The 144,179-nt window shown below is 38.4% G+C and overlaps 5 protein-coding genes across 9 annotated transcripts in view; 4 read left to right on the forward strand and 1 right to left on the reverse strand.

Moving 5' to 3' along the window:
* The first annotated feature begins 1,052 nt into the window (after positions 1 to 1,052).
* On the forward strand, positions 1,053 to 59,665 carry UBXN7 (UBX domain protein 7). The gene is made up of 11 exons (XM_043873896.1): positions 1,053 to 1,206; positions 20,260 to 20,407; positions 23,767 to 23,834; positions 32,830 to 32,895; positions 34,403 to 34,515; positions 43,189 to 43,335; positions 44,754 to 44,844; positions 45,490 to 45,617; positions 49,449 to 49,842; positions 49,959 to 50,038; positions 51,356 to 59,665. The coding sequence occupies exons 1-11, from the start codon at positions 1,134 to 1,136 to the stop codon at positions 51,515 to 51,517; spliced, it is 1,470 nt and encodes a 489-aa protein (XP_043729831.1). The 5' UTR covers positions 1,053 to 1,133; the 3' UTR covers positions 51,518 to 59,665.
* A 6,735-nt stretch (positions 59,666 to 66,400) lies between these two features.
* Positions 66,401 to 75,747, forward strand: TM4SF19 (transmembrane 4 L six family member 19). 2 transcript variants are annotated; one of them, XM_043875099.1, is made up of 7 exons: positions 66,401 to 67,052; positions 69,903 to 69,984; positions 71,340 to 71,541; positions 71,950 to 72,027; positions 73,946 to 74,115; positions 74,367 to 74,550; positions 75,696 to 75,747. In XM_043875099.1, the coding sequence occupies exons 3-6, from the start codon at positions 71,362 to 71,364 to the stop codon at positions 74,545 to 74,547; spliced, it is 609 nt and encodes a 202-aa protein (XP_043731034.1). In that variant the 5' UTR covers positions 66,401 to 67,052; positions 69,903 to 69,984; positions 71,340 to 71,361; the 3' UTR covers positions 74,548 to 74,550; positions 75,696 to 75,747. The 2 variants fall into 2 exon arrangements, with proteins under 2 accessions (XP_043731034.1, XP_043731033.1); XM_043875098.1 differs by lacking the exon at positions 75,696 to 75,747 and having other exon boundaries at positions 66,406 to 67,052; positions 74,367 to 75,462.
* A 4,155-nt stretch (positions 75,748 to 79,902) lies between these two features.
* DYNLT2B (dynein light chain Tctex-type 2B) lies at positions 79,903 to 103,192 on the forward strand. Its single transcript, XM_043875100.1, has 5 exons — positions 79,903 to 80,176; positions 82,876 to 83,009; positions 87,755 to 87,824; positions 95,208 to 95,271; positions 103,046 to 103,192. The coding sequence occupies exons 1-5, from the start codon at positions 80,034 to 80,036 to the stop codon at positions 103,091 to 103,093; spliced, it is 459 nt and encodes a 152-aa protein (XP_043731035.1). The 5' UTR covers positions 79,903 to 80,033; the 3' UTR covers positions 103,094 to 103,192.
* A 1,335-nt stretch (positions 103,193 to 104,527) lies between these two features.
* Positions 104,528 to 144,179, forward strand: part of PCYT1A (phosphate cytidylyltransferase 1A, choline) — a 47,183-nt gene continuing 7,531 nt past the window's right edge. The window contains exons 1-6 of one of the 4 annotated variants that reach the window (XM_043873952.1): positions 104,528 to 104,848; positions 105,073 to 105,137; positions 124,303 to 124,429; positions 132,757 to 132,856; positions 140,769 to 140,885; positions 142,042 to 142,193. In XM_043873952.1, the coding sequence (XP_043729887.1) occupies positions 124,313 to 124,429; positions 132,757 to 132,856; positions 140,769 to 140,885; positions 142,042 to 142,193 (486 nt within the window). In that variant the 5' untranslated portion in view covers positions 104,528 to 104,848; positions 105,073 to 105,137; positions 124,303 to 124,312. Of the gene's footprint in view, positions 104,849 to 105,072; positions 105,138 to 111,996; positions 112,020 to 124,302; positions 124,430 to 132,756; positions 132,857 to 140,768; positions 140,886 to 142,041; positions 142,194 to 144,179 lie in introns of those variants that run through there. The other 3 variants (XM_043873953.1, XM_043873955.1, XM_043873956.1) reach the window with 3 other exon arrangements.
* On the reverse strand, positions 114,016 to 114,718 carry LOC122675357 (60S ribosomal protein L7-like). Its single transcript, XM_043873958.1, has one exon. It carries the CDS (start codon positions 114,716 to 114,718, stop codon positions 114,068 to 114,070), a length of 651 nt encoding a protein of 216 aa, XP_043729893.1. The 3' UTR covers positions 114,016 to 114,067.

Below are 144,179 nucleotides of genomic sequence, written 5' to 3' on the forward strand. Positions count from 1 at the left end.
GGGGTGGATTTTGTTTTTGGCGCCTCCCTCCCCCCCTTTTAAAATTTATGTTTCTTTTTTTTTTACTGGCATTTTGTCTCTGATTGTCCTGTAGCCCTCACCCCTGGCCTTCATCTGTCCTGATTGACATCTTTGCTTTCTTCTGTCTCCTTCACTCCAGATCCCTAAGTTCCCTTCCAGCTTGGGGACTCAGGGTGGGATGTGGTGTGGAGGAGAAGCCCCAGGCCCAAAGTTCCATCTGTTCTCCTTCCTGGATCCCAGAGGGTGGGGTAGGAGAAGAGGGTGACATTCCCAGCCCCCCAGCACTGAGGAAGAATGAGGCTCCTAAGGCCTTAGCTCTGATCCCTTCCCCTTTCTCCCTGCCCCCAGGACTGGGCCACTTTTGAGTGGGGCGGTGGGTTCTAGCTCAGCTCATGCTGAGAATGTAAGAGCTACAAACAAAATTTCTATTAAATTAAGTTTTGTGTCTTCAAAAAAAGAAAAAAGAAAAAAAAGAAAAAAAAAGAATAAAAAACAAAACCTACAATGTGTCAGACTCTGCGCCCAGAATTTTATTTGCACTAATGAACCTGGTATTTTACTTCTGCTGGATGGGCTGTCGCACTAATCAGTTTGAAAGTTGGGAAGCAGGTGCAAAAGTCGCTTCAGTGTAGTGATACAGGATATGGTTTTTGTTTTTTTTTTTCAGGATATGTATTTTGATGTCAGTTGCAGGAAACCTAGCAGAGGGCTCCAGAGTTGCAAAAACAACAAAATACACTGTCATCCGAAGTTGGGTCTGTCAAAAAAAAAAAGCTTGTGAAGTTGAAAAGCGAAACGTCTACTACTTACCAAGACTTTCGGAAACTTATGAAGCGATAACGCATCTATGAGATTAGTCTTGGAGCTCAAAGAAGGCACCAGAGGTCGCAAAGGATGCGGTGGCAGGCAGCAACAGAGCAGCCAACCGGGAGAGCCGAGAGCGTTCCCGGACCGGTCTGGAAGTGCGCCTGCGCTGATCGCCGCGGGGAGGCGGGGCGGGGGGGCGGAGCTTGGGGTGGTCAATGAGCCTGCGCAAGCCGTGAGGCGAGTTGGGGGAGGGCGTTCCGTGTGTGTCTGTGTTGTTGTTCGGCGGCGGCGGCGGCGGCGGTAAGATGGCTGCCCACGGGGGCTCCGCGGCGTCGTCGGCGCTGAAGGGGTTAATTCAGCAGTTCACCGCCATCACCGGTAAGAGACGCGGTTACCGGAAGGTGGAGAGTGGGGTCTGGAGCGGGCGGCCGGTGTGCCCAGGGCTTCTCTTTACCTTCATGCATTCTTCCCTCGGGCTTTACCCACGGCTCCCGTCCTCCCTCCTGAGGAAGAAGCGACGACGGCGTCGGGTCTCCGGGTTCAGGCGGGAGACACCCCCCCCCAATCCCCGCGCACCCCACACCTTCATTCTCGGTCTTCTCGCAGTGTGGAGGAGATCTCCCCACCCCCTTTCAGCCTAGACTCGGAATGGGCCGAGCCCATCCGCCCCCGCCGGCCCGGGGACCTGGGGGCGGGAGAGGTGGGGGGCCGCACCCGGGCCACCGCCCTCCTTCATCATCATCTCCTCTTCTGTGTGCAGCCTTGGGGTGCAGCGCATCCCCTCACCCCTTTTTCCCTTTTTTCCATGGCCAGGTCATTCTTCACCCGTCCCTGGCCTGCCCTTCCCCTTTCTGGGCCCCTCGGAGCCATCGCTGTGGCCCTGGCGTGTTCGGGCCCTCCCGCCTTAACGGCGAGGCTGGTGGGTTCGGCAGCGCCTTTACCGATCTCGGGGGATAGGCCGCCAGAAAGCCGGGGGTGCTGAGGAGTACCCTCCAGACTGAGGTTTTAAGAGAAGAATGAGGGGGAACCCCCCAACCTTAGTTGGAAAGACCTGGAGGAATCCTTGGTGGCGTTTCCCACCTCCCCATAATAAAATAATAAAGACTGAAACGATGGCGCCCAGGCCTCTTGCTGATAAAATAGGAATGACGGCAAAAACTTCTTTGAGACAAAATCGGTTTTTGGATGTCAGTATCCCCTAAATCCTCGGTTTTTCTTTTCGTTTGGACCCCTGCGAAGGGCACACGCAGATCCTCTTACTGCCTGGAGGAAAGGCCCTAAGCCATTCTATGAATTCTCTGTGTCTTGTTCTCTCTGATGGTGCTGAACTTTTTTTGCATGAGTTATTAGAGGGCGGAGCAAATGATGAAGTTCTCTGTGGAGTGATTTGAGAGAAGAGTACTCCATGTGCCTGAGTGTAATTTTGCCGTTCTAGTTTGTCCTTTTGGAAGGAGGTCAGAATGTTAGCAGATCTATACTTTATCTGGTAGTTTGTTAGATGCAGAGAACATTGCCATTTTTAGTGTATCCAGGGTTTGATATGCAGGATGGTTAAGTGAAATTTCATATTTTAACCACTGCCGGTTGTTTGCGAGCTGCCGTTCCATGGTTAAAGCTAGTTTTATTTTTTGCTTTGCAAGGATAACTAGATGTTCGATGCATTGTCTGGCTTGTGGGCATGAAGCATCAGGTCAAAGTTGATAAACTAAAATTTGTAACAAAATTGGGATGAAGAATGGAATGATAACTTTTCTTAATATTTTAAAATTGTGTTTGGAGTGTTATATTAGAGATATAATGCATTTCCCAGTGTGTAAGCAGTTCATGATTGGGAAAATTAAAAAATGATTGTGTATATAATACATTGTGTTTATACAGAAAAATCTTTGTAGTGAATCAGATATAAAGGTGATTATTGTTATCGTTTCTTTAGATTTTCTAGAGATGGTTTAAGATACCACCTATTTAATTCCAGTTTTTTGGCTAACTGCTAACTACCACTTCAGGAATTCAGATTGTGTTAGACTTAAATTATTTTTTCTAATGCAACATTTTTGGTAGGTGTAGACAAAACCCAAATGTGGTGAGGTGAAGTGACTCACATAATTGCTTTAATTCTGTTTCTGTCTGCTATTCTTCATGGCTCCTTTCCTGGTCACAGGCCTTTCTCCTCCTGAATCAAGTTGGAGACCCTCAGTAGACAGTGGTATCTGGAATTCTGCAAAAAGGATAATACCTTAGATTGTTCTTAATGTATTATGGATTTCTAATAATAATTTTTTACAAGATTGTAATTAATTATTAGAAACACATAATTGACCCCTTTAGTCCATTTCATATATCTTAAAAAAATTGGTGGGATCTGCCCACATATATTTTAGATTGTAATATTCATGACAAAAAGGTATTTGAAATTTATTTATTGCTAGATGAATGAAACTGACCTTAAGAACTTATACTCTATTTCAGAAAGATTTTACTTATTTGGAAGCCCAACATTCTGATAAAAGCAATGCATTTTCAAAAATGTGAGTCTTACCTCTTCTGTGGCATTTAGAAGTAGAAGAGAAAATTGAAAGAATTTTAAGTTTTATTTCTCACTAAATAGACCAGATTTCTCCCTAGGATATGTGAGTATGAAATAGTGATTCTGACTTTTAAAAAGTACTAAAAAGACATCTAACATGAACTAATTTTGAAAAAAAAAAAAATCCATTCTCACAATAGCAATATTATTTCACATATTATCTTCCAGTTCTTACATACTTATTTTATGTCTTAAATTACTTTAAAATTATTCTTACATTGTGGATCAAAATATATATAATTTAGAATCCTGAAACTTGATTAACATTACATCCTAAACATTTTTCCTATTATTAAACTGTTTTATAAGCAAATAGCCAGGGAAATGATGGTCTTCAAAGTGATCACACTGAGCAGTTTTGTACCTTTACTTTGATGCCATTTGTATTATTTCAGGCTACATAGAAAACCATCCACTTATTTATTTATAGTCTACCACATTTTATAGTATTGCACAGTTTGATCTCCCTTAATATTCTCATACATGGCTTTGAATGACTGCTGACTACTTTCAGAAGTTATATCAATTCTCAAAACCTGAGGAATGAATGTGTCACTGGATCTGAAGGTAATTCCAAAAGAACAGTTTTTGAAAATTTTTTTGAATCATGGCAGTATCCCATTAATACCAACTTGGGCTGAGATCCAGCCATACATACACAGAATGCATAGATGTAACTGGAATAAATCATGAGATGAAGGATACATAGATGCTATATAGTGGGTAAAAATAAATACACAATCAGAAAGTAAGACTGAAATGTGAGGGAATAGAAAGTGAGACTGAGAAGAGTACAGGTGGTTGCTAGTATAGCATTCCTTCATAAGGCTTGGTGTATAGTAGGCATTAACCAACCTTATGAAATTATAGAACCACTTTCCTTTACTCTTTCTTTAAAATTGTTGAATGAATCCATATTTCTTAAAGAAATTAGAAACTCGTATTATTTGGATTTGTGGTCCATTTCCATTCATATTCTGTGCAATATATTTTTCTTGGTTAGTATTTGAGTTCTCTGAAGAAAGGTGGTTGCCAGTGTTCTAGATATAAAATTTTGGAATTTTAAGAACTATTTCAAAGAATATTAATGAAGTTTGAGTAGAAATTTAGGGAGGGAATATATTTTTTTGAGTTGTGAATAGACTCTTACTAGTAAACTCAGTGTTTATTAATAGCCTACTATGTGCCAGGCATGGTTCACGTCTTGGGGATACTGCCATGAAAAAGAACGTGGTGAGGCTGTCCTGAAAAAAAGCTTGATAGTTAATGGGAATACAGACACATAAATAGGTATTGTAATAACCTATTGAAATATTGAATACATATTGAAATTATGGTAAGGAGCAGTTAAGGTAGCACAAAATAAGGCGGTCAGGAAAGGCTTCCTAGAAGAAATAATTTCTTAGCTAAAATCTGGAGGAGAGATAAACATGTGCAGAGACCTGGATGAGAGCGGCACAGATATACATATAGAGACAAGAAAGGAGAGACAATAGGTTGAGGGAATTGATGAGAATTCCCGATGAAGCGAGCATAGCTCGTGGGAGATGCAGTAAATAGGGTTGAAAGGTAAGAGGGTACCAGATTAGGTAGGGCCTTACAACTCATGTTAAGAAATCTTGGCTTTATTCAAAATGTTGTGGGAAGTTAGTGAAAAGTTTTAATTAGGGGAGTGACACAGTCAGATTTGAGTTTTTTCAAAAGTGCTTGGCTATAGTGGAAAAGAGGTTAGGCATAGAGGTCAGTAGAAGACTGTTAAAATAATTGAAGATACTGATGTCCTGAAATAAGATAAGGAAAGAAGTCAGGGGAGTCAGAATGAAGTTTAGGATTCTGTTTTCTACATCTAAGCATATATAGTACAATTTGTGAAGATATAGAATAGTGGAAGAGGTTTAGGGAGATGATTAGTTCAGATTTAGGTAAGTTGCTGTCTCTGGGACTTCCAAATGGGGCTGTTCAGTAAGGAAATGAATATTTGGATCCAGAAAGAAGAGTGACATCTAATTAGTCATGTTGATGGCAACTGAAGCTATAAAAGTGGATGGCATCTTGCAGGGAGAGTGTCGTGTGAGACTATAACAGGCTATAAAGCTAAAGAAACTCATCAAACAGACAGTAAAAAAGAAAGTGCAAAGACTAGAAGAAACTAAAGATGTAGGAGGAAAACCAGGAGACTGTGGTGGTATTTCAAACATCAGGAGTAGAGTAATACCTCAGATAGTACGTAGGCACTTCAGGAAACTAGAAATTATAGATTTTTCTTGGTTAGGGTTGGAAGACATCTTTGTAAACATGCTGACCCATTTCTGAGTTAAAATGAGGAATGAAGGCCCAGAGAAGTAAAACAATTAAAGGTTATATGTCTAGGTCAGTGTGTCTCAAACTTATTTGTAGGAAGAATCCCCTCCTTTAAAAAAAATCTTTATAAAACAATGTAAATTTTTGGCCATGCCACATGTGGCTTGTGGGATCTCAGTTCTCTGACCAGGGATCAAACCCAGGCCCTCAGCAGTGAAAGTGTAGAGTCTTAACCACTGGACTGCCAGAGAGTTCCCCATTGACCAATACTTTTGTAAAACTGCAACAAAACTTAATTGCTTAAAAATTGAAATAAAAAGAACACATAAAAAGTATAAGCCTAAATTATGTTTTTTTTAAAAAGGTATAATTTGCATGCAGTAAAATTTAATGTTTTTAGTGTATGATGTTTTTATAAGTGCATACAGTCGTAAAACCACGATCAAGATGCACAACAGTTCTGTGCTCAGGAATTTCCTCCTGCCCTTTGTAGTCAGTCCCTCTTCTTACCTGTAACCTAATGTTTTTGCCTATCGTCTTCTTTTCCAGAATGTCATATAAATCAGTGGTCCCCAACATTTTTTTTAGCACCAGGGACTGGTTTTGTGGAAGTCAATTTTTGCACAGACCAGGGGAGCAGGAGATGGTTTGGGGATGATTCAAGCATGTTACATTTACTGTGCACTATATTTCTGATCTCATGCTTATGGCCTGGAGATTGGGGACCCCTGACATAAATAGGATCACCATGTGTGGTCAGGTTTCTTTTGAGTCTGGCTTCTTTTACTTAGGATACTGCATTTGAGACTCATTCATGTCATTGTGGTATGAGTGGTTCCTTTTTATTGTGAATAATATGCCATTGTATGGATATACTGCACTTTGTTTATGCAGTGATTAAATGAATGGATAATTGTTTCTTGTTTGGGAGATTATATAAATAAAGCTGCTAAAAATGTTAGTGTACAGTGTATGAATATAAGTTTTCATTTCCTTTGGATAAATAACTAGGAGTGGGATTGTATGATAGGTGTGTAATTTTAAGGAATTGCCGTACTATTTTCCTGAGTCTTAACCATTTTACGTTCCTGTCAGCAGCGTATAAGAGTTCCAGCTGCCTTTCTGGTATTTTTAATTTTCTATAACTATTTTAATAGATGTGTTATTGTATGGCATTGTGGGTTTTGTTTTTTTTTTATTATTATTATTTTTTTTTTTCCAGTGGGTTTTGTCATACATTGATATGAATCAGCCATGGATTTACATGTATTCCCAATCCCGATCCCCCCTCCCACCTCCCTCTCCACCCGATTCCTCTGGGTCTTCCCAGTGCACCAGGCCGGAGCACTTGTCTCATGCATCCCACCTGGGCTGGTGATCTGTTTCACCATAGATAGTATACATGCTGTTCTTTTGAAATATCCCACCCTCACATTCTCCCACAAAGTTCAAAAGTCTGTTCTGTATTTCTGTGTCTCTTTTTCTGTTTTGCATATAGGGTTATTGTTATCACCTTTCTAAATTCCATATATATGTGTTAGTATGCTGTAATGTTCTTTATCTTTCTGGCTTACTTCACTCTGTAGGCATTGTGGTTTTAATTTGCATTTCCTTAGTGACTAATAATAATTCTTTTTTCATATGATAGTTTGCCATCCAAACATCTTTCAAGCCCAACTTTATTTTATTCGAGACAACAAACATAAAATTACTCTTAATCAGATTGCTATGAAAGTTTCCATGTCCCCCTGCATTGTAAGGTGTATTACTAACCACCAGGGAAGTCCCTATATTCATTCTTTTTTAGATTCTTTTCTCATACTGGTTATCACAGAATATTGAGTATAGAGTTCCCTGTGCTATACAGTAGGCCCTTGTTGGTTATCTGTCTTATATATAGTAGTGTGTGTATGTTTATCCCAAGCTCCTGATTTATTCCCTGCTCCCCGCCAGCCCACATTTCTGCTTTGGTAACCATATGTTTGTTTTCAGTATCTGTTTCTATTTTGTAAATATGTTCCTTTGTATTGTTTGTTTTTTTTTTTAAATTAGATTCTACACCTGAATGATACCTTATGATATTTGTCTTTCTCTGCCCAACTACTTCACTTAGTATGATAATCTCTAGGTCCATCCTTGTTACTGCAAATGGCATTATTTCGTTCTTTTTTATTGCTGAGTAATATTCCATTGTATGTGTGTGTGTGTGACGTATCTTCTTTATCCACTGCTCTGTCAGTGGGTATTTAGGTTGCTTCCGTGTCTTGGCTCCTATAAACAGCACTGCAATGAACATTGGGGTGCATGTATCCTTTCAGATTATTGTTTTCTCTGGATATATGCCCACGAGTGGAACTGCTGTATCATATAGCAGTTCTGTTTTTAAGGAACCTCCATACTGTTCTCCACAGTGATCGTATATAAAATTTTAAAAAAATATTTTCTATTCCTCAATGCTTAAAAACTCCTGGATGGAAACTGATGAGGAGGTTGAACTTGCATTTTACTTCTTGCAACTATCACAGACTCTCATTTCCTTGGTAGATTGTCTCGCTTACTTTGTTATCATTTCTAAGGGAAATGTAGAACCAAAAAGTAATCACTTTGTGTCCCTGTCATTTCTGTGGTCTAACCCTTTGGGCAAGAAAAGGTCTATAGCGGGAATTTTTTTTTTTTTTTTCCTTTTAAAAAGTCTCTATGACTGCCATACTTAGGTTCCTTGATAATAGTGAAGAGACTATTTGGGCATTGAAAATAGTGTAGAGAATAGGTATAAGGGACTACTAAAGTTTGGAATGTCTCTTGATCCTTCCAGCTGTGGTATAGACATAGACTACATTATATATTTGGTGCTCTTTCCTATATTATGTCATTAATAGAGAAAGTGTGAATTAAGAGGCAGCAAGCAACAAGGAGATGGCCGCTGATAAATTGTGTACCAAAGCTGGGTTAATGCCCTTTGGTGCCATTAGCAAGCTAAAGCATATGGAAAAGGTAATGGATAGGTAAAAAGAGTACATGTGGTGAGAAACAGTGAAGTGAGACTCCTGCTGTAGATATGATTACTGGGTTTTATGGGCTGAATTTTTGTGTCCTTCCCAAAATTCATATTTTGAAATCCTGATTACCCTCTTGCCCAGTGTCATGGTATTAGGAGGTGGGGCCTTTGAAAAGTGGTTAGTTCATGAAGGTGGTGGGGTCCTTATGAATGGGACTAGTCCTTAACAAAGAAGGAAATGGCAACCCACTCCAGCATTCTTGCCTGGAAAATCCCATGGACAGAGGAGCCCTACAGTCCATGGGATCACAAAGAGTCGGACATGACTTAGCAACTAAACCATCACCACTAGTGTCCTGAAAATAGAGACCCAGAGAGTGTCTGGCCCCTTCCACCGTGCAGGTACACACTGTGAGCAGAACTGTCTTATCAACCAGGAAGCGGGTCTGCACTACACACCAAATCTGCTGGAGGCTGACCTTTGACTTCCCAGCCTCCAGAACTGTGGGAAATAAATGCATGTTGTTTAAGCTACCTGATTTATGATATTTTTGTTACAGCAGCCTGAACAAACTAAGACACAGCAGGATTAAGCCATCCTGCTGCTACCTATAATATTGAGACCTCAAACTAAGCCCAGAACAACTTTATAGATAGTTTGAATCTACAAGCTTCTTTGTTGTTGTTTTTGTTTTTTTTGCCACAATATAGATCATGTGGGATCTTAATTTCCCAACCAGGGATTGAACCCATGCTCCCTGCAGTGGAAGGGCAGAGTCTTAACCACTGGACCACCAGGAAGACCCTGCAATCTTCTTTTAAAGGTTCCCCCCTTCCCCTATTAAAAAAGATTTGTTCTTCATTCTGAATGTAATAAGAAGTTAAAATTTTTTACTGCTGACTCATCAAAAATTGTTACTACCTCTTAAGTATATAGGTAAAATTTGTAACTTGATTAAATTTGTCTTATTGCTGTTCCTTTCCTCTATATCATTTAGTCCTCCTCACTTTTCCTCTGCCCTCTCAGTTAACTTTCTGTTCATTGTTTAGCTAAGTGGAAGTATTGTTGGCATTTTGGCTAGAACAGTGTTTTGTTCTGTAGGTCTGTTCTATTCATTGCAGAAGATTTAGCATTTGTATTAGCATCCTGTGGCTGCTATAACACATTAATACAGACTACATTGCTTAGAATAGTTACTCTCGAAGTTCTAGAGGCCAGAATTCTGAAATGAAGATGTGAGCAGTCCTTAGGGGAGGAGGGACATTTTCCAATCTTCTGAGGCACACCTGGCTTCTCTAGTAAACGCCAGTAGTGCCCCCAGGCTCCTGCTCATGAAACATTAAAAATGGTGTCTCACATTCCTAGATGCCTCTGGTACTTCCTGACGTTAAGAGCCACTAGAACCTTTAATTATCCTTCAGTTATCTTTTGTTTCTAAAAGGATACACTTTGTGACACAGCAAGTGATAAAACTTAGAATGCTTGATTATACAAGCACAGATGGCTCAGATAATAGGACTTTATTTTAAAAAGTGAATTGTGTACTTTGCTTCTTGAGTCCCTCTCTAATACTGCCTTCTTCAGTCATGCCAGGATTTAGCATGTGCTTCTTTTTGAAAAAATCTAATAGGTAGAGACTCTTTCTTTGGGAAAGCTCTTAGGTCATCCTGACAAGCTCCAGTGTTGGAAGTTACCCTGTCAAATTGTCAACAGATATACAATAGGGCCCTCTCTAGGATATGCTGCCTAGATTCTAGCACTAAATGGTCAAGTGAGGACTACAGAAAGAAACGGCAGTTCCGAGCCCTGAGTGTTGACACCTTCTGTCCCCAAATGTCACAGTTATTATTTCCTTTATTATAGTTTTAGTGTCTTCAAGTCATTCCTGGTGTAATCCCTTTTAATAAATTCTGTTTTAATCTGTAGTTCAATAGATCTATGAAATGCTCACTTACATGTTTATTACAGTTTCCTCTGTCTCTACATCCGCTTTTTTTTTTTTTTTTTTTGGCCGCACTGGCTTGTGGGATCTTAGTTTCCCTACCAGGGATTGAACCTGGGCTCAGGGCAGTGAAAACCCCAAGTCTTAACCACTAGACTGCCAGGAAACTCCCTGCATCAGCTCTTAATGGCTTCTCAGTCACACTGGTATACTGTCTAGTTGTTACAGATTTTTTTCAGAGCAGATCCCTTTTGTGTATTGTTTTATTCTTTATCCATAGCATTCATTTTTTTAGAGTAATGTTTTTACTTCCTCTGTTACACTGCTTTAAAAAAAATGAATGTTTAACATGAATGAAACATATGTTCATAGCAGCAGATGAACGAGGGAAAGAAAACAGTGAAATGTCTTACTCTGCCTATTTACTCTCTGATGTAATGTGGTTCTCCATAGCTATAAATAAATGCTTCATACTTCCAATATCTTTCATTTTATTTCATTGATGTATAGCTTTGACTGGTGACTCAGATAGTAAAGAATTCGCCTGCAGTGCGGGAGACCTGGATTCGATCCCTGGGTTGGGAAGATCCCCTGGAGGAGGGCATGGCAGCCCTCTCCGGTATTCTTGCCTGAAGAATCCCCATGGCCAGAGGAGCGTGGCAGGTTACAGTCTGTGGGGTCACAGAGAGTCAGACACGACTGAGCGACTAAGCACTCGGCACACATCATATAACTTGAGACAATCTACTGCATCTACTGCAGCCCACTAGGCTCCTCTGTCCATGGGATTTTCCAGGCAAGAGTACTGGAGTGGGTTGCTGTTTCCTTCAGGGGATCTTTCCAACCCAGGGATCGAACCTGGGTCTCCAGAGTTGCAGGCAGATGCTTTTTTTTTTTTTAAACCATCTGAGCAACCAGGGAAGCCTAGAGTCTTGGGGTCGCAAAGAGTTTGACACAACTAAGCAACTAACACACTTTTTTTTTTTTTTCAATCATGCTTGCGTTAATCCGCATTCTAAAATAATGGTGGTTGTTCACTCCCTAAGTTGAGTCTGACTCTTTGCAACCCCATGGACTGCAGTGTGTCAGGATTCCGTTCCTTCATTATCTCCTGGAGTTTGCTCATACTCATGTCCCTTGGATCGATGATGCTATCCAGCCATCTCAACCTCTGTCACCCGCTTCTGCCCTCAATCTTTCCGAGCATCAGAGGCTTTTCCAACAAATTAGTCCTTCACATCAGGTGGCAAGAGTATTGGAGCTTCAGCATCAGTCCTTCCAATTAATATTCAGGACTGATTTCATTTAGGATTGACTAGTTTGATCTCCTTGCAGTCTAGGCGACTCTCAAGAGTCTTCTCCAGCAACACAATTCAAAAGCATCAATTCTTTGATCCTCAGCCTTCTTTATGGTCCAACTCTCACATCTGTACACAACTATTGGAAAAACCATAGCTTTGACTATATGGACTTTTGTCGACTAAGTGATGTCTCTGCTTTTTATTACTCTGTCCAGGTTTGTTATAGCTTTCCTTCCAAGGAGTAAGCATCTTTTAGTTTCTTGGCTGCAGTCATCAAATGCAGTGATTTTGGAGTCCAAGAAAATAAAATTTGTCACTGTTTCCACAAATAATTGATACATCCTTAACTCTTCCGTTAAGTGTTTATACTTTCAAAAAGGATGTTTGTTTACCCAAGTTAATCTCTTAGGTGGTAGTGTTTTAGGCAGCATCATAAAGTGAAAAAATTTTTAGGTGTTTAGGAAAAGACTTTTGGAATAGGCAGACCATATTTTGATGGGCCAACTTGCCTGAGGATTGGTTTTAAAGCTCCTGATTTTCATGGCATCTTCTATTTTACTTCAGAACTCACAGGTTCTCTAAATGGTTTCCATAACAGGGATATTGAAATTCAGATAGTTGAAGAGTGATGAGAAGGATGACAACAACCATTTGAATGCAGTGGTCATTTTTATTTGTTTGTTTATGCTTTGCTATGCCTCGAAGCTTGTGCGACCTCAGTTCCCTAACCAGGGATTGAACCCCTGTCCCAGTATTGAAAGGGCTGAGTCCTAGCCACTGGACTGCCAGGGAATTCCCAGCAGTGATCATTTTTAAGATGAATTTCCTTATGAAAAATTTCAAAAGGAGTGAAAGCAGCCAGGATTGGTTGCTGTTGTAGTAGAAGAGAATTCCCCATCAGCATGTTCTTTGTGCTTTTTGTGGTGCTTTAGTGCAATGTGGTGAGCACCTCAAGAGACAAGAGCCACAGTGGTATAAATTTCAGCCACTTAATTCTCTGAAAAGAAAAAAGATCAGTAGATGTCATTCAGAAACTAGTTTTATGAGGCAAAGGTTACAGTTCATTTCTCTCTTGCTAGAGTAAACAACCAGAGTAGTTTACCTATGTGAACCTTTTAATTTTCAGAAACTGCTGTGTAGATGAGTAAATTAAAATGGCGGAGTACAACAGACACTGAACTTTTAGACTAGCATTTAAGAAATTTAATAACATAACCCAGTATACCTGGACACAATGTAAAAATGCTAGAAGAGCACTGAAACAAAGCCTTAGGTTTTATGAGTAATAATATGGAAAATTTTCATCAAATTTGTGCTGTTTATGCCCCCAGTGAAAGTGAAAGTTGCTCAGTCGTGTCCAACTCTTTGTGACCCCATGGACTGACATATACAGTCCATGGAATTCTCCAGGCCAGAATATTGGAGTGGAACTGGAGTGGAGTTTGTATTTAATTATCTAACTTACAGTTGTCTACTAGAATATTTGAACTCCTCTTTTCCTTCAAAAAGTTGAATTTGTTTTTGTTTTGAGATTTCATTTTTTAAAGTGTTTTCTAATGGTGAGAATGTAAATCTGTACATATTAGAACTTGAGAACTTATTTAAAAATTACTTTATTGAAATATAGTTAATTTTTACATAGTGTACAGCAAAATGATTCAGTTATACATATTCTTTTTTCATATTCTCTTCCATTATGTTTATTACAAGATATTGAATTTCCTATGCTATACGGTAAGGCCTGTTGTTTATTTTATATGTAGTTTAGAACTTGAGAACTTTTGGTTTAGCCTGACTGAGAATTTAAGGAGAGAGCTGGTTTGAGAAAAGTAAGAACTGGCCAGTTGAGTGAGTATCTAAAGGCTGTAAGATAGAAGAACTAGCAGAGACAAGGATAGCAATAAAGCCTTGTGGAAAAGTAGTGTCTGTTCCTATATCTACTTCAGAGTGAGGAAGGGGGGTCACAACTTAGCAGGTGCGTATTTGGCATATTGTCAGGAAAAATGAGGGGGACTGATTTGACTGCTCTCCCTCTCCATATCATGCAAAGACATGGCACTATAAAGTGCCACCGAAGGATCTGCCTTGGTTACAAAGACATCTGCAGCCGGAGGAAATGGTACAGAGGGCTTAGTTACTCTGTGGCATGTGGGATCCTTCCAGACCAGGGATTGAACCTGTGTTCCCTGCACTGGCAGGTGGACTCTTAACCACTGGACCACCAGGGAAAGTGAAAGTGTTAGTTGCTCAGTTGTGTCCGACTCTGTGACTCCTTGGACTGTAGCCCCCTCAGGCCCTTCTGTCCTTGGGATTTCCTGGGCAAGAGTCCTGGAGTGGGTAGCCATTCCCTGCTCCAGGGGGTCTTCCTAACTCAGAGATTGAACCCGGGTCTCCTGCATTGCAGGTGAATTCTTTACTGTCTGAGCCACCAGGGAAGTTCTTTTTTTTTTTTTAAGCTAGCATCTTAGATGTGTATTTGTCAGCTTTGTGACAGAGCTTTAGCTACTCTATCATCTGATGATTTTTTGTAGCTTATGATTATCACTTTATTTTGAGATAACACCATTTTAAAAATTTGTATGTGATGCTTTAAGTGGAAGTTTTAAGTTCATTTTTCCTAAATACCCACTTGCTATTAGTAATTTCCACAGTGTAACCATATCACTTTTATAAGGGAAGTTTAAAACATAAATATATGTGGTTTAAAATTCAAAGAATAGAGGGATTCTCTGGCAGTCCGGTGGTTAGCATCCAGTGCTTTCACTGCCAGGGCCCTGGTTCAGTCCCTGGTTGGGGAACTTAGATCCTGCAAACATTTGGCTTGGCCACGAAAAAAAAAAAATTCAAAGGGTATAGAAGGCTTTTTTTGACTGAAGTCTGGCACTTCTTTCCCAGTGTACTAACTGGTTAGCTGAAGTACTATGAGATAGTTCTGAGCCTACTGGATGTTGGTAACATGGAAGCAAACAACAATGCTAGGGCTGGGGATACCAAGACAGAAACGAATCCCTGTGTTCAAGAAGCTCCTGTTCTTCTGGAGGAAAAAGAAAGTAAACCAGTATTTAGTGCTTAGTAGTATATCCACGTCGGAGAAAGCAATGGCACCCCACTCCAGTACTCTTGCCTGGACAATCCCATGGGCAGAGGAGCCTGGTGGCTGCAGTCCATGGGGTCGTGAAGAGTCGGACATGACTGAGCGACTTCACTTTCAGTTTTCACTTTCATGCATTGGAGAAGGAAATGGCAACCCACTCCAGTATTCTTGCCTGGAGAATCCCAGGGACAGCGGAGCCTGGTAGGCTGCTGTCTAAGGGGTCGAACAGAGTCGGACACGACTGAAGTGACTTAGCAGCAGCAGCAGTATATCCACATATGTAGTAGAGTATCACAGCGGTGAGAGTGGGGAGGAGGTAGTATAGAGAATGCTCAGCATGGGAATTGACAAAAGTAATGCTTACAGTGATTCTTGAGCATGCATGAACTGGATGAAGGGGGAGATAAGGAGAATAAAGACTTTCCAAACATGTAATTTGGTGTGGCAATACTGAATTTGTAGTATGGTGAAGAGGAGAGGCAAAGCCAGAGAGATAGGCTGAGGTCTCATCATAAAGGACTTGCCAGATCATAAGGACTTTGAAATTTATACTATAGGTATCAGAGAGCCATTAAAGAATTTTAAGCCATTTGTGTGTATTTGTGTTTGTATTTATGTGTGATAATTGCACTTGTATTTTAGAACATAACCTCAGCAGCAGGGTGGAAGATGGAATGATGATCAGTTAGGAGTTGAGAGTTAAAGACTTGACTTAAATATTTATTTTTAAAAATCTTTGAATATCCCTCACTGGGCTGGCAAGGAAATAAAGAATATTCAGAAGCTAAATATTAAATGAAATTGGGAATGAGACAGTAGCTAGGTTTAAACTTTCACCCTGGTTGAATTTGCCCAAACTGGATGGCTTTGAATTTCTCTTTTGATAGCTTCATAGGGCACAGGAAACAAGCCTGTTGCCTTCCTAAGGAGAAGAATCTGCAAGGAGACCCCTCCCTCATGACACTGGGACCTTCGCATTTGGGGAGTGGTAGGAGAAATCTTCACTGAGAATTTATAGCAAGGGTTCTTACAAGGTCACATTTCCCCTGTGATCATATAAAACTTCAGGTCAAGAATGTATTTTAAATAGCCCCTGTTTGGTAGTGCCCTCAGGTACTTTACAAAATCTGTTAAATCATTTTCTCTGAGAAGGAGTGTACCTTCAACCCAGGCTTTATAAATCTACAGATCTTCATAAATCTATAGATTAAAATTCTGAGCCACTTGAAATCACAGTCAGAAAAATCACAAAATGCACAAGAAACCATGGCACAGTGGGCAAGAGCCAGCAGAAACAAGAGACAGTGACCACTAGAGACTGCAGATAGTTTATCTTTTGTCTTTGTAATTCCTGTAGGTTTGATTATATATTAGAATAAATGAAAAAGATTGAAGTAAGAGTATGAAGTAAGGGTCTCTGAAACATGACCAAGCAGATTAGAAAAACCCAGAACTTCTAGTTATAAGAAATTAAAACTAAAAGTTCAGGAGGGCTTCCCAAGTGGCACTATGGTAAAGAATCTGCCTGCAATGCATGAGACGCAAGATTGATCCCTGGGTCAGGAAGATCCCCTGGAGAAGGAAATTGCAACCCACTCCAATATTCTTGCCTGAAAAATCCCATGGACAGAGGAGCCTGGCGGTCTACAGTCCAGGGGGTTGCAAAGAGGCAGATGCAGCTGGTCATAGCACAACACAAAAGCTCGTGAACAGGTGAAAGACAAATTGGCAGGGACTTCCCTGGTCCAGTGGTTAAGAAATCCGTCTTACAGTGCAGGGGACACTGCAACAGAAGGTTGATGCATGCCTCAACTAAGACCCTTAAAAGAAAATGTCTGAGAATTTGTCAGAATTGGTAAAAGATAAGTCTATGGTTGAAGTCCAGTGAATCCTAAGAAGGATAAATAGAGTCAGCAAATCAGAGTGAAACTACTGAAGACCAAAGACAGAGAAGATCTTAAAAGCAACTAGAGAGAAACAACAGATTGCTATAAAAATGTTTTTCTTTAGTCTGGCAGCTTACTTCCCACAAGCAGTAGCAGAAGCCAGAAGACACCGGAATGCTATCTTCAGTGTACTGGGAGAAAATAACTGTCAGCCTTAAAATAGAATATCCACTGAAACTGTCTTTCAGGAACAATGGCAAAATAAAAGGCATTATCAGATCAAAAACAAAAAACCAACACACCATCAGTCTTGGCTGGAGGAGACTCTAAGGGACAAAATTCAGGTAGAAAGAAAATCATCTCAAATGGAAAGTCTGAGATGCTTTTTTTTTTCTTTTCCATTGTGGTTTATTATAGGATATTGAATATAGTTCCTTGTGACCTGAGATGCTTTTTAATGCTCACAGAATGTCCCACCAAATAGATTTACAATTTAGATTCTACTGCTGTTAGCCATTTATGTTGTCCAGTTTTTCAGTATTAACTGAAGTTATATTGGACATGTATATAGACATGGTTATGCATGTATTTTATATAGATTTATTTAGACTAGATTTATATAGATTATTTAGACTTCTGTAGGTTTATTTAGACTACAAGTCCAAATTACTGGGTCAAAAATTGTAAAGGGTATTTTTATGTTTCCTGATAACATCTTATAAAATTGATTTCTTAGGACTTCCCTGGTGGTCCACTGGCTAAGACTCTGTGCTCCCAATGTAGGGGGCCCAGGTTCGATCCCTGGTCAGGGAACTAGATCCCAAATGCTGCAGTTAAGAGTTCATATACTTCAACTAAAGATTCTGCATGCTACAACAAAGATCGAAGATTTCATGTCACACAACTCAGACCCAGTGCAGCCAAATAAATAAATATTTTTTAAAAATTGATTTCTTAAAGGGCTTTACCAGTTTACATTGCATCAGACAGATTATGTTTGCTACAAATAAATGAGTAACTGTGTGATAGGACCAGTTTTAAATGATGAAGAGTGACATTTTGTAGCAGATTTTTATTTAATTATATCTTTGACAAAAAATGTAGCATTTCTCTTCTCTCCCATTATTATGAAAATGCTTCCTTTCTGATAGAAATAGAAACTGCTAACTGAACTGCATTCTTTCTAATGAAGTAGTTCTAACTTTCTAGGATATAGTGTTTCATTTTATTTTTCAGTTTATTAACAAATATTGAATATATAGTTGATTTATTTAAAGAAATGGCAAATAAATGCTTTATTTAGTTTTTGTTTTATTATGAAGGAAGACTACTATTTTAATGCTGCTGCTTTCTTTTCTAGTTTTATATATTTCACACTAATCAGACAACAGTGTAGAATTAAATAATTATTTAAAAAAGAAAGCAAGATCCTCTATGACTCATCTCCTAGAATAATGGAAATTAAACAAGTGGAACCTGATTAAACTTAAAAGATTTTGCACAACAAAGGAAACTATAAGCAAGGTTTAAAGACAACTTTCAGAATAACAAACACATGAAAAGATGCTCAATATCGCCCATTATTAGAAAAGTGCAAATCAAAACTACAATGAGATATCACCTCTCACCGGTCAGAATTAGTCGGTTAGTCGTGTCTGATTTGTGACCCCATGGACTACAGCATGCCAGGCTTCCCTGTCCATCACCAACTCTTGGAGCTTGCTCAAACTCAATGTCCATTGAGTCAGTGATGCCATCCTACCGTATCATCCTTTGTTGTCCCCTTCTCCTCCTGCCTTCAGGCTTTCTCAGCATCAGAGTCTTTTCCAATGAGTCAGTTTTTCGCATAGCGGGCCAAAGTATTGGAGTTAGCTTCAGCATCAGTCCTTCCAGTGAGTATTCAGGACTGATCTCCTTTAGGATGGACTGGTTGGATCTCCTTGCAGTCCAAGGGACTCTCTAGAGTCTTCTCCAACACCATGGTTCAAAAGCATCAATTCTTTGGTGCTCAGCTTTCTTTATGGTCCTACTCTCACATCTATACATGACTACTGGAAAAACCATAGCTTTGTCTAGACGGACCTTTGTTGGCAAAGTAATAATGTCTCTGCTTTTTAATATGCTGTCTAGGTTGGTCATAGCTTTTCTTCCAAGGAGCAAGTGTCTTAATTTCATAGCTGCAGTCACCATCTGTAGTGATTTTGGAGCCCAAGAAAATAAAAGTCTCTCACTGTTTCCATTGTTTCCCCATCTATTTGCCATGAAGTGATCGGACAGGATGCCATGATCTTAGTTTTCTGAATGTTGAGTTTTAAGCCAACTTTTTCACTCCCCTCTTTTACTTTCATCAAGAGGCTTTAGTTCTTCTTCGCTTTCTGCCATAATGGTCATTCTCCCATAATGGTCATTCTCCCGGTCAGAATGACCATCATCAAAAGGTCTAGAAGCAGTACATGCTGGAGAGGCTGTGGAGCAAAGGGAACCCTCTTGCACTGTTGGTGGGAGTGTAAACTGATACAGCCACTATGGAAGACAATATGGAGATTCCTTAAAAAACTAGGAATAAAGCCACCATATGACCCAGCAATACCATTCCTAGGTATATATGCTGAGGAAACCAAAATTGAAAAAGACACATCAATGTTCATTGCAGCACAGTTTATAGTAGCTAGAACATGGGAGCAACCTAGATGTCCATTGACAGATAAATAGATACAGCAGTTGTACATACACACAATGGAATATTACTCAGCCATAAAAAGGAACTTGTTTGAGTCAGTTCTAATGAGGTAGATGAACCTAGAGCCTGTTATACAGAGTGAAGTAAGTCAGAAAGAGAAAGATGAATATCATATACTAATGCATATATGTGAAATCTAGAAAGATGGTACCAAAGACTTTATTTGCAGGGCAGCAGTGGAGAAACAGACATAGAGAATAGACTTAAGGACATGGGAAAGGGGAGGAGAGGGTGAGATTTATGGTGAGAGTAAAACAGGTAGCCAATGGGAATTTGCTGTATGTCTCAGGGAACTCAAACAGAGTCTCTGTATCAACCTAGAGGGGTGGGATGGGAAGGGAGATGGGAGGGAGGTTCAAGAGGGCAGGGACACATGTATACCTATGGCTGATTCATGTTGAGGTTTGACAGAAAACAACAAAATTCTGTAAAGCAATTATTCTTCAATTTAAAAATAATTATAAAAACATTCATTCTAAAGAGGGAAAAGTACTATTCCTTGGGCATTCTGTCTTCTGATGTGAATTGAATGTAAGAAAATGTCTTTGTTTAACTTTTTTCTTGTTTTTATACTATTTCAGGTGCAAGTGAAAGTGTAGGGAAACATATGCTTGAAGCCTGCAACAATAATCTGGAGATGGCAGTCACTATGTTTTTGGATGGTGGAGGAATCGCTGAAGAGCCCAGTACCAGTTCAGCAAGTGTCTCCACTGTCAGGCCACACACAGAGTATGAATTTAATATTTATTATTAGGAGCTACCTGCTGCCAACATTGAGCAGTTAACGTTTTTGTCAATTAGGTTAATTCTCTATTTTGAACAAATAAAAAGTTGAAAGCATCTGAACGTGTCAGGTGACAATTTTTATGCTATGTGCTTTAAGTTCTCTAGAGCACTGTCAATTCTCAGAAGAATCCTATAGGTGGGTATTATTATCCACGTTTTATAGAGGAAGCTGAAGAATAGCCATTTCCCCAAGCTATGCAGCAATTAAGTAGCAGATATGCAAGTAGAGCCCAGTAAAGGTCAGATTTCCCATTTTTAGATTTTCCTACATTGTCCCAGGAAAGTTTTGAGTTGTCATGAAAAAGTTTTGAAAAAAATTCTAATTCTTTATACCTTAGATAACTATAAGTATCTAATCTTTAGAAGCACCTTCAGCATATAGAACTGTAATATATGAAGAATAGTAACAAATGATAAGTACATTGATGTTTTCTGCCCTTTACATTTGATACCAATGAGAGTTTAAAATGAATATCTATTAGGCAAAATTCCAGTGGTCTTTGGAAAGTATTAGAGGTGAATGATCCTCAAATGAAAAACATTGATTTTTGAGTCAAAATTTCAAAGATCCTTAAATAAGATTTTAATACAGATAGCCCTTTATAACTCTTTAATGTTTACAACATGAGATACTAAACAAGAGGGAGCCCCTTAAATAGAATAGGCCAAAGGTGCAGATTTTATATTTACTAAATTAGATATAAAAAGCCACAGAAACATTCCAGGACATGTTGCTTTTTTTTTTTAAATCTAGTTCCAGATTCTAGATTCCCCACAACCTGTGAACTTTAAAGGTTTTTATCTGTATCTTACAAAGTTCTTTCCATCTGTATTGGCTGTGTATTTCAAGTTCAGTAATCCAATCTCCACCAACATAACTCAAATCTTTAATGGAAATAAATATGAAAATATGATTTAGTTTATAACAGGTGTTCATAGCTGACTTGGGGGGACATATCAGTCTTCACTGTTTAAAACAGGTTTTCTTATTTGTACTTAAAAATACTTTGATTAATGAATGTCTTTTCCTACTGAATTACATTATAATTTGACTTAGATTATTTGTATTACTAATTGATTAACCTTTGATAGTGGCATCTACTTCCTAAGCCAGTGTCAGTGGCTCAAATGGTAAAGAATCTGCCTGCAGTGCAGGAGACCCAGGTTTGATCCCTGGGTGGGAAAGATCCTCTGGAGAAGGGAATAGCAGTCCACTCCAGTATTCTTGCCTGGAGAATCCTCTGAACAGATGAGCCTGGTGTGGTCCATGGGGTTGCCAAGAGTCAGACACAACTGAGTGACTAACACCATAGCCTACTTTATCTAAACAGGTTTTCTTTCTATACAGTTCACCTTCTGTTCCATTCTTCCATTTCATTAGGTAGCCAGCAGTCTTGGAATAGATGACCTAAAATGTGTCTTTCTGTATGAGGACTGCTAATTAGCCATGACCTTAATTGGTGTATTTCATCAGATTTAAGACTTGTTTCTTGAGTAATTAAATTGCCTTCTGTGTGAAAGTTGCTCAGTTTTGTCCAACTCTTTGTGACCTCATGGACTGTGCAGTCCGTGGAATTCTCCAGGTCAGAATACTGGAGTGGGTAGCTGTTTTCTTTTTCCGGGTATCTTCCAATCCAGGGATCAAACCCAGGTCTCCTGCATTGCAAGCAGATTCTTTTTTTTTTTTTTGCAAGCAGATTCTTTACCAGCCTAGCCACCAGGGACGCCCAAGAATACTGGAGTGGGTAGCTATCCCTTCTCCAGGGGATCTTCCTGACCCAGGAATCAAACCGGGGTCTCCTGCATTGCAGGCAGATTCACCAGCTGAGCTATCAGGAAAGCCTTAGATTGAGATAATTCTGTACATGCACACACATTCACATAAAATGTAAAGTGGAGTATACCAATAATGGAAAGATCTATTCAGGTAAAAGTTGTCTGTTAAGATATCTTTTTCTTAAGATAATGGCCTGTTCTTCTTTGGTGAGAGAGATTTAATAGAGCTTCTTCTTAGAGACACATGTCTATTTCTTCAGAGTATTGCAGTTCTGTTTGTGAGCAGTGACTGAAATCCAGTAAGAAAGAGTTCTTAGTGTAATATTGAGTTATCATCATTTATGCTTCACTCATTTGGCTTATTATAGTTTTCTTTGTCTGACTAGTTCTTCTTTATTTACAGTATGTTAGTTTTTATTGACAAATGAGTATTGATACTTTATTAAATAAAGCATGTTTTGATGTTTCAACTTTTAGGTGTCAAAAACAGAGCCTTAAGCTCAGTTATTACTATTAGAAACACCTGAATGAAAAACATTGGCCTAAGTTAAATTAACATTTATTTTAAGAGCAACATATTAAATTTGGAACCTACTACATGCTATGAACATTAATCAGCAGTTTTGTATTTGAGTTAAAGCTAAAATAACTAAATGGTATATAAAGAGATGTATCATTTTTACAGCATATCTAAATGAGTATTGTTCACTAGAAGAGATGGATTATTAGTAAACCCTCTGGAGGTAAACTCTGAAGAATTTATAGGCTTTTAAAAGATGAGTTTTTTCCTGTTATTAGTGTCTCTTTAATGAAGAATCCAATAGTACTGCTTAGGTTGGACTTCCCTGGTGACTCAGTGGTAAAGAATCGCCTGCTAACGCAGGACATGCAGTTTGATCCCTGGGTCAGGAAGATCCCCTGGAGAAGAAAATGACAACCCACTCCAGTATTCTTGCCGGGAAATCTCATGGATGGAGGAACCTGGCAGGCTGCAGTCCATGGGGTCACTAAAGAGTTGGACATGACTTAGTGACTAAACAACAAAACAGCAACTACTTTAGTTCTTGTCATAACTAGCATAAAATTAACTGCCTGTTTAAACTTATATTAATATATCTGTGTTTTAATTCTGTATTTGATGTAGTGGTAATGTAATATTGCTTTCATTAAGCTCATATTTTTCCATTAATTTATTCCTGAATTTTTTTTGTGTGTGTATAAATTGCCTATCTTTTTTTTCCTTAAGAATTTAGGGGAGGGAACTTAAGAGGGAAGACACAGTATTTTTTATTTTTATGTTTGTTCTCTTTCCTTAAGCCCATTTGCTCTATCTGTGCCAGGTACCTTGTCCCAGTTGATCTCTATTTGGAAATCACTTGTCATAATTTAATGTGGTTCCTTAAAGTCACTAAGTCTGTTGTTCATTTTACTTGTTAATTTGAATGTATTCATAATAATTACAGTGAGAATAGGTAGCAGAAAACAGTTTTCATTTGGATATTTTCCCACTTATTTCTTCTTAATAGAGAGGAAGTTCGTGCCCCAATTCCTCAAAAGCAAGAAATACTGGTGGAACCAGAACCTTTGTTTGGTGGTAAGTTTACCTTTTTTTCCTAGCTTTATTTGCCTTTATTGTTGTCTTCAGGATTTTAATAAAGCTATCAAAAGATGTGAAGACTTGCTCAGATTATTGTATCAAGTACAGTCAGTTCTTATCTTGTAATTCCATACTCCACTGAGGCAAGTTGCACAGTTGCCTCTTCTGAGGAGTGAATGAGATTAAAAAGTTGATAACTATTTCAGAAGGCCAAAAAGAGGAAAATAAGCAAAAGGAATTGCTGCCTTATAATGGAAACAAATCTATCATTAGATAAAAGACTCTGATTGTTTTTTTTTAATACCCACTTGACCGCCATGTCCTTACTGTCTTGATACACTATATCTTCACTCTTTTTTTTTAATGTATTTATTTATTTGGCTGTACCAGGTCTTAGTTGGCACATGTGGGATCTAGTTCCCTGACCAGGGATTGAACCTGGGTCCCCTGCATTGGGAGCGGAAAGTCGTAGCCACTGAACTACCAGGGAACTCTTATTTAATTTTTAGAAGTGTTATTCCTGTATTGAAAAATGGAAAAAATAATCTCTATTCCATGCAAAAAATTATGGTATCAATCTGAGGTGCATAGAGAAGATGGTAGGAAATAGAACATTTAATCAGATTTAAAGAAAATCTATAGTTTTATTGTATTTTATTAAAATAAGTATTTATTTATTTGGCTGCATCAGGTCTTAGTTGCCCTGAGGCATGTGGGATCTTAGTTCCCCAACTAAGGACAGAACTTTTGTCCCCTGCATTGGAAGGCAGATCGTTATTCTTTAAAAATTTGGGGTGAGGGGGATAATTGCTTTACAGTATTGTACTGGTGTCTGCCATATATCATGAATCAGCCACAGATATACATACGTCTCCTTTCTCTTGAGCCTCTCTGTCTCCTACCCCATCCCATCCCTCTAGGTAGTTACGGAGCCCTGGGTTGAGCTCCCTGTGTCACACAGCAAATTCCCACCAGCTAATTATTTTACATATGGTGATATGCATGTTTCCATGCTGCTCTCAATTCGTCCTACCCTCTTCTACTGTGTCTACAAGTCTGTTCCGCGTGTCTGTGTCTCCATTGCTGCCCTGCAAATAGGTTCATCAGTAACATCTAGATTCCATATGCATGCGTTAATATACAATATCTGTCTTTCTCTTTCTGACTTAATTCACTCTGAACATTGGGGTACATGTGTCTCTTTCAGTTATGGTTTTCTCAGGGTGTATATTCAGTAGTAGGATTGCTGGGTCACATGATAGTTCTGTTCCTAGTTTTTTTAAGGAATCTGTACTGTTCTCCATAGTGGCTGTATCAGTCTACATTCCCACCAGCAGTGCACAAGGGTGCCCTTTTCTTTGCTTCTTCTCCAGCATTTATTGTTTGTAGATTTTTTAATGATGACCATTCTGACCAGTGTGAGGTGATACCTCATTATAGTTTTGACTTGCATTACTATAAAGCTCTTAGAGGAAAACATCAGCAGTACAGTCTTTGACACACATCATAGCAAGAGCCTCTTTGAGCCACCTCCTGGAGTAATGGAAATAAAAACAAAAGCAAAATGGAAATATACAAATGGGATTTAATTAAACTTAAAAGCTTTTACACAACAAAGGAAACAAACAAGATTAAAAGACAACCCTTAGAATGAGAGAAAATAATTGTAAACAAGATAGCTGACAAAGGATTAGTCTCCAAAATATACTACAGCTCATGCAGCTCAGTACCAGAAAAACAAATAACACAATCAAAAATGGGCGAAAAACCTAAACAGACATTTCTCCAAAGAAGACATACAGATTGCCAACAAATGCATGAAAAGATGCTCAACATTGCTTATAATTTTATTTTAACAAGCACTTACTTACCTTTTGTGAGCCAGATATTTTAGGCATTAAGAGGTATATTAAAACTGCAGAAGATAAGGAACTTTGCTGCCAGTCCAGTGGTTAAGACTCTGCACTTCCCACTGTTAGAGGCACAGGTTCCATCACTGGTTGAGAAACTAAAATTTTGCCTGCCATGTAGTGTGGCCAAAAAAACTTAAAAAAAAAAAAACAAACCCCAAAACCCAGAAGAGGAACTTATGATTTGGTTGGGTATACAGAGTCATAGAAACATGTATATTTACATATGTATATGTACACATGTATATGTGTATGTTGAGAATAACGATGCCAAAACATAAATCTATAAGAAGTTTTGTAGGCAGGCTAAAAGAAGAAATAAGTTGTAAGAAAAAGATGAAGAAAATTACATAAACCATGTCTTTTGATTTGAAAAAGCAAGTTAGTTGAGAGTTTTAAGATTGATCTTTAACCTGGCAGCTTTGTAGTTTACTGTAGAAAGAAATAAAGATGTCCAGAGTCAGAAATAAAGATGAGAGTAAGAGTCAGAAATAAAGATGGGAGAAAGAGCACTATAAGGTCTGAATATTGAAGAATAATATGTGCTTTCTGCTTTTTTTTTTCTTCATATAAATGTAACAGAGCTCAGGAATAATGCCCTTGGAAGCTTTCTCTTTCCTTTATTGCAAGAAATAAAGGCAGAATCTTTGCATGGGGAAGACAACAGCAAATGGGTTCTATGCTGTTTTACTGTTTGAGGCAAAAGAGTTTCCATCTGAAACATCACTTTCTTTTACCTCTGGTTTGATGAGGGTAGGGTTGTAAGAATGACTTTATACAGTTGGTAAGTCAGTCTGAACTTTCATTAGTAGACCTTATTATAACTTTGAAAAGGTTTTTGGAGAACTATTTTCTTAGGAGTAGTATCGAATTAAAGTGTGTTTCTCAAAGTGTGGTCTGAGAGTCCCTGATACTCTTTCAGTGGGTCTGTAAGAACAGAACCATTTTCATAATAATACTAACAAGTTATTTGCCTTTTTCACAGTGTTGACATTTGGGCTGATAATTGAGAAGCAATGATTGGTCAAATTACTGTCATCTTAATTAAATCAGGATAGTGACACCAAACTGCTGCTACTTGTTGAATTCTTCACTGATACACACTTGCAGTTTAAAAACAAAAAAAGCCAATTTTACTTATTAATGTTCTTGGCAAAGCAGTAAAAATTCATTTCATTTAATCTTGACCCACATTTTTAAACTATTGTTTTTGATGAAATAGAATGTGTACATAAGGCACTTCCACATACTGAAGTAAGTACTCTGGTTACTTTTAAGGAAAAACACTTGTACAGGTGTTTGAGTTGAAACCTAAACTAGCTGCTTTTCTTATGGAACACTATTTTTCTTGAAAGATTACTGACAAACTAGTTATTTAGAATTAGGCATTTGGCAGACATTTTCTTAAATGTGAACAAAGCCTGTTAACTGCTTCAAGGCAAACAACTGACATTAATTGTTGCCATTCATTTAAGGAAATAAAAGCTTTCATGCAGAACTTAGAATTTTAGAAAGTCTATGTCCATGATTGTGATCTTGTTAGCTTGCTAGTACTTAAAGGCTTTCTAATGAGATTCAGTCCAGTTCAGTCGCTCAGTCGTGTCTGACTCTTTGCAACCCCATGAAATGCAGCATGCCAGGCCTCCCTCTCCATCACCAACTCCCGGAGTCCACCCAAACCCATGTCCATTGAGTCGGTGATGCCATCCAACCATCTTATCCTCTGTCGTCCCCTTCTCCTGTCCTCAATCTTTTCCAGCATCAAGGTCTTTTCATTCTAATGCTCTCCTAACTGAGCTATTCTGGCTCCTTATTAGGGTCTTTTCAAATGAGTCAGCTCTTCGCATCAGGTGGCCAAAGTATTGGAGTTTCAGCTTCAACATCAGTCCTTCCAATGAACACCCGGAACTGATCTCCTTTAGGATGGACTGGTTGGATCTCCTTGCAGTCCAAGGGACTCTCAAGAGTCTTCTCCAACACCACAGTTCAAAACCATCAATTCTTTGGTGCTCAGCTTTCTTTATAGTCCAACTCTCACATCCATACATGACCACTGGAAAAACCATAGCCTTGACTAGACAGACCTTTGTTGACAAAGTAATGTCTCTGCTTTTTAATATGCTGTCTAGGTTGGTCATAACTTTCCTTCCAAGGAGTAAGCATCTTTTAATTTCATGACTGCAGTCACCATCTGCAGTGATTCTGGAGCCCAGAAAAATAAAGTCAGCCACTGTTTCCACTATTTCCCCATCTATTTGCCAAGAAGTGATGGGACCGGATGCCATGATCTTAGTTTTCTGAATGTTGAGCTTTAAGCCACCTTTTTCACTCTCCTCTTTCACTTTCATCAAGAGGCTCTTTAGTTCTTCTTCACTTTCTTCCATAAGAGTGGTGTCATCTGCATATCTGAGGTTATTGATATTTCTCCCGGCAGTCTTGATTCCAGCTTGTGCTTCTTCCAGCCCAGCGTTTCTCATGATGTACTCTGCATATAAGTTAAATAAGCAGGGTGACAATATACAGCCTTGACATACTCCTTTTCCTATTTGGAACCAGTCTGTTGTTCCATGTCCAGTTGTAACTGTTGCTTCCTGACCTGCATATAGGTTTCTCAAGAGGTGGGTCAGGTGGTCTGGTATTCCCATCTCTTTCAGAATTTTCCACAGTTCATTGTGATCCACACAAAGGCTTTGACATAGTCAATAAAGCAGAAATAGATGTTTTTCTGGAACTCTCTTGCTTTTTCGATGATCTAGCAGATGTTGGCAATTTGATCTCTGGTTCCTCTGCCTTTTCTAAAACATACTTGAACATCTGGAAGTTCACGGTTCACGTATTGCTGAAGCCTGGCTTGGAGAATTTTTTTTTTTTTTTTTTGGCTTGGAGAATTTTTTTTTTTTTTTTAAATTTTTTTATTAGTTGGAGGCTAATTACTTCACAACATTTCAGTGGGTTTTGTCATACATTGACATGAATCAGCCATAGATTTACACTTATTCCCCATCCCGATCCCCCCTCCCACCTCCCTCTCCACCCGATTCCTCTGGGTCTTCCCAGTGCACCAGGCCCGAGCACTTGTCTCATGCATCCCACCTGGGCTGGTGATCTGTTTCACCATAGATAGTATACATGCTGTTCTTTTGAAACATCCCACCCTCACCTTCTCCCACAGAGTTCAAAAGTCTGTTCTGTATTTCTGTGTCTCTTTTTCTGTTTTGCATATAGGGTTATCGTGGCTTGGAGAATTTTAAGCATCACTTTACTAGTGTGTGAGATGAGTGCAATTGTGTGGTAGTTTGAGCATTCTCTGGGATTGCCTTTCTTTGGGATTGGAATGAAAACTGACCTTTTCCAGTCCTGTGGCCACTGCTGAGTTTTCCAAATTTGCTGCCATATTGAGTGTAGCACTTTCACAGCATCATCTTTCAGGATTTGAAATAGCTCAACTGGAATTCCATCACCTCCACTAGCTTTATTTGTAGTGATGCTACCTAAGGCCCACTTGACTTCACATTCCAGGATGTCTGGCTTTAGGTGAGTGATCACACCATGAAGATTATCTGGGTCGTGAAGATCTTTTTTGTACAGTTCTTCTGTGTATTCTTGCCACCTCTTCTTAGTATCTTCTGCTTCTGTTAGGTCCATACCATTTCTGTCCTTTATTGAGCCCATCTTTGCATGAAATGTTCCCTTGGTATCTCTAATTTTCTTGAAGAGATCTCTAGTCTTTCCCATTCTGTTGTTTTCCTCTATTTTTTTGCATTGATTGCTGAGGAAGGCTTTCTTATATCTCTCTGTTGTTTGGAACTCTGCATTCAAATGGGTATATCTCTCCTTTTCTCCTTTGCTTTTCGCTTCCCTTCTTTTCAAATCTTCCAATAATAATAATCTTCTAATGAGATTAGTGGTGACATTAACAGCTAGTTATTATTTTTTTAATATTGTATAATGAAGTGGTCAATATTTGGAATGTTTTGCATAACTCAGTGAACAATATTTTCAAACCACCAAAGCACAGTGTTAGAAAATTGTGCGTAGTTGAAAGATTTGTTCAGATCAATATGTATTTGTATATTCAATATATATTAGATATCTGCTGCTGTTTAACAAATTGTTTCAAAGTTTGACTTCCTGAAACAACAAACGTTTGTTATATCATCATTTCTGTGTGTTAGGAATCCAGGTGTGGCTTAGTCGGGTCCCTCTGTTTATGGTCTCTCAAAGGTATAATCAAGGTGTCAGCCAGGGCTACAGGCATCCCAAAGCATGACTAGAGGAAGAGTCTAAATTCACTTATGTGGCTGGTGGTTGACTGGAGACATCATCAGTTCCTTACCACAGAGCAAATGAGAGAGCCAGAGAGGACAGCTCAGGATGGAAGCCACCATCTTTTTGTAACCTAATTATTGGAAGTGACATCCTGTCACCTCTGCCTCATTCTGTTTGATCCTGCCCATACTCAAGATGTTCATGCACAGGTCATGAGATAGGGATAATTGGGTGCTGTCACAGAGCCTGCCTACCACATAGACTAGTAGATTTCAATGGAGCAGAGTATGAAAAGTTCATTGATAATATTTTAGATTCCATGTTGCTACCAACCTTTTAAGAAATTACCACTGATTGAGTTTGGTATAGCAACCAAGGAAAATGTTCACAGTTAAAACTTAAACTGTTAAAATACTCTTCCCTTTTACAGCTACATGTCTGTGTGAAGTTAAATTTTATTTTTCTTCATATACTTGAATTAAAAGAATAGCAGATTGAATGCAGAAGCAGATCTAAAAATTCAGGTGTCTTCTCTTATGCCAGTTATTAACAGAGATTTGTGAAAATGTGAAACGGTGCTACTTTTCTCATAAAATTTTGTTTTCTCTGTTTCTCCCCTATTCTGACTCTGAAGCTCCAAGTGAATCTCTTTTAGCTCTTTGCAGCTTAGTTTCTTTGACCTCAGTGACCAGTACTCTTACTTTGTGGTTAGTAGAGTAAGAATAAAGAGGACTGATGTTTACTTTTAGCATATGGTTTGGAAGAGTCTGGAAACCATGTATGAAGAGGCAGGCAGCAGTAATAATGGTCCTGAAGCTAGAGGTGTAGTGGCTTGAGGAGAGGTTCTTGCTTAGACTTAGGGTAAATAAGGGGGAAACAAATGGGAATAGGTCATGAGTCCAAGAAATATGAGGGTAGTTGGAAAGCTAGCAATAAGGGCCTACGATGAACCTCCAGGAGGTTGAGAAGGGCTAAATTGGAGGCAGGGTGGGGGGAGTGAATATGTATGTGTGTAAAGAACGTAGAATATTGATTGGCCTGCCATTGGTAATTTAAAAATAGAAAGAAAGCTACCAAAATTTTATATATTATGTACTACCTCTCCAATAATAATATGCTTTCTTAAGCAGCTGTTCAATGTCTTACCCTAAGATAATTCCTAATTGTTATGGTTAACAATTGGTTAAAACTTTCTTAATTGTTACGGTTAAATAGTACTTAATAATGAGTTTTAAGAAAGCATTGAGAAATTATTACTGCTAGAAACATACATATTTAAGATAGGAACTCTCAAATAAAAATAGTTCCAAGATTGAAGAGAATATTTCTTGCTGCTTCTGTATAAAGGGAGAGAGAGAGAAATAAGGCAATATTTAAATTTTATAAGTTTAATAAAATTTAAAATAAATTTGCATAATTTATTCGATAAAAAAACAATTTATATGTAAAATTCAAGTTAAATTTGAAATTCAATGCAAAGTTAACATATAGAAGCCTCTCATTTTTATCAAATTCCTTTTCCTAGAGATAATATTGTGATTCTTCAATGTAAATACTGATATGCATAAGTGCATAAATGATATGTGCTAAATCGCTTCAGTTGTGTCCAACTCTTTGCAACTCCGTGGACTGTAGCCCACCAGGCTCCTCTGTCCATGGGATTTTCCAGGCAAGAATCCTGGAGTGGGTTGCCTTGCCTTTCTCCAGGGGAATCTTCCAAATGATATGCTGACAGATAATGCTTTAAACAAATAAGTAATTTTTTAACATGTGGTTCTGCATTTTTTTGTTATTTTTTTGTTTTGCTTTTTACTCAGTAGTTCGTAGACTTAAAGAATTATCCTATATAGTGGAAAATGCAGGCTATTGTGAAGGATGCTTTGAAAAAAATGGGATTGGGGGACTTTTATAGTTTCTATCTAATCTTACTATCTAATCATCATTTCTTATGGAATATTGTTCTAGTACATGCTTGCTGGGCTTGCCATAAGCCAACTTAATAACTGTCACCCATATTGAAAGAATCATTAAATGTCCTTATTTAATGTATATAAAGACCTGGTAATTTAAAAAAATATATTGTATATTATAGTTGATTTACAGTTGTGTGTTAGTTTTAGGTGTACAATAAAGTGATTTAGTTATACATAATATACATGTATCTGTCCTTTTTCAGATTCTTTTCCCATTTAAGACCTGGTAAATTTTTAGGTTTAAGAACATACAGGAAGATAACACTTTGATGATTGCTTTTGAAACTTTATCTGTACAATACTTAAGGATTGGGTAATAGACCCTATTCAGCAGTATCAGAAGACATTGGTTCTGTTTATTTCTCTCTAATTATAGGAAAAATTTATACTCTAAAATTGTTTTTTTGGTGTTCATAATTCTACATGTGTGCAAAAGTAGTTCTTAAATATTATGATTTAAAATTTACTCAAGTATTGCACTGAAGGGTAGGCAGATTTTTTAGGATAACCTGAATTTGGTATTTGGAGCATATGTAAGATTCATCTCCATGTGGAATCATCCTCACAATCTTTCTTCCTGTCGTTTTACACAAGTTTGGCCAAGTCTTGACTGGACCTTAATTTTCTTTTTTATATAACAAAATGTTGGTCTGAAGATGGTTATGTTAATTATATATGAATGACTTGAAGGTTTTAAAAATATTTTATTTTTTGGAAGAGGACACTATTATCAATCTGAGTGTCTTGAAATAAGAAATTCTTATAGATAAAGACATTTTAGAATTGTTACAAAATTAATGTTTAAGCTTTTGTGTCAATCCTGTTTTTTTTCTCCTAAAGCTCCTAAAAGACGACGGCCTGCACGTTCAATATTTGATGGTTTCCGGGATTTTCAAACTGAAACTAGTAGGTATCTATGGATCAGTTTATCATCTTCTTTTCTCTTCCTCCTTCCCTCTGCCTCCATTCTTGTCTTTCTCTCTCTCCCTGTCTCCCGCAGATAAAACCACAAAGTGGAAAAGCAGCCATACACTTCCCTTCAGGTCAAGATCCTGGTTTATTTGATATAATTTTTTTCTTAAAAAGAAAAAAATGATTAATATTAGGCCTAATAACTTTGAGGATTCATCTTACTTAAAAAAGTAAATTATTAATTCAGTCTGTGATTGTTATTAACTCCCCCTTGCTGCTGCTGCTGCCAAGTTGCTTCAGTCGTGTCCGACTCTGTGTGACCCTAGAGACGGCAGCCCACCAGGCTCCTCTGTCCCTGGGATTCTCCAGGCAAGAATACTGGAGTGGGTTGCCATTTCCTTCTCCAATGCATGAAAGTGAAAAGTGAAAGTGAAGTCGCTCAGTCATGTCTGACTCTTCCAACCCCATGGACTGTAGCCTACTAGGCCCCTCCGTCCATGGGATTTTCCAGGCAAGAGTACTGGAGTGGGTTACCATGCCCTTCTCCACCCATTGAGCTGAATTATTCTAAATTCTAACCTACTTGATCATAGAAGAGTAAGAGAGGTGGATATATTAGAAATCTGATAATGTACGAACTTAATCCATTTCTGAATGAGCACTTAAATGCTGACTATAATAAAATAAAAACTGATTTTCCTCAGGAACCTGATATATGTCAATTAAAGGAATGACTACAATGAAAATGATTATTGTAGGGATTGAAAAATAGAAGAAAAAGCCATATTACCCCATGCAGCCATTATTAACATTTTGGCTACAGCTGTTTGAAATAGGTTTATGTCTTTCTGTGGAATAAATTAGAACGAGAATCTTGACCATCTACTTTTAGTGGATTTAGTACTGATTTAGTAATGGAATCCTAAAGAAAAGGACAGATGTGTTTAGAGAAAATGTGAGGAACTTTTGGACCATGTTTGATTTTGTAGTGATTTATAATGAGTTCATTGAAGCTCAGATAGATCTTACAACTTGAGAGAGTGGAATCCAGACTGACTTAAGTCATCCAGGGAATCCTGTGCCCTTCCAGGAGTAGATGACAGCAGCAGTCATTGTCTCTCACTGGCAGAATCTTTCAAGATTGGGAATGTTGCTAGAAACAACTGGAATGTAGCTAGATAAATTAGGATGACTTGTAGAACTAGATAAATGGAGATGAAAGTTTTCTTGTATGGTCAAGTTCATTTTGCGTACGTGAAGGAGATATTTTGAATAGTGACTCTGAGATAATATTTGCCTTTATCCCTACCTTTAGATAGAACTAAGTCTTAAGACTTTCTCCCCAACTTACTTTGTAATTTTTTTCAGAGTCAGCCTTAGATATTTGCATTTGAGATCAAGCACATTGTTCATTAGTTCTTGCAGTTGATACATTTTTTTAATTGGGAGATTTCATGACTTTTATGGCTAATTGAAACTTTCTTATCCTCCTGTGTTGCAGTTCGGCAAGAACAGGAATTAAGAAATGGAGGAGCGATAGATAAGAAACTAACTACCCTTGCAGATCTTTTCCGGCCGCCCATTGATTTGATGCATAAAGGCAGTTTTGAAACAGTAAGTTGTTGGAGATTCTAAACCCAGCCTGTGAATCCTTTTGCAGTTTTTAATGGCATTTTTCTAAGAGCAAAAAATAGTTTTCAACATACAGAGGAATTGGCGTCTTAATGAGATAACTAGAAAGTTACATTGATTTATATTTCTGCCACCAGTAACCTAATAAAATCACTTTACTGTGTAGCATCATTTTAGAATCTGCCATTTTTATTATTTTTTTAAAATCTTTTAAAGTTTATATGTCTTTGACTACTACTGAGAATAGTCTCTCTGTGTATTTTGCCCATTTGTGAATTGTTTATAGTTACCTTTTACTCATTTTTATGAGGATGCAAGTGTGTTTGAAAAGAGTTTCTCTGTAGTTGCAAAATATGTTCTTCAGTTCTTGTTTTTAATTTAGCTGAAACCAAAGGAAAACCTTCTGGAGCAGGTTTATTTGATTGTCTGCTAAATTATAAGCTCAAAGAGAGCAGGGGAACCATGTTTCTTTTTTTGGGCGGTGGGGGGGAGTAGGGAGCAGTTGGTTAAGTATCATGCCCATGTGTAGGTAGCTAGTAAAAGGAAATAAAATAATTTGAACTCAGGGATGAGCATGAGCTTCTTACTGTTCATGTTTTTATCAGATTTAAAAGTGAATGCACACAGATAAAACATAAAAAAAAAAAAAAAAAAACATAAAAAATAGTACCTGACACTTAGGATTTAGTAAATATTAGCTATCAAGTGGAGTTATTTGCTTTTTTTCATTGTATTTAAATAAGTAAATGCAATAATTTAGAAAAATATAAAATCAAACGAGTAAATGATAAAAATAAAATCATGAACAACTTCACCATTAGGAGATAAATTGCTTTTGAACTTTTTGTATGTTCTTTCACATGCTCTATTTATATAACTTTTTATTTTTTATTTATTTTTTCATTTATTTTTATTAGTTGGAGGCTAATTATTACAATATTGTAGTGGTTTTTGTCATACATTGACGTGAATCAGCCATGGATTTACAAGTATTCCCCATCCCAATCTCCCCTCCCACCTCCCTCTCCACCCGATTCCTCTGGGTCTTCCCAGTGCACCAGGCCCGAGCACTTGTCTCATGGATCCAGCCTGGGCTGGTGATCTGTTTCACCCTAGATAATATACATGTTTCAATACTGTTCTCTTGAAACATCCCACCCTCGCCTTCTCCCACAGAGTCCAAAATTCTGTTCTGTACATCTGTGTCTCTTTTTCTGTTTTGCATGTAGGGTTATCATTACCATTTTTCTAAATCCCATATATATGTGTTAGTATGCTGTAATGTTCTTTATCTTTCTGGCTTACTTCACTCTGTATAATGGGCTCCAGTTTCATCCATCTCATTAGAACTGATTCAAATGAATTCTTTTTAATGGCTGAGTAATATTCCATGGTGTATATGTACCATAGCTTCCTTATCCATTCGTCTGCATGTTTCTTTTTATTTTGGTAATCCTTTGGATTCAGTCTCTAGCATTTAATAGGAACATAATATTTGTTAAATGAATGAGTTTAGTTGGGATTATAAATATTCTTCTGTTGGTGTTCAAACAGATTGATTTTGTGTGTTGACTGGCATGTTAATGCTCTGTTGAATCAGAAGAGCATTTCTGTAGCTGTATGTCACTTATATTTCAGGTAAGCCTATTAGGATAAAGTAGGGCAAACACTTAACTACAAAAATGACATTTAGTTCAGTTCAGTCACTCAGTCGTGTCCGAGTCTTTGCGACCCCATGAATCGCAGAACGCCAGGTCTCCCTGTCCATCACCAATTCCCGGAGTTTACTCAAACTCATGTCTATCGAGTCAGTGATGCCATCCAGACATCTCATCCTCTTTTGTCCCCTTCTCCTTCTGCCCCCAATCCCTCCCAGCATCAGGGTCTTTTCCAATGAGTCAACTCTTCACATCAGGTGGCCAAAGTATTGGAGTTTCAATTCAGCATCAGTCCTTCCAATGAACACCCGGAACTGATCTCCTTTAGGATGGACTGGTTGGATCTCCTTGCAGTCCAAGGGACTCTCAAGAGTCTTCTCCAACACCACAGTTCAAAACCATCAATTTTTCAGTGCTCAGCTGTCTTCACAGTCCGACTCTCACATCCATACATGACCACTGGAAAAACCATAGCCTTGACTAGATGGACCTTTGTTGGCAAAGTAATGTCTCTGCTTTTTAATATGCTATCTAGGTTGGTCATAACTTTCCTTCCAAGGGGTAAGCGTCTTTTAATTTCATGGCTGCAGTCACCATCTGCAGTGATTTTTGGAGCCCCCAAAAATAAAGTCTGACACTGCTTCCACTGTTTCCCCATCTGTTTCCCATGAAGTGATGGGACCGGATGCCATGATCTTAGTTTTCTGAATGTTGAGCTTTAAGCCAACTTTTTCACTCTCCTCTTTCACTTTCATCAAGAGGCTTTTTAGTTCCTCTTCACTTTCTGCCATAAGGGTGGTGTCATCTGCATATCTGAGGTTATTGACATTTCTCCCAGCAATCTTGACTCCAGCTTGTGCTTCTTCCAGCCCAGCGTTTCTCATGATGTACTCTGCATATAAGTTAAATAAGCAGGGTGACAATATACAGCCTTGACGTACTCCTTTTCCTATTTGGAACCAGTCTGTTGTTCCATGTCCAGTTGTAACTGTTGCTTCCTGACCTGCATATAGGTTTCTCAAGAGGTGGGTCAGGTGGTCTGGTATTCCCATCTCTTTCAGAATTTTCCACAGTTTATTGTGATCCACAGAGTCAAAGGCTTTGGCATAGTCAATAAAGCAGAAATAGATGTTTTTCTGGAACTCTCTTGCTTTTTCGATGATCTAGCAGATGTTGGCAATTTGATCTCTGGTTCCTCTGCCTTTTCTAAAACATGCTTGAACATCTGGAAGTTCATGGTTCACGTATTGCTGAAGCCTGGCTTGGAGAATTTTGAGCATCATTTTACTAGTATATGAGATGAGTGCAATTGTGTGGTAGTTTGAGCATTTTTGGGGATTGCCTTTCTTTGGGACTGGAATGAAAACTGACCTTTTCCAGTCCTGTGGCCACTGCTGAGTTTTCCAAATTTGCTGCCATATTGAGTGTAGCACTTTCACAGCATCATCTTTCAGGATTTGAAATAGCTCAACTGGAATTCCATCACCTCCACTAGCTTTGTTTGTAGTGATGCTGCCTAAGGCCCACTTGACTTCACATTCCAGGATGTCTGGCTTTAGGTGAGTGATCACACCATGAAGATTATCTGGGTCGTGAAGATCTTTTTTGTACAGTTCTTCTGTGTATTCTTGCCACCTCTTCTTAGTATCTTCTGCTTCTGTTAGGTCCATACCATTTCTGTCCTTTATTGAGCCCATCTTTGCATGAAATGTTCCCTTGGTATCTCTAATTTTCTTGAAGAGATCTCTAGTCTTTCCCATTCTGTTGTTTTCCTCTATTTCTTTGCATTTATCATTGAGGAAGACTTTCTTATCTCTCCTTGCTATTCTTTGGAACTCTGCATTCAAATGGGAATATCTCTCCTTTTCTCCTTTGCTTTTTGCTTCTCTTCTTTTCACAGCTATTTGTAAGGCCTCCTCAGACAGCCGTTTTGCCTTTTGGTATTTCTTTTCCATGGGGATGGTCTTGATCCCTGTCTCCTGTACAGTGATATGAACCTCCGTCCATAGTTCATCAGGCACTCTGTCTATGAGATCTAGTCCCTTAAATCTATTTCTCACTTCCACTGTATAGTCATGAGGGATTTGATTTAGGTCATACCTGAATGGTCTAGTGGTTTTTTTCCCAGTTTCTTCAATTTCAGTCTGAATTTGGCAATAAGGGGTTCATGATCTGAGCCACAGTCAGCTCCCAGTCTTGTTTTTGCTGACTGTATAGAGCTTCTCCATCTTTGGCTGCAAAGAATATAATCAATCTGATTTCTGTGTTGACTATCTGGTGATGTCCGTGTGCAGAGTCTTCTCTTGTGTTGTTGGAAGAGGGTGTTTACTATGACTAGTGTGTTCTCTTGGCAAAACTCTTATTAGCCTTTGCCCTGCTTTATTCCATACTCCAAGGCCAAATTTGCCTGTTACTCTAGGTGTTTCTTGACTTCTACTTTTGCATTCCAGTCCACCCCAACCAGTAACACTGAAGAAGCAGAAGTTGAAGGGTTCTATGAAGACGTATAAGACCTTTTAGAACTAACACCCCCCCCCAAAAAATAAAAATGACATTAGTAGTTACATATGTGGAAGTGAATTATGATTGTGTTTTTAAAAACATTTTTTCCTTTAATGTAACACTTATACTAGCCTAAGTGAAATATTTAGGTTAAGAAATTTAATTATAAGCTTATTCTTTCTCCATTCTTTAATTTTCTGAATTGTAAAACCTGAAAGTGTTCGGTTGCATGTAACAAAATCCAAATAATGAAGGTTTGACCAGATGTGTTTCTTTTTGTTGTGTAAATAAAGTTCAGGGAGACTGATGTCAATTTATCAGCTCAAAAATGTCAGGATAGATGTCTCCTCACTTCTTTCACTCGTGATCTTTAACGTGACAACTGCCTATCCTTTCTAATAACCATTGACAGAGAATAACATAATATGTAAGAAAAAAAAGGATCTGAGTTTGTTTTGATGTGCTGTCTATTTTCGTTAGCTTCTGTGTTGCCTAGGGGCTTAGTGAAGTAACTCTGAATTTGACTTAATTTGGACACTTTGGACTCACAAAAAACAGTTAGTCTGCTGCTTATTCATTAAGGGAAAATCAATCTTTCAATATTGTCATCTGGAGTTTGATTCAATTTGTTATATCACCTTTTATTTTTTGTATTTTGTGGCCTATGTTGTTTTCAGCATTGTATTTTTTCATTGATAATACTCAAGTTTATCATTTACAACTCTTTAAATGATATAAATAAATATTCCCAGAAAAAGGAGGCATTTCATTATGACTAATGATATATCCGTTAGTTTTATAAAAATTAGGGAAGCAATATGCAAAATTAAGTCGCTGAAACTTAAGAGAGATGAATGTTAAACATTAAAAGAATAATGAGGTCGCAGAGAGTCAGACACGACTAAGCTGCTTTCACTTTCACTTTCTTTGGTTGCTCAGGCAGGACCCATAGGTTTGGATTAGATGCAGATCTGAGCTACAGTTTTACAGATTTAGAAACTAGACTTTGTTGTTCCTTCGTGTAACTGGAAGGGAGACCGGGTTCAAGGGTTCTGGTTCATGCCTGTGAAGTTCGTTCAGTATTTAACAAGGCCTCCTGCTGGAAGGCCTTGTTCTAGGGGATGGCGATTGTACTTAACGGAATAAAGATTTAACTCCATGTGAGAGAGACCAGGAATGAAACAATAGCTTAAACAAGATAGGGGACCATGCTTTTAGGATGGTTCTAGTCTGTGAAGTTATTAGGATTGCAGCTTTTCCTGTCCTATTCTGCTGTTCTTTAGGCCTTGCTTGCCCTTGTCTGCATGATTCAAGGTGGGTAACCACCATGTTTGCTTTTCAGTTAGCATGAAGGAGGGAAGTGACTGAGAAGGGTACACCTTTTCCATTTAAAGGAACAACTTAGAAGTCACACACATCACTTCTCATATTCCATCGATCAGAACTTAGCAATGTGGCTACACCTAGTTGCAAAGGATACTAGGAAATTAAGATGCTTAGCTGAAAGTTGGAGATTCTGTTACTAAGGTGAAGGGAAAAATGGGTATTTGTTACCTGTAAGCAGTTTCTGCTACTGGAAGGTAGTGGTAAACAAATTACACAAAGTCCTTTGACATCAAAAAATTTATAATCTAGAGGGAGAAGCAGACTAAACAAAAACCAAATACAATACCTATATAACATATTTAATGTATATATATATGTTTTATGTATGTTTGACACACAGAAATTTCAGGTTACAGTATGCTGGGAGAAAGTATAAAATAATATAAGGGAAGAAGAGAGAGGACTTTTCTTTGGGGACAAAGTGACGGAATGTAAACCATAGAAGGATCTTAGGGAAGAGTAGAAAAACAGTTAAGTGTAAAGATACTAATGTTGGAAAGAGTTCAGGCGTATTTTTGGTACAGCCAAGGAAATTCATGTAGCTGGAGCTGAGTGAGCAAGGCACTTAGGGTGAGTTATCTGACCTGGGCAAGGAAACATTTCTTAGGTTTTCCTCTTTCCCTCTTAGCATGTAAGTTTCTTCTTTCCCCATTGGCATGAATACAGGGATTTTGTTCTATTTACTGTTCTGTGTCCGTGGTGCCTAGAAGGGTATCTGGCACACAGTTGCCGTCCATAAATTACCTAGTGACATAATCTAGAGTATATTGTACAGAAAGGATCAGAACAGTTTCCATAAAATATTTCTTATTTTCATAACAAATGCATGTTTATTTGTAAAATTGCCATTCAGTTGGACATCCAGTTGGTTCTTCTAAGAGTATTTTAATTTTCAAAGTACTTGCTGTAAATGCAAATAAAAATATTTTAATTAAAATGCAAAGAACTGACTCAGTAACAAAATACATAAGATAAAGTTTTTCTAAGTAAACTTTATACATGCTTATATTTTTATTCAAATTAGGCAAAAATTAGAGAAAAATTAAAAACCAACAAGGAGGGACTTGTTAAGACCGCACTGCCAATGTAGATGTGGGTTTGATCCCTGCTTGATCCCATATGCCGTGAGGCACAGCCAAAACAAAGCAACAAGGAAAAGTAATAGTAGTTTCCATTTCCATAAGAAAGTACAGTGCATATTTTAGTAGATTTCCTTTTCAACTTTATGCATATATATTTATTAAAATAGATTCATTTTTCCTCTATATCCTCTTTACGTACTTTTCCAACAGTGTAAGAGGGTTCCCTTTTTTATACACCCTCTCCAGCATTTGTTTTTTGTAGATTTTTTATTGATGGCCATCCTTACTGGTGTGAGGTGATACCTCATTGTAGTTTTGATTTTTGATTTGCATTAAAAGTAATTTCTTAACATCTTTCAGTTTCTTTTGCTTGTATAAGGTTTCTCCCATTGTAAGCTTGTGCAGGCAGGGATTTTTTGGTTTGGTAACTGGTATAACTCCAGTATCTATAGCTGTACCTGAAACATGGTAGGTACTCAAATATCTATTGAATGAATGAATATGAATGAATGAAAGCATGACCGTGAATAGATGAATTTTTAAAAACAGTAGCAGATAGCTCTTATTGTTTTTGAACTCTGCATTTTTTTTATTTTTCAGTGTTACACGGGGGTTTTTTTGTTTTTGTGTTTTTTGGTTTTTTTGGTCAATGTTGCAGTTAAGGCAGACTTAGTAAATTTAACTTATAGGGATGTATACTATTTAGTCTGTCCCTCTAGAATGTTTTTTCTTTTTTCTCAAATACTTTTCTTCCGTTAAAGCAGTATAATTACTTACCACCCAATTTTTTAAATCCATGTGCTTGCTATAGGAGAGGGATTAAGTGGAATACTATTACTTCCTAGAAGCAAGGAGTTAATTAGATCTTGTATACTTAAAAATAAGCTTTTGGCTAGTTAATTGTAGCTTTCTGGCTCATTATAAGGCTACTTCCTTTTAGAACTTTGATTTTCACCTTTGGAATCAGTAGTGAATATTATAAAATTATTTTCTCTGGGAGATTTGTATAGAGAAGTAGAATAACAATTTTCGTAAGATTGTGTAAGCCTGCTTATTAAACAGAACATATTCTTAGTCTTACATTTTCCAATACCTCCAAAATGATATATGTTCTTTAGATATTATTAATCTGAGTTTTAGCTGATTCTTAAGATTTTCCCATGTCACGCTGATTTGGGAAAAAAATATATTGTTCCAGGACAAAATCATTTAAAAGCTGTGACTTCCATTTTATTGTTTCTATAAGAGGGTTTGAGGTAGCTTTTGCTCATTTGGCTTTTCTGCCATCCTTTTCCAGTTCAGTAATATTTCTTAGATCATTGTGGTGATAAGGCAATGTAAGGGGGAAAAAAAAGAAGTACACACTCAAAATTGATAACTTGTGCTGTAAATTGGGGAGTCTTTTGGAGATCATTCTGAAACATCGTTTCATCTGTAGTTTCAGTTTTTAAATACACGCCTAGGAAAACAACCCTGAGAGAAAAAATCCTCAGCAACTTCCAGTGAAAGATTTAGGGTGAATCTATAAAATGCCATGTGCCTAATAATTAAGATGAATATGATATTTGGAAATGTGTGTAAAATGATGTTGAAAAAATAACATAATACACACATACTGGTTACAGTTATTAAAAAGAAGAGGTATATTTTTGGATAGGGATTAGTAGAGACAGCACAATAGAATTGTGCCCTTGTTTATGGAATCTTTTTCAGGAAAAGAGGTTTACATGTTTACCAGTGCAATAAAAATCCAGCCACTCTAATAAATAACAATCGATAAAAGGAAAACAATTCATTTAAATGTGAAAAATGCTTGCAAATGGACTGTATAGTTATACATATCTATATACATGTATATATAAGCAAAAAATGTAATTAATGTTTATACACAGAAAACTCTAGGCATCATACTTGAGGGGAAAAAGTTAGTATTTATATGGAAAGAGGATAACTTCTGAATTCTGAAACATATCTGTTACCAAGTAGAAACTGTTTCTAATAATTGTTATGTAACTTTATTCTTACAGGCCAAAGAGTGTGGCCAGATGCAAAATAAGTGGTTGATGATAAACATTCAAAATGTACAAGACTTTGCATGCCAGTGCCTCAACCGTGATGTATGGAGCAATGAAGCTGTGAAGAATATTATCCGGGAACATTTCATTTTCTGGCAGGTGGGGAGAGTTAATTAAACATTTTATAGCATTTTACTTTGGTAGTGTGGGGTGTCTAGGAGGAGGAAGCAGGTTATAAGCTGAAAAAAAAAATAACTGAATTAAATTATGACATGAAAAAATAAAGCCACCCGTAATGGCTAAGATAGTAAAGACAAAAGAAAATTAGGGCATCAGTGAAGAGAAGGAGGAAAAAACAGAACCAAGCCAAAAAAAAAAAGAGCCAAGCCATATAACCATATAGTATGCATACTTCAGAAGAATTTTAACATCATATTTTAAGCATCTTGATAAGAGTGTATAGCTGTACTGTTTAACAGAAATGTAATATGATTAAAATTTTATTGTAGCCATGTTTTTAAAAGTCAAAAGAAACAGGTGATTGATTCTAATATATTTTAAAAATCAGTATCTGTAATATAAAACTAATGTTAAAATATTTATTGAGGCGTTTGAGTGGTGGTTTTTTTGGTATTTTGGGAGGGTGTTAGCTTTCAGGATCTGGTATGTATTTTACATTTACAATATAGCTGTTAGGATTAGTCACATTTCAAATGCTTCAGTAGCACATGTTCTGGTGGCTACTATAATTGATTGTGTAGATGTAGAAGATTTGAAGGAATTGAGAAACCTTTGTTTAGTATGTTGATTTTAGCTTGAGTTTGGTACTCTTTAACTGTATGTCCTTAAATTTGTCACTTAGTCTTTCTGGCTCTGGTTTCTTTTTATATAAATTACCATGCTAACAGTAGGTGATCTTGCTCCAATTTTTTATATTATGAAAAATTATAAAGGAAAATTATAGGGAAAAACTCCCATAGTCCAGTCTTAGGACTCTGAGACTTCCACTGGGGACACGGGTTCAATCTCTGGTCAGGGAACTAAGATCCTACATGCTGTGCAATGCAGCAAAAAAAAAAAATTTATAAAAAAATAAAAACTTCTGAATTAATTTTTTCCCCATTCTAAGATGTTAGTAATTTGCCAGTTCGTTCTTTACAGGCCCCTGAATTCAGTAAGTTTTTTTCTGAACGGTAACCTTTTATTCAACAACTATTGATTGAGCATCTGTTTGCCTAGCAGTATGCTGGGCACTTGAGTTGATAATCTTAACATATTGTGATTTATTAAGATGTTTGTAGTTGAGAGTCAGAAGTGACATAGATGGACAGATGACTTGAAAAGGAAAAACTGGGTAAAGGAGGAAGGATGGATTGCTGTATTTATGTAAGTGTCAGAAGTGACTCTGAAGGCAGGAGGTGAAGAGTTCACATTAGGTGACCTTCATTTTCTCTGTAGGCAGTGAGAACCTAACATGCCGAAGGTGCTTTGGGAGAATTAATAGCTGTTGGTATATAACAAGGTACTTTTGTAAGAGGCTGATTTTTTTTTTTTAATATGTATCAATGACTTAACAGGTCTATCACGACAGTGAGGAAGGTCAGAGATACATACAGTTTTATAAGCTAGGGGATTTCCCCTATGTTTCCATCTTGGATCCACGGACAGGTAAGGTGTATTTCAGCTTACGGCCTTTAACCTATCGTGTATCTTTCAATTATCTAAATAATTAATCTGTAATTTTATCTTGGGTCCAGTTTCAAGATTGTCTGTGGTAATGTATATGAAAGGTTCTTGTTCATGTGCCTCAGAATTACTTAAAAATCTATTGATGTGTGTATTAAGGGAGTTTGTTAGGAAACAACTTTGGGAGATGGTAGTATTTTAAATTTGCAGTTCTGTTCTTTCAAAGAATAACAGTTTATCTTATCATTTTTAAGGATCCCCTTAGGTCATTTATTTAAGATTGTTCAGATACTCGTAGTCCCACCAAAGAAGCAGAGGGTAGAGCTAGTTTCATTATTAACTGATTGAGTTTTGTGTATGTATTGCTTTGTCTGAATCTCTTTTTCTAAATAGCAATAAATTATACCAGCAGATAAAGTAGTTCTATCATGAAGGCTGGGAATCTCTTAAGTTGGTTATAATTAATGTATCTTCTAGATTATGAAGACACTGTAACTTAAGTGGTGATGGGTGGGGATATGTTCCCAGTAAATTTTAATTGTGTGTATGCTGAAAGAAATACTTAGTGAGAATTCAGAAAGAATGTTGGTTTTATTATATTTCTATATCCTGGTTTTTAATCTTTAGGTCAGAAGCTTGTAGAGTGGCACCAGTTAGATGTATCTTCTTTCTTGGACCAAGTAACAGGATTTCTGGGTGAACATGGGCAATTGGATGGACTTTCTAGCAGTCCCCCCAAAAAATGTGCCCGTTCAGTAAGTATGACTGAGAAGTGGTGATGGGCAATTAAGTGTAATTGTATAGAAGTGCCTTGTGTAAAATGTTTGAGGTTAAGATGGTAAAGATAATAATGTAAGTGGCAGACAGTTAAAATATGTGGCTGTACAACATCTTACATTTTGATAGTTTCCCACATAAGGGTTCTTTCTTATCAGTGAAATTGCAAGATTGATATTTCCAGTCTCACTTGCTGCCAGGGTCGGGCATGGGACCTAAGGCCTGGATTTAGAAGTGAACAATGTGAATGTGTAACAGTGAGCAGGAGGGCTCACCTGTGAGCCCAGTAACAGAGAAACCCACTTTTTGAAAGGCAGTACTGTTTGGACTTTTGGAATCCAGGTCTAAGCAGCAGCAGAAATGGTATTTTTTTGCTAGAACATCTCTCATGGTGTAGTTGGGCATTATTTCTGATTACATAGCTTTAGGCCCTAGCTCTCAGGCCCACCTAAAGATTATTTCTATATTTAATTCTATAATATGCTATTACTAGGCAGACCTACTTGATAAGTGATAGCAAAATTAGTTTTAAATAAGAGACCTTCAAAGTTGTGGGAATCTCTTATTGATTATGGGAACTATTTGGGTTTGATGGCAGTGAGGATGAAATTAATTATAGAGGATCTGACTTTAGTAGTCCAGTACCATGCGGTAATGAAACAGTTCCTGTTTCATTATTACTGAAAATAAAGTGCACATTTAAGGAGAGGCTATGAGTACTTGCCAAGGGTTTGTATAGAATTCATTTTTCCACTTCCATTACTCATGAATTTTACTTAAGTAGAATTCTTTTTTAAGACATTAAAAAATCCAGGAAGTTTTTATGATTTCCCTGAGAAAGTTTTCTCATCTTTTGCAATCATAGGCTGAAATTGTCAAAATCCAGAGCCTGAGCTTTCGAGTTGCTGAATTACAACATAAATTTGGTTTAATATTTCACCAGATGTCTTATAAAAGTTAAGGAACTTGGTAGGGAAAAGAGTGGGGCCATAAAACTGGACAGTTACATAGGGCTTATTTGGGTGACTAGTACCTCAGACCCCACTTCTGAACTAAATAATTCTCTGACTTAACAAATTCTAATCAACTCTGTACAAGAGAAACTGCAACACATAATAGCTTAAACAAGGAAGACATCTTTTCTTAACAAGAAGTTCAGAGGGAAGCAGTATAGGACGTGACTGCTGTGGATGTCATCAAGGAACCAGGTTCCTTCTCTTTTTTTTTGCCCCCACTTCCATCCTTAGTTTTGGCCTTTATCCTCATGGTTATGGTATAGATGCTGTGCTCCCAGTAGTACAGTCTAATGGACAAGGAGAAAGGAGGTGATATCTTTATTACAAAGATAAACAGCCACAGATAAAGAATTCTGCTTATTTTAGCTGGACACAGTTGCTTGTACAAGCACAGTTGAGGTATCTTTTAATAAGCAAAGATCCTAATTATGTCTATAAAAGGAAGCATGCCTAAAAAATTCCATTTACCAGTTTCCCTTGCAGCTAAAAAAAAATTGGAGCTAAAGCATCACTTACAGAGAAAGTAAATAACTGAATGCCTGTATTTAAAAAGAAAGCCTCAAATTAATGACTTAAGTTTCCATCTTAAATGAAATGAAAAAGGACCCACACAGGAAAAATTAAATCAAACCCAAACTACACAGAAGGAAAAGGGGAAAGAACAGAGATCAACCAGTAACTTAGAAAATAAAAGAAAAAATTAAATGAAGCCAGAAGCTTATTTTTTAAAAAGTCAATAAAATTGGTAAGCCTCTAGTCAAATGGTCAGGGGGAGAAAGCCACAAATTACCAATTCCAGGGTTGGGAGAGGGGCCATCCATATAGATATTACAGTTATTGAAGAAATAATAAGTAATACAGTGAATAATTACATCAAATACTTGACCCTTTAGGTAAAAAGGACAAATTCCTAGAAAGACACAACCTACTAAAGTTCATTAAAGGAAAGACAGATACTCGAATAGTCCTATTAATATATCTATTAATTAAATTGAATTTGTAGTTTAAAACTTCGCACAAAGAAAACTATGCCCGGGTGGCTTCCCTGGTAAATGTCTTTAATTATTAAGGAAGAAATAATGCTAATTCTACACAGACTCTTCCAGGAAACCAAAGAGGAAGAAATACTGCCTAGTTCATTGTGAGGCCAGCATTAACTTGATATCAAAACCAAAACCAAAAACTGAGCTTTGTTTTACAAGGGAAACAAGAGACAAAGAAACTAAACTAATAACCCTCATTAACAGAGATACAAAAATTCTTGACAGAATTTTCATAAATCAGACTCAACAGTTTATAAAAAAGCAGTGCATCTTAACCAAGTGGGTTTTAAAACCGCTCAGGAATGCAAGGTTGGTTTAATGTTAGACAACCAACCAATGGAATTCACTAATAAGAAAACCATATTATCCGCCTTGAGTACAAAGTTAAATAGAAGTAGGATCTTGTAAGTAAGGAATCAGAGGAGAATGAATGTTGGCTAGGAAGCCAGCAGTATCTACTATGGTGGCAGTCTTTAAAATCAAGCTGCATGCTGTGTAATATCATTATTATAAACCTACAGTTCACCTAAGCCATTGCCGGTCACATGGGTACATCTACTTGCCTTTTTATTTATTTATTTATTTTTTGATGCTAAATTAGTCTTAAGTTGCCTTAAAATTAAAAAAAAAAAAAAGGTTTTTTTTTGTTATGTTATTGGCAGATAGGGTAAGCCAAATTGAAACTCCTTTAGTTTTTTGTTAGCAACCTGCACTTTTTATTGTGGAAAATTTTAGAATAGAAGGAGTTTATTGAGCCTCTATGTGTCCATTAACTAATTTCAGTCATTAACAACTTGTGGTGAGTCTTGTTTCAGCTATACCCTATCCTTTGAAGCAAATTATTTTGACGCAAATCTCAGAATTCATTGTTTCATTCATTAATTCTTTGGCATGTATCTTTAAAAGATAAAAGATTCTTTTTATTTTTTAAAAATAATCACAGTATCCCTAACACACCTGCAAAAAATTAACTGTAGTTCCTTTATATCATAAAATATCCAGTGTTCAGCTTTTGGCTATCATAAAAAATCTTTTTGTATAGTTTGGATTCACTCTAGTAATGCCTATTTTGTGACTCAACAAGTTTAGTGAAATCTATGACATTAGGACTTTTCCATGGGGAGAACTATTGAAAGTTGCTTTTCATGATCACAGTGAGAACCTTCATTGAAATTAAGTTTGGAAAAATATAGTTGTTTTTTCATATTTTTTATACAGTATTTTGTTTTGTTTTGAATGTTAAAGATCTGACTGTTAGATTTTTTTGTAAAATGATCATTACTGAGTTATTTATTTACTGAGAGCATTCTGTCTGCCAAAGCAGTGCTGGTTAGTGAGCAAGATAGACATCTTTCTTTGTGCTTAGTCATGTTAAAGACTAATGTTTCAACTTTTATATTTAAAACCTTAATTCATGGCTTGTTCTGGGCAAGGAATAAGTTGTTTTCTTGATTTTATTCACTTTGATTTCCCCCACCCCACATCCTGCCAAATCCTGTGCTTGCAGTCATTGTGCCAGATGGTGTGACAGTTTTTATTTTTGTGTTGAAAATGACATTCCAACTTGGCTGTTTAAGACAAAGTTGTTGCCCTCAAATAGCTTAAAATTTAGTAGAAGAGATACATCCAGCAGACAATAATAACGGCAAGCTGACTGTTTCATTTCCCATGCCCTATTTGACTTGATTATTTTTTTGGTTTAACTGTTTTCTTTTTCTTTCTACCCATGTTGTATGACTGCATCTTGCAGGAGAGCCTTATAGATGCAAGTGAAGACAGTCAGCTAGAAGCTGCCATCAGAGCCTCCTTACAAGAGACACATTTTGATTCCACACAGACAAAACAGGATAGCCGCTCAGATGAAGAATCTGAATCTGAACTTTTTTCTGGCAGTGAGGAGTTCATATCTGTTTGTGGCTCTGATGAAGAGGAGGAGATAGAGAATCTTGCGAAGTCTAGAAAGTCTCCCCACAAAGATTTGGGGCATAGAAAAGAGGAGAACAGAAGGTCACTGACTGAGCCCCCTGCCAGAACTGAGCCTGGAACAGCCACAAACCACCAAGGATTGCCAGTTGTGGATTCAGAAATATTGGAGATGTCACCTGAAAAATCAGATGGAATAGTGGAGGGCATTGATGTAAATGGTGGGTCACATTTTAAACTTCCTTTACTTAAAACTTAAATATTGCTGAAGAGAATTATTTGTTTAAATTAGTCTTCTGTCACACAGCTATATATATTTTTTTAACCCTTCCTTTAGGACCAAAAGCACAGCTGATGTTGCGGTATCCAGATGGAAAAAGGGAACAAATCACTCTTCCAGAGCAAGCTAAACTACTAGTAAGTAAATCTAATTTACTTGAAGCAGAGAAACTAATTGGTATAATTAGCTTGATGATTCTTTGATATGGGTGTTAGTTAGGTCTTACCTCTAACTGGAAACTTCACTGTGGTGAATCTTTTAATTCTCACTGCTTTGTTTCCTTCCCACCTTATCTTGGGCAACTTGCATAGTCTGTTCTAGTCAAGGCTTCTCTGTTCCATAGCTCCTTGCAATAGAAACCCAACTGAAATTATTACCTGGAAAAGGAGTGAGGTTTATTTGATGACTGTAGTGGGGCCTCCTGGGTTTCCTAGTAGCTGGAATTGAAAAGTAGTTAAAAACCATGACTGTTTTTCTGTGTGTTTCTCTTGTGGGGCCTGTTGAGTTTCCCCCTGGTGATTCTCTGCTTCATACCATTCTTCTCTCTGTATTCTGGTGACCGTTGTTTGGAAAACAGCTTGTACATAATCCGTAATAGGGATATATTGAGAGCTTTTCCTCTAGAGTCCACAGCTGATAAGCCTTCCCTCTGTGTTTTTCAACTCCTGGAAAAGAGAATGAATCTGACTTGTTTAGATTAGCCTATGAATGAATCCTCCTTGGGTCAAGTGTTTATACCTGGCCATTTCCTGTGGCTGAAAATAATTAAGACTCTTGAAGACTGTGACAAATGCAGGCAGACTCTGGCCTCTGGCGTTAATACCTAGAATGTCTCCCTAGTCTAGTAATTGGAAAGGAATGGGAAATGAAACAATGAATACAAGTATAGACCACTTTTTCCAGAAGATTGGTTTTGAATCTAGAGTGGGAAATGAGCAGCAGTCAGAGAGAGAAACATGATTGAAGGAGAGACTAAGCATGTTTAAGTCTGATGGGAAGCATCTGTAGAAAAGATGTTGAAGATACATGTAAAAGAACTTGGTTTGTGGTGGTGGCATGGCTTCTGAAAAGGCAAGAAAGGATTCAGTGCACTACTGACAAGATAGGATGAAGGACGTATCTTCCCTGATAAATAGAAGGAAGGAAAACTACTGAAATGTTTAAAAATGAGGATAATAATCTTATAAACAGAAATTGGGTTTGTTTATTGGTGAGACAGTAATAACCCTGAACATTTCAATGTCATTTACTGGCTATTAATTATTGAGTACAGGTTTATTATCTCCCCATGCAAAGTGTTATATTGCCACTTCTACAAGAGTGAGCTTCAGTTTTTATAACTTAAACTTACATCTTATCTGATATAAAAATGAATATTATATTTTTTAATTCTTCATTATGGTCTGTCTTTTGTTTTCATTTAACAACTTTGTCTTTTCTCTTGTTTTTCATAGGCTTTGGTGAAGCATGTCCAGTCTAAAGGATATCCAAATGAACGTTTTGAACTTCTCACCAACTTCCCTCGGAGGAAACTCTCTCATCTGGACTATGACATTACATTACAGGAGGCAGGCCTTTGTCCTCAAGAGACTGTCTTTGTACAGGAAAGAAATTAACATCACGGCCTGACCTCTCTCAGCTTACCCCTTTTCCCTTTTTCTGTGAGATACCATGTCACTGAGTATGCATTTTGGCTCATAGGACCATAGAGCCAAAGTTGGGCAAGCAAGTCACCTGCCTTCTCTTCTGTTTCTTGTTCTCTCCTGTAATCAACCTCACCTTCCCCCTTTTTTTCCCTCCTCTCCCATTTTCTTCCTTTTCCTACTTTTCTCTCTCTTTCTTACCTAATCTGGTGACCAAATGGAAGTGTTAGGATAAGACCTCCTAGTACTGGCAGCAGGAAATGTGTGTTCCAATAAGTGGTCTCTTACACAGCACTTTTAGGGGATCAAATGAAATGTTACTCCTCAGACTCCTTTGGTAAAGGAATGGCTAGATTCAGAATAAGAACAGCCTCTCTGTTTTGTGAGCCCTTTTTTAGTAGGGAGAAGAAATTCTCTAACACATGTTTTGTTTTGTTGTTCATGTAGGAAATACCACGTAACAAAGTGCCCAGGCTTTTGTTTACATGGAAAAAGCATCCTTTATAATTACTGCTCATTATATTTAATGTTTTTCTCAAAGAACTCCCATCTAGAATTATTTCCATGATATGTGTTATTGACAGAGTGTTAAATTAGGGTGAGTAGCATGGAGTGGCTTTCAGTATCCTAGCCTGAGACAGCTTTCTTCGTTATTACTCTGTAAACTATCTTGATCCTGCTAATCTTGGGATGGACATTTTGTGAGCACGTTGTGATGACTAGGATAGGAAGGTACTTTGCTGTTTTTGCCAGTACAGCATATTAGTTCCTTTGGCCCTTCCATTGTTTGGGTCCACAAGTGATCTATAGGAAGGCAGCTGTTAAGTAATCATGAGTACAATGGCTTGTAGTTGTAACCACTATGGTTATTGATTGTCCTATGTGCTTTAAGGCATACTTAATGTATGCCCTAGGGGAAAAAGAAGAAGATGCAGCTGAGAGTTGCTAACCATGTTCCTTTGGTTAGAAATAATGATTTATCTTTTACCATTGGTTGGAACTGTCTCTGAAAAGCTCTGGTGATTGAATGAGCTTAATTCCTCATGCAGTTTTTTACAAAAGGTATCAAAACTGAAAACTTAGCTCTAAGGGGAGGACCCTTAAAATCAATTCCTAAGACAACATTTAGTAACGGAAGTGGGGAAGATTACCTGTAATTTTCGGGTGTGGGTTTTTTCTGCCAACAGAAGCCACATTCAAATTGTAGTTGGTGAGCACTTTTTTCAGTATTATTTAGAAGAGGTCATCTTGAATCTATTTAATACGATTAGACTTACCAGCTTCACATTATGCTCAGTTCTTATTTTGAGCTTTAGAGTCCTCTGAACGGGTAGCAGTAATTCTGGTGGCAAAATCAGAACTTTAACTTGTTATAAAATCATAATACAGAGTGAACCTATTTTGTTGATTGGGATTTAGATTGATTGATTCTTCTACTTGAGGAACATAAATTGCTATTACTCAGAGACCTTTAGGTTCCCATCTATTTTAAGATCACTCTCTTGGCAACTGGGGGATTTAAAAAGAAAAAAGATGCTTGTGTGTTGCTAGTACACAATTAGAGAATACGGTTTCTAATGGTTGGACTTTGAGGGACCCTCCCTAAAGAATGAGTTATGTATGTCCTCAAGGAAATCATGGAAAATTCTGTTTATTCTTCAGTGAGTCCTTTTGAATTGATGTTCTTACATTTTTTCTAAGTCTGTGTAAGTGCTTATGTATAAGTATATAATTGTATAAATATTTATAAATATATTTATATAATTACAATTTCATTTATACCTTGAGTCAAAGTTCTCTCTTTAGATTGGTGACTGAGTAATACCACTTTGGTGTATTTTCATAGGCTCTCGAGGCTAACTAGCAACTTCTGATTCACTGAGGAAGCATGGTTTTCATGTTAATTCCTCAATTGTTTCTCTGAACTTGGATAATATACTTGCTGTCTGAAGAACAGAGCTATATACAAAGGTGCATTAGGGGGTAAAAAAACTATTGGTCATAGACAAGGTCAAAAATCTGAAAATTCAGGGAGGCACAGGGTAAGAGGTGAGGTTATGCTCAGCTTTGGTGCTGTGGTGGCACCTGTCTCCACTCTCAGCAGAGTCACAGCTAAAGTCCAAATCTGTTAAAAATATGAAGTCAAGAATTTTCCCCATAGGATTCTGTTTCATTCTTTTACCTACTAGTTTCTCTTTGTAAAACATATCTAGAAACCTTAAGACAACATGTTCATTAATGATAAGATGTAGTTCTTTCTGATAAGCTCAGCTCTGGCATATCCACATATAAGAAACCAAAGTAACTTTTTCAACTTTGATTACTATGAGATGACCACATCAAAGTGATACAAGTAAGCATATCAAAGAGATGGGGCATGAGATATTGATCCAACTTAAATAAAACAGGGGTTTTTAGAGTTCAAGATGTAGAGGATTTTATTTTGAGGCAGGAGTGTAATTATCCTGGGTTTGGTGTACAGGCCCACAAGAAAGGCATTATGAATTGTACACAGGAAGAGTATAGATTGTGCTTTGTGCAAGAACTTAATCCACTTTATTAGTAAGTCTTATTTCCTCTGCAAATTCCTTAGCTCTTTGGAAGAGAGGTTTTATTGAATAGATAAAATGAAGTTAGTAAGATTAGGTAAAAATAGTCACTCCTCTTAGGTATTGGAAATAGCTTGAAAGAGACCTTAAAAGGTAGGAAGGAAAAGAACAAGATAGAGTTTGATGAGAATAAATGACAGAAGACAAATATAGGGAGATGAAATGAAAATTAGTAGGGAGGAAGGTAACAGGAAATCATTTGAATTTGATTTATGAAGGGACCAGAGAAGAGAATAGCCAAACGGGGGAAGAACAGGAAAGTAATTTTTAGTAACTAACAAGTACTAAGTATTTCATGTGCATTTTCTCCTTTAATCTCCCTAAGAACTCCACAAAATGCATATTTTCCCCATTTTATAGATAAGGAAGAAAATTGAAGTTTAGAGAACTTGTTCAGGATGTCACAGCTAGTAAGTGGCAAAATCAGAGTTGGCATTCATGCTTTTTTTTCACTCCCGTGCTGTGGTCTCCAACAGAAATCAATTTGTTCAAAAGGTTATCTTCTCATTGTTTGGCTCTGTAAGTTATTTGGTTTTGTTTCCTTAAAGCTCGTGAGATTTGTACTATGCCTATATAGTCTTATTTACACCATTATTTCAGGGGCTGATTACTAATTGTTTTTTAAAAATGATGCACTGATGAAAATGTGAAAGGAAAATAACTATGGCACTATTTGCCAAGAAAAAAATGGAAAGGATAAAAAAGAATTTTATCAACTTTTTTTTTTTTAACCATTTTTCAGAAAAGATACAATTATCTTTTCTATATCCCATCTATATTAGATTGTTGAACATTCTGTGTGTGTATTTTCAAATCTTCTATAAAATTCTACTTCCTTGACTCTGTAAGTTAACAGTTATTTGAGTCCTTAATCAAAGTTGGAAAAATCTTAATCTAAGATCTGCTTCCTGCCTGTTTTATCCAGTTGGAGAGACACACTACACATGAGATAATAGAACATGTAAACACTTACTTTCCTGAGTCTGAACCATAATTATAATAGAAGTTTAGAAAAGGTAAAGAATAGTGTAAGTTTTATTTAGGGAAATAAAACTGAAAAGTGGCAAACACTTGCTCACATTTTCTTTTGATTCCCCTGTATTCTTTAGTACCAGCTTTTGAAACTGCTAGATTTAGGGTGTGACATTTAACAATAAGGCATAACTAGGAAAGAATTATTGATCCCAGGATTAAAGATTTAAGCCAGCAGGGATCTCATTTGGACATTTAGGAAAATACCAGAGGGAGCCACTTCCTACTGGAAAGGGAAGATTTAATTTCTCTTCCCAGGTACACATTAAATGTATTATATATTATATGCAGAAGGGGCACTATATTAGGTATAAAGTATACTTGGGTTACATCTGTGCTTCTAATTCTCTGTTGAGAATTGGACTAGATCAATAGCTCTTAGTCTGTTCAAGTAAAAGGGCTTGTAACGTTAAAATCCGGCAGTGGTGGGGAGTTGTGGGGTTAAGTATTAAAATCCTTAATTCCTTAGGTGGAGAAAATGTAAGTGTGCATGTGGAATTGCAGGTCCTTTCCAGAGACTCTGGGAACCCACAGATTGTAGACCACTGAATTATATTATCTCTGAATCCTCTCCACTCCAAAATTTAATGCTCTGAGTCTCTTCCTTTTATTTATATATTATCCCTAGAGTAATTAAAAGTACTCTTGTTAATCAGTTCTTGCTTTTTTCCCTGTGTCCGGGTTTCATTTGTCCAGTAACTTGATCTACCCATACTGTGATGATTGAAATCTCCAGAAGGAGAGTATAATAGTTTCAGGTTTACTAACGATCCTTTAAACAGAATTCATTACTTTTAATTAAAACTTAATGCTGTTTTCCTAATCAGCGCTGAGTGTAACTAAAATGTAATAAGAACCAATTATTTCACTGACAGCCAGAGTTAAATTTAATTCTGTGTGTTTGCTTAAACAAAGCAGTTTACTGACTAAGCAGTTGTTAGGAAATTGATTTGTGTAAATTGTAGAATTCACTTGGTTTTGACAGAAACAAGTTTTTCAGGATCGAATTAGATTGACTTTTTAAAATATTTCTTATCCCATAGAGTGTATCTCCATGGTGTCATTCTGTCTTTCTGGATCTCTTTCATTTAGAGCCAGAGAGAGAGAGTAAATAGTACTCAGAAGTATTACTCAATAGTAAATCATGAAATGGGGGTTGATGAGTAAGTAAAGTCTTGTGTAAAACTAAATGAGAGTAAGAAGAACCCACCCTTCTGGTGAACATAGCAATTTTCCAATAAACATAAGCCTTGATGAAAAGGCCACTTAAGGACAGCTGTGTACTATGAATATTTAACTTCATTTATTTGCCTTGCTTAGCATTTTACTTACTGTCTTGCCATGAAACTTAGTATTGCACTGTATACATTTTAGAATAGTGGTAAAAATGTTCTGTAGTACTGAAAATAACCAACAGAGAACACCAAGGCAGTGTGGTGATTTCTCCTGATAGGTCAAAATTCTATATTTCAGTGATGGCTGTTTCAGTCTTTGATTCACCTATGTGTCAGTCCTGCTAGAGAGACAGATTAGAATCTTAGCCTTTTTTTTTAATAGAGATTATGATGACCTTGGTAGTTTTCCCATGAAGTGATCGTGTGATTAAATTATTGAATGTAATGAGACCCTTAATTAGAAAATCTTTTAATACAACTTTCTCTTTTACGTTTCCATTCTGTTCTTGATTTTTGACATCTATTCTCAGAAAATGTCATAATTTTTAATGAAATTGGATATGTTTAAGAAATTCAATTTCTGACTTTTAATAACTTTTCATTTTTTATAAATTAATATACCAGGAAAGAATTTGAGGCAAACATCATTTTTTATAACTCTCTCTCTAACTAAGAATCCTTATTCCAAATATAGAATAGCTAGTCCATAACACCCTTCCCTCTTCTTTAGCTTATGGAATGCTGTTGTATTGCTTAGAATCTCAGTCTTTCTCATAAACATAATAGTTTTGGTACAGGCTTTTCTTTGACATATGATCTCAAAGTAGAGTTGAGCAATCTAATATGAACTACCTTAATAAAACATAATTTAGTATTTCTGTAAAGCATTTTCAAAAGATAACCAGACTTACTTGTAGGATTAGAGATATAAATACTGATGGTAGTATTTTGCCTGAGAACAATCACATATTAATCTATAAATATGGACATTTGCCTTGCTGTACTTAATTCTGTTGTACCAAACAACAAGTTTTTGTTGTTTGCTTAATAGTGTTTCCTCTACAGAGATCAAAATGCCCTAAGATTTTATATCCCTTATAAAGTCACTTGGGTTTATAGATTGGATGAATAAGCTCTACTTAATGTAAGAAAAATTTTATCTCCATTGAAAGAAATTATTAATCTAACTCAGCCACCATGAATCACTCATTTCTTAGACATGGTAGATAAAATGGGAAACATTTCAAATCATTAGATAAATTCTGACTTGGAATTGAATTCTCCCCTCCTTAAAGTCTTTTCTGTTTTTTTCTTAGACTCAATATGGGCATCTTAACTGATAAGGGAGAGAAATTCTGAAACCATTCCCTGCCATTCTGCTTTTTTTTTTTATTTTCCTCTGTCAAGGTTGCTGATTCTAGTATGTGTCACCAGGACATATTCAAGTTAATGACATTGGAATGTTGATGCTCAGTTGGATATCTTTCTGTTTTCAACAAAATGGTTTTATAGTATGCTTTTCTCAAGCTTCTGTGTTCTTACTAATGAAAAATATCAATAAATGGTGTGATTCAAAATATAAATAGGTTTTTGACACTAATCATATGCTCTTAACAGTAGCTTTTTGATAATTTACTGCCCTGTAAGTTAAACCTCTGATGGAGTGACCACTGCCACCAGAAAATCCCCTTACCTGCTAATTAGAATGAAAGTAGTATGTGACCTCCACATTTCAGCTAATTAGTAGTAAGCTTGTAGTGGCTGTTTATCTTACCTATTTGGGGACTTGGGCCTTGTTCCTTTCCTAGGTTTGTCCCTTAGATTTGGAAAGACTATTTAAAACTTGCTGGGAGACAGACAGTAAAGATGTGAGATAATCCTCTAGTCTTAGTTGTAGAGAAATGAGTACCAGTTGATGCTAATATGATACTTGGATTTTGAGGGGCTTCCAGCCAAGCTTTGGCATGAATCTTAGAAATAATTTTATTCACTCCTTTAAGAATCTTTTTTTTTTTTTTTAAGAACGGTTTTCCTTTTGATTGTTAACAACTTCTAAGCATCTGGTGTCTTTATTATTATTTTAACCCTTTAAGAAAGAAAGTAGGTATTGATTGTTCCATGGAAACTCTCAGGAGTGTTTGTAGGCTTCTCTGCATGCTTTGTATGAGTTCAGTTTTAACTGCATTTTGAATCATCTGGAATGTCCAATTCTGGTGTCCTCACTATTGTGTTTTTTCAACATTTTTCATGTCATTTTCCAAACCTCACTTCCCATCTTATTCGGAGAAGTTAATCAAGGAATGGAATTTGGGGATAGGGACGGGGGTGGGTTGGGGACTTGAGTGAAGTCAACTTAGGGTATTTGCTTTAGTGTTCTCAAGCAGTTTCTAACGGTATTTAGAAATTCCCTGGGATGTTTGTATACTCAACTTATTCTGGATAAAGTGGTGGTCTCAGTGAGATTTGCATTCTTAATGCAGGACAAGCTCTAAATTTAATCTGTAGTGTAATTTGGTTATTGAATCCAAGAAGGTAATGGACAGAGACAGTGCTCCTATTGTAGTGTTTCTGGCAAGTGCTCCCTAAAATGCACATAACATATAGTTCTCAATTTTCAGGGCTTTAATCCCATGGTGCTAGGAGAGATCATTTGTTTCTGCAGTTCTCAAGAGTGGGAAGAAGGCTTTGGGACCAGTGAGAAAGGGGCGACAGGATCATCCACTAAATTTTTTTGTTCAAGACACTTGAAAGACCCTCTTGTATATCTAGTAAGAGATAATAAAGGTGCTAGGGAAAGCCTTAAATTTGAAGACATAAGGAGACCATAGAAAATATACACTTGTAGGAGGAGAAAAACATGCTGTTAGATAAAGCAGAGCTGTAACTGCTGGCTAAGACTCAATGGAACTTCCACTTGCTCTAAAACCAGGGAAATCTTAAATAACTGGGTGTGATATATCTATAGATACACGTAGTCTATAGGTAAATAATTTCTAAAATGAGGATCTTTCTCTTGGTGATCCTCTGGTTTTGGCTGTACCAAATTGTGAATATTCTTGCTGTGTTGTACCCAGTTACTTTATATTGATACTGCAACTTGAATTGGGGAGGGGGCGGTGGGACATTTGGGGTGGGGGAGGGAGGGGAGTCTTTCAAAGACATCAGCTCACTGTGCTGAGAGAGGGACCAAACTCAAGGAAACCTCTGATCTATAAATTCAACTGCTGCATTTTTTTATAAATACATGTAAATGTCCTGTTGTAATATTTGATCTTGGAAATAAAATCAAAAACTTTTCAGTATTAGTTTTTTTGCATTACTGTTTTTGTGAGGTAAGACTGGGTACTGTTGATACTTTTGTTAGTACAATTCAGGTTTGCTTGCCCTCATGTTCTCATGTTGAGGACACTAGTGTTTACTGACAAAGGTTAGTTCATCATTCCATTATCAAGGGTGACGTTTGTTAGCTTCTTCTCTACTCTTAGTTATATGTTGAACATTCATGATAAAAGCTCTATGAACGTTGGCTGAACTGTTCATGAAATTGTTGGGTTGGCTAGCCTTGTAAGGAAAGTAAGGTTCTATATTTGACGTTGGCAGTCCAACGAATACGTCACAGTAGTTCAGTTGCTCAGTCGAGTCTGACTCTTTGTGACCCCATGAACCACAGCACGCCAGGCCTCCCTGTCCAACACTAACTCCTGGAGTCCACCCAAACCCATGTCCATCAAGTCGGTGATGCCATCCAACCGTCTCATCCTCTGTTGTCCCCTTCTCCTCCTGCCCTCAATGTTTCCCAGCATCAGTTCAGTTCAGTCGCTCAGTCGTGTCCAACTCTTTGCGACCCCGTGAACCATAGCACGCCAGGCCTCCCTGTCCATCACCAACTCCAGGAGTCCACCCAAACCATGTCCATTGAGCCGGTGATGCCATCCAACCATCTCAACCTCAGTCGTCCCCTTCTCCTGCCCTCAATCTTTCCCAGCATCAGGGTCTTTTCCAATGAGTCAGCTCTTTTCATCAGGTGGCCAAAGTATTGGAGTTTCAGCTTCAACATCAGTCCTTGCAATGAACACCCAGGACTGATCTCCTTTAGGATGGACTGGTTGGATCTCCTTGCAGTCCAAGGGACTCTCAAGAGTCTTCTCCGACACTACAGGTCAAAAGCATCAATTCTTCAGCTCTCAGCCGCCTTTATAGTCTAACTCTCACATTCATACATGACCACTGGAAAAACCATAGCATTGACTACATGCACCTTTATTGGTAAAGTAATGTCACCACTTTTTAATATACTATCTAGTTTGGTCATAACTTTCCTTCCAAGGAGTAAGCATCTTTTAATTTCATGGCTGCAGTCAACATCTGCAGTGATTTTGGAGCCCAGAAAAATTAAAGTCAGCCGCTGTTTCCCCATCTATCTGCCATGAAGTGATGGGACTGGATGCCATGATCTTAGTTTTCTGAATGCTGAGCTTTAAGCCAACTTTTTCACTCTCCTCTTTCACTTTCTTCAGGAGGCTCTTTAGTTCTTCCCTTTCTGCCATAAGGGTGGTGTCATCTGCATATCTGAGGTTATTGATATTTCCCCTGGCAATCTTGATTCCAGCCTGTGCTTCCTCCAGCCCAGCATTTCTCATTATGTACTCTGCATATAAGTTAAATAAGCAGAGTGACAATATACAGCCTTGACATACTCCTTTTCCTCTTTGCAACCAGTCTGTTGTTCCATGTCTAGTTCTAACTGTTGCTTCCTGACCTGCATACAGATTTCTCAAGAGGCAGGTCAGGTGGTCTGGTATTCCCATCTCTTTCAGAATTTTCCACAGTGTATTGTGATCCACACAGTCAAAGGATTTGGCATAGTCAATAAAGCAGAAATAGATGTTTTTCTGGAACTCTTGCTTTTTTGATGATCCAGCGAATGTTGGCATTTTGATCTCTGGTTCCTCTGCCTTTTCTAAAACCAGCTTGAACAACTGGAAGCTCACGGTTCATGTATTGCTGAAGCCTGGCTTGGAGAATTTTAAGCATCATTTTACTAGCGTGTGAGATGAGTGCAATTGTGTGGTAGTTTGAGCATTCTTTGGGATTGCCTTTCTTTGGGACTGGAATGAAACTGACCTTTTCAAGTCCTGTGGCCACTGCTGAGTTTTCCAAATTTGCTGGCATATTAAGTGCAGCACTTTCACAGCGTCATCTTTCAGGATTTGAAATAGCTCAACTGGAATTCCATCACCTCCACTAGCTTTGCTTGTAGTGATGACCCACTTGACTTCACATTCCAGGATATCTAACTCTAGGTGAGTGATCACACCATGGTGATTATCTGGGTCGTGAAGATCTTTTTTGTACAGTTCTTCTGTGTATTCTTGCCACCTCTTCTTAATATCTTCTGCTTCTGTCAGGTCCCTATGATTTTTTTCCTTTATTGAGCCCATCTTTGAATGAAATATTCCCTTGGTATCTCTAATTTTCTTGAAGAGATCTCTAGTCTTTCCCATTCTATTGTTTTCCTCTATTTTTTTGCATTGATCGCTGAGGAAGGCTTTCTTATCTCTTCTTTGGAACTCTGCATTCAAATGGGTATATCTTTCTTTTTCTCCTTTGCTTTTCTCTTCCCTTCTTTTCACAGCTATTTGTAAGGCCTCCTCAGACAGCCATTTTGCTTTTTTGCATTTCTTTTTCTTGGGGATGGTCTTGATTCCTGTCTCCTGTACAGTGTCACAAACCTCCATCCATAGTTCAGCAGGCAATCTCTCTATGAGATCTAGTCCCTTAAATCTATTTCTCACTTCCACTGTATAGTCATAAGGGATTTGATTTAGGTCATACCTGAATGGTCTAGTGGTTTTTTCCACTTTCTTCAATTTCAGTCTGAATTTGGCAATAAGGGGTTCATGATCTAAGCCACAGTCAGCTCTTGGTCTTATTTTTGTGACTGTATAGAGCGTCTCTATATTTGGCTGCAAAGAATATAATCAATCTGATTTCAGTGTTGACCATCTGGTGATGTCCATGTGTAGAGTCTTCTCTTGTGTTGTTGGAAGAGTCTTTTCAAATGAGTCAGCTCTTCTCATCAGGTGGCCAGAGTATTGGAGTTTCAGCTTCAGCATCAGTCTCTCCAATGAACACCCAGGACTGATCTCCTTTAGGATGGACTGGTTGGATCTCCTTGTAGTCCAAGGGACTGTCAGGAGTCTTCTCCAACACCACAGCTCAAAAGCATCAATACTTTGGCGCTCAGCCTTCTTTGTAGTCCAGCTGTCACATCCATACATAGCCACTGGAAAAACCATAGCCTTGACTAGACGGATCTTTGTTGGCAAAGTAATGTCTCTGCTTTTTAATATGCTGTCTAGGTTGGTCATAACTTTCCTCCAAGGAGCAAGTGTCTTTTAATTTCATGACTGCAATCACCATCTGCAGTGATTTTGGAGCCCAGAAAAATAAAGCCAGCCACTGTGTCCACTGTTTCCCCATCTATCTGCCATGAAATGGTGGGACCAGATGCCATGATCTTAGTTTTCTGAATGTTGAGCTTTAAGCCAACTTTTTCACTCTCCTCTTGCACTTTCTTCAAGAGGCTCTTTAGTTCTTCCTCACTTTCTGCCATAAGGGTGGTACATTTGTATATCTGATGTTATTGATATTTCTCCTGGCAATCTTGATTCCAGCTTGTGCTTCCTCCAGCCCAGTATTTCTCATGATGTACTCTGCATATAAGTTAAATAAGTAGAGTGACAATATACAGCTTTGACAATATTCAGGGCAGTGGGTAGGTAGGGATGTCATTTCTGAGACAGAAAGACTGGTGGATCAAGCAGATTTTGTGGAAAAGTCATTTTGGATGTGTTCACTGTGGCACTTCCAAGTGCAGGTGTAGTACAGCATGTTGAACACATGATTCTGATGCTTGAGGAGAGGTGAACCGAACTGAAGAGATTTTAGAAATCATCAGCATTACAGATGAAGTTTAGAGCCAAGAGAAAGAATGAGGTCACTAGGGAGAAAGAGAAGATGGCCCAGAACCCAGGCCTAGAGATTACCAACATGAAGAGGCCCCGTCTAGGCGGTGTGACCGGTGAAGGAGGAGAAACACCAGAGTGAACTGTCAAGTGAGCCAAGAGTGAGAATGTTCAAAAAGCATCTAGTCACCAACTGTCTAGTTCTGTCTAGGGTCACGTTTTCAATAGACAAGAAATCATTGGAGACTAAGAACAGTTTCAGTGTGGTGTTGGAGATGGAAGGTTAATTTGAGTCTTTGTTACATTTTTATACTAATGAAGAAAAAAAGGGGGAAAAATCCCAAATTTCCTCTTCAGTGAACTGGTATAAATGGCAACTCTTTCAACATTTCTTATCTTCCTTTTTTTCCTCCCTCTCCAATTAAGGAAAATGTGCTTCCTTATTTAGTCAGCGGTCAGTGGAGGCTGGTACCCACCCACAAGGAAGCTGATGAGTCTGTCACTCTTATTTGGGAAAGACTGGCCTGATTGTAATCTTTTCCTTTTCCCTTCTACCAGTGAATTGCATCTTCTCAACTTCCTCTATTCCTTGCTCAAATCCCACATCCAATCGAGGATGGAACATCTATTCTGTTTTCGAAAGCCTTTCAGCCTTGGGAAGCCTTTTATGGCATTAGGCAAATAGTTTTCCCACCCAGGCCCCATTAATTTGTGCCCTCCCTGGATTCCCCTTTGCTGCTCCGTAGAAGTATCACCAACCAAGGAATAATTAGTAGCTCTGCCTCTAATAGAACCAGCTTCAAATATCATTAACATATCTGCAAAAAGATGTTTAGTTCTGTCATGGCAGTGACCAGGACTCTGTGACCATAGAGGTCTTACCAAAAGGGAATGAAGAATTTGACCTAAGCTGGCCTTAGTATAATTGTTTATAGCAAGTATATAGTTTCTAAAAGGAGGGTCTTGTTCATAAGATTAATCATTGAATTATTTGTCACAAATTTACCCAAAGGAACAAAGACTTAAACTGCCCTCACCAGCCCAAACTTAGGTGTTTAGGTTAGTTTAAGTTTAAGGTGTTAAAGTCAAATTCCAGCATTTTCCTTTGGGAATACCTAGGATGGGAATTGCTATGTCATAGTGTAGGTGAATATTTCATTTGGTAAATGATATTGCCAAACAGTTAACCAAAGTGGTCATACTAATTTACACTCCCACCAGCAAAGTTCCATTCCAATTGCTTCACATTCTTACCAATATTTTTAATTTAAGCCATTCCAGTAGGTGTTTGGTAGTATCCATTGTGGTTTTAATTTGCCTTTTCTTAGTGAGTTAGAGCTTTTCATATACTAATTGGCCATTTGGTGATCCTTTTTGAGAAGTGTCTGCCCAAGTCATTTGCCCAGTTTTTACTGGTTTTTGTCATTTTCTTCACTGGTTTGTAGGAATTCTTTATAATTCCAGGCATGAGACGTTTGTCAAATATAGATATTGGAAGTTTTTTCCTATCTGTAGTTTGCTTTTTCACTCTCTTAATGTCTTTTAAAAAGTGGTTCTTAAGATTTTAAGTTCCATTTATCAGTCTTTTTCTTCATGGTCCCTGCTTTTCATGTCCTGTTTAAAAAATCTTTGCCACTTCCCACTTCATTTTTACTTACCTATGCTATTTATATGCCTCTTCCCCCACAGCTGAGATGCATGAGGGCAGGGGCTGCTGTATCTTACTCTGCTCTGTAGACTCAGAATCTAGCATAGAACTTGGAACATGGTAGGAACTCAGGAGTCACTTGATTAATGAATTAATTCATGCACTGGCTGGAGTAACTGCACAGAGTTTCTACTAATGATGAAAACAATACTAAGAAAACCCTTGGTGCATATGTATGAGAAGAAAAATTATGTTATTAATATTCCTTTAAACTGTATATGAGCTTTCTATGCTTTCTATGAAATTTCTGCGCATGCAGATGTATATGTGCCTGACACAAAAGCTGGTAAACCACTCTGGGAAAGTTCATTAAATAGGATCCAGTTTCCATTTTCATGATAAAAGGGAATCATTTAGAGCCCAAGTGAATTCTTATGTCACCCAGAGAATTGAATTCTGATAGAAGATACTAGGCTGAGGACTCACAAAGCTTTATATTAAGAACAAGCATTATTCACCTTATAAAACACATTCACAAACTATCTCATTAGATCTTTACAACAGACCTAAAGCAAGTAAAATAAGTATTAGATTAGCTTCATCATGCATATGAAGAGATTATAGCCCAGAGAAATTTGACTTGCTCAGAGTAACAGTGAGTGAGTTTGGGGAAATGATCCTATGTCATCTAACTACACTCTATAGCCCCACACATTGATGTTTGAGATTTTTTTTTCCCCAACCCAACTAGCTTCTTGGAGTCAATGCTAAAGTGCTTCGGCATCTAAAAGATCTGGGTCTCAATTTCTGCTATAAATACCTATTAGCCATGTGAACTTGCATAGTTCACTGATCCTCAGTAATAATCTGGGCCTCAGTTTCTCATTTACAAAATACCTATCTCACAAGTTTATTTTGAGAAATAAGAGGCAAGATTCCTCTCATGGCATAAGATGCAAGCCCTCTCCTTTTCTTGGATTTCAGCAAAAGGATTTTACATACAGTGTCTGTTAGGACATTTCATGAAAGAAAGTGAAAGTTATTCAGTCCTGTCCGACTCTTTGGGAAACCATGGCCTGTAGCCTGCCAGGCTCCTCTGTCCATGGAATTCTCCAGGCAAGAATACTGGAGTGGGTAGCGGTTCCCTTCTCCAGGGAATCTTCCGAACCCAGGGATCAAACCCAGGTCTCCCGCATTGCGGGCCTATTCTTTACCATCTGAGCCACCAGGGAAGCCCACGAAAACCAGAGTGGGTAGCTTATCCCTTCTCTGGGGATCTTCCCAAGCCAGGGATCAAACTGAGGTCTCCTGCATTACAGGCGCTGAGCTACCAGAACATTTCATAGTTAGGCAATTAAAATGATTTGATGGCAGACTGTCAGATATCATTCAGATTTTAGAAGGTATTTCTGTTCCGAACCAAATGGCTTATCTAACAGCAAACACTCTGTTATATTATTAAAATGGTGGTACAAGATGATGGTGGCCTGGAGCTTGAAAATTGGAAGGTTAAAAAGCTATTAAAGGAAGCACAGCAAAGAGCAAAGTATGGAAGGTGATAAGGAAAAAAATGATGGCTGCCCTGCTTGGTGCTGTTTTTTTTCAAAGAGCCCAAACTTTGCAGAGAGTGAAACAAATATGGGCAGATAGTGTGTGAAACACTGTTGCTGCTTGGGAAAGAGGGGAGGCTAAGATATTTCTCATGGGTACCATCCTCTGACTCACTAAGATATTTTAGCTCACGAGGCCATGCCTCCTGGTTCCTTTCTTAGTGTCACATGAAAATGAGCAGAGGGTGGGTCATCAGGAGAGGGCTCTTCAGGAAGAGGAAAGCTTCCTTTATGGAGACCTGTAGGCGGTGTTGAGGGGGCATGTCTCCACACCATGCACCCGCCTGGGTGACCTCCACATATAAACAGTGCCTCCCTGGCCCTCTGTAGGAGTCCTGAAAGAACAGCCTGCAGTCCAACCCTGCAGGAGTCCCAGCTGAGGCCACAGGAGTTTAAGCCCACTCTGAACACGGAGCCCTTTTCCAGGTTCTCTCTCTCTCATCCTGATTCTTGCCACTGGAAGCAGGTAAGCAGAAATGAAAGGGCCCAGTGAGGGGGTGGCCAGCTAATAGTTTGGTCTAGCTTTTAAGAGCACGAACTTCTAATCCAGAGGATACCTGCCTCAGCTGCTAAGCTCTGTGTGACTTCAGGCAATTTAACATCTCTTTGCCTCAGTCTATCAACTTCAGACCTTTACACATGCTTAGAATACTTTTCCCTTCCCAACTTTGCCCATCTAATACCTTGTTGTCAAGTTTTAGCTTGGCTAGCACTTCCTCCAGGAGGCTGTGCATTGCGTCTGCAGGCAGGATCAAGCAATCCTCTGGTGCTTCCATCACACCTTCAGTTGGACAGTTCTGCACAGTACTTGCTCATTGCCTGGTTAGTGTCCCCACAGACTTTAAGTTAGTCAAGAGAAGAGGTTGTCTCTGGCTCACCAGTGTGAATAGTGCCTTGGCAGACAGTGGTCACTTAATGTAATATTTGACTGATGAAAGAATGATAAAAAAAGGCTGGCTAAGTAGTAAGGTAGATCTAGAGACACACAGAATTTACAAGCTCTTCTATATGACTTAACTGATCACTTAAAACTGTTACCCAGACATCTAGTTAATGAGTTGTTCACTTACTCCAGATCTCACTTTAGATCAGGGCCTCTCCTAAAGCCTGGTTGTAAAGTTTTACCTTATGACCCAGCTTGTCTCTTCACATATCAAATTAGCCAAACTCTTTGCTAATCTCCTGGCTCACATTTGTGGAAGCATTTCTAAAAATTTTATGATTTCTAGAGGAACAAAGTCAGAGGGAGGAAGTGAAATTGAAACTGAGCCACTGCCCTGTGAGATGCAGCAGCAGCACAAGTGCTTTTAGCAGAGAAGTAGGACATCCAGGATCCTCTGAATCCCACTCATCCCAAAGGCCATGCTCAATTTAGTTTTCCTCTGCATGTTCATATCTCTTCCTTTCCCTTATTTATTTATTTAGCTGCACCGGGTCTTAGTTGCAGCACGTGGGACCTTTGATCTTCCTTGTGGCATGAGGGATCTTTTCAGTTGGCCTGTGGGGTCTAGTTCCCTGATCAGAGATGGAACCTGGGTCCCCTTCATTGGTAGCACAAGGTCTGAGCCACTGGACCACCGGGGAAGCCCCTAGTTTCCCTTCTAAAACTCCAGATTGGAAATATGGCCATGGAAGAGATTAGGGGTTTGTCCATGTCAGTGATCTATGTCTAGACAGGCCTTACTACTCATAGCTGGAATGATTCAAAGGCAGCTGAAGGCATTCCTGAGCAGAAGTTTCTCCCAGCCAAAGAGCGTGCCTCCAAGTCCAGCCACACACCAGTCCTTTCTTGGGCCGCTAACAAAACGTCAGTCATCTGGGAGGTGCGTAGGGTAACTTGCTAACAGCCTGAATTGGTTAGTTCACCCTGGATTGGAGACACATACTGAGAGCCCGGCGGGAGGCTGCATCACAAGCTGTTGGGGGTGAGGAGTTGTTACTTTACAGGTGCCCTGTCTCCTGACCACAAACCTAGAGAGGAAATAGCTGGTACCATATCAGCTTGGAGGACTACTTCAGGAAAAGATGGCTCTGTGGTGGTCCGCTGGGGGACGGCGGAGGGGAAGGGACACACCATCCCTCCTGATCCCTGGTGCGCCCCCCCGCCAGGCCCTTTGTATCTCTGGGGAAACGGCCACTGTTCCTCCATATCCTACCCCCAACTGCTCCAACATGTGCCCCCCCTCCACAGAGATCTGAACTTGCTTTCATCACGGACAAGTTATTTGGCTCACCGTGAGAAACATGGCTTACAGAGCAAAAACCCAGTGGAGAGGGCACATGGTGAAGGCAACTCATCCCAATAAAATATTAGCAATTGCACTGGGAAATTCCCTGCTGGGAGGAGCTGCTGAGATGTTTGGGCTCTTAGATTAGGGGAAGTAAAGATCACCAAGGCCTGTGGAGGCTAGGGAATGTGAGAGGTGGGGGCTGACAGCACAAGAGCACCCCACCCCTTCAGCCCCACCCAAATGGCCTTCTCAATGCTGTGTCTAACACCAGTCTCTATAAAAGATGAAGTCTGGACAAAAAAAAAATCCTAGGCTAATTAAGGTGGTTTATTTTTATTAAGTTCATAATTTGTAAAACCATTTTAAAAAAGGTATGATAAAATTAAAATTTAGGATAGTCCTTCCCAGGAAGTACTGGAAGATGATAGTAATATTTCTTAGCGGCAAGGATCCATTTTATAAACCAGACGTGTTTACATGGATGTTGTTCAATTATTCCACACAATTAGTAAGGGCAAATATATACATTATGCTTAATTCTTTAATTCTGAAATATTATATATTTGATTATATGTTTATATGTAAAAGAGAGATTGGGGTGGAGACTCTGATCCACACATATTTTCTGATTATGGGCAAAGTTGTCTGTTAGGAGAGGAGTGTCCAGAGCCTTGAGACAGACATTTAACTGAATTGCAAAGTGGCAACAAACCACTTCTTGGAGATGTCATGGTATAGGTTTTTTCAGATTCACACTGACCTGAGTCTACCAAATACTACTAGTCCTATTCTAATTCATATACATAAAAAGTTCACAGATCAGCGAAAACTTAAAAAGGAGAAATGGCTAAAAGTAACGGTATAGAGGAGGCATTTTTCAACCTATCTGGACACAACATTTTAATTTTTAATCAATTTTATTGATATATAATTGAAATATAAAATTCACAAATTTTAAGAGTAATTTGGTGAGTTTTGTCAATATATGTAGTTGTGGCATTCACCAGAATCTGGATATAGAACATTTCTGTCACCTCAAAAAGTTTCCTTGTGTCCCTTATATTAATCCCCTCTTTTGTTCCCAGGACCTGGCAACCACTGATCCACTTCTCATCACTAGACTATAGTTCTGCCTTTTCTAGAAGTCCACATAAACAGAATCATACAGTGAGTAGTTTTCTGGCTTCATTTATTTAGCATGATGCCTTTGAGATTCGATGCTATTGCATGTATCAGTAGCTTATTGTGTTTTTGTTTTGGGGGGATTTTGGCCATGCCGCATGGCTTGTGGAGGAGTCTCAGTACCTTGACCAGGGATTGAACCCAGGCCACAGAAGTGAAAGCTCAGAATCCTTAACCACTAGGCCACCAGGGAACTCCCCTGAATGGTAGTTTTGAGGAACAAAAATTTTTAATTTTGAAGTCGTTTTTCACTTTTTATAGATTGTACTTTTTGTATTCTATCTAATAAATTCTTTATCTAATCCGAAATCCCAATGATTTTCTCCATTTTTTTTTTTTTTGGTAAAATTTGAATTAGGTTTTAGATCCATGGTCCATTTCAAGTTAAATGTTGAATAAGGTTTCCAGTAATAGGCAAAATACATATTTTTGTTTTACATATGGATTATTCCAGGATCATTTGTTGAAGAGACTCTCCTTTTCCCACTAAAATATCTTTTTCAAAAATCATTTGATCGTATGTGTATAACTCTATTTCTGAATTCTCCAGTCTGTCCCAGTGGTCCATATGTCTGTGTATACGATTACTTCACTGTGGGATTACTACCACTTTATTTGTCTTAAAATCACATAAGTCCTCCAACTATGTTCTTTTTTTCAAAATTGTTTTGAAAAATCTAGGTTCTTTGCTTTTCCACATAAATTTAGGTTCAGCTTGCCAATTTCTACAACAAAACTCTAGTAGGATTTTGACTAAGGTTACATTGATATTGAGTCTTTTGATTTGTGAACATGTTATATCTCAGCATTTATTTGGGTTTTCTTTTTCTCAGCAATTTTTATAATTTTTATAACTTTTATAATTTTTAGTGTACAGGTCTTACACAGATTTTATTAAATTTATCTGTATTTTCTATTAATATTTTATGCTATTGTAAATGTTCTTTTAAATTTTATAATTTATCATTGCTTATATATAGAAATATAATTGATTTTTGTGTATTTAATTTTTTATTTGGTAACCTTGCTAAACTCACCTATTCATTCTAGTAACTTTTTAATAGATTCCTTATAATTTTCCATGCAGATAATCATGTTACCTGTGACTAATAACATTCTTACTTCTTTCTTTTGTATCTGTGGCTTTTGCTGCTTTTTATTTTCTTATTGCACTGGAAAAGATCCCCTGTACAATGCTGAATGAAAGTAGTGACAGTGGACACCTTGAAAATGACAACTTTTAAAGCGAGAGGATGACACCCTGCCCTGTGCTCTGGGGGTTTCCCCTACCTGTCAGTCCCAGTAACAGAGCTACATGACCCTCCTTCCATTGGTTCCAGGACACTATCCTCTCCCTGTGTGATGGCATGCTCACGGACCTGCTCCCGCATTCTGGGGCTGAGCCTCGGGACTACAGCCCTGTTTGCTGCTGTGGCCAACACACTGCTCCTGTTTCCTAACTGGGATGTGACCTACCTATTGAGGGGCCTCATTGGCAGGCATGCCATGCTGGGCTCTGGGCTCTGGGGAGGAGGCCTCATGGTAAGTGTCCAGGGTTCCCTGAGTGTGAATTCCCAAAGTGTCCCCCAGGAGTGGAGCAACGAAGTCGGGGTGAGGGAAGGAGTTTTGTAATTTCTTGAAAACAAGTTTGAACTAACAAACTGATTGTGAATCTATAGCAACTCCAAGGGATAGAAGACCCTAGGAAGACTGATCAAAGTTTGCTGGATTTTGGACTAGGTAGGCTGGGTGTGAATGCTGCCGTCCATAGAATCATATCAGGCTAGTCATTCAAAATTGGGTCCTGACAGCCAAAGCCAAACCCTCTGGGAAATACAGGATAACTAAGTCCAGGTGAGATGTCCAACCACTCCGTTTCAACAGCCTTAGGTGGCAGTTAGAGATGTAAATTACCTAATCTCTTCTTAACACACATCCCTCTTCTCCTAGGTGCTCACTGCAGCTACCCTCATCTCCCTGATGGGCTGGAGATATGGCTGCTTCAGTAAGATCGGGCCCTGCCGTAGGGTAAGAACCCATTCTACTCTTCTAAGAGCTAGAATGTCCCCACATTCTACAACTTTAGAGGCAGAGTGATGAGGCAATTTCAGTTTTGGGGTATGAAGTCAGGTTCTGACCATACTTCTTAAAAGTCCTAAGCTCTTGGGCAAGGTTTCTGAACCTGAGGTCCTTCTGTTAAAATGAGAGTTAAGAGAATCAAGTCCAGGGAGTGTTAATGAACCATGAATGTCTACACATTTGTGGGGAACTGTTCTTTTAAAATTTATTTTATTGAAGTATGGTTGTTTACAATGTCCTGTTAATTTCTGTAGTACAGCAAAGTGATTCAGTTATATATGAGCTGTTCTTATTATTAGTTTTAGCCTGTTGAACAATACGGACATGAATTACGTTCTTTGTAGTCATATGTCACTGATAGAAAATTTCCTGGCTATTTTAATTTTTTTTAGGGCTGAAAGTCTCTCCAGAGATTTGATGACTAGATTCTAGTCTAACGTCTCCATTTCACAGAAAATGAAACTGAGGCCCAGAATAAATGTGCACTTTATTAATTACAGCAGCATCTATATATATTTGAAATATCTCAGTACATAAGTGTATAAGGTGTATTGCTCATTCAGCCTCAGACACATGAATCTGTGTCCTTTTTACAGTAAATCTACAGTCTGCTTTGATATCTACAACCCACATAATGGAAACCCCGCTGATTTAGAATTACAGTTAAAGAATTAAATATAAACACCCATATATCTCATTCACTATCTGTTCTCAGTCATGTCTGGTTTTCCCCTAGGCAAGTGGCCCTTAGACTTGAATGCGTGCATCAGAATCCCTGCAGGCTGTGCTAAAACACAGATTGCTGGCACCCCCCCCACCCTTAGTGTTTCTGACTCCATAGGACTGGGTTGGGGGAGGAGAATTTGCATTTCTAACAAGTTTCCAGGTGATGTGATGTTGCTAGGACAGGGACCATATTTCCAGAACCACCATCCTAGGCTTATGTCAGACTAATTCATCTTGAATCTTTTAATTTAAGAGTCAAAACCTAGTATGCACCTTTCTTTGGCCCCTCCTGAGTTTTAAACCAGCTTGACATCAGTGGGAAAATGACTCTATGATTCTACATAAAAACTATATATGGTTTTTGTATATATATATGTGTGTGTGTGTGTATATACATATATACACATATATATATGTTTTATTTAAACTTTTAACATATGTTCTTTTGGAAGGTGAAAAAAAAATCTAGTACTCTGAGAAAGAAACCAATTTGGAAGTTAGAATCCTGCCAAGGAAATAAACACGTTACTATCTTTTGGGAGGGAAATGAGTGGTGCACAGACTAGAAAAGTACAATGACAGAACTCAAGTCATTTTAGTGTAAGCTCTGACTTGGTCTCCCCATCTCTCTGTCTCTGTCTCCCTCCCTCCCTCCTTTCCTTTCTTCTTCTCCCTCTTCCTCCCTTCCTTCCTTGATTAGACAAAGAGAGGAATCATGGATGGCAGCTTGGAACTTTTGAAAAAATATAGCCTTCCCTTAAAAGGGTTGGAGTGGGGCTTGGATAACCAGCCTGACCCTTTAAACCAGAGACTGAATGACTGCAGCCTGAGTGTACAATTTTTGATGCCAATCTGCTGAGAAGCTCTGAAGAGCCTGCTGCCTGGTCCAGGTGCCAGTGTCTCCCCCTCCCGCCTCCTGTTCTTTCTTTCCCACCCCTTCCTGGCTCTACTCAGTGACCCCTTGTCAACCAACCCTACCTTGGTTATGTTTTCAAGGAGGTGCTGTGGGTAGAATTATCCCCATGACTGGGGAAAGCCTGAGCACCAGAGAAGTGAGACTTGTCCAGATCACCCCACAAGTCACCTAGTCACTGAGTCATGACCCCATCTCAGGCTCACTGTTTCTTCTCTCCTTGTGTAGATGCTTACCGCTCTGTTGTCAAGTGGCCTGGCTTTGCTTGGAGCCTTCATTTGCTTTATCACTTCTGGAGTAGCCCTGAAAGATGGTCCTTTTTGCATGTTCGATGTCTCACCCTTCAATCAGACACAGGCTTGGGAACATGGTTACCCATTCAAAGACCTGCATAACAGGTAAATGGATGGAAACTTGGATTTGCAGTTTTTCGGAAAGAGAAAGACACACACATGGGCTACAAACCCCTTTTGGTCATGCACTCTAGCATCCTGCTTCTCTGATTCTTAGAAAATTGCAAATACAAAAAGAGTCACCCTCAAAAGTCTAATCCTACGACCTGAGCTGAGGGTGAACCCAGGTTTCTATTGAGGTTGCTTGGACTTTTCTTACTTATTCCAACCCCTGGTCTCCTTATTTTTGGGGACAGGAATTATTTGTATGAACATTCACTCTGGAACTCTGTCTGCCTGGAGCCTTCTAAAGCTGTCGTTTGGCACGTGTGCTTCTTCTCCACCCTTCTGTGCATCAGCCTCCTCCAGATTCTCCTGGTGGTCATTCATTTCATCAACAGCTTCCTGGGCCTTTTCTGCAGCCTCTGTGAGAAGTGACAGGTAATGCCCTCTCATACATAAGTGTTTTCATCATGTGCTGCCTTGAACCTTTCCTGCAAGAGAGGGTACAAATTATAAACAAATTTCCCTTTAGGAAGTCATGTGGTAATAATAACAATGATTCCTTGCATATATATTGACTGATACAATGAATTTAAAATCAATTACTACAAGATGATATAGTAAGAGAAGAAATAGTTAAATCATTATTATTGTGTAGGAACTTATAGTCCATGAAATGTCCTCCAGCCATGATCTCATTTCAGCTTCTCAACAGCCCTGTAAAACTGGCCACATGTTAGAGATGAAGTTGAGGCTCCTAGAGGATAATGGACTTGCCGCCCAAAAGCACTTAATTAGGTTCAGGAAAAGTCAGTACCGGAGCCCCTACCTTCCAAATTCAAGTTCACCAGCTTATTAATAAGACTGAATTTTGTGGCTCCCAAATTCATAGGTTGATGCTCTAGCCTTCAATGTGACTTTGGAGATAGGACCTTTAAGAAGCTAACTCAGGCTGAGTGAGTGATAGATGCTCAGTCATGTCCGACTCTCTGTGACCCCATGGACTGTAGCCTTCCAGGTTCCTCTGTCCATGGGGATTCTCCAGGCAAGAATGCTGGAGTGGATTGCCATGCCCCCCTCCAGGGGATCTTCCCAACCAAGGGATCAAACCCAGGTCTCCTGCATTGCAGGCGAATTCTTTACTGAATGAGCCCCCAGGGAAGCCCTAAGCCTTAACTTCGGTTAGATGGGGTCATAAGAGTGGGACCCTAATCCAGTAAGACTGGCATCCTTATAAGAAGAGGATGAGACAACAAGTACATGAAAAGATGCTTAATATTACTAATCATCAGGGAAATGCAAATGCAAACCATAATGAGATATCACCTTATATCTGTTAGAATGGCTATTATCAAAAAGGAAAGAAAGAACAAATGTTAGTGAGGATGTGGAGAAAAAAGAATTCGTGCCCTGTTGATGTGAATGTAAACTGGTGTAACCACTATGGAAAACAGTATGGAGGTTCCTCAAAAAATTAAAAAAAGGACTACCACATTATCCAGCAATACCACTTTTGGGTATTTATCTGAAGCAAACAGTAATACTAATTCAAAAAGATATCTGCACCCTCATGTTTGTTGCAGCATTATTTTCAATAGCCAAGACATGGAAACAATTTAAGTGTCTATCAACAAGTGAATGGAGGGCTTTCTTGGTGGCTCAGTGGTAAAGAATCTGCTGGCAAATGCAGGAGACACCGGTTTGACCCCTAGTCCTGGAAGATCCCACATGCCCAGGAGCATCTAAGTTCATCGGCACAACTATTGAGCCTGTGCTCTAGAGCCTGGGAGCCCCAACTATTGAGCCCATGTGCTGCTACTACTGAAGCCCAGGTGCCCTGGAGTCCATGCTCTGCAATAAGAGAAGGACCACAATAAGAAGCCAGCACACTGCAATTAAAGAGTAGCCTCCACTCATCACAACTAGAGAAAAGCCCACACAGCAACAAAGACCCAGCACAACCAAAAAATAAATAAATAGATGAATGGATAAAGAAGTTATAGTACACACACGCAATGGAATATTCTTCAGACATAAAAAAAAAGAAATATTGCCATTTGTGACAACATGGATGGACCTAAGTGAAATAAGTCACACAAAGACAGAGACCATATGATCTCATTTATATGTGGAATTTTAAAACAATAGCCACCAAACCAAGTTTATAGATACAATGACAGACAAGTGGTTGCCAGACATGGGGTTGGGGAGTGAGAGAAATGGATGAAGTGAGTCAAAAGGTACAAACTTCTAATTATAAAACAGTTAAGTTATGGGTATGTAATGTACAACATGTGACTACTAATAATATGTATTACATATTTAAAGTTGCTAAGAGATCTTTAAAAAGTTTTTTGTAACTAATATATGGTGCCAATGTTAACTAGAATTATTGTGGTGATCATTTTGCAATATATACAAATATCAAATCATTATGTTGTACACTTGAAACAAACATAATGTCATATGTCAATTCTATAAAAATGACAATGTAGTATATTTCCAGAATAAAAGCATGATTAAGCTTCAGAAAGTTTATTCACTTATAATAATAGATTTAAGAAGGAAAAAATCCTAATGATTTTCTTCATAAAGTCTGAAAAGGCATTTGATAAAATTCAACATACATTCTTTACATCCCTTTTCTTTTCTTAATTAAAAAAAAATATTTATTTGACTGCACTGAGTCTTAGCTACAACCCAAGGATCTTTGTTGTAACATGCATATTCTTAACTGCGGCATGCAGGATGCAGTTCACTGACCAGGGATCAAACCCTGGCCCCCTGCATTGGGAACACAGAGTCTTAACCACTGGACCATCATGCAAGCCCCTCAACATACATTCTTAATAAAACTCAAGAAAATGAGAAGACAGCTCCCTCTTTATCATAATACAACATAACTATCTCAACTTAAAAGTCAGCATCATGCTTAATGGAGGAATACTAGAAGCAATCTCACTAAAGTTCTTAATAGATGATACTCACTATCATCATTATCATTTAATACAGTTCTTGAGGTATTAGTCCAAGCAAGTATTCAAAGGGCAATTAACAGATATAAAATAGGAAAGACGGTGAAGTTCTCATTATATTTGGACAATATGATTGCACATCTAGAGTACTCAAATTATATTACAAAGAATAAGAATTTCATACATCTAGGTATAAAATAAATATACAGAATGAAAAATCTTCATGTACACAAACAGCAAACAGTTAACAGACATGGAGATGGGGAAATCCCATTTATATTAAAAACAAAAAGAAAAAAAAACCTAGCTACCAACATAACAAGAATGTGAAACACTTTTTTATCTTTCAGTTTCTCTTTATTTACTTACCCTTTGGCTGCACCATACCGTGTGGCTGCGAGAACCTCATTTCCTGTCCAGAGAGAAAACCTAGGCCCTTGACAGTGAAAGTGAGGAGTCCTAACCACTGGGTCGCCAGAGAATTCCCAAGAATGTGAAATATTTATTGAAGAAAACTTTAAAATATTACTGAAGGACACAAACTTGCATATAAATGTATACCATGAACTTCAATAGGAAGACTTAACATCATAAAATATGAATGCCCTTTAATCTATAAATTTAACAAGATTAATAAAGTCACCAATGACATTTGGTGGAAAAGGATATGGAATTAGATAAGCTGGTTTTAAAGTTCACATGAAAAATGAACAATCTAAGATAGCCAGGAAACTTCTGAAGGAGAAGGCAATGAGGTGGGACTATACTAGATATTAAAAGCTAATGTAAAACTACAGTAATTAAAACAGTGTGGTACACTAAACGAAGTCCAGAGATAGAACTAAATATTTTTGAGCATTTAGTATATGCTAAAAAAAGATGTGGGAAAAAAAGAAAGTAGATGATAAACCAGATCTGTCTCTCCATGGGAGCACAGAGGAAAAGGCCATGTGAGGACACAGCCAGAAGGTAACCATCTGCAAGACAAGGAGAAAGGTCTCAGTAGAAATCAACCTTGTTGGCACCTTGATCTTGGATTTCTAGCCTCCAGAAAATAAATTTCCATTGTTTAAGCCACCCAGTCTGTGACATTTTGTTATGGCAGCCTGATCTGACTGATCCACCAGTGTTCAGTGCATTTCGGTAAGTGGTATATACTGAGTAACCACTGTTATCCTTGCCTTTGGGCCTGTTCCTGTCCTTGAAGAGTTCATTGTCAGGTTAGGGAAACACATCGACTAATAATTTGAATGTCATATGGTAAGGACCATGTTAGAGGTCAACCCAGGAGTAATGAGAGATTGAGGCAATCTGTCAAGAGATGAAGGAAGGCTTCAGTCATGTCTGAACTGATTCTTGAAATGGTTAGCCCATTAAAGAGTGAAGGGAGCGTTTTCTCAGCTGAGGAAATAGAATGCTCAAAAGCATGGAGGTGAGACACATGATGGTGAGGGTGGAGACCTGTGATGCCACAGCTCCTTCAATGTGAAATGCAGAAAGCAGAAGACCTCCATATCTCCCATTTTGGGACCTTTGGTCAGTATGGTATTTGGGGAACTTCTTCTCTTAGTTTTTGAAGCTGACAGGATAATACAGCTTTCTAAAACAGGACCAGGACTGGTGCACTCATAAGCAGAAAATGCATCCTAAGTCTGCTCCTTCCTGACTTTTGCCCTGGAGCAGCAGTGTGGTGAGGCTGGGGGATCTGTAGGTCGACAGTTATGGATTAAAGCAGGACACTGCAAAACATTTCTGTAAAGGCTCAGCTAATATTTCAGACTTTGAGAGCCATATGGTTTCTATTTGCAACTGCTTCCTTCTGCCAATACAGCAGAATGCCAACCTACTGGCTGGGCTGTGGTGAAGGAAACTACAGCATTTACTGCAGAACAACAAGCAAGGAGAATGGACAGCTTATGCTCACAATATTCATATTCCCCAATGGCTTTCAGGGCAACATTACGGGTGACGGTCCCAGGGTAATTGATCAGCTCCTGAAACTTCTTGACTGGTTCTTGGTGAGGTAACAGGGCAAAGTTACAGGAATCTCAATCATCAAAACTCTGGCTCTAGGCAGTCTATGGTCTAGTGCTTGTGGTCAGCGGTTTCCATCTGGTAAGATCCTGATTTTTTTTTTTTTTTTTTTTAACATAATCAAGGATTTATTTCCTCATTCACATCCCTGTCTTGTAGTTGTTGCTGCTGCTTGAGTGTTAGTGGGTTCACAAGGAGTATCAGAGGGTTTGTTTAATCCCTAAGTCGTGTCTGACTCTGCAAACCCATGGACTGTAGCCCACCAGGCTCCTCTGTCCATGGGATTTCCCAGGCAAGAATACTGGAGTGGGTTGCCATTTCCTTCTCCAGATCCTGATTTTTGTAAAAACAATTTAAGAACGTGCAACAGAGGTCACCTATATTCCTCAAGGGGAAAAAAAATCCCTGTAACTTTTTATAGCTGACCTATTATTTATTATTACTCTCTAACTCAGAAAGGCCTAGGAGGCGAAAGATTTTTTTCACATGTAAAAAAGTCAGGAATGCATCAGATCTGTCACTGAAACCGCTAACCCTGCCCTGCTCCAGCTCGGTTTTCCTTGCCCATACTACCTGTGTATCCCTGGGCCTCTACGGGCCCCAGGCTCTGTGTCACTTCCTAAGATTGCGACGCCTGTGGAAGTGTTTTGTAAATCGGACAAAAAGAGCCCAGTCTTCGCCGAAGTTACTCTCACTGTACCCCCACACACTTCTGGTCCAGCATCCGATGCGCAGGCGCAGGGGGGAGGGCGGCGCGAGCACGCTAAGAAGGGCGGGTCCCACGGCGCAGAGCGCGGACTGCTGCACGCAGGGTCAAAGGCGGCGTTGTCGCCCTGGAGACGGCTTACCAGCTGCCCGCGGCTACCGACTCAGCTTTCTTTGCGGAAAACGCGGAACCAAGAAGCTGAGGCTATGTCGGTTGCCGCCACCTTCCCTAAGCACACGTCCTTCTCTATGCGCGCATCCTTTGCTCCAGCGGACGGCTTGCCTGAGACTGAGAACAACGCTGGGGAGCCGGAGAATACCTATATTCTGCGGCCCATTTTCCAGCAAAGGCGGGTAGAAGACGGGTTGTGGCAGAGGCGACCCGCGAGACTCCTGCCGGCCCCAGGCAGAGCTCGCCTAATAGCTAGGGTGTCAGGAAGGAGCGAGGTGGCGGGGGGCGGGGCTATGGAGGATGGGGCGGGGCTAGAGGCGGAGGGGCGGGCAGGGGAGGAGCCCGGGTGTCGGCGGAGGAACTTGAGAGGGAGGAAGGGGCGTGACCGGGAAGGGAAGGACTGGGCGGGAGAGGATGCGGTGCTGTTCTTCTTGGCCTTCCGGCTGCAGGGAACAGCAGAGGACCGGACCAGCTATTGCAGGGTTAGAACGCTCGGAGGTAGTCCCTTAGAGTAGTGCAGTAGGGGTAGTTGACTCTAGGAGTTTCAGAAAGTGGACACAGAGGAATTGAGACGGTTAGATGGCAGAAAACAAACGGCTTGCTTTGAATACCATTCAGTTTTGAGGGTTCATGGTGCATAAGTGTGCCCAGAATGCGCTTACTCCTCTGCACAAGACCTGTATATGTTCATATTATAGTCTTACCCAAGTAGTATCCAGAGGCTTTTGACCTGCCACCCTGATACCTTCCCGGAATTAAGGCACAAAGTCTTGTGTAGAGGACGGTCAGGGTTGTAGGATCCAATAACTTCATTTTCCCAAGATTAAAAAAAAAAAAGACTTTCCCAAGCCCCTCCTCTGTTACTTGAAATTAAATTCCCAAATCAAGTGCTTGGTGAATACTAGAAGCCAGGAACGTTACTTATAATGTGATAAAAAGATTTCATGTAGCAATTTTCTGGTGGGTAGGGTGTGTGTGTAAAGTCACCTCAGTCATGTCCAAGTCTATGCAACCCTATGGACTGTAGCGTGCCAGGCTCCTCTGTCTATGGGATTCTCCAGGCAAGAATGTTTGAGTGGGTTGCCATGTCCTCCCCCAGGGCATCTTCCTAACCCAGGGATCCAACACGAGTCTTTTAAGTATCCTGCGCTGGCAGGCGAATTCTTCACCACTAGCGCACCTGGGAAGTCCCTGCTGGTTTAGAAGGGACATTAAAAAAATATGCTGTTATCTTGGTTAAACAACAGAGCAAGATTAACACCAAGTATGTATTATGTAGAAATAACACTATGAGATTATTTGTGACTTGCAGAATGCCTTTGACATTTCCTGAGAGTGGAAAGAACTTAAAGGAAAAGCCAGATATAGTATGCTTGTTGATAGGAAAACCACATTTTGAACAGATCAAGTCCTGTAAATTTATCCATGATTCAAAATTTGCCTTTGAGAATAAGCAGCCAAGAGACCAAAGAAAATACTATTAAAAAGTAGTAAGGGGCTACTAGTACTACCAAATACTAAGCTGCATTATAAGCTCAAAACTTAAAACATTCTGGTAACTTGGCACGTGATAAACAAATCAACTGAGAGACTATATAGCCCAGAAAAGGAACCTAGTGTTGTAATATGTAATAAATGCAACTAAAATGCTAATAGTATTGTTAGGGTGGCTAAATTAGGGGAGACATTTTTTTCTCTGTCTTCATTTATTCAGTAATTCATTTCTTCAAATATTTGTCTACTGTGTGCTGGATGCTGTTCTAGAATTGGGATATAACAATGAACAAAACAGATAAAAATTCTGCTCTATGGAGCTTGTGTTGTAGTTGGGTTGGACCACAAACAAGATAATTGCATAAGTGAACCATATAGTGTATCAGATAGTAATAAGTACTTGGAAGGGAGATATATAAAGTGATATAGTAGGAGGGTGGTTTGAAGTTTTAGAGAGGGTGGCTAGGGAAAGAGACTTTTGAATAAAGACTTGAAAGAAGTGAAGGAGCTAGGTATGCATATAAAGAGAGGAACTGAACCTCTTACAGAGGTTAACATCAAGTGCAGAAGCACTGAAGTTTGCATGTCTGGTGTGGTCCAAGAACATACGGAAGGCTGGTGTGACCTGAGTGGAGAGAACTAGGGGCAAAGTAGTAGAAAACAAGGTCAGAGAGTTTGCTAGGGTAGATCGAATGGGACCTTGCAAGTCACAGAATGTTGCTTTTACTCTGAGTGAGGGGGGAAATATTTGGGTATTTTAATCAGAGGAGTGTCATGATCTGACACATATTTTAATAGCACCAGTCTAGTTACTATGTTGAGAACAGGATTTGGGGGCAAAGGCAGACACACAGACTTGTGAGGAGGTCATGGTAATCAGAAAAGAAGCAGTGGTAGCTTGGAGCAGGGTGGTGGTAGTTGACTGGTGAGTGATTGAATTTTAGGTTATTTTGAAGGTAGAATTGATAAGATTTGCTCATGAATGGGATGAGGGCTCTGAGAAAGGCAACCACACTGACTCCAGGGTGTTTGGCGTGAACAACTGGAAGAATGGAGTTACCATTGACTGAGATAACCTAGTTTTGGTGAGAAATGATCAGAAGCTCAGTATTGGATGTACTAAATCTGAGTTGCCTCCTAGTCAACTGGATGGAGTCCTGGTGGGAATATGTGGTCTGAAGTTTAGGGGAATGGTCCAGGCTGGAGATATAAGTTTGCAATATGACTTGTTTTCTTAATTTGTTTTTATTACTTTTATAATAAAAATATGAAAAAGAAGGATCGAATGATTGTAATGACAAAAAACTGGAGGAAGTTGCGCTGTGAAGTTCAACTTTAAGATTTTGGAGTTACCAATTAGATGTTTTGAACTGATTCATTTAGGTTCAGACCCTCTGTGGTTAAAGACTGTATCCATGCTGTACTCAAGGAGGAACTGGCCAATGCTGAATACTCTCCAGAAGAAATGCCTCAGCTCACAAAACGTTTATCAGAAAATATTAAAGATAAATTAAAAGGTAATGGTGATGGTAATTGGAAACGACTTGTTCCCTTCAAAATCCAATTTTACCAATTTATCTCCTTTATTTTTAAACAAGGGACAGAGCTTAGCTGTGGATTCTGTTAAACGCAAATTTTTCTTTGGTGTTGGTCTTCTCAATTATTTGGTAGATTTCACTCATGCAGGTTTTTGCATATGGTGGGAAAGAGCAAAGGTGTGAGATACCTAGTTGTACTGAACAACTATCCAAGAAATCCCAGTATGCAGAAAGATCAGAAAGTACAGAGGCTCCTTTCCTCCATAACTTCTGATATCTGCTCAGATATCAAGTCCTCAGCTTCTTATCATATCCTCCCAGATGGACCTCAGTCCATTTCTCTGGCCGAATCCTTAACCACTTGCCCTCCTCAGCTCTCCACTCCTGCCTCACTCTACACGTGCGGGGCTGATCTCATGCTTTTCCTCCTTGTTCTTTGTCTTTATCTCCCTTACTGTCTTTTGTTAATAATGTCATGCCATCTGAAAAGTCCTTTCTGTCTACCCTTTAAAAACTGTTTATTTTGGCTGCACCTCATGGCTTGTGGAATCTTAGTTCCCCAGCTGGGGATTGAACGCAGGCCATGTCAGTGAAAGCCTGGAGTCATAACTAGGCCACCAGGAACCTCCCTACCTACCCTTTTTAAAATATTCTTTTGAATGGAAGAAATGTCTTTGTAATCGTGATACATTTTCATTGTAATAAACCTGGAAAATATATATAATGTGTTTTTTAAAGTTATGTAAAACCTGTTAACCATGATAGTTTTTATTTAATACTTTGATATATTTTCTTATTTTTAGTAACATGTCTTAATTTTTAGAAATATAAAAAAATACAAAGAAGAAAATTGCAATTCTATTCCATCATCCAAATTAACTGTTAATATATTAGCATTGTTTTCAGATTTTTAATGAAATTCTGTTAAAATTATTGCAAAAAATACATGCTTGCTATTTAAAAGTTAAAGTGTAGAAAGATAATTAAAATTAGAATGATTACTTCAAATGCCTACACCCATGAAGAACTGTTAGTATTACATGAACATCATACCAGACCTCTTTTCTATGTATGCATGCATGCATGCTTAGTTGCTTCAGTTGTGTCTGACTCTTTGTGACCCCATGAACTGTAGCCTGCCAGGCATCTCTGTCCATGAGATTCTCCAGGCAAGAATATTGGAGTGGGTTGCCATTTCCTCCTCCGGGATATCTTCCTGACCCAGCTATTGAACCCTGGTCTCCTGCACTGGAGGCATATTCTTTACCCACTGAGCCACCTGGGAAGCCCCTTTTCTATGTATCAGTTCAGTTCAGTTAAGTCGCTCAGTCGTGTCTGACTCTTTGCGACCCCATGAATCGCAGCACGCCAGGCCTCTCTGTCCATCACCAACTCCCAGAGTTTACTCAAACTCATGTCCATCGAGTTGGTGATGCCATCCAGCCATCTCATCCTCTGTCGTCCCCTTCTCCTCCTGCCCCCAATCCCTCCCAACATCAGGGTCTTTTCCAATGAGTCAACTCTTCGCATGAGGTGACCAGAGTATTGGAGTTTCAGCCTCAGCATCAGTCCTTCCAATGAACACCCAGGACTGATCTCCTTTAGGATGGACTGGTTGGATCTCCTTGCAGTCTGAGGGACTCTCAAGAGTCTTCTCCAACACCACAGTTCAAAACCATCAATTTCTTGATGTTCAGCTTTCTTCACAGTCCAACTCTCACATCCATACATAACCACTGGAAAAACCATAGCCTTGACTAGACGGACCTTTGTTGGCAAAGTAGTCTCTGCTTTTTAATATGCTATCTAGGTTGGTCATAACTTTCCTTCCAAGGGGTAAGCGTCTTTTAATTTCATGACTGCAATCACCATCTGCAGTGATTTTGGAGCCCCCCAAAATAAAGTCTGCCACTGTTTCCCCATATATTTGCCATGAAGTGATGGGACCAGATGCCATGATCTTAGTTTTCTGAATGTTGAGCTTTAAGCCAACATTTTTACTCTTCTCTTTCACTTTCATCAAGAGGCACTTTGGTTCTTCACTTTCTGCCATAAGGGTAGTGTCATCTGCATATCTGAGGTTATTGATATTTCTCCTGGCTCTTGATTCCAGCTTGTGCTTCATCCAGCCCAGCGTTTCTCATGATATACTCTCCATACAAGTTAAATAAGCAGGGTGACAATATACAGCCTTGATGTACTCCTTTTCCTATTTCTATGTATATGTATGGATAAATAGTTTAAAAGCAATGATATACTATAGACTATTTCCCATAGCATTGTAGCATTTATTCTGTATTTATTTTTTTTCCCCAATTATTTTTATTAGTTGGAGGCTAATCATTTTACAATATTGTAGTGGTTTTTGCCATACATTAACATGAATCAGCCATGGATTTACATGTGTTCCCCATCCTGAACCCCCCTCCCACCTCCCTATTTTGTATTTAAATAGTCCCTTCACCATGCTATTTCCATCACTGAGTTCTTTTTTCTGGTTCATTTCTTACCTAATAAAATTTTGTTGTAAGGTTTTTCAGGAAAGGCTCAGAAATGCTTTATTCCCTAGATTCTTTCATGTTTGAGAATGCCTTTAAACCAAAATATATTTTGGATGAATGTAATATTTTGAGTTAATTTTTTTGAGAATCTTATAGATAATTGCTTCACTGTCTTCTTGCATTAAATGTTATCATGGAGAAATCCGAGGCCTGTCTGATGTTCTCTGCAGAAAGAATCCTGTCCTTAACCTTGATGCTCAATAGCTTTTCTAGAGTATGGTTTGATATTAAGCATTTTATGTCTATTAATCTGTGGATTTTATTCTTTCCATATTGGAGAAATTGTATCTTTTTTTTTCTTGTACATTTCCAGCTCCATTTGTTAGATTATCTTCTTCAGGACACCAGATATTGATGTGTTGAATCACCTCTGTCTACCACATTTATTATCTTTGCTGTAATCTCTTCCTTTTTCTTTGACATATACTTCTGATTATCTTAAGTCAGTAATTCAATTTTCATTTGTGTCTGTCCTGTCTCTTGCCATTTTTAAGTGATTCGTTCTGCACTGATAGATTTGGGTATTCAGTTTATTTCCTAGGCCTATACTCTCCCTTTTCATCTTTCTGTTGTTTTGTAATCTGATTGAGTTCTTATTTTATTGAATTTGTAATCTGAGTTCTTATTGAATTTGTAAGCTTATATTATGAATCAGCTATGAGGAATTTCTCTTTGTTCCTTGATTTATGTTATCTCCTGGGTTGAGTTTTTTGATCTTTTAAACAGTAAATTTCTTTTCTTGCTAGTTCTTTGGCTTGCTTTTGCTGTTTTCCTTTTCCTTATTACCATTCAGCTTCTTTTCATTTTTGCTTTGATGTGGTGTTGGTGTTTTTGTTTTATTTTAGCTTTTTTTTTTTTTACCCTCCTCCCACTGTATCTAAGACTATATTATTTTTCCTTCAGAACTATGTTTTAAGCTCTGGGCATTTAATATTCTAGCCACATTTCTAAAGCATGGGTATGAGAAAACGAGGAAGAGGAATGGATAGAGAAGGAGGAAGCTCAGTTGAGCTGTGTGCAGTGTTTTTAAAAAATAACTTGGGCTCTGTCTCCTTCTGAGACTTTGTTAAGTAACATGACTTCAAGTTCATGTCCTTCAATGGAAGGGTACCTGTAAGTGTTCAGATTATTTGCCTAATTTACCATATGATCCTGGAGCTTTTACTTTCATAAAAAAAGAATTGGCTCTGTCTCAATTTTGCCTATTTAACTTTTCCTTTTTTAAAAAAAATTTACTGTTTCCATTTTTCTTTGGTCAGAAAAGAGGGAAGATAAAGATGCCCATTCAGTTTTCTGTCCCCAAAATTTGGTGTTGGAGAGAATTTTCAGGATTTTGCTGCTTTAGCAGTATAGTTTTAGGGGAAGTAGCCAAGTTGTCCTTGGCTATTCCATATACTCCAGAATCTTTTGGTTTCTTTTCTATCTTACTGAACAGCTTGTAGTTTTCTAAAGATCCCACACACTATGTCTTTGCATGTGCTATGCCCCTCAATAGAATGGAGAGACATTGTTCATTTGATAAAATCTCACTCGTCTTTCAGGACCCAGCTCACTTATCACATCCTCCAAGAAGTCTTTTTCTGGTCATTCCTTCCCCATTGCCCAGTCAAAGGGAGGAACCCCAGCCCTAGCCCTGTGTTCCTAATGTACCTTGTACATACCACTCTTTGAATCACTACTCTATGGCATTTTCATCTTATTTTCTGTGTTTGCCTTCCCAACTACTATGAGTTCTTTAAGGCAAGAAGGATGTCTTATTTACTTCTGTGTCTCCAGGGCCTAGCTCAGTACCCGACTTAGAGCAAGAAAGGAAGGAAGCAAAGACCTATTGAGAGACCGCTGTGGAAGAGAAATGGGTAGAGTCAGGAGGAAACTTGTCTCTTCTAACCTCACAACACTTCCAGGAGGAAGGTAGTGATACTCCCATTTAACAGTTGAGGGAGACTTAAACGGAAAAGTTAAATAACTTGTCTAAAGTTACACACTTATTAAGCTTACTGTTAGAATTTGTCCTCAAATCTCTCTGATTCCCAGACTTAGAATCATACTCACTAAGTGTATAGACCAAATGCTTGTGTTCGTTAGCAGGTAAATTTGTCTTCATTAAGTAATTTTGCCATATATTTGCTTATATATAACTTTCTTTTTTGTTTTTCTTTCCAGAAATGGGATTTGACCGATATAAAATGGTGGTACAAGTAGTGATTGGAGAACAAAGAGGAGAAGGTGTATTGTGAGTAGTTGGTTTTTCCTTTTGTTTTTGTTTTTATAAATTTCTTATTGGGTATTCATCTTCTTGACAATTCAGTAAGATCCTGTCTTTTGAACGGTGTGAGGAAAGGACAGTGTAATAAAATGCATGTGTGAACTGAAGAGATCCTGGTACTGAGCGGTGAGGTTGACAGTCTGGGTAAGTTCCATGGGGTAACTCACTTTTCATAGTATCTGCAGGCTAATAAACCTTTGAGAGTTTATGTATATATGCTCCTAAGATAGTGTAGGATTATGTATATATGTTGCCTTGGTCCTGCCATTCTCCTAAATTAATTTCTTTAAAATTGTCTGAGGGACAATTTTCATAGCTATTGCTATTGACCTGGGCATCTGTTTCTTAAAGTTCACTCTATTTTTTTTTTTTTTTCTGGTCCTGATGTCAGTTACCTAAGTTGTTTCTCTTATGTTTTTCTAACTGATTATTCTCTCCTTCACTGGTTCCTCTTTCCTGGCTATACCTGCAGCTATGAACTTTCTTCAAGGCTCAGGTTTTATTCCATTGCTCTTCTCTGTGCTTTTCAATGAGGTCATTCATTTTCATGATATCAAACTGTCATTCCCATACTGACAAGTTCAAAATCTGTACTTGTTGTTTTTTCCTGTGCCCAAGTGTTAATCTCCTGTTTTCCTTTATAAATAGGAAACAGTGCCTAGTTTAGTATTTTGTAAGACAGTGTGAAAATATTTGCTGGATGAATTTTAAAAAATACCCTGTAGATACTATCACTGAGACTTTTCACTGTAGATTATTAGATTGGGAAAGGACTACAGATTTTTTCCAGTGTCCAGTCCCCTTATTTTATGTTGACACTTATGAGGTTCAGCATGATTTGCCCCAAATTATGTATCTGGCTGACGTCAGGGTCACTGTACTCTTTACCATGGTGTCCTCTTCCATTTGGTCAAAAGGCTTCAGGAGATTTCTTCACCACAGAGAAACTAGGAAATACTTTATTATTCTGTCACCTCAGATTCAGTGTGTTCAAATAGAGTTCCATATTTCTCTTTCCTTCCTCTTCCTAAATCAGTCAGACATTTTCATTTCACTGTCTCCTGCAGTATCACCCAGGTCCCCCTGCTTAAAGTGTGGAGTCCTCTTTTATGTAGCCCTGACTGTCTGATTGCACACACTGTAACCTGGATGCCAGGGTTGCTTAGCTTCCCCTTATCAACACTTCCAGACTGATCTCTCTCCTCTGCAATTCACACACCAGACTAGTGTCCCTGAAGTATGCCCTTACTTTTCTTAAACTCTGTAGAGTTTGTTTCAAATCTTGTAAAGCATAAACTCCTCAAACTTGTCCTGACTGACTGTTAAATGTGATCAGGCCAAATTCTAAAGCATGGCATATAAGGCCTCCCTTACCTCCTGTTAAAACTTTCATCATCTGAAATTTCAGGCATGTGCAAAACTGCAGACATCGAGGAACTTCCACGTGTCTGTTACTTAGCTTTAAGGTTGTCAACCACACACTCATGTTGTTTCATTCATACCTCCACCTACTCTCCCTGCCTCCACCAGATTATTTTGAAGGAAATTCTAGTCATCATATAATTTCATCTGTAAATACAACAATATTTATCTCTAAAATATAAGGGCCTTTTTAAACATAATAGAATAGCACATTTAAACATTGAAGGTCCTTAATATTATAAAACATTCAGTTGGCTTTTTTTCTCTTCTTAAAACACACCAGGTAAGAGTCCGTGCCTGGTGAGGTGCCTCGCTGGTGTCAAGGATACGGGCCCTCCTGTCTTGCACTGATATGTCCTCATCTGTATCGTTGAAGGCGGCTCAGTGCTACATTTATCCACATTCCTGAAGAGAAAGAGATAGAAGGAAAACATAAATGCCTTTCCATTTTCAACACTTTAAGCTTATGATTACACTCTTCTGATTTCAGTTGTTTCTGTTGAGAAATCAGCTCTTAGTCTTACTTTTGTTGATGTGTCTTTTTTCCTAGCTACTTTAAAATGTTTTCCTCATTGCCTTTTTAGTATGATATATATGGTTTTCTTTGTATTTATTCTACTTGAGGTTCTTAGGACTTCTTGAATTTGTGGGCTCTTGAATCTTGTTGTATCAGCTTGAACAAAGTCTTAGCCATTTTTTCTTTTTTTTAAATAAGTCTTTCATCTTAGAATAGTTTAGATTTATAGAAAAGTTTCAGAGAAACTTTTAGAAAAGTACAGAGAGTTCTTAAATATTTCACATCCAGTTTCTTCTCTTATTAATATCTTCTATTAGTTTGGTACGTTTGTCACAATTAATGAACCAATATTGATGCATTATTATTAACTAAAGCTCATACCCTGCCCTTGGGGGGGTTTTGAGCACATCCTTATTTACTGGCACTAAAAGATGTCTCATCTTACCCATTCCCTGCCCCAGCCCTAGAATCAGCCACTTCTCTAAGGAGCCTTGATTCATTTTATTGGATAATGGCATTAGATACTAAGATCTGGGTGCTATATATGGCTATTATCTTTTAAAATATTGCCTCTGGTTCCTTGCTGTCGGCTGTCCTTTATGGACTCCAGTTACAAATATTTAGATCTTTTTACAGTAATAGACATATCTCTTATGATGCTATTTTCTGATTTTTTTGTTCTCTGTTCTTCAGTTTGGATATTTTTCTATTGACTTGTCCCTCATTTCACTAATCCTCTTTTCTATTCTGTCTAATCTGATATTAATAAACCCACCAGCTGAATTCCTAATTTGTTATTATATTTTCAAGTCTAGGATTTCCATTTAAAATCTTTTTTCATAGATTCTAATTGTCTAATGAAATTATTTTTTAATCTATGTTCTCCATCCTCCCTTTCTCCTCTCTTTTTACATTTTGGTCTTAGCAGTGCTTACGCTTTTCTCTGAATTATGTGTTAGCCTGTTTTATTTTACTATTTTTTTTGTCTTATTAATCTTTCATATGGCTCTGTCTCTTGACATGCCTACTTTGAGTCCTGGATATTGTGTTAAAAAATTGTAAAACTTGCAGATATATTATTTTCCTCCAGGAAGGTTTTAGCTTTCCTTTATTATTCAGGGAGAATATGGTCTACTTCCCTTAATCCAATCAGATACTGAGCTGATGTTGGTTTGTTGCTGTTTTGATAAGGCTTTCTCCATCTTTACCTCACCCTTCTTTCTTGAATGTAGCCCTCCAGATCTTTCAACCAAGAACCTGGAGTGTTCATTGGAACCCAATCTACTGACTTTTAGTCCTTTCCTTCTGAGTGTTAAACTCCTCTTCATTCCAAAGGCTTTTTCTGTAACGAATTGGTTTCCTAGAAAACAAAAATATGTTCTTTTACAGTTCTGGAGATCCTATATTCAGAATGGGTTTTGTTGAGCTAAAATCAAGGTGTTGGCAGGGCTGTATTCCTCTTGGAGGCTCTGGGGGAGTGTTCACTCCCTCGCCTATTCCATCTTCTAGAGGCCACCTGCATTCCTCAGCTCAGAACCCTTCCTCCATCTTCAATGCCAGTATTGCGTCTTCAAATGTCTCTCTGACCCTGACCCTCCTGCCTCCCTCTTTCTTTATAAGGACTAGTGATTACATGGAACCCACCTGGATAATCTCTCCATCTTATATCCTTAGTTATACATCTGTAAAACCATTTTTGCCATGTAATATCGCATTCACAGGTTCTAGGGCTTAGGACACAGACATATTTGGCCATTATTTTGCCTACCACATTTAGCTTTTTAGGTTCCTATGTGCACAGTTTCAGAATGTAACACACGTCTTAAGGGGAAACCTACCACGTGACAGGCTCAGTTCTACTGTCTCCTTTTTCACAGGGATCTTGGTCCCTTCAAGTCTCCAGTTTTATGCCACCCCCAACTCTCCAGCCCTGCGAGACTGCCAGCAGTTCTGCTGATTTTTTTTCCCTCAGCAATTGGTCCTTTTCCTGGACAAAGCCCAGGCTCTCAACCTCTAGCTCTGTGCTTAGAGTTGGCAAGTGCCCCAGGGAGAACTTTGCTTCAGAGTTTCAGCTTACTTTATGTGGTTCACCTTTCTCTGGAATTTTGGCCCTCCTAGTCTTTATTTCCTTCAGCGGCTCTCTGATTCATTTTATTTATTTTTTCTAGTTGACTTGGTGGGAGCATTTGGCCACCTACAAACTGTTCCATCATATTTCTTCTAAGTCTTTTGACATAATTTTATAAATATATATATACATAAATATATATAAATGTGTATATATATATATATATTTAAATGAATATAACATTCTTTTTGATATAGCCAAGGGTTTTGAAATGACTCAAGTGTCCCAGGTTTATCTTGTACATTTTCAGCCACAGTCTTAGAGCTGGCCATTTTTCCTAGGAGCTCTGGTTCCTTTTTTTGGGAAATTGTGTAAAGAGACTGCAATTCGAAAGTAAGGATTGTGTTTTGTGCATCGGTGTATCATTTACACCTAGCACTTTGCTTATATATAATACTCAACAAATACTGGTTAAATACATTTTTATATTCATGCTTTCACTTGGTTCTACTCAGCTTAAGTACTGCTTCCTTCATGAAATCTTCTTTGACTTTTTGTCCGCTCTAAATTCTCTAAAATTCTTCAGCACTTCTACAGATTTAATTCAACTATTGTGCAACTTGGACTTGGAGGCTTGGCCTAGATAGACAATAAAATCCCTTTTAATCCTAAATAACCTATAAATCAGCACCAACAATACATTATCTTATTCTTTTGGTGAGTATTAATTTTTTTTCACCGAATTAAGTTGAGAATTGTTTGAGGACAAAGCCAGGTTTTACTCTTTCTGGACATATGATACTTGCTAAATAAATACTTGATTGATTTGTTAAGTATATTAATTTGATTTCATCCTGTTACAGTTTCGAAATAGGTAGAACTTTTTGGATTTAAGAATGTGTGAAATATTAGGCTGGGGGAGCTATTCTGTGTAAAACTCAGGGAAAAAAGGCTTTTAAAATTGAACGAATATAGTATGATATGTGTATATCTTTCTCTACAGACTTGAAGCTGAACTGCCTAGGTTCAAAGCCAAGCTTTGTCACTTACTATATATTATAAATGACTTTAGACAAATTTGTTAATTTCTCAGTTTCCCTGTTTGTTAATGGGTATATTAATAGTACCTATCTCATAGGATTAAGTAAGTTAATATAAAACACTTAGACCAATGAGGCACAAAGTAGTGTTCAATAAATGTTAATGATGAATCATATACATACATTTAATAAAAAATAGAACATTTAAAATTACTTCTTAAAACTTATTATATTGTGAATATCTTTTCATGTTCTTAAAAGTTTTTTTTTGTAAAAAATCATTAATGGCTGCACAGAATTTCATTATTAAGAAATACCATTCTGGGAAGACCCAGAGGAATCGGGTGGAGAGGGAGGTGGGAGGGGGGATCGGGATGGGGAATACGTGTAAATCTATGGCTGATTCATATCAATGTATGACAAAACCCACTGAAATGTTGTGAAGTAATTAAAAAAAAAAAAAAAAAAAAGAAATACCATAATCTCATTTAGTAATCTAATACTTCTTCATATTTGTTTCCATTTTCAAATACTTTTATTTTGACTGACATTTTTTCTTATCCATTAACCGGGGAGAGGAGAATGGCTAATTTTAGAATTTAGAGGTAGCATAGCATCCTGTAGAGATAATACTGGATAGAATTAGTTAGAAGATTGAATTCTAGTTTAGAATTGTCCCTTTCTTCTCTAGGATCCTATACAGTGATCAGTTCAGTCACTCAGTTGTGTCTGACTTTTTGCAACCCCATGGACTGCAGCACGCCAGGCCTTCCTGTCCATCACAAAATCGTGGAGTTTACTCAAACTCATGCCCATTGAGTCGGTGATGCCATCCAACCATCTCATCCTCTGTCGTCCCCTTCTCCTGCCTTCAATCTTTGCCAGCATCAAGGTCTTTTCCAATGAGTCAGTTCTTCGCATCAGGTAGCCAAAGTATTGGAGTTTCAGCTTCAGCATCAATCTTTCCAATGAATATTCAGGACTGATTTCCTTTAGGATGGACTGGTTGGATCTCCCTGCAGTCCAAGAGACTCTCAAGAGTCTTCTCCAACACCCCAGTTCAAAACCATCAATTCTTCAGCACTCACTTTCTTTATAGTCCAACTCTCACAGCCATACATGACTACTGGAAAAACCATAGTTTTGACTAGATTGACCTTTGTTGGCAAAGTAATGTCTCTCCTTTTTAATATGCTGTCTAGGTTGGTGATAGCTTTTCTTCCAAGGAGCAAGTGTCTTTTAATTTCATGGCGGCAATCACCATCTGCAGTGATTTTGGAGCCCACTGTTTCCACTCTTTCCCCAGCTATTTGCCATGAAGTGATGGGACCAGATGCCATGATCTTAGTTTTCTGAACGTTGAGCTTTAAGCCAACTTTTTCACTCTCCTCTTTCACTTTCATCAAGAGGCTCTTTAGTTCTTCACTTTCTGCCATAAGGGTGGTGTCATCTGCATATCTGAGGTTATTGATATTTCTCCGGGCTCTTGATTCCAGCTTGTGCCTCATCCAGCCCAGCGTTTCTCATGATGTACTCTGCATATAAGTTAAATAAGCAGGGTGACAATATACAGCCTTGATGTACACCTTTTCCTATTTGGAACCAGTCTGTTGTTCCATGTCCAGTTCTAACTGTTGCTTCCTGACCTGCATACAGATTTCTCAAGAGGCAGGTCAGGTGGTCTGGTATTCCCATCTCTTTCAGAATTTTCCACAGTTTATCGTGATCCACACAGTCAAAGGCTTTTGCATAGTCAATAAAGCAGAAATAGATGTTTTCCTGGAACTCTCCTGTTTTTTTTATCATCCTGTGGATGTTGGCAATTTGATCTCTGGTTCCTAGAACAGGTTGGACTAAATAATTTGTTTGGTCCTTTCCAGACCTACTTTCTCATATTATTGTGCAGGAATTGAGCCCATTTTATTAGCCATAAGTCTAAGTATTATTTCCTTTAAAAGTCTGACCTGAAATAATCTTTAACAGAGCTTTCTACCCTGACTACCAAAGACTTCAAGGTATCTACCTCTTCAGCCATTGGGCAACCAGTCAGAGTCTGAGGCTGCTAGACCCCTGGGCCTGTTACCTCCAGCTGCGAGCAGCCTCATCTGACTGCATTCCCTTCTACTGTACCCAGGATCTTCTGCTATACAAATATGATTTTCTATATGTCATCTCATTCTGTTAAAAGATTTGGAAGCACTGATATGTAAGAATGTATCATGGAAAAGTTTTGCTTATGGCAGGTATATGTGGTTCAGATCTTTGTTATATTGTTGATAATTCTCTACTCTTTGACTTTTTAGCATGTCTGCTCGCTGTTTCTGGGATGCTGACACTGACAACTGTACTCATGATGTTTTCATGAATGTAAGTCTATTGGAAACCTTTTTTGCCTATCTTAAGGACACGTGGGCATTCCAGATCAAATCCCTTAATATTTGTTAATTGTGGGGATACTTTATTTATTTATTTTGGCTTCACAGCATGTGGGATTTTAGTTCCCCAACCAGGGATTAAACCCATGCCTCCTGCATTGGCAGTGTGGAGTCTTAACCACCAAACTGCCAGAGAAGTTCCTGAGGCCACTTTAGTTTTGGACATTTGTCTGAGATGACTTCTAGATAAGACGATTTTACTGTCCATTTGTGTTATTAAAGCAGAAGCCTGTGTGCTGCTTATAGATAAGGACACTTTTATATCTACTGATGATGTAACTCTTCACAAGTTTGAATGTAGAAATCGCGTACTACTTATTTGGTGCTAACAGACAGCAGTTTGTTAAGCTGCAAAGAAATTTGGGTGGCAGGGATTCCATGAGCAAAGCTGATTTTTCTTTCAGTAATAAAATTAATTACTTTATCTTAAAGCTATTTAGTAAAACTAAGCAAAAGTACAGAGGAATTTTTATAAAGAAGTTTTATTTAAACACTGGGACATGATTGACATGAATGTTTCATATATTTTAAACATATGTTGTTATTTTATGCTTATTTCCAGAAAGGATCCTGTCTTCTATCCAAATGCTCTCAGGTTGTGAGTTAGTAGAGTTAGACTTAAAGTATAGTAGAGTAGAAGAGAAGAACTAGATTGAATGAATTGGGAGAGGTTCCATTTCTAGTGCTATAACTTTCTAATTGAATGACTTTAGGTAAGTCATTGAGCTTTTCTATGATTGTATCAGTAATATTAGAAAGCTATACTAGATATTCCTAAAGACTGGCTGTGGGTGACTAAGAGTAATTTGAGGAACTTATTTAAAATACAGGTGCCAGGGCTCTGCTCAATAAATTCTGATCAAATAAGCCAGGGGTTGGATCAGGGAATCTGAATCTTTAAAAAAAGTTCTCCACATGATTATCTTACTGTCGGGTATAGAAGCTGCTGGTGCAGATGATCCTAAGGTACCTTTTAGCTCTAAAATTCTATGGTCCTACCAAAGTTTTATTTTATGCTCAACTAACCTGGGAATCACAGGATGGACAGTGGGAAAGGGTTAATTGCTCAGTTGTGTCTGACTCATATGGACTGTAGCCCTCCAGGCTTCTCATCCATGGAATTCTCCAGGCAAGAATACTGGAGTGGGTAGCCATTCCCTTCTACAGGGGCTCTTCCTGACCTGGGGATCGAACCCTGGAACCCAGGTCTCCTGCATTGCAGGTAGATTCTTTTCCGTCTGAGCCACCAGGGCAGTGGGAAGTACTATGCAAATCTTCAAATATCAGCTCTCTGGGGGAAGGGTCAAACCCAGGTGGTGGTTTTCCCTGCTCTTTGAAAACTACATATTTCCCTGAGTCCTTATATGATATAATTCATTCATTCAAAAATAATCCTGAGCTCCTATTATGTGCTTTATATTTTAATGTTTTGATTTTGTTATAATCTGTTACTACATTTAGAAAGCAGAGAAGAAAGTAGGGGATAACTCGTAACTCAATTCCTTTATTGCTAGGAATAAAATGGTGAATAAGACAGTCATGCTTTCAGCTGGTCAAGAGCTTATAAACCCATGAAGACTAGACAATACTCATATTAACCAATATGGAATTTAAAATTTTATTTATTAATTATTACTTAGTAAAGATGATCAGGATCTGGATTTAGAATATGGGATTAATGGGGTAAGTGTCTAAATGTCATTTTTGAGAGCCTGGTCTAGGTTGCTGACTTTAGTCTACTATATCTTTAGTTCACTTTATTGAGTATTTAGGCTTCATTTTTCAGTGCTTAAAGTATTTTGTTTATTTGGGAGAAAATCCCAGGAAGGGCCAGTAGGAGTTGAGGAAATGAGAGAGGGGAGAGAGAAGCATATTATTGAACTGATTACTGTGGATAGCCAGGGCTCAGTTCCTGTGAAGAACTCTGGGTGGCACTGGAAGAACAGTGCCAATCAAAGGTGGGGTCTATAAGACCAGTGCCAGTCTACGGATTGTTTGGTATAGGTCTTCAAAAAGATAAGCACATAAGTTATGTGTAAGAGTTTAGAAACTCGCATGGAATTTGACAGAGTAATTTCATGTTCATTGAATCTAATTAATAAGAAGTTTAGGTTGTATTTGTATGTTTCTTTTTTCATTTCATTTTCTTAGTTAATAATTTTTATTGTATTTTATGAAAGTATCATTCATAAGGGATTGGAAATTAAAACAAACCAAAAATAGGTGCTCCTCACCACAGACAGTACTATTTTATTTTATTTTAGCAATACATATTTTATTGAAGTATGGTTGACTTATAATGTTGCAGATGCACAGCAAGGTGATTCAGTTATACATATACACATATATTATTTTTTAAATTATTTGACATTATAGGTTATTACAAGATATTGACTATAGTTCCCTGTGCTATACAGTAAACCTTTGTTGCTTATTGCATATCTATTTAGCTAAATTAGGAATCTGACATTCTATTCATACTAAGTCAAACAAGTGGAATCAAATATAATTTTTTTAGTTAGGCAAAAATTCATGTTTTCTAAAATATATATATTATACATATTATTTGTATGATATGAAAACTTCTACTATGCTTGAGAAAGAACATCAAAAGAAAAAAGGAAATGGAGTAATTGGTAAACATAAACTAAATGAAACGGGAGTGCTGAATATGAAATAGAAAAAGTGAAACAAACTAGATAGAAATAAAGATAATCATATAGTCCAGTTGTTTTTAAACATGACTGCTCATTAGAAACATATTTGGAGCTCTGGAGAAAGAAAAAGCAATACCTGGGCATTTGTATTTTTTAAAAAATTCCAAGATGTTTCTGATATGCATCTGGATTTTAAAAAGTGATTACAGGATACAGAGTGCTATTATTTTCCTGTTGACCAATCATGATACAATGGTATTAAGTGAATAATAGTTACATAAACACAATAGTAAAAGATGTTTATCAGTTTTTACACTCAGTAGCCAGACAAAAATTAAAAGCCAGCCATTATGGCAACATGATTAACCTACCAATATAAAATAATTACATACAATTTGGGGGGGTCAAGCAGAATGATGTGTTAAGTAGAAGTACATCCATGCACATGTTTTCATCTGCCAAGCAAGTCTATGTCTTTTGGTTAGTGCATTTAATCCTATTACCATTTTCTTAACTGTTTCAGGTTTATTTTCTGTAGGTCTTTGCCTTCTCTGTGTTTCCTGCCTAGAGAAGTCCCTTTAGCATTTGTTGTAAAGTTGGTGGTGCTGAATTCTCTTAACTTTTGCTGGAAAGCTTTTGGTTTCTCCATCAAATCTGGATGAGAGGCTTGCGGGGTAGAGTCTTCTTGGTTGTAGGTTCTTCTCTTTCATCACTTTAAATATATCATGCCATTCCCTTCTGGCTTGTAGAGTTTTTGCTGAGAAATCAGCTGATAGCCTAATTGGAGTTCCCTTGTATGTTATTTGTCCTTTTTCCTTTGTTGCTTTTATTATTTTGTCTTTGTCTTTAATTTTTGTCAGTTTGATTACTGTGTGTCTTGGTGTGTTCCTCCTTGGGTTTATCCTGCCTGGGACTCTCTGTGCTTTCTGGATCTGGTTGATTATTTCCTTTCCCATGTTATGGAAGTTTTCAGCTATTATCTCTTCGAATGTTTTCTCAGGGCCTTTTTCTCTCTCTTCTCCTTCTGGGAGCCCTGTAACGTGAATGTTGGTGAGCTTACTGTTGTCCCAGAGGTCTCTTAGACTGTCTTCATTTCTTTTCATTCTTTTTTCTATATTTTGTTCTGTGGCAGTGATTTCCACCATTCTGTCCTCCCAGTCACTTATTTATTCTTCTGCCTCAGTTATTCTGCTGTTGGTTCCTTCTAGTATATTATTCATCTCTGTTTGTTTGTTCTTTAGTTCTTCTAGGTCTTTGGTAAACATTTCTTGCATTTTCTCCATTGTTTTCCTGAGATTCTGGATCATCTTGACTATCATTATTCTGAATTCTTTTTCTGGAATGTTGCTATGTCCACTTCATTTAGTTGTTTTTCTGGGTTTTGATCTTGTCCCTTCATCTGAGACAAAACTTTCTGTTTTTTCATCCTGATTAACTTTATGTAATGTGGTTTTTGTTTGAACTGCTGTGGGTCTGTGGTTCTTCCTGCTTCTTCTGTCTGCCCTCTGATGGAGGAGGCAAAGAGGTTTGTGTAAGCTCCCTGATGGGAGGGGCTGGCAGTGGGAAGAACTGGGTCTTGCTCTAGTGAGACAGAGCCTTGCTCAGTAAAGCTTTAATCCAATTATCTGCTGATGGGTGAGATTGCACTGCCTCCCTAGTAGTTGTTTGGCCTGAGGCAACCCAGTCCTGGTCTGTGGGCTCTATGGTAGGGTTAATGGCTCCAAGAGGGTTTATGCCAAGGGGGACTTTCCTGGCCTGCTGTTTTCAGTGCCCCCATCCCTGTGGTGAGCTTGTTCCAACCCATGCCTCCACAGGAGACCCTCCAACACTAGCAGTCTCCTATGGGGTCACTGCTCCTTTCCTCTGGGTCTTGGTGCACACAAGATCTTGTTTGTGCCTTCCAAGACTGGTGTCTCTGTTTCCCCCAGTCCTATGGAAGTCCTATAATAAGATGCCACTGGCCTGGAGGTCAAATTCCCTGGGGATTCCTAATTCCTTTGTCAGATCTGAAAGCTGGTAAGCCTGACTTGGGCTTCAGAACCTTGACAACAGTGGGAGAACTTTTTTGGGATTATTGTTCTCCAGTTTGTGAGTCACCTACCTGGTGAGTATGGGATTTGATTTTATAATGATTGTGCCCTTCCTACCATCTAGCTGAGGTAGAAATTGCTAGGCAGTGAGTGTAGGACTCTGAGACCTCAGTCTTGTTTTCATAAACATCTGGCTCCATTAGCATAAAGTTATACCCTTTCTCCCAATTCCTGGAATGTATGCTGGGTGCGATAAATTATCAGCACTCAGATCCAGGGATGGGAAGTAACTAACTTCTGTTCCATATGCCTGAGGGAAAAACAACTGATGATCATTAATCTTAAGCCCATACATCAAAGTCAGTTCAGTGGCTCAGTTGCTCAGTCCTGTCTGACTCTTTGAGACCCCATGAATCGCAGCATGCCAGGCCCCCCTGTCCATCACCAACTCCCAGAGTTTACTCAAATTCATGTCCATCGAGTCGGTGATGCCATCCAACCATCTCATCCTCTGTCGTCCCCTTCTCCTCCTGCCTTCAATCTTTGCCAGCACAAGGTCTTTTCCAGTGAGTCAGTTCTTCGCATCAGGTGGCCAAAGTATTGGAGTTTCAGGTTCAGCATCAATCCTTCCAATGAATATTCAGGACTGATTTCCTTTAGGATGGACTGGTTGGATCTCCTTGCAGTCCAAGAGACTCTCAAGAGTCTTCTCCAACACCACAGTTTAAAAGCATCGATTCTTTGGCATTCAGCTTTCTATATAGTCCAACTCTCACATCCATACATGACCACTGGAAGAACCATAGCTTTGACTAGATTGACCTTTGTTGGCAAAGTAATGTCTCTACTTTTTAATATGCTGTCTAGGATAGTCATAGTTTTTCTTCCAAGGAGCAAGCATCTTTTAATTTCATGGCTGCAGTCATCAATCTGCAGTGATTTTGGAGCCACTCAAAATAAAGTCTCACACTGTTTCTATTGTTTCCGCATCTATTTGCCATGAAGTGATGCCATGATCTTAGTTTTCTGAATGTTGAGCTTTAAGCCAACTTTTTTACTTTTCTCTTTCACTTTCATCAAGAGGCTCTTTAGTTCTTCTTCGCTTTCTGCCATAAGGGTGGTGTCATCTGTATATCTGTGGTTAGTGGTATTTCTCCCAGCAGTCTTGATTCCAGCTTGTGCTTCATTCAGCCCAGCGTTTCCCATGATGTAATTTGCATAGAAGTTAAATAAGTAGGGTGACAATATACTGCTTTGAAGTACTCCTTTCCCAATTTGGAACCAGTCTGTTGTTCTATGTCCAGTTCTAACTGTTGCTTCTTGACCTGCATACAGATTTCTCAGGAGGCAGGTCACGTGGTCTGGTATTCCCATTTCTTTAAGAATTTTCCACAATTTGCTGTGATCCACACAGTCAAAGGCTTTGGTGTAATCAATAAAGCAGAAATAGATGTTTTTCTGGAATTCTCTTGCTTTTCCTATAATCCAACAGACGTTGGCAGTTAGATATCTGGTTCCTCTGCCTTTTCTAAATCCAGGTTGAACATCTGGAAGTTCACAGTTCATGAACTATTGAAGTCTGGCTTGGAGAATTTTGAGCATTACTTTGCTAGCATGTGAGATGAGTGCAATTGTGTGGTAGTTTGAACATTCTTTGGCATTGCTCTTCTCTGGGATGGTAATGAAAACTGACCTTGTCAAGTCCTGTGGCCACTGCAGAGTTTTCCAGACTTGCTGGCATATTGAGTGCAGCACTTTAACAGCATCATCTTTCAGGATTTGAAATAATTCAACTGGAATTCCATTACCTCCACTAGCTTTGTTTGTTGTGAAACACAACTGATGATTATTAATCTTAAGTCCATACATCTGATCCATTGTAAAATGACCAGGGGGCGTGAAAAATGGTAACAAATTAATCCAAGGATCAAGAGAAGCCATAAAGATGTTAAGTTAAGCATCTTGACCTTTAAGGACAGGAGCCAACCAAAAATGTACAGATTAAGGATATAAATACTGCTGTAATTCCCACCTTTGGGTGACTCTCTACCCCCTCTCAGTGTCTATGCTAAGAGCTTTGTACTTTCCTTCTCTTTAATAAATCCTGTTTGCTTGCTACCCTGAGTGTTTGCATGTTCATGAAGTTCCTTCTTCAGCTCCAGAAACAAGGACTCTGATTCCCATTTCGTCTCTACAGCTTCTTCTTTGTTTTTGATGTGGGGTACCTTTTTTTCGGTGGGTTCCAGTGTCCTCCTGTCTATGGTTGTTCAGCAGTTAGGTGCCAGATAGAATTATTTTAGAACACAATAATCCCACCCAAGGAGCCAGGAAACTGGGCTAACTGAAGAATTTGCTTTTAGTTAATAATCACGTACTTGAACTCATATTTTCTTGCATCATTGCCAGGATGGAGGTGAGATTGATGGGTTAGGAGGTACTGAGGCATGTTGAACACCTCTAATAAGTACCTAAAATGTATTTTAACAAATTTATTAGGATATGAAGCACATTTTGAGATTCTGAGCTAAAACGTGGACAAATATATTTTATCAATTAAGAACAAACAACCAGACATCATTTGTCCTTATCCAGAATTTATGACAAGGTGCTGTATTTTCATTATCTGTGATACTATAATATGCTTGGATTTGGTAATGTATATACTTTAAGAAACTCAAAGCATTTTAATTATATTATTTCTTTGATAAATCAGGAAAAATGGGAATACTTATTTTAAGAATAAACATTGCATAAAATACATTAGCTTGCATTATGTTTCTTCATTCAGAAAATCTATTAACCATCCTACCCTTTTAGTTAGCAACTTTGTAGCTATCTTGAGGCAAGAAAATCTATAGCTATACTCTGGAAAATCTGTTTCTTGAATAAAGGAGTCTTCACGATTGAAAACTGGTAAAGATCTGAGATGATGTTAATTTCACATCTGTGCTGTCCTTTGGTACCTACTGAAATACTAACAGTGGATTCGTGTTTGCTTTCTGTTTTTTTTTTTTTTTAGGACAGTTTATTCTGTGTTGTAGCGGCATTTGGCTGTTTCTACTATTGAATCTTTGAAAGCTGGAAAAAGATACGACTATGAAGAAATATGAACTTTCTTACATTGTTAAATATCTTGACAAAATAAAGTGAACAGTTTGGCAACTGAGTCTGTTGAGTTTTAGGTCTTATTTTAATGTTTCAATTTCATTATAACATGTTACTACATTTAGAAGGTATAGGAAAAAGTAGGAACAGTCTGTAATGCAGTTGTTCAAACATAACCAGTGTTTTTTTACTTACAGGGTTAAAAACATCATATATACAGTTTTGTAACCTGGTTTTTCATTTATAATGTTGTGTACAATTTTTATATCATTTTGTTTGATTATAATTTTCATTAGCCTACATTAATAGTTGTGATTCCATTAGGCTATACACCATTGGTTATTTTTGCCATGTCCTTATTGTGGGATTGATTATTTATAATTTTTCACTATAACTAACTCTGAGATCAGCTTACTTGTGCATAAAGTTTTATTCCTGCATTTTAAATTATTGCCTTTATCTTTCACCTAGTATTTTTACTCAACTCTTGCCACTCTACACTTTCCACAACTTGTTAGTTTAAACCTGTATTTGTTTTATCCAGGGTTTGCCCAGTGTCATGATTGAAGAGTTTCTAGGCTGTATATGAAATTAGCTTCCCTTAAGACTCTCAGAGGTTATGATGGTACTATCCCAACTTCCACTGTCTTTGTAGTAATCTTCCCCTTACATGTCTTCTCCAGCTAACTGTCCTTATTTCAAGCACCTTAGTCTATCTGCCCTGTTCAAATAACTATTTGAAACTCAAAAGGGAAGGGTCACAATATAAATCCTTTATTTTCCCCTGGTAGCTCCTCAGCAGCTGCTTACCCACCATATTTCTTCTCAGCCGCTTTCAAGATAAGCATGTAAACAAAAATAAGTAAATACATGTAAAAGTTCTTTTACATACTTATTCTGTAACATTGGCTATTTACTTGCCTTGTTGAAAGTTAAAGTGTTAGTCACTCAGTCCTGTCCACTGTGTGACCGCATGGAGTGTAGCCAACCAGGCTCCTCTGTCCATGGAATTGCCCAGGCAATAACACTGAAGTGGGTTGCCATTCCCTTCTCCAGGGGATCTTCCCCACCTAGTGATGAAACCTGGGTCTCTTGCATTGCAGGCAAATTCTTTATTGTCTCAGCCACCAGGGAAGCCCATCTACAAGGGACTCCTCCAAAGAGGTTTGCTAGTTTCTTTCTAGCAAAGGAAAACATTTCTTTTCACCAGTCACCCTGCTGTGTGATTTCCTACCAGTGGCCACCAATTCAAGAATTGTTCCTGCTCAGATGGCCCCCAGTTGATACCTAGGGATCATCTCTTGGTGAGCCAATCTGGGTTAGAAACAATCGGAACACAGAGGGCTTTTCACAGGACTTGGTTGGCGGACGTGCGTCTCTTCACGTCACCCAGTAGGGAAAGGTTGGCGCTGTGTGAAGCAGTTGCAGACCATGGTGTGGAGGTAGGGGGTGTCAAGGTTGGAAGGTGTCGCGGCCATCTGCATTGTGAATGTGCTGGTATACGAGTGCCTGGCACCGCGTCAGGCGCTGGGATAGAGCAGGAAGGACTAAAGCGGACAGGTCCGCCTGGGAGGGACTAAACCCGGAGCTGGGCAAAAGGCGAGCCACCACGTCAACGCTTCTTGACGGACTGCCAGCAAGCAAGAGTGACAAGCCACAGACCTGTCTTATTACAAGGTACATCCCATTTCTTCACCGCATAGTCCAATTTAGCAAGGTAAGTGACCCTTTGCCATTTTTTGTTGGCTCTTGGTGAGTTCTGCTCATAGAGGCCCCTGGGGCCTCTATGGAGGCGGAACCACTGTGTCAGAGGTGGTTTTCGAAGAGAAGTCGTGGTCGGAGTGATAAGAGGGCGGGCAATAGGCGGGATTTCCGGTCCGCGCTTCCGTCAGCTGCCTTTCCCGGGCGTCTCCCCGCAACCTCCTCAATTTCCCTTGTCAGTGACGCGGCGCTCTGAAGAAATTCGACGGGACAGTGATCAGGGGCCGGGGAAACGTGAGCTGCAGGTAAGGACCGGGTGTGTGTATATCCTTGCGGCTCTGTTTGAGAGGAGAAACTGTGGTGCTGGGACCGCCAGGAGGAGTGACTGAAAGAAGAGTGGGTCAGTGACAGCGAGGGGAGTGTGAGGCTACGACTCCGAGGCTACTGTGACCCAGGGGCATTGACAACGAGGGGACTGTGGCTGAGACGTAGCTGCTTGCGAGGGGTCTGTGACCCAGCAGAAGTGAATACTAAGGGGCTCTGACCTCGGAGAACACGAGGCAGAGGCTGTGTTAGGATTATGACCGAGGAAGTATGAAGCAGTGACAGCGGGGAACTGTGACCAAGGGCCAACGACTCGGAGGAGACTGATCGATGGATAGTAACTGTGAGAGGACTCTGACCTAAGGGAACATGAAGCAACAGCTGCGAGGGGACTCTAATCAAGGAGCAGTAACTTTGAGGGGGCTGAGTTGGAGAAGACTGTGGGATCAGTGAGTGGACAGGGTACTGTAGCGTTTTGTTTGAGTAGGGGGTGTGGTGACTGGGTGGAGAAAGTTAGACAGACCTGAGTTTAATTTGATGGACAGACTTCTTGTGGCTGGGAGGCTTACCTCACCGTTGAGCTACAGTTTCTTCCGCCGTGAGTGGGAAGTTTGGATTAGATGAATGTTTCCTAAATTGTGGGTTCTGTCCTGTTATTAGGTTGTGTAGTCCATTTAGTGGAGGGAACCTAAAATTTACAAAAAAAAAAAAAAAGAAATAGACCTGAAATTTTCACATAATAATAGTATTATTTCATGAAACTTGTTTCAGTTATGTATGTGTGAGGTTATGATGCAAAATGAATTTCATGTATCTTAAAATGTAGTAAAAAGTTGGAAAAACATTGGACCAGATTATTTCTGAGTTTTCCTTCTGGCCTAAAATGTCATGATTCTACAGTGAGGGGACTATTTGGAAATACCAAGATGCAATTAGGAAGATCTGGGGCTGGGGCACATCCTCCACCAGATTGACTTAACTGAAGAAGGCTTCCCAAATAAAATTGGAGTAGTTTTAACTGAAGACTGAAACTCAGGTCCTCAGTTGGGAGAACCAGTACTTATATATTGAAATAGGGACAGTGATATTTAGAAAGGCAGTGAGGATATAGGGTTTTATGATGGGAAAAACTGTTAGGAATAGACACTGAGTAAGGGGGAAGCTTTGAAGAGGGTAGAAACAAGGCTTAGAAAGGGAACTGAAGATAGAGACAGAAAAGATTCTGCTGAGAATAAAGTGACCTTCAGGGTCCTTTTCAATCTTAATATTTAATGATTCTGTAAACACAGAGAATTGCTAGTAAAAAGGCACTGGTTGAGAATGAAATTTGGTGCAGTAATCTGTGGTGAACAGATGATCATCATGGAGAAGACAGGATGACCTGGAGAGGTCAACAGTGGTGACTAGAATGTCACAGAGGAGAAGCTTTAATGTATTTAGCTATCCAGCTCAATGATTTTTGTACTTTGGAGGCCAAAACTGGCCTACTGGGAATGATACCATGCTGTGGATAATTCAACTGATGTTTTAGCATGGGTTTATTTCCTACTGATGCCCTTTCATCAGGTCTGTTAGTGATGCAGATGAAACTGAAGTGAGTTTCACTACTTCCTCTTCTTTTACAGCCCTTTGTAGAAGGTGCTACTTATTGATTGTGTCACTTAGTGTTTTTAAAAAATATATCTAATAGAAGCTTGAGACAGTTTTAACTTACCAGACACTGTATTTATCTGATTACCTGATAGTCACTCCCACCCTTTATACACATATACACTGTCATAGTGGAAGAGATTTCAGAACGATACTCAAACAGGAATCAGTTGAGAATGGTGAGGGATAGCCTTTTTTTGGCAGCACCAGTCTTAGTTGCAGCACAAGGGATCTTCAATCTTCCTTGTAGTATGTAGGATCTTTAGTTTGGCTTCTGTGATCTAGTACCCTGATCCAGCCCCCTGCATTGGGAGTGTGGAGTCTTAGCCACCGGACCACCAGGGAAGTCCCAGGGAGAGCCTTTGTTTAGCTAAAATTGTCTGTTTCTAGAATATTATATGTTTACTAGGCTTACATTCTATATAACTAAAAGGAACTACTCAAGAATTTGTTCCTAGAACAGAATATACTACTTAAAGGTTACTCATCACCAAAGGGAAGACGTTCAGGCTTGGGGACTGCAGCACTGCCTCTGGGGTTATTTGTGTTTGCTGAATGAAATGATTCTTTTTGATTTGACCTGCTTTGTAAATTCCTTTTGGAAACAAATATAATGGCCTAATTGATTAAGAAAGAACATTATTCCTTCCTCAGCCTATGATGTCTTCTCTCATAAACAGGTGAGGTTTTATTTTTCTTGGGGATCTCCTTTTTCGATATGCGATTCCATAAGGAGAATCTAGTCAGAGCCTTGGATTCCTGGTGACTTTATCTGATGTTAACACTGACTATGGGAAGAATTATTGCTTTCTTTTGCTTTAGATTTCCTTATTGTGGCAGAGAAAGCTGTTCTTCTGGTTAAATGGTCCTTTAATAATCTGAAAAATATGCATGCTAACCACATTTAGTATACAATCTCATGGAGTTTGTTAACCATCTGCCCTCATTCATGATTTTCCTGTGGAGCTATCTAATCTGTAGGTTAGACGTGATTCCCCTTGGGAACTGAATAGCCTCTTTGTGTTATAAACTCTGATTAATTTATGAAGTATTCATAGAAAAAGCAAGCATAATAATGATGGATAAGGACAAAATAATAATAATTGTAATTTTCTTATGTTTTTCTTTCACAGTATTTGCATAACTCTCATCTGAAGCCAGATCTTCTGACTTTCCTAATAGAGATAATTCCTCCTACTGAATCAAACAGAAGTTCTTACACTAACATTTATGTTCTCCTGAAATAGATTAGAAAGAATAAATTTTTCTAAAAGTCATGATTTAGGGCGAATTTTTTCAGTTAGAGAAATCCTAAAGTCAGGCTACTTCCCAATCATCACTGGACTGTGAGAGCTCCTTTTTATTCAAGATTGTGGCTGATTCTACATCTTTTACTTATGTCTACATAAGTCACATTAGAAAATAATAGGAAGAAGAGAGTGAGAACAGGGCTCAACTTTCTTGCTTATCTGCCTAGAGAGTAACTTCTAGCACTTTCTCTTTCCTAAGCTTAAACCTTTCTGTTTCTAGTCCTAAACTTTTCTTTTCACAATATTCCTGTCAAATAGGTACCTGAACACATGTATGACATATGATTTGTTAATTGTTTATGAATGGTTTGTGACAAAATTTAAATTCTAACTCCCTTCCTCTGTAATTTAATCAGTAAATTCAGGGAATATACATTTTTACATACTTTTATTTTGCAGTATATACCAGGGCACCATTCTAGAAGGAGAAAAAACAAACCGTGAGTCTCTAGTATATATTTGGCACTGTGTTAGGTTTGTTTACATACTTCATTAATATAAATAAGTGAATTTCCTGTATTTTCCTGTTTGCAGATCACATAAGTAGATAGATATATAGCAGGATTGGAGGGAGATTTGTTTGTTTTTCTGTCTTTTTTTCCTCCCTTTCTGTTGGTAACTCTCTTGTTGAAAGTTTAGTTTGAAGCTTTCTGCATTTGGACTAGAATGTCTGTCAGGGGAACCCATGGATTTGCTACGCTGTTATATCACATTCACAACTATTTGCAAACCAGTTTGAAGTGAAGGCTGCTAAAAATAGTGATTTATAATCTTTGTTCTATATTAGAGAACAGAATGAGTGTATGGCACTTAATAGAAACTGGGTGATTCTGGTTTGTTTGTTTGTTTTTTTGGCCCCTAAGTCTTAATCTTTTTTGTTCCATGGAACACTTTGGCATTGTGGTGAAACCTTGTGAACTCCTTTTTTTGATTAATGTTTTTATATGCAAAAAATACATAAATTATAAAGAAAACAAATTGTATTGATAGGTAGTTATCAAAATATTTTTTAAATGTGTGAAATAGCACATGTAGTTTTTAACATAGTAAATAAAGCTTGCTGTCTATCAGTGGGTCTTATAACTATGATAATTTTTAAATGATCATGTGTTTAAATAGTATTTCAAGATATTTGTACCAAGTGTAATATTATATTAAAATATCTATGATATCTATTGGTGACAAAGTCTATTTTACTGAGTCTACTATTACTGTTGTGGCTTACATTCATAATTGAAAGATGGTGGATTTGCCAGAGGCTAGTGAAAATAAAGATATACTTTTTTTAGTCTAAATCCCAGATTCCCTGAATCTGTCATAGACCCTGCGTTAGAGATGTAACCCAGTTTAGGGAGAACAAAATTTAAACAGAGGGTTTATACACTGATTCTTCCAGTAGGATAGTGGCAGAGCACATTGTTCAACTGTAAGAACTGTTACAAGTTTCTGGTTTTTTAGGATAATCTCTGTCCTGAAATCCAACCCTCTGTGGTCAGGCCTAAGCACAAACTTTATTTTGGTCCATGACTAACCCAGAGTCTGACAGAGTAAGTGCCCACTCAGTGTTTGTTGAATAAGTGTTTCTCTGGAGAAATTAGAGGGAGAGATCAAGTTCAAAGCGTAGATCTTAGATGTGGCCATTTACTGATCCTAAATATTGAGGAGTAACATTGAGCCCTGACTTAAGACTAATCTGTCTGTGCAGATAATGTTGTGAAATCACCTTTACATTTAGAATTTCCCAAAGCAGGCATTCTTTTGACTTATTCTATGTGGTGTAGTGATATATACTGGTTAGTGACCTTGTTACTGTTGTAGTCGCTAAGTGATGTCCGACTCTTTGCGATCCCATGGACTTTTTAGCATGCCAGGCTCCTTTGTCTTCCACTGTCTCCTGGAGTTTCCTCAAATTTATGTCTATTGAGTCAGTGATGGTATCTAACCATCTCATCCACTGTTGCCCCCTTCTGTCCCTGCCTTCAGTCTTTCCGAGCATCAGGGTCTTTTCCAGTGAGTCGGCTCCTCACGTCAGGTGGCCAAAGTATTGGAGCTTCAGCTTCATCATCAGTCCTTCCAATGACTATTCAGGGTTGATTTCCTTTAGGATTGACTGGTTTGATCTCCCTGTAGTCTAAAGGGACTCTCAAGAGTCTTCTCCAGCACCACAATTCAAAAGCATGCATTTTTCAGTGCTCAGCCTTCTTTATGATCCAATTCTAACATCTCTACAGGATTACTGGAAAAACCATTGCTTTGACTAGACAGACCTTTTTGACAAAGTGATGTCTCAGCCTTTTAATACTCTAAGTTAGCTATTCTTCCAAGGAGCAAGCACCTTTTAATTTTATGGTTAGTGACATAAATTGCCATAATCCTGTATCAGAAAGTTATATGCGAGGACTTCCCTGGCTAAGACTCCAAGCTCCCTAATTCAGGGGTCCCAGGTTTGATCCCTGATCAGAGAACTAGATCCCACATACTGCAACTAAGATCTGGTGCAGCCAAATAAATTGTTTGTTTTAAATAAAGTTATGGTACAGTTTCTTGAAATAATTCTATTTCTAGCACTGTCCTCCACATTGGAACTGTTTACATAATCTAGGTACAGTTTGCTACCAAGTTATTAATAAAACTGATCTTGTTTTCATTTCGAATAGAGTTGGCAAACTTCTTAGGTAAAGGGCCTGATAGTAAATACTCAGCTCTGCGGGTCATACAGTCTCTGTTGCAACTACTCAACTCTGCAGTTGTAGCACAAAAATGGCCATAGGCAGTACATAAGTGAATGAACATGGCTGTGTTTCAGAAAAACTTTAATTATAAAAACAGACTCTGGGCCATTTTTGACTTGTAAGCTGTAGTTTGCTGACCCTTGCTGTAGGAATTCTGCTGGTTCTTGAATCCAGCCCTTCCTCCCACTGTGGGCTAGATATATACTCCCTCAAGCTTCAAAGATCTTTACACAAAGGGTGATGTGGCTGCACTGTTATCTGTGGGAAGGCCTAATGTACAGCAAATGACATGATTAATGCCAACAATATTTGATTCACTTTAACCTAGAAGTTCATAGAGCTTGCCTCTTAGAGCACTACTTTATTAAACTCCACAGTAGTAGAAGCAGATAAAGATAACAAATATGAAGTATGCTTGCTCATTTAGCTTTGGAACTGGGCATAGTATGCCAGTAGAAAATTGCTGTTATTGTTCAGTCACTGAGTTGTGTCTGACTCTTTGTGACCACATGGACTGCAGTGTGCCAGCCTTCCCTGTCCTTCACTATTTCCCAGAGTTTGCTCAAACTCATGTCCATTAAGTCGATGATGCCATCCAACCATCTCATCCTGAGTATAGGGTTGTTTTGAGGGAAATTATTGTAGGCCCAGGGATGAGGGGAAGCAGGAGTAGAAGGCAAAGGAAAAATTCTTGTCTCCTTTTTTTTTTTTTTCACTCAGATAGTTCCTGTAGTACTCAGTCAAATTTGAGTTAGATTTTTGAAACTTGAAGAGTTTATATGATTGCAGCTTCTACTATTTAGGTTGTTGCATAGCTTAAGAAGCAGTGTCCATCTCCTCTTTCACCCTGGGGTGCTTAGTAAATCTACCAGCAATAACGGAGTAGAATAGAAGGGAATTGAGTAGGAGTTTCTAAAACTGCACTTCTAGGAGACTTTCATCTTTAAAACACTAGCATGTGAATACCAGCACCCAGATATTGTCTCCTTCAAGACATTCATGTTGGAAAAACACTTGATTAGATTTATCCTCCATATCTCCGTCCTGCCACCCCTTCCCGCTGACACACATTTCCACTTCTTTTGTGTGCTTCCTTAATAGCAGAGTTGATCTCTCCAAGCAGGCATCTACTGGAACACTGAAGAACAAGGCTAGCAGTGTGTACTGGGAGGTGAGTCAGCAGAAATGGAGCCAGATTTTGTGAATCTGGGTAAAAATCACAGGAGCAGATACTACATTCTATATCTTGAAAGCAGTTTGAAGACACTAAGGCACTTACTAGCCAGGGTGGTGGTAGTGTGGGTATTTATGTCTATATTTAGATTCTGTGTTTGAATGGGGAATTTGAGTGACTAAGATGAAGTGACATATCTGGGACTGAATATGTAGCAGTGTTGGAAAAATTACAAATGTTGCATTCTAAATACCAGCTCTATTTTCCTCTTTTTGTTACAGCTTCTTTTGACATAGAAACTTTTGGGAAGGATAAACAGCTAAGGAAATAGGAGGTTTTGGCCCACCCTGATGGGCTCAATAGGGAGGCACTGTATTTTGTCTCCAGCTGTTTTCATTCTGACTCAGCTTAATTAATGTGGGTGCTGTGGCTGGAAACCAGGATCTGTCTGCAAATTATTAGGCAATCTCCTGCTCCCCATCCTCATTTTGCTCTTGTAACTGTATTGGCTCTGAGGAGGTGCCATCTTTCCCCAGCCCTACTACCCACTGTCAAGTAGATATTAAGGCAGCCACTGTGTGTGTGCGTGTGTTTTCACTCTGGAATGTAGATATTTAAAGTCTCCTCCTTTTCTGGGGACATCACTCATTTTACTTGAATAGCATTAGTTGATTACAAAGGGGCAGTTATCATAAACAGAGAGTTTGGGAAGTATTGTTCCTCATTGTTGGAGATATTCAGTGATTACTGGGCAGTTGTAAGTATAATGAAGGTGGTATAGTTTTAGGTAAAGCTATAAAAGTTTTATATAGTTTATATAGTTTTATAAAAGTTTTAGGTAAAGTATAGTTTTCAGTATAATGAACAGAAAAGCCAGAATGTATTTGCTACCCTCAGTACACTCTCATCCTCTCACATACCTTTTCTCAGTATGTTCTGGCAAATTCGATATGTTCTGGCAGCTGTCTGTTGGAACTTTAGCGAAACTGGGGGTAATTTTTTTCATCAGTTTAGGCACTGGTTATTAATTTTTCTATATACTTTCAAGGTGTGTAAGTTAGTAGATATGAGGAACATGATCTAAGAGAGCCAGTGAAAAATGAAAAACATGGGCGACCTATAAAGTCAAAGTTTAAAAATAGCTTTAGTAATAGTTCCAGAGGAAAGGCGTGAGAGTTAATCTCTTTATAATTTCTAAATTCTTTTAGGCTTATTATGGAATGTCTGGGGTCTTGGTGTTTTCTTGCCTCCTAAAAAAGTGGAATTATACAGACGTATTTTACACTATAAAACAAAAAATATTAGTTGTATTTGTTCTAAATCCAAAGGATCTTTAGACTTCAGTTTGTCTGATGCATAATGTTCAGTTTAAAGTATAGTGTAAAATACAGCATAGGACACAAAAGTCATCTTTGGGAAATAAAAGAACTATATGTAAGCAGATAAGGAAAAGTACTTTTGACAGGATGAGAGCTTTATTTTACCATCTTTGATACACTTCTAAATTGACAAGTAGTTGACATCTTTCCATCAAAACAAAATACTAAGATGTGTAGTGTTTTTAAAAATTTCAAAGGAGTTTTTTTTTTTAGTTAAATTTATTCAAATAGTTATTGAGCATCTGCTGTGTGCTAGGGCTCATTGCCAGGTATCGGATGCATCAATTATGATTTTGTGGTTCTAAGTGATAAGAAACCCAACTTACCTGAGTTTCAGCAAAAAGGGAAGTGCATTAGATGGCAGCATTAGGCAATTCAGGATCTGGCTCCTCTCCATCATCATTATTGCTTTCTCTGTGTTGTCTACTTTGAGAAGGACTCTTCCTGGTTATAGGATGACCACTAGATTGTCATAGATGGTTCCTAGGGTCGTGTCTCCAGGTTTTTTTGTTTGTTTGTTTCAATTGTTTATTAATGGACCAGATTACAAAAATAATCCTGATAGATATCTTAGTTCATCCTTCTAATAAGCCTGTTGATCTGGTCTTCCCTGTTGCCAGCATCTCCACCTTCTACAAAATGGGTGGTCTTTTTCTTCATTCCACCTCATGGAGAAGACAATTTAAAGGGCCACAGGAAGTTGTTTGCCTCTTTGAAATGTTTTCCAACGGTATAGATCTCATGAATCAGATCCTCCATGCAGATGATTCCGTATTTCCCAAGAGATCGAGCAATCAATGCGTTGTCTGTCAGGGCAATTCGCTTTTTGTTGATTTTGCCATAACCACGCTTGTAGATCAGTTCATTTACAGACTTCAGATTTGGGTACCCCCATGCAATGTATGGCTCCACAATTCTCAGCATGTTAATTGATGCCTTGTTGAGCTTCACAAAGGTGTTATTGAAGATCTGCTGGAGGCGAAGGAGCTGCAGCACCTTTCGAACCTTTGGGCTCACACCGTTGATACCTCTGATCCTGATGACAAATGCCAATTTGGGTTCCGCGGGTACATAGAAGTTGCCAGCTTTTTGTGCCATCCTAGCCATTCGAATTTCAGTTCTGTACATCTGCCTGTATTCCTTGTGGTAATGCTTAGCTTTTTCATAAATAAGCTTCCTCCTTGCCTTTCGAAGCATCTTTTGGGCAAACTTCTTTCTTAGGCGCTTGATCTTAAGCTCTGTGAAATTCTTTCGCTTTTTCTTAAGGGTTTCTGGCACAGCAGGAACCTTCTTTTTCTTCTCTTCTGCACCCTCCATCGTTCCAGCCGGGAAAGAGCGTGTCTCCAGGTTTAAATTCACAAATCTTTGTCCAAGCATTTCCATCTGACAAGTCCTGGGATTCACTCTGATTGGACTATCTTAAGTCACCTATCAGTGCCTTTCCTATCCCCCTCTTCCCCAGTCTGTGGCCTGGGAGAGTGATGTGCTAATTGGTTCAGGTTAGGCATGTGGTATCTGATGGTATGAAGGGTGAAGATCACACAAGCCAAATGATACTGACTCTCCAAATGAAAATGGTCCCTGTCCAGAGCAGGAGATTGCACAGTGGAAAGACAAACAACATTAGGGAGTTTGTTTTCGAATCTCTCATTTGATCCTTACCATAACTTAGAAATTAAGTATTAGAAAGTTCCTTAATCTCATGAAGAATCTCTTAGTGTCAATGCATTCACCTTAACTTAGAGTTAAGGTACAAGTACAAGGAGGAGCTAAAAAAATATTTTTTTGGCTAATTTTTTTTTTTTTTTTGGCCAGGCCACACAATTTGTGGGATTTTAGTTCCCTGACCAGGGATCGAACCTGTGCCCCCTGCAGCAGAAGCATGAATCCTAACCACTGGACCGCCAGGAAGTCCCTGGGAGCAGCTAGAATTAACTCCCCTTATATGTGATATGATTCTTGGTCTAGTGAATACTCTACTCTTCTACTCTAGCCCAAATCAAAACCTAAGTAGTCTGTCCAGTGATATGCCCAGTAAGAAGGAGTTCAGTCTTTATGAAAGATGAAATTAAATCCCTGCCTGGCACAGTGTACTGCATGGCCAGGGTGGAAGAAGTGGTTTTGTTTAAATTCAGGTATGACCATTTTATACACTAGGTAACATAATGTTGTCATTAAGTGCACGGATCTAGAGCCAGAATGCCTCAGTTCAAATCCTGTTTTTGCCCTGTCCCAGACGTGTCATCTCAGTCAAGTCATTTAACCCAGTTGTGCCTCAGTTTCTTCATCTGCAAAATAGAGTTAATAATATTATCTACCTCATAAGATTGTTGTTATTTAATATATACAGAAGGTTTAGGACTTCCCTGGTGGTCCAGTGGCTTAGACTTCATGCTCCTAATGGAGCTGGCCCAGGTTTGATCCATGATCAGGGAACTAGATCCCACGTGCTGCAACTAAGAGTTCATATGCCACAACTAAGAGATCCCACATGCTGCAGCGGAGATCAAAGATTCTATGTACTACAACTAAATAAATAAAAAATATTTTAAAAATATATAATATATGCAAAAAGTTTATAACTTTCTGGCACATAGGAAGTACTCTGTGTTAGTTTTGCATGCATGCATGCTAAGTCGCTTCAGTCATATCCTACTCTTTGTGACCCATGGACCGTATCCCTCCAGGCTCCTCGGCCCATGGGATTCTCCAAGCAAGAATACTGGAGTGTGTTGCCATTCCCTTCTCTAGGGGATTTTCCCAACCCAGGGATCGAACCCATGTCTCTTAGGTCTCCTACATTGGCAGGCAAGTTCCTTACAACTAGCGCCACCTGGGAAGCCCACATTGGTTATAATTTTTATCATCACTATTATCATCATCATCTTTGGGACAGTGATAGAGAAATGTGGATTATGTAATAGTATGATGAAAGAGGTCTACATCTGATTGAATACTGTAATATTAAGAATGCTAAATATATTTTTTATTCTGTTTTCTAAAGATAAACTCTCGTATGTTTTATGTTGTACTAATGTAGAGTATTACGAGTGGATCTCAATAAGGAGAAAGGTTTCTAGTGGTGTGTTACCTTGGTATATGGTGACATCTATTCTGATCAGTATTTTCAGTACTAATGTGGATGGAGACAGAAAAACCATGTTTTTCAAGTTTATAGATTACATAAAATTGTTAATGCAAAGTGATAGATGGCAGTCACAGTTTGAAATTATTTTAACAGATTAGAATAAACAGATCAACAAGATGGACTTTTGTAAAGTGATTATCCTTCAATAAAAAAATTTTAAAAAAGACTTAACAGGATTATGACCAATAAAATGAATAAATATATTTCTGTACAATCTTTACTTGAATGACCTGGTATGCTAAAATGAAATGCCTCTTAAGGTCACCTAGTCCCTTTTCAGATACTCTCATTCCTCAAAAGTGTTTTATTATGTTTAGTTAAAATTTGTGTCTCTGCATCTTTCAACTAGTGATTCATTTTCTATTATCTAGAGTGTCACGTCTGCCGTATCCAACATGACAGGCATTCAGATATTTAGAGATAGGTATTAGGTACCTTCTTGTATAGTAAAAACAGTGTCATATTTTACCATATACTATAGTGGTTAAGAGTATGTAGTCTGCAGCCAGGCTGACTGAATTTGATTCCTAGCACCACTTACTAGTTGTGTGACTTATTTTCTGCACCTCAGTTTCAGTAATGATAAAAATAATACATGTAAGAGGGTTGTGAATGTTAAGAGAGTTTTAATATTTAAAAAAATTTTTGACATACAGATGTTATATAAATGCTGACGGTAGTAGTAATAATATTTTTTTTCTTCATCATTGCTTTACATCAGACTCTAGAAGAGTTCTTGCTACAACAATGATTCTTTAATGGGGTAGGGATAGAATGGGGAAGATGCAGCGAGCATACCTCATGTTTTATCATAATTTTACATGAAAAGTACACTTTTTACAGTTGTAATCATGGAGGAAAACTTGACAAAATCTTTTGGCTATAGAGGATACATAGGAAATAGACAAAGGCAGATGATGGCAACTACTACTATATGAAATAATAACAGTAGCTGATGTTTACAAAGTAATGCTCAAAATTCTCCAAGCCAGGCTTCAGCAATACGTGAACTGTGAACTTCCAGATGTTTAAGCTGGTTTTAGAAAAGGCAGAGGAGCCAGAGATCAAATTGCCAATATCCGCTGGATCATCGAAAAAGCAAGAGAGTTCCAGAAAAATATCTATTTCTGCTTTATTGACTGTGCAAAAGCCTTTGACTGTGTGGATCACAATACACTGTGGAAAATTCTGAAAGAGATGGGAATACCAGACCACCTGACCTGCCTCTTGAGAAACCTGTATGCAGGTCAGGAAGCAACAGTTAGAACTGGACATGGACCAACAGACTGGTTCCAAATAGGAAAAGGAGTATGTCAAGGCTGTATATTGTCACCCTGCTTATTTAACTTATATGCAGAGTACATCATGAGAAATGCTGGGCTGGAGGAAGCACAAGCTGGAATCAAGATTGCTGGGAGAAATAACAATAACCTCAGATATGCAGATGACACCACCCTTATGGCAGAAAGTGAAGAACTAAAGAGCTTCTTGATGAAAGCGAAAGAGGAGAGTGAAAAAGTTGGCTTAAAGCTCAACATTCAGAAAACTAAGATCATGGCATCTGGTCCCATCACTTCATGGCAAATGGATGGGGAAACAGTAGAAACAGTGGCTGACTTTATTTTTCTGGGCTCTAAAATCACTGCAGATGGTGATTGCAGCTATGAAATTAAAAGACGCTTACTCCTTGGAAGGAAAGTTATGACCAACCTAGACAGTATATTAAAAAGCAGAGACATTACTTTGTTAACAAAGGTCCGTCTAGTCAAGGCTATGGTTTTTCCAGTGGTTATGTATTGATGTGAAAGTTGGAGTGTGAAGAAAGCTGAGCGCCGAAAAATTGATGGTTTTGAACTGTGGTGTTGGTAAAGACTCTTGAGAGTCCCTTGGACTGCAAGGAAATCCAAGCAGTCCATCCTAAAGATCAGTCCTGGGTGTTCATTGGAAGGACTGATGTTGAAGCTGAAACTCCAATACTTTGGCCACCTGATGTGAAGAGCTGACTCATTTGAAAAGACCCTGATGCTGGGAAAGATTGAGGACAGGAGGAGAAGGGGACGACAGAGGATGAGATGGTTGGATGGCATCACCGACTCAATGAACATGGGTTTGGGTGAACTCTCGGAGTTGGTGATGGACAGGGAGGCCTGGTGTGCTGCAGTGCCTGGGGTCGCAAGGAGTCGGACACGACTGAGTGACTGAACTGAACTGATGTTACAAGCACATACTGTATACACAGACATTGAGCTAAGGCTTTACATAGATTATTCCTTTTTTTTTTTGGTGCTCTTAAGACAACTTTATTCAAAGCAGGTCTGCCAATGCCAACTCCTACACCAGGTTCCAGTGATGGCTATGATCCTTAGGTTTTGTGTTCAAGACTGCCACTTTTTTTTTTTTTTTTTAGTTTTACCACTTTATTGCTACCAACCCATCTCCCTCCACCCTCGTGCACACATGCTCAGTCATGTGACCCCATGGACTGCAGCCCGCCAGGCTCCGCTGTCCATGGACTTTTCCAGGCAAGAAATTGGGATGGGTTGCCATTTCCTTCTCCAAGATTATTCCTTTTAAACCTAACTTGTTAGATGATGAAACTGAGACTTGGAGAGATAAAGAATTTGCCTAAATTTTCATGGCTAGTAAGTGGTAGAAATGGACTTCATCCTTACATAATATGATTTTAGGGTCTCATCTCCTTTTAATCACTACAGTATGCAAACAGTGTATGGTTTAAGATTTTTACTTTTCTCAAAATGGAACGTGACTAAAAAAACTATTGAGAAACACTGCCTTAGACATTTGGTTAGAAGTGTTTATATAAGGCAGATGGAGAGATTTTATTGAAGAATGTATTTGCTCAACTGAAATACAGGTAAAATATGTTAGTATTACTGTTATTTACCAATGCGCTTTGTAATGTGTCAATACTAATACTAATGGTTGCCTTGATTCTTACTCTGTTCATAAATTTTACATTAGCTTTAAATAGCTAGTCAGATATCCTTTCTCCTGCCTCAAGTTCTCTCTCTGATATTTTATGTGTGATTTTTTTAATCTAGTGGAATAGATTCAGTGTCACAGTATGTAGTGACCCCAGATATCAGTTTGACTTTAAAATATCTTTAGAACTTCCCTGGTGGTCCATTGGTTATGAATCCACCCGCCAGTGCAGGGGACATGGGTTCGATCCCTGGTCCAGGAAGATTCCACATGCTGCACTCAGGACAGCTAAGCCTGTGTGCCACAACCGCTGAGCCCACGCGCTCTAGAGCCCTTGCTCTACAACAAGAGAAGCCACCACAATGAGAAGCCTGCTTACCACAACTGGAGAAAGCCCTTGCGCAGCAACAAAAACCCAGCGCAATCAAAAGGCAACCAAAAAAGACTGAATGTCTTAAACAACAGAAATTTTTGAAAACTCTAAAATCACAATGGCAGTATTTACCTCCTTTGCTTCTTTCTAATATGATGATATCTACCATGTGTTTGGCTGGTTAAGCTGAATCATACAAGATGGTTCAGTACTTCAAGAATTAAGCAGTTAAAAGCAAAGCAGAATTTATGTTATGTATATTTACCACAACGTAAACAAAACAAACAAAAAGCAAAGCAAAATCAGAGTGGGGAGGGAGAGATGGATTATAAAGTGGTATGAGGAAACGAGAGTAAATGATATGTTTATCTTAATTTTGATGATTTCACAAGGGTATAATGTTAAAACTCATTAAATTACACACTTTAAGTATACATTTATTGTATGTCAATTATATGTCATTCAGTAAAGCTGAAAATATAGCCCACATATCCCCTCCGCCCCCGACCCCTGCATACACAGAGCAAAGACTTCTGAGAAGTTCCTATAAACACGTCTTTGGATGTGTTAAGTATTATTCTATTAAACTTTAAGGAATTTTAACTTGAAGTCATGGAAAGTAGCTGGTGAGAATATAGTATGACATTTATCCCCTTGATTTATTATGGCATCTTTAAAAAACTCTACTTTGTATCATGAATGAAAAGTACAGCTGACTTAAACGCCACCTATTTGTAATGTCAGAAGAGAGAGGAACAGAGAAATAAAGAATTTTTTTATTGCTTAAGTTGAAAGCTTATTAGGAAATCCTAGTAAAACTTTTCCGACAGGAAAGATCTATACAGCTGGCAAATCAGGCAGCTTTGGAATCAGGCCAATAACCATGTCAGTTCTATTTGATTGGTACTTGGACCTTGCTACTTGCAGTATCTGACCTTTTTATTTCACTGTTCATTTAGGCTGGTCTGACTTAAGCTTGCAAAAACTTAAGGAACCTATGCTGTGGAAAGAATGTTCTTAATTGAAGGAAGAAGCAGCAGTAATGATGAGAGTTTCTTTTACTAAAAATTTGTGGATTTCTGGGAGATAGCATTCTGGTTTTCCCACTTACTAGCTGTGTGACCTCCGGATAGGTTGCTTAACCTGCCTGATCCTTAGTTTTCTCACTTGTATATTGAAACTAAAAATACCTGCTTCTCAGGTTATATGGGTTAAATAAGAATAATGTATATAAAGTATCCATCACGGTGTCTGTCACTGGTAATATTGAAGAAAAATAGTTATTATTATGATTGTTACTATATTACCTCCTTGCAACACATTTAGATTGCTAACACATACTTCTTAGAATATATGTATCATCTACACTGATTCAGAGTTAGGAAGGAGAGAGAATCTATTTTTAGAGATCTGAAAGACAACCTTTGATGAGGGCCTGTCTGTGTAGAAAATGATTATTGGACATTTTTAAAAAATACATTTATTAGGCTTGTATTAGGTCTTAGTTGTGGCATGTGGGGTCTTCATTGCAGTCTGTGGGCTTCTCTTGTTGAGGCCCTTGGGCTTAGTAGTTGGCTGCTCCAGCTCAGTTGCCCAATGGCATGTGCGATCTTAGTTCCCCAGCCAGGGATCAAACCCTCTTCCCTTCCATTGGAAGGCAGATTCTTAAGCACTGGACCACCAGGCAAATCCCCAAACATGTTTAAAAGTAAACTTTTTATCTTGAAAAAGAAAAGTAAAACTTTCAAAAAAGGAATATTAAAATGAAGCCGTTTATGACCCACTCAGTTTCATTTGGGCTTCCCTGGTGGCTCAGTGGTAAAGAATCCACCTGCAGTGCTGGAGACGCAGGAGACGTGGGGAAGATCCCTGGGTGGGGAACATCCCCTGGAGGAGGGAATGGTAACCCACTCCGGTATTCTTGCCTGGAGAATCTCGTGGACAGAGGAGCCTGGTGGGCTACAGTCCATAGGATTGCAAAGAGTCAGACACAACTGAAGCGACTGAGCACGCGCTCACGCAGCTTTATACATTGATGAAATTTTGCCATATTTGCTTTACCTTTTTGTATGTAATATAAATTCTTTTCTTTGTTTGCTAAGGAAGTTTCTTTTTTTTGCTAAGGATAAGTTGCAGCAATTAGAGATCATAACCCTTTGTCCCTAGATACTTCAGCATTAAAAAAAAGGACAGTCTTTTATGTAACAGTGTAATTATCAACCTCAGGAAGTTTATTTTAACATTGATACTTACTATTTTCTGATACAACCCATATTTTAATTTTACTGGTTGTCCTAATAACTATCTTTTATAACGATTTCTCCTCCAATCTAGAATTATGCATTACATTTAGTTGTCATTTCTTTGGTCTTTCAACCTGGAACAGTCCTTCAGCCTTTCATTATTTTTCATGATTGACATTTTTTTGAAGAATACAGGCTTGTTTTGTAGAACGTCTTTTAGTTGAGGTTTGTCTAATTGTTCCTCATAAACACATATAGGTTATGTGTTTTTGGCAGATAATATGACCCTGGTGCCTTGTATCAGGAAGCATTATTGGTGACGTTAATTAGCTGTAATTATTTAGGTAAGAGGTTTTTTTTTTCACTTTAAAGGTAACTCGCTTTACTTTGTAATTAATAAGTCACTGATGGAGAGAGAGTTTGAAACTGTGTAAACTCCTGTTCCCAAACAAAATTTCCCCCAGTGGTTTTAGAATCTTAAGGAGCATTTTTGTATCATAAACATGGCATCCTCACATTGATTGAAGAAGTCTTCTTGAGAAAATAGCTTTTACTGTAAAAATTATAATACCTTGTACACAATACACGCTCAATATTATTGACTGCCTGATCTTTGAGCTACCTGACACCATTTGCTGATTATATTTCTCATAATGGATTTTGTCTGCCTACTCTGAGAATTTAACAGATATTTGCAGCAAAATCTTGTTTGCAAATTAGAAATGGTCATTAATTGATTGATCAGGCGTTCTTAGCAGGCCACTTTTTATTTTAATTTGTGATGAAAGGACATTTGAATTTGAATATGCAATGAAAGGAAGTTTCTGTGTGGTATTCATCTTTCACTTTAGACTCTGACATTTTTTTCATATCAGGCTAATAGTTCGCCATGACTCATGAGGTGTCTCCTTCAGTCTCTGGGTTTCTTGTAGATCTTGTCACATTGCTCTTTGGAATTTAGCCAGAGCAAAGAAAGTAAGGCACGATTGCAACTGTTTAGATAAATATCTTATTCAGGAGGGCTTATTAGAGGCAGAGAGACAGGGTAGAAAGTCCTCATTCTGTCTAGTATTTTGTTTTGTTTACCACTTCTGTTCTGAGGATCTTTTTTCCATCTGTCATTGTATCTTGGACAGAGGTGACAGGATCATTGAAGTTCCTCTCTCTCCAGTTCCTGGCTGATACCTAAAACTTTATCATTATCAAGAAATAAATTTATTTGTGAAAATTATGTCACCTAAACATAAAACATCAAATATTCAGAACTTTTCTGTAATAGTTGCTAAATGCTTTCTTCTAAATGAGACAACAATAAATAAATTTTCCTTGGGGGAAGAAGCCTGGATGGGGTTTTAGTAGTTGGGGATTGTGAACAAGTTTAAGGTGCTAAGACTCTGAAAGAGGAAGGGGAAATGAGTATTTAAAAAGGAAAGACATTTAAAAGTTACAAGTATGTTTGTTGTTTAGTTGCTAAGTTGTTTCTGACTCTGAGACCCCCTGGGCTATAACAGCTTGCCAGGCTCAGCTATCCTGGGATTTTCCAGTCAGGAATACTGGGGTGGGTTGCCATTTCCTTTTCTAGGCATCTTCCCAAACCAAGGATCAAACCCGAGTCTCCTGCATTAGCAGGCAGATTATTTACTGCTGAGCTACTAGAGAAGCTCACAAGTATACTTACTCTACAATATTCATACCTCTAACTCTGGACAAGTAGTCTTTGAAATATACAGAACATTTAGAGTTAAGAAATCCAGACTTTGTTAACTAGTAATTGCTGATGGCCCTCTTTTTTTCTTTTTTAAAAAAAGACTCTTTTCTCCATCTGTATCAAAGACATACCTTTTACATTTCCTTGCACCTGTCAGACCTCTAGGTGTCCTAGGGATGTGATGTAAGGGTAATGAAAGTCTGTATAACTAAGTTTCTCAGTCAGGTTCTTCCAGTGTTTTGCATGCAATCGGTATGAAATAAATAGTATTGTTTGTGCGGTAATTTCCAAGGTCCAGGTGATTAATTGTGGCCATTGTTCCACAGAGAGGCATTTCAGTGTTTATACTAGAGCCTGGTTTTTGTGACACTTTGCTCTTTTTTACTAGATGCATTTGGTTCATCTTTGTGAAGTGTGTGCTTTTCCTTGTCATTGAGAAATTTTCTCCCCAGTGAGAAAAAAATTCTTTTCACTTTCTATGACCAGTTAAAAGAAGATGGATGCACAGAATTCAGCCAAAGTCAACACAAGGAAGAGGAGGAAAGAGACACCTGGACCCAATGGGGCGACAGAAGAAGATGGAATTCCTTTAAAAATGCCACGCTGTGCAATTGTAAGTAAGGAAGAGATTTCTTTGTTGAACTCTTAACCTTGCAAGGGGAAGGTAGAAAGTGATATAACATTGATGATATCAACATTACTTCTTATCAAGTCTTCTTAAATAATGGAAAGAATGAATAGTAAGTGTGAATAGTGACTTTCCAACAGTTGCTGGAAATCTTATGCAGATTATAATTCACAGTTCAGTTGTAAGAACTTTACAAACTAATGAAATAGAGAAATTGCAGCTCCAGGCAGTGATCTGATCTTGGTATCATCTCTTGTTTAGTTTTCTGTGTCTTATTGTCTTTTCTGTCATATCACTGCTCCACTCCATTACTAGTTATATCTTAAATGAGAACCTTTTTCTTCTACTGCCTACCTCATGTTCCTTTATCTCTGAAGTGTTATCTTTGTATTTCCTAACCTCTTACAAACATTTGATGAAAGACTGCTTTCCAAACTCTTCATCCTGTTTCAGGTTGGTACCCTTCCTGAAGCTTCCCCTGGAAAGCATATCAAAGTATATTTATAGATAATTGGAGTTATTATGGGTACACAGTGTTACTATGAAATCCATGTTTTAAAATCCCAGTAACAGAATTACATGTTTCTGTATTTTTTGTACCTGTATTAACCACTAGCCATTGATTAAACTGCAGTTTCCACTGGTTACTTTTGGAACTTCATAACCCAGAAGGAAAAACATTTCTACTCTGACATGCTGCTGCTGCTAAGTCACTTCAGTCGTGTCTGACTCTGTGCGACCCCATAGACAGCAGCCCACCAGGCTCCCCCGTCCCTGGGATTCTCCAGGCAAGAACACTGGAGTGGGTTGCCATTTACTTCTCCAATGCATGAAAGTGAAAAGTGAAAGTGAAGTCGCTCAGTCTGACAAGATAGTGTATTGGCTTGGAATAACTGTTATTCCAAGCCAATACACTATCTTGAGCAGTAAAAGCAACTGGACTTCACAAATGGGAGGTTTATGCTCCAGGACTGATGTTAATGATGATGCTAAGGGCAAGTGTATTCATTTCCTGTTTCTCTGTAACAAATTACCACAAATTTAATGAATGGTCTAAAACAATACAGATGTATTATCTTATAGTTTTGGGGATTAGAAGTCTGAAATGGGTCTCAGAAAGCCAAAGTCAAGTGTTGGTAGGGCTGGAGGTTCTAGGGGAAAACTGTTTGCTTATATTTTCCAGCTTCTGGAGGTTGCCCATATTGCTTTGCTCAGGGGACCAGCTAGCAGTCACAACACTCTGACCACTGCTTCTGTCATCACATCTCCTTGTGAATCTCCTGCCTCTTTCTTTCACTTGTAAAGACTTGTGATTACATTGGATGGGCGTACTTAGCTATTCCAGGACAACATATCTCAAAATCCTTTAATCACATTTGCAAAGCCCATGTTGCCATGTAAGATAGCATAGTCACAGGTTCAAGAACATAAAATGTACACATCCTTAGGAGAACATTATTCTTTATACCACAGCAGGTAAACTCAGAAAATGACTCAGCAGTCCACAAAACAGGGCATTGTTAATTTCTGAATGTTTCTTAGAGAATTCAGGTTAAGGAGATGGTGGTAGGCACAAATTCAGCATTCTCACTTGTAGTAGGGACAGGCTATAACCAAGAAGGTAATACTCTGAGCTGATCACCGGAGCCAGGAATAGACCTAAGAAGATGATTCTTAGTGGAATGGGCTCTGAGAAGAGTTAAATCTCTTGGTTTTTAGAATCTGAGGAATCTCAGTGTTTTTAGTTACTCTGCTTCATATATTCATGTCACAAATCAGAAATGGCTTGCTACCTATTTCACATTCCTCTCTGGTATACACTGGCTATTTATCAAGGGCTAATGAGCAAAGATTCACTCACCCAACAGGCTGGACTGACTCTAATGAGGAGTGTCTGCTAAATAAACTTGTATGTAATCTCTGCTGTACACATATGCTTTCTATCTCTTAATCTCTTTGAACTCTGTAGAAAAAACAAGATTTTTTTCTTTTTTTCTTTACTGAGATCATGTAAACTGTACAACTCAATGGTTTTTAATATATTCATAGAGTTGTGCTACCATCACCACAACCAATTTTAGAATATTCTTATCCCTAAAATAAACCCCATACCCATTAACAGTCACTCCCCATTTCTTCCCGAGTTCTCACCTCTAGAAACCACTAATCTACGTTATTCTTATAGATTTGCCTATTCTGGACATTGCAGGCAAATGGCAGTACATAATAGCTGGTCTTTTGTGGCTGGCTTCTTTTACTGAATGTGTTTTCACGATTCATTAATGTGGCATATTCAGTACTGAATTTGTTTTTATTGACAAGTAATATTCCATTGTATATCACACACTACATTTTATTTATCCTCTCATTAGTTGATATTTGGGTTGAACAAACAAGATTTTATGACATACTTAACACTGTGCCTGCATGGCAGTGGTTACTGGGAGTGTTAAATAAGACCTTCCCTTTGAGAGATGTGAACATAGTATAGAGCTCTGTAACTCAAATCTCAGCTAGCTTTAAAAAAAAGTGCTTTCCTTGAGAGCAGGGAAAGGAATAGGATGTGTCACCAAGTATTTGGTAGCTGGGTTTGTATGTCATGATAGAATGGATATAAAAGAGAGAAAAGAATTAAGGAGGAAAAATTAAAGGATAACTTTATGGCTAGTTTGTCTTTAAGTATAAAGAATTTGTGCTTCCTGTGTGGCTCAATGATAAAGAATCCACCTGCCAAGCAGGAGACATGGGTTTGATCCCTGGGTCAGAAGATTCCCTGGAGAAGGAAATGGCAACCCACTCCAGTATTCTTGCCTGGGAAATCCATGGACAAAGGAGCCTGGTGGGCTACAGTCCGTGGGGTTGCGAAAGAGTTGGACATGACTTAGCCACTAAAAAACAACAACAGTCAGGAGAGTTTTTATGAAAGCAGTATTGCATTTAGAAGTTCTTTCATAATTTGGAAGATAATGATGATCATTGTAAGTTTTAATTTTTAGTTATAATATTATTAGTTATAGTATTATACTGTAGTAGTATATACTGTTGGGCTTCCCAGGTGGCCCTAGTGGCAAAGAATCTGCTTGACAATGCAGGAGACATGAGACACGGGTTTGATCCCTGAGTTGGGAAGATACCTTGGAGGAAAAAATGGTAACCCACTCCAGTATTCTTGCTTGGAGAATCCCATAGACAGAGGAGCCTGGTGGACTGTGGTCCATAGGGTTGAAAAGAGTCGGACACAACTGAAGTGATTCAGCATGCATGCATGCAGTGTATACTATTAGTTATGGACTTCCCAGGTGGGGCTAGTGGTTAAGAACCCATCTGCCAGTGTAGAAGACATAAGAGACACGGATTTGATTCCTGGGTCAGGAAGATCCCCTGGAAGAGGGCATGCAACTCAGTCCAGTATTCTTGCCTGGAGAATCCCATGGACAGAGGAACCTGGTGGGCTACAGTCCCTAGGGTCACAAAGAGTTGGACATGACTGAAGAGATTTAGCACGCACTGTTAGTTATAATTTGCATAGACTTAGAAATTGTATATAACATTTAGAAGCTAACCTCTTAGATTAATACAGATTAGTTAATTTTGTTGGCATAAAGAAACCTGTGTTCCATAACATGGAAGAGAGAATGAGCTAATGTTGTAGACTTGTTGAGTGACTACTTGTATGTGAAACACTTATACTAGTTACTTTGCATATGCTATTTTATTTAATCCTCATAACAAACTTGTGGAGCAGGTATTACTGTCTTCCATTTTATAGATGAAAGCTTTAGAAGCTTGCCATGATTTCACTGCTATTAAGTGATAGGGCTGGAATTTAGACCTAACGATTTTCAGGTCCTAAAGGCTTGCCCTTTCATTTGTACTTTGCTACCAGAGAATCAGAAGACTTGAAAGCTGTAATATTCTATAGGATTCATTTGAGGTTAAAATAAAGGAGATTTGTTTTAGGAGAACATAGGTAGAAAGAAATACTTGGTCCTACTTTTATAAACTTTAGCTTTTAGTGACACTTTCCTGAAAGAATAATAGGGTGTTTTTTGTTTGTCGGTTTGTTTTTTAAATACTACTCATTCTAACTGGAGGCAGCTCTAGACAGTTAAAGGTTTTTCTGATCTGCTGTAGCTGAAGAACCTTAGGTTTCATTCTCTATACTTAGGAGGAATCGATTCAGCACAAACTCTAGCCAGAAGGGACAGCTGCATTGCCTTCTACAAGGGGGACTGAAGAAACAGAGTTATGAAAGATAGAATACTTAATGTACCTTTTAAAATTAAGGTAAAAGTCACATAGCATAAAGTTCACCATTTTGTGCTATGCTTAGTCACTCAGTTGTATCCAACTCTTTGCCATCCTTTGGATTGTAGCCCTCCAGACTCCTCTTGTCCATGGGATTTTTCGGGCAAGAATACTGGAGTGGGTTGCTATTTTCTCCTTTGGGGATCTTCCCAACCCAGGGATCGAACCCGTGTCTTCTGATTGTAGGCAGATTCTTTACCTTCTGAGACATCGGGGGAGCCCAAAGTTCACCATTTTAATCATTTTAAAGTGTACAATTCAGTGGTTTTTAACACTAAAAATTCACAGTGGTTTTTTACACTAAATCACCACTGTCTAATTCCAGAATATTTTTACTACCAGGGAAAGAAATCCCATACCCATTAGCAATCATTCCCTCATTCTCCCCTCCCTCTATACCCTGGCAACCGCTAATCTACTTTCTCTCTCTAGGGATTTGCCTGTTACAGACATTTGGTATAATCACACAATATGTGGCCTTTTTTATGTCTGGCTTCTTTTATTTGGCACAATGTTTTCAAGGTCCATCCAGGTGATAGTGCTTATCAGTACTTCATTCCTTTTTAAAAATGAATCCATATAGACATACTACTTTGTTTATCCATTCATCAGTTGTTGGACATTTGAATTATTTCAGAAAACACAGTAAGGCTGTCTTTCATCTGCATGTACTAATGTTAATAAGCATAATTTTTTCTACTTCTTTCATATATTTTATATATAAGCATTTATTTATATAAACAGCTTCATTGTGATAATTCTTATACCATTATAATTCACACACACACTTAGAGTGTGCAATTCAAAGTTTCTTAGAATGTTCACAGAGCTGTGTAGCCATCATCATAATACATTTTAGTACATTTTCATTACTCTAGAGAGAAACCCTGTACCCGTTAGCAGTCACTCTCCATTTCTCCCCAACCCTTCCAGCCCATTGTAACCAGTAATTTATTTCCTATCTATGAATTTTCCAATTCTGAACATTGCAGATAAATGGAATCATATAATAAGAGGTCTTTTGTGGCTGGTTCTTTCACTTAGCATTTTTTCAAGGTTCGTCCATGTTGTAGCAGGTATCAGTATTGCATTCCTTTTTATGTCTGAATGGCATTTGTTTTTTGAGGTATAACTTACATACAGTGGAATGCATAAACCTTAGGTGTACAGGTCAATAGATGTTTATATGTGTACATATCCATGTAATAACTAGTACTTCCAGAGACCTCCTCACACCCCTGCTAGTCAGTATCCACTTTTCCTAGACTGTTTTTTTGTTCTGTGGTTTCTATTCACCATAGATTAGTTTTGCCTGTTTTTGACCTTTATATAGGTGGAATCATAGAATATGTCTTATTTTGTGACTAGCATATACTTTTAGAAATACAAATTACTGTCAGGTATCTCTTTGAGTACTAACTTTTAGAGGATAGATTGTGTTTGTCAATTTAATCTGTAAGTAAATCTCTACTTCAGAAAATCACACATTTTGGGTCCTTGGTCTGTTCTTTTTTTTTCTTATGATCTTTGTCTTTTTACTCCTTTTTAAAAATTTTATTTTATTTTTGGCTGTGCTGGGTCTTTGTTGCTGTGTGTGGGCCTTGTTGTGTTGAGTGGGAGCTCACTCTCTAGTTGTGATGCTTGGGCTTTTCATTGTGGTGGCTTCTCTTGTTGTGGAGCACAGGCTTGAGGTGCATGGGCTTCAGTAGTTGTGACACATGGGCTTAGTTGCCCCACAGCATGTGGGATCTTCTAGGACCAGGGATTGAACTGGTTCCCTTGCATTGCAAGGCAGATTCTTAACCATTGGACCACCAGGGAAGCCCTCCCTCATCTTTTCTTAACCTCTTTTTAAAAACATCTAAAAAAAGATAACACACAAATTTCCTAAAAATGACTGTTTTTCTTATAGCTTAAGCATATTTTAAATTAAGCTTATATAAGTGATCTCGAAAAGAAATATATTTTCATTTTAAAACCTTATTTTAAAAATATATCCTTATCTGAAATTAAGTGTCTTCCCAGTTTCTGAATATAGCCCAGTCATGATGTGATCTGTGTAGAATTTAAAATTCTAAGTGAGCATCACTATAGCCCACCAGAAATTTTAAAAATTGTAAGGGAATATTATGAACAACTCCATGCCAACAAATATGACAATTCAGGTGAAACAGACTTATTCCTAGAAAGAGCTGAATTGCTAAAACTGACCCAAGAAAAAAATAAAATGTGAATAGACCTGTCCCAATTAGAAATATTGCATTGCCTTTAAGAAAATCTTCCCACAAAAATAAAGCTGGACACAGATGACTTCACTGGTGAATTCTGTCAAACATTTGAGGAAGAAGTAATACCAACCCTATACACTTTCAGAAAATAAAGGAGATAACATTTCATAATCCATTTTATGAGACCAGTTAGCAAAGCCAGGCAAAAACAGGACAAGAAAAGAAAATTATAGTTCAAAATCCCTCATAAACTTAGGTGCAAAGATTCCTAGTAATATATTAACAAATTGAATCCCAGAACATATGAAAAGATTTATACAGTGTGATCAAGAAGAATCTCACTCAAGAATGAAAGATTGGCTTAACATTCTAAAATCAGTGCATCTAATACACCATAATTAATTTAAAAAACCATAATATGATTGTCCCAATATTGTATAAAAGGCATGTGACAAAATCCAACATTTGTTCATTTAAAAACTTTCAACAAGGAATTATTTCACTGGTGGCCCAGTGATTAGGACTCAGTACTTTCATTGCTGTGTCCCTCGTTCTATCCCTTGTTGGCAAACTAAAATCCTGCAAACTGCTTGACATGGCCAAAAACACAAAACCCAAAACACCTCTCAACAAACTACAAAAGGAAGAGAGATTTCTCAATCTGATAAAGGACATCTAAGAAAAACCTACAGCTAACTTAATATTTGATGTTGAAAGATTTCATGCTTCTCTTCTAAGACTGGGAATAAGGCAAGAATGTTTGTCCTTGCAATCTCTATTCACCATTGTATTAGAGGTTTCAACTAGTGCAATAAGGGATAATGAAAGGAAATTAAAGACATTCAGGTTGGAAAGGAATAACTAAAACTGTCTTTATTCACATATAACATGGTCTCATATGTAGACAGTCCTAAGGAATCTATCAGACAAACTGCTCAAACTGATAATTGAGTTTAACAAAGCCACAGGAGATGAGAATCAACTGAACTTACCCATACCAATATACATACAAACTTACAAGCCAATTGCGTTTCCCTACACTGGCAAGGAACAACCCAAAAATAAAATGAAGAAAACAGTTACAAAAGCATCAAATAGAATAAAATATTTAGAAATAAATTTAACAAAAACTCCTAAGTAAGACTTTCCTCCAAAGAGGAAAAGAGCATACCTGTATTCATATTTCAGCTTTGCCTCTGAGTAATTACATGCAATTCGTATAACTTCTCTGAACCTCACTTCCCTCATCTTTAAATTGAGGGTATTAACTATCATAATACTTGCCTCACAGGGCTGTAAATGAGAATTAGAACATATTTACAGTATAAAGCATTACACAGTGATGATTCTACTTAAAGAACATGGCGGCTGTTTGCCTTCCCAGTTCCGTACCATTTAAACTAAGTGGTAAGAAAATGCACTTGTGAACTTTGGCAATTTCATCACACAGTTCAGGGTTGGCTCTTCTACCATCTGGTAGAGGAGCTGTCATTCTGGACTTAGTTGGGACTATGTGTAGCTTCCCAGCCACTGTCTACCATAGTGGCTGAAATCACCATCAAGACATTTATCTTTCATGCCATGATTTGTCCATTTGGTAAAAGGTTGTATTTTCACTTGTCATTTTGGAATGCTTATATCTTTTTCCTTTTTAAAGTTATGAAGATTTAGGAAAAATTTTAATCACAGCATGTTTAATAACTGTTCTGTCAAGCTACCATTTTTTTTTTAGTATTTTATTGAATTTATCTTTTCCTTCATTTTCTTCTTCCTAAGGGTTTACGGCAGCCAGCGCCTTTTTCTGATGAAATTGAAGTAGACTTCAGTAAGCCCTATGTCAGGGTAACTATGGAAGAAGCCAGCAGAGGAACTCCTTGTAAGTAAATGATGAATTATGTTTTTGTTTGACTATTGTTTTTAACATTCAGTTGTATTTATGAAATATATACCTACTTTATATTCTTCCCTCAGTTTACCTGGAAAAGCTAGTTGAGAGAGGTGTTCCTCCCATCTCCCTTGCTGTTCTATTTGAGAAGATAATGTACCCCATAAAATTTCATTTTTTTCTTCTTACTGTATACTTATTTCCCAGTATTTTTGTCACAGCTAGGAGATATAGTGATACACATTTAGGGCTTTTATCATCATAGCTGGAGATACAGAGGAACAAAGAGGATAAAATATTAACTTGAGCTGGTGTATAATCTTGTCTGTTTTTTTCAGAGGCCAGATGATGTCAGACTGTCACATTTTTAATAGTCTTCAGAATTTCCCCCAAGTTTTCCTTTCTATCAGTCTGTACACTAGCTATGATACTACTGATTGATGTAGAACAAAAATACCCCAAGTTGGGAGATGCTCTTCACTTAATTTTATCTTTATTGATATTATAGTTTTCCAAGTTTTTCAAAGAAGAGTGTTCTTTATTATTTTCAAAGCCCATACTCTTTATTTGTATACTTAGTTTACATCATTAATTAGCAGTTTTTGGCCTCATAAATTATTAATATGTATCCTAGATACTTTCCCTGTTTTGGGCAGTTGATTTTAGAGATTGTCAAATCCTAGTGTTCATTGCAACACTGTTTACAATAGTAGAACTTGGAAGTAATCTAAATGTCCATCAACAGAGGAATGGATAAAGATGATGTGGTACATCTATACAATGGAGTATTACTCAGCCATAAAAAGGAATGAAATAGTACCATTTGCAGAGACATGGATATAGACCTAGAGATTGTCATACAGTGTGAAGTAAATCAGAAAGAGAAAAACAAACATCGTATAGTATTGCTTATATGTGGAACCGAGAAAAATGTTATAGATGGACTTATTTGCAAAGCAGAAATAGAGACACAGATGTAGAGAACAAATTTTATGAATACCTGGTGGGGAGGAGAGAGTGGAATGAATTGGGAGATTGGGGTTGATTTATATACACTATATATGTATAAAATAGATAACTCATGAGAACCTGTTGTATAGCAGAGAAAACCCTACTCATTGCTCTCTGGTGATCTAAATGGGAAGGAAATCTTAAAAAAAGAGGGGATGTATGTATAACTGATTCTCTTTGCTGTATAGCAGAAACTAACAACATTAACTGTCCTTCAATAAAAATTAAAAAGAATAAAACAAAGTGCACGAGCATTTGTTATGAATACAAAGTCTTGTTGGCATCTGTTCTTACTTCTCTTTAAGTTCTCCAATTCTCCTTTTTTCCCCAGTCCTTTTTCATTTCTTTCTTGATTACTATGGTTTTTATTCTGTAAATGTAGGGCTGGACTCAACCTAGGCAAGCTCTCAGGAATAAGAGGTGGTTATAGCCTCAAATCTATATACATTTTCAGTATATAGAAGATATTTATAGTTACTTATTAATTGTGTTAGTATGTTTCCTCTCTGTTGTAACTTAGAAGTAGTGAAATGAGTGCTGGACAGTGTCAGGCTAGGATCCTAATACTCCTTGGCTGTATCTTATCCATGTATAGTATGGTTTTGAGGTCCTCAAAATTCCAGAGAATGTGGTCCTTTTGGAAGAATGTTTAGATATAGCTCATGTTGATCACAACCCTTCTGATTTATGACGTGATTTTTTGGGGGTTTGGCTCCTCTTACTTCAATAATAACTAGGCTAATGAGGCAGAGTAAAATGACACCAAGTAAAGACAGGCTGTATGTGATAGAGTAGTGGTGGCAGGTTAGACTTAAGAATGCTACTGGACAGTTCAGGGATCACATTCAGATGTGATAGTAGAGCCTGTTGAGGGCAAAGATTTTTACTTGCTAATGACGCACATTGAGAATGCAGTACCTCACCAGATCTGATCATATTAGTTATGTTACCCTCGGTGCTAATCTAGCCACATACCACTTGTGGAAGATAAAAATGTATGTATATATATGTATACTGTTTCCAAGTTTTGACACTTACAATTAACAAATGCTAAATAGTAAATCTAATTTCTAAAAGTTTTATAATAGTAGAATTTTACAGGTAAGTCATTTTTGAGATTATATACTTTATAGTCTCTTCATTATATACATGAATAAAGGTCCATAGAAATTAAGAAGTGAAGTTTCCCCTACAGTGAAACAAATAATTAGTGATAGAATTGGAACTAAAACCTAAGTTTTTCCATCTTTGTGTTCTCTTCACCCTGGAGTGTTGTTATTCTTTGTAGACATCAGTTATAAATAATAGAAGACCATCAGCAAACTGATTATATCTTGGGTGGAACAAATAGTCCCAAATTGGCCTATAAAGTTTGCCAATTTGACCTCTGGTTTTTCCTTTATCTTATTCTCTCTGTTCAGTGTTATTCTGTAAATAAATACCTGTTAAATAACCAGGTAATCGATTGTCTTCATGCCGGTGCCAGATGAGGAATAAACCAATAAAGAATCTACACATGCCATCATTAGTGAATTTTAAACCAATAACTGGTTCAAGAGGCATCCCTCCCCTGCCCCCAGCTTTTCATTTAGGGAGGTTAAAGGAGAGTACAAGAGGGAAGTTTGTGTAATCTTGGAGTAAATGCACTACTTAGAAATAAAAGGAGTATGACTTGAGAGATGAGAAGATTGTCTCTTTTCAGTTCAGTTCTGTTGCTCAGTCGTATCTGACTCTGAGACCCCATGGACTGCAGCACACCAGGCTTCCCGCTCCATCACCAACTCCTGAAGCTTGCTCAGACCTCATGTCCATTGAGTCAGTAATGCCATCCAACCATCTCATCCTCTGTCATCCTCTTCTGCTGCCTTCATTCTTTCCCAGCATCAGGGTCTTTTCTAATGAGTCAGTTCTTCATATCGGGTGACCAAAGTATTGGAGCTTCAGCTTCAGCATCAGTCCTTCCAATGAATATTCAGGACTAATTTCCTTTAGAATTGACTAGTTGGGTCTCCTTGAAGTCCAAGGGACTCTTAAGAGTCTTTTTAGCACCGTGGTTCAAAAGCATCAATTCTTTGGTGCTCAACTTTATGGTCCAACTCTCACATCCATACATGATTACTGGAAAAACCGTAGCTTTTACTAGATGGACCTTGGTTGGCAAAGTAATGTCTCTGTTTTTAAATATGCTGTCTAGGTTGGTCATAGCTTTTCTTCCAAGGAGCAAGCGTCTTTTAATTTCATGGCTGCAGGCACTATCTGCAGTGATTTTAGTGGTGAAGAAAATAAAGTCTGTCACTGTTTCCATTGTTTCCCATCTATTTGCCAAGAAGTGATGGTACTGGATGCCTTGATCTTAGTTTTCTGAATATTGAGTTTAAAGCCAGCTTTTTCACTCCCCTCTTTCACTTTCATCAAGAGACTCTTTAGTTCCTCTTTGCTTTCTGCTGTAAGGAGGTTATTGTTATTTCTCCCGGCAATCTTGATTCCAGCTTGTGCTTCGTTCAGCCCAGCGTTTCTCATGATGTACTCTGCATATAAGTTAAATAAGCAGGGTGACAATACAGCCTTGACATACTCCTTTCCTAATTTGGAACCAGTCCATTCCATGTCCAGTGCTAACTGTTGCTTCTTGACCTGCATACAGATTTCTCAGGAGGCAGGTCACGTGGCCTGATATTCCCATGTCTTTAAGAATTTTCCACAGTTTGTTGTGATCCATACAGTCAAAGGCTTTGGCGTCATCAATAAAGCAGTAGATGTTTTTCTGGAATTCTCTTGCTTTTTTGATGATCCAGCGGCTATTGGCAATTTGATCTCTGGTTCCTCTGCCTTTTCTATATTTTTTTGTCCTACCTCCTTTCGAAGACAATGGGCTGCTTTTCTGGGCGCCTGATGACCTCAGCTAGCGATCAGAAGTTGTTTTGTGAAGTTTGCTCTGCGTTCAGATATTGTTTTTTTTTCGTTTGTTTGTTTGTTTTTTTCAGATATTGTTTTGATGAATTTGTAGGAGAGAAAGTGGTCTCCCTGTCGTACTCCTCCGCCATCTTGGCTCCTCCCTCTCCTCTGCCTTTTCTAAATCCAGCTTGAGCATCTGGAAGTTCATGTACCGTTGAAGCCTGGCTTGGAGAATTTTGAGCATTACTTTGCTAGCATGTGAGATGAGTGCAATTGTGTGGTAGTTTGAGCATTCTTTGGCAATGCCTTTCTTTGGGATTGGAATGAAAACTGACCTTGTTGAGTCCTGTGACCACTGCTGAGTTTTCCAAATTTGCTGGCATATTGAGTGCAGCACTTTCACAGCATCATCTTTTAGGATTTGAAATAGCTCAGCTGGAATTCCATCACCTCCACTAGCTTTGTTGTCAGTGATGCTTCCTAAGGCCCACTTGATTTTGCATTCCAGGATGTCTGGCTGTAGGTGAGTGATCACACCATTGTGGTTATCTGGGTCATTAAGATCTTTTTTTGTATAGTGCCTCTGTGTATTCTTGCCACCTCTTCTTAATATCGTCTGCTTCTGTTAGATCAATACCGTTTCTGTCCTATATTGATCCCATCTTTGCATGAAATGTTCCCTTGTTATCTCTACTTTTCTTAAAGAGATCTCTAGTCTTTCCCATTCTGTTGTTTTCCTCTGTTTCTTTGCATTGATCACTTAGGAAGGCTTTCTTATCTCTCCTTGCTATTCTTTGGAACTCTGCATTCAGATGGGTATCTCTTTCCTTTTCTCCTTTACCTTTCGCTTCTCTTTTCTCAGCTATTTGTAAGACCTCCTCAGACAACCATTTTGCCTTTTTGTGTTTCTTTTTCTCGGGGATGGTTTTGACCACCACCTCCTGTACAGTGTCAAAAACCTTCATCCACAGTTCTTCAGGCACTCTGTCAGATCTAATCCCTTGAATCTGTTTGTCACTTGCACTGTATAATCGTAAAGGATTTGATTTAGGTCTACCTGCATGGTCTAGGGTTTTTCCTACTTTCTTTAGTTTAAGTCTGAATTTTCATTAAGGAGTCACAGTCAGCTCCTGGTCTTGTTTTTGCTGATGGTATAGAACTTTTCCATCTTTGACTGCAAAGAATATAATCATTCTGATTGTGGTATTGTCCATTTGGTGATGTCCATATGTAGAGTCATCTCATGTGTTGTTGGAAGAGGGTGTTTACTATGACCAGTGAGTTCTCTTGGCAAACTCTGTTAGCCTTTGTCCTGCTTCATTTTGTATTCCAAGGCCAAATTTGCCTGATACTCTAGGTATCTCTTGACTTCCTATTCTTGTCTCTTTTAGAAGCTGAAAGGACTTTTTTCTCTTTTAGAAAAGAAGAAAAAGGCAAGAGTCTGAAGGGCAATGGAAATCTGTTAAAGATGGAATGTTTCAATGGTAGCTATTGAGAGAATATATCAAAAGAAATAATAAATTGAAACCCAGGTCTTTTCTGTTTAAAGGAGAACATCTAGTTACTTAGTCTAGAAGTAGTGCGAAGACTATAATTTATAATCCAAATCAAGACCATTTTTGAAAGTGAAAGCAGTTGCTCTTGATAATGTGCTGGAACTGCAGATGTAGGTCAAAGGGTATAGTCATCCTGGCCAGTAGCCACTTGGTAAAAGAATGCAAAACACATTCTTTCTCCCTAGATTTTTAGTTCAACAGTGGCCCCTTCTGGTCAGTTGATTGATACACAGGCCTGGATTTTCCAAAGACTTGGGGCTAAGACATAGAGAATTGAGAGGTTGGGGTGCTGGGGAAATGCTGAAGAGAGCAAGAGGCACATCTGGGGCTAATCCAAGAAAGTTCAGAGTGATTTGGCCTAATATGGATGTTTAACTGCTGGCAAATAGCCACTCAGTTAACAGCATTCTGTCCTACTGCCACTATCCAGGAAATGTGTTTACTGAGGTAAATCTCCCTCATCTCACTTTGCCCTTGTTATATACTAATGGCAAAGAAACACCAGTACAATATTCTCAAGTTTTATATTCTATCTGTTGTCTTTTAGGATCAAATAAAGTGAGATCATAACTACTCTGGACTTGTTCAGAAAAGAAAGTGTGTTGGTTACTTCATGGTCATGATTTCCAGGATGTTGAAGAGAGATTATACTACTCAGATTGGGCGGGGGGTTGCTTTGTTTTGTAGGTGAGGAAATTGATACTTAAAGAGATTAAGATTACATAGCAATGTAGCTTGTTGGCAAGCTTAAGCTATAACTTTTTCCTACTCCTAAATCCATCATATTACGTCTCCGTTTTTTGTTGTATTGGTGTATTTATTCTTTTACAAATTTTACTTCCTATAAAATCAAGGTGTTCCCATGACCTAACATTGAAAAAGGACACAGAGTGAAATGTCTTCCATCTCACTACTAGCTCACATCCACCTAGTATCCCTTTTGCAGTCAACCAGTATTACCAATTTCCTATGGATATCTAAGCAAATAATGTAAGCAAAGTCTTCCCACAGTTTTAGTGGGTGGATCATGTCATAGTCAGTCTTCCAATGAAGTTTAGGTTGTTTCCAAATTTTTGCTATTACAAACAGTGCTGCAATGAATAATGCAATCTGCATACATATTTACAAACATATCCATGAGATAAATTCCTAGAATTGGAATAGCTGAGCTAAAGGGTATAAACATTTGTCCTTTGTCTTTTGACAGATATTGCCTAATTTCCTTTCTTAAAAGTTATACCAGTTTATATTTCTATCAGCAGTGTATGATTTCTCAGTTTAAAAACTATTCATTTATGGATAAAGCTATCTATAAAGAAAAGTCCATAAGCTTCCTGAGAACCAGTTTCCTCTCTTGATTCATTGTCCTCAAGGCAGGAAGGAGATGTATCTTACCCCTACCTTCAGTATGGTGTATTTGATAAGGCTCTGACCCTTCTTTCCAAAAATAATGCAGATGCTCCTACTGTTCTTTTTTGCTGCTACAGTGAAACAACTCTTCTTTTATTCATGTAGTGGAAATAGGTTGCCTAGGACTCATTAGATTTATCATTTGAAGCATGATGAACCACTATATCAATTTCTTTCTCAGTGTGTTTACTTGACTTTAGAATTAGTCTTGTACCCCAGGATATCATTTCCTGCCTTTTCTTTCACAGTCTACTACCACTAAAAATAAGTTGACAGTCATTTATTATTTTCAGTAATGGACAGGAGAAGAGGAAAAGCTCTAATATAAAGTCCTAAAGTATTTATATATGATTTTCAAGTATTTTCTATATCACCCTATACTGAGAAGGTGTAACATATTCACTATCAAGGAGAAATGCTTGAAGAAATTCCATCTGTTACCATAGAGCAGATGGTGAGGGTGAATCTGGGACTGAGAAGCAATAGATTGATAACTGGTGCTTACCTTGCCTCTTTTTCAGTCTCACTCCTCTGGATCACTCTTTACTTTCAAAGCAAAGTATTTTATTTTCAAAGCAAAGTGTTAGTCATTAGTAATCACAACAGCTTGAAAATGAGAGAGCAGGCAGCCAGAGTATAGTTTAATTATAGTCTGTTTAAACATAACTGAAGTTTAAATATAAGCCAAAAATGATGATTTTAAAGTTTCAGATATGTCTCTTGTATAACTCTTCCCTTCACTTCTTAAATAACTTCAAGAAAAAATAATCAAGAAACCCAATTACCTGATCAATTTGATAAACCCAGGCTGACGAAGAGAGTTAGTGGCTATGATGCCAAGAGGGTCTGTGGAATTCTGTGATGTTACTCCTTACAATCCCCAAACACCCCAAATTAAGGTGAATAGCCAGAGAACACCTTAAAAGGGAGTTGTGCAAGAATGGAACAGTCACACAGTGCCATTTCCATTTGTTAAATATGAGGTATTGAGTCAGTGTGTTTGTCTGATAAATTCTTTCCTTTGGATATAGGTGAACGGCCTGTGAGAGTTTATGCAGATGGAATATTTGACTTATTTCATTCTGGTCATGCCCGGGCTCTAATGCAAGCAAAGAACCTTTTCCCTAATACATACCTCATTGTGGGAGGTAAGAAAACACCTGCTGACTTAGGTGCTGTCCAGAAAAAAATTATAGTAGCCTTTTTTCTCCTGTCTTTATAACCTGAGTACATTGACTCTTATTTTGGTTTTTAAATGAGGGCTATAGTGTAGCCTCTTTAAAATGTGAAGCATATGAAGAATATGAAGTAACTAAAACCTGAACTGTATAAATCTGGAGAGAGACACTGTAAGCTCATTGACTTGAGATGTCTAGGATTTATCTCACTGGTTTTGGCTGGTTACTGCAGTCTGATCCCCTAGTGCCTACTTAAAAATAGCATTTACTTTAGATTTCAGTTTATCATCCTAACATGACTCTGTATGTTTGTATGTGTACTGTGCATGCTTGGTTGTGTGACTTCGTGACCCTGTGGACTCTAGCCCACCAGGCTCCTCTGTCCATGAAATTTTACAGGCAACTGGAGTGGGTTGCCATGCCCTTCTCCAGGGGATCTTCCCAACCCAGGGATCGAACCCACATCTCTTGCATCTCCTGGCATTGGCAGACAGATTTTTTACCACTGCACCACCTGAGAAGCCCCTCAGTTTATCATTCTGAATCAGCTGAAGTACAAAAGTCTGCTAAGCAAATGTTATGTGGTCCAATTCAAGCTAATAGGGCTTCACTGGTGGCTCAGATAATAAAGAAGCTGCCCGCAATGTGGGAGACCCAGCTTTGATCCCTGGATCGGGCAGATCCCTTGGAGAAGGGAATGACAACTCATGCCAGTATTCTTGCTTAGAGAATCCCATGGACAGAGGAGCAGCCTGGTGGGCTACAGTCCATGGGGTCACAATGAGTCGGACATGACTGAGCAACTGACACTTTCCAGTCTAATAGGAAAACATTTTTTTAAAACTGTTCATTGATGCAGAAATGTACAGTAGGTTCATTTCAAGCCAAAGATCTTATTCTTCTGTTGTATCCTCTCCTTTCCAAAGTGTGAACATATTGAGTGTTGCTCCCGAAGGTGTATCTTGGATTAGGGAAAGCATTGTTATCCAGACTGAGCTACATTTAAAGTACTGTTATCCAAGTGGGGTGATTGGTTACAATCCTAGGAAATGGTAGCGGTTGGTGACCAAGGTGTGGTTAAGCAGAGGGGACTTTGACTTATAACCTTATGATGTGGTGAACTCAGTTTGCAGTGATGAGCTAACACACAACTTCAAAGGCTTCACCGTGATGAATGAAAATGAGCGCTATGATGCAGTGCAGCACTGCCGCTATGTGGATGAGGTGGTGAGGAATGCCCCCTGGACCCTGACACCAGAGTTCCTGGCAGAACACCGGGTAAGAAACTGAGTATATGTTCCCATTCCCTGTTTTATAATCCCCTCAACTTTGAAGGCTTCTGGTACTTGGGCTAGTTTTCCACTAGCTTTATTTTACTTCTACCTTCTCTGTAAATTTAATATAGAAGAGATGATGATGTTATTACTTCTAATAATAGTCATCCCTGACATTTTTATTGGATTTGATAGTTTAGAGGTGCTTTTACATCCATTATATTTCATTTGTTCCCCACAAAAGTCCTATTGCGTAGTTATTAGTTATTTCCACTTTACATATGAGAACAGGGCCAGAGAGGTCAAATAACCAGGTTATACTCTAGCAGGGCTAGAAATTGAACCTCTTCAGCTTTGGAGTCTACGCACCCCCACCCTTTCCCCCATAGGTGTGTCCATCCTCATAGCATACCAGCCTCTTTAGAGTATACCTAGCCACAGCCATGCTCTCAGTTCAGTTCAGTCATTTAGTTGTGTCTGACTCTTCGCGACCCCAGGGACTGCAACATACCAGGCCTCCCTGTCCATCACCAACTCCCAGAGTTTACTCAGACTCATGTCCATTGAGTCGGTGATGCCATCCAACCATCTCATCCTCTGTCGACCCCTTCTCCTCCCGCCTTCAATCTTTCCCAGCATCAGGGTGTTTTCAGATGAGTCAGTTCTTCTCATCAGGTAGCCAAAGTATTGGAGTTTCAGCTTCAGCATCAGTCCTGTCAGTGAATATTTAGGACTGATTTCCTTTAGGATGCACTGGTTTGATCTCCTTACTGTAGTCCAAGGGATTTTCAAGAGTCTTCTCCAACACCACAGTTCAAAAGCATCAATTCTTCGGTGCTCAGCTTTCTTTATAGTCCAACTCTCACATCCATACATGACTACTGGAAAAACCATAGCTTTGAGTAGACAGACCTTTGTTGGCAAAGTAATGTCTCTGCTTTTTAATATGCTATCTAGGTTGGTCATAACTTTTCTTCCATGCTCTCAAGGAGCTCACATTCCAGGAAATAAAATATAGAAACATGGACTTATCTTGTATTGGCTTAAATTTAGTTTCAAGACTTTTAATTTCAGGCTAGAAATTATGTGGGGTCAGAAACCAGGGAGGTTTCTCACTTTGTCTCAGTGAGTTGATATTATAAAAATCCTTATCTCCTTTTTATTTTCCCACATTAAAAAAGCAGATTTCCTACAAAAGATGGGATTATAGCTGAGAAGAACTTACCAGGTCAGGTTGGAGGCCCTCAAGCTTGAGGAGCCAGCAAGCATGTTGTCAGTTGTCTACAGTGGTGTGTAGAATGTTGAAAGTAAATTGTCCAGTGAGACAGGAAAGAACAAAGGTAGCCAAAGTGCTCCAAAAGCAGTATTTGGGTAGGCCTGAAGCTAAGGGATATTTGTTACAACTATTTAGGATTAGGACAGACCTTTTATAGTTCTGTAGCTTTTCTGCATCATCATTTAGCAGCCAGTGGTACCAAAGGTGAAGAGCAAGATTATTCTCAGCAACATAGCCAGGCAGGCCCAGGCAGAAGAGGTTAGAGGGACTCCCAGATTCCCTTTTCTCTCCTTGTTAGTAGTATATCGTCAGTCACGAGTCTGTCTCGCTCACCATTCTTATTTTCACTTTGCTGCCTTTGTGTCCCTGACAAATTGTTCATGGGTAATTAATATGTTAGCTGAGAGTTCCTGACATAGTCCTGATGAGCATAACATTACAATGGCTTCTGGGAGCTGGGTATGGTGGTATTAGCAATTATATTAACAAAAGAGATATGGCCTATTCAGGAAGGAGTAAATAAATGAAGTTTAGAAATATTGTTGATCCCAGTGCAAGAGGTATTGACAGTAGTAAATAGATCTGAGACCTAAAGGTCTTTTATGGGGCTCTTGGTTGCTATTTTTATATTCCCACTTATCTCACAGACTTAGAGAAAAACCAGTTAACAAAGAAGTGACTTCTTTCTCATATTTTTAGAAACGCTGTTTGACC

Source organism: Cervus elaphus, chromosome 19, assembly GCF_910594005.1.
Source record: "Cervus elaphus chromosome 19, mCerEla1.1, whole genome shotgun sequence".
Lineage (NCBI taxonomy): Eukaryota > Metazoa > Chordata > Mammalia > Artiodactyla > Cervidae > Cervus > Cervus elaphus.

What these genes read in the sequence shown, in the direction of transcription:
- UBXN7 (XM_043873896.1), top strand. Translation starts at nt 1,134, where the DNA reads ATGGCTGCCCACGGGGGCTCCGCGGCGTCGTCGGCGCTGAAGGGGTTA. An exon ending in ACTGTCAGGCCACACACAGA is followed by an intron (nt 20,408 to 23,766) that starts GTATGAATTTAA and finishes TCTTCTTAATAG; the next exon opens with AGAGGAAGTTCGTGCCCCAA. An exon ending in ATAAAGGCAGTTTTGAAACA is followed by an intron (nt 34,516 to 43,188) that starts GTAAGTTGTTGG and finishes TTATTCTTACAG; the next exon opens with GCCAAAGAGTGTGGCCAGAT.
- TM4SF19 (XM_043875099.1), top strand. Translation starts at nt 71,362, where the DNA reads ATGGCATGCTCACGGACCTGCTCCCGCATTCTGGGGCTGAGCCTCGGG. An exon ending in AGATCGGGCCCTGCCGTAGG is followed by an intron (nt 72,028 to 73,945) that starts GTAAGAACCCAT and finishes CTCCTTGTGTAG; the next exon opens with ATGCTTACCGCTCTGTTGTC. An exon ending in TTCAAAGACCTGCATAACAG is followed by an intron (nt 74,116 to 74,366) that starts GTAAATGGATGG and finishes TTTTGGGGACAG; the next exon opens with GAATTATTTGTATGAACATT.
- DYNLT2B (XM_043875100.1), top strand. Translation starts at nt 80,034, where the DNA reads ATGTCGGTTGCCGCCACCTTCCCTAAGCACACGTCCTTCTCTATGCGC. An exon ending in CAAAGAGGAGAAGGTGTATT is followed by an intron (nt 87,825 to 95,207) that starts GTGAGTAGTTGG and finishes TTGACTTTTTAG; the next exon opens with CATGTCTGCTCGCTGTTTCT. An exon ending in CTCATGATGTTTTCATGAAT is followed by an intron (nt 95,272 to 103,045) that starts GTAAGTCTATTG and finishes TTTTTTTTTTAG; the next exon opens with GACAGTTTATTCTGTGTTGT.
- LOC122675357 (XM_043873958.1), bottom strand. Translation starts at nt 114,718, where the DNA reads ATGGAGGGTGCAGAAGAGAAGAAAAAGAAGGTTCCTGCTGTGCCAGAA.